Here is a 144,179-nt window from a genome sequence, read left to right on the forward strand (position 1 = left end):
GAATCCTCAAGGTCATTGGCCACAGATAAAATGACGTAAAATCACGTTATATGTACAGTAGCTTCATCTTAAGCAAGGTGAATGCTTTACAGTCCTTGTCATATGAAGAGAAATAATGAAGAGAAATTATAGATAAAACGTATCGGTGCTCATCGGCCATTGGACATAAACATTACACAAGAAGTTAGAAATCGCAAATTCAACAATGAGTGGTTTGGAAGGAAGTGAGCACAGCACAAGGTGAGTCCAAAAATGTCTTGTATGCTGCTGCATAAATTATGTAATATGCCAGGGAGATATGTATACTGTAGCTAAGAAAGTAATACTAAGTGTATGTTGTGTAGTAAGATGTTAGTAGCCCATGTGCCTCACCCTAATAATTTGGTCCATTTACCCCTCTTAATTTCGCCTACCGTTCTGATTTGGTGGTGCACGTGCACATGTAGACTATAGCCTGTTTTAGATAAATGTAATCATCGAATATTGTAAGAGCTTTCATTGTCTGCTTATATGGCCCAGTTACTTATCCTACAGCTCTGACTTGGTGTACAGGAAGAATAATGTAAGAACAGCCCATGTTCTGAATTCTGTCGCTGTACATTTAAAAAACGCTGAACAAATAGTTCACAACGTCCATCCTAGCTCGCTCATTAATGTCTTAATCTAAATGACGGATTGCCTCTTATCCGCTCGTCGTTCCCTTATGCCATAGTTTGTACATCTCAATTGTCAGTACAAACCACATTTATTTAAACAAGTCAGCCATATCAGCTATGTTTTTTTTTTAAAGGCAGTAAATGAGGCTGAATTAACTGTTTTGCTGCAAGACAAGGCTCCGCTGATAGCCAGGTGTAGCAGTGGTAAGGTGCTGATAGAACTCTGCTGTTGGGACAGCTTTATGTAGGCCCTAACAGTTTGTGGGCACCATTTGTCACCGTTATAGTGCAATTAATGTATTGTTTAGTGTTGTGTAGTGGCTTTGCTGGCATTTTTGTTTTTTTTGCCCCACCAAGATTTACATGCTCACTCAATACAAAACATGGATTTACTATCTTTCTGAGTTCTCTGATGTTTGTAGAACCACCTGCAACTAGACACGGACATTTATAAGATAACTGTTTTCCAGAATCAGGAACGAAGAGAGTATCACCAATACCAGGTTAGTTGAAGAAACTATGGCGGCGGTTTGTATGGGCAAACCTCTAAAGTCCAGTAATAATGCCAGACACGAAAGATCGTTGGTTATCACACATTATCTGGCATATAAACTGTAGCAAGTAGGTGACATCAACTCACAAATAGACTTTGATCACATATAGGTGCATTATGATCTGCGACACATAGCTAAATGCCACTGGTATTTAAAGGCAATCAATGCTAAATGTCACTGCCAGGGAAGGTGTCCCACAAGGCAAATTAAATGAATTATACAAGCCCTCAATTCATGATTGTGACAGAATGCAGGAAATGTCAGCATACCTTTTCTGGTTCTCTATCTGTAGGTAAGCGTTCAGTTCTTCTAGGACTGTGTGAACAGATGCATTTTCTTGCTTGGGAAGTTAACAGCCATCAAAAGAAGGAGATGCCAGGGTGGCCAGAGGGAGTTGTAGCCATTGAAAAACACAACTAATTCAGCTCATTGAGGGCTTGATGATTAGATGACCAGTTGAATCATGTGTGCATGTCCAGGGTTACAATACAAATGTGTACTGTTGAGGGTACTCGAGCACCAGGGTTGGGAAAACACTGGTCTACTTCATGACCAACGTTGGGGATACAGTTGACTCAGTGTGACAACTCAATGCTACAGTTAGCTAGCACACTTTGTTCAGAAAGCGCAGTATTGGCTAGCTAGCCAGGCTAATGCACCTAACTATACTGAACAAAAATATAAAACACAACCATTTTACTGAGTTACAGTTCATATTAGGAAATCAGTCAATTGAAATCCATAGATTAGGGCCTAATGAATGTATTTCACAAGACTGGGCAGGGGGAGCCAGGCCCAGCCACTCAGAATGAGTTTCCCCCCCACAAATGGGCTTTATTACAGACAGAAATACTCCTCAGTTTCATCAGCTTACTGGGTGGCTGGTCTCAGACGATACCTCAGGTGAAGAAGCCAGATGTGGAGGTCCAGGGCTAGAGTGTCTATACGTGTTCTGCAGTTGTGAGGCTGGTTGGACGTACTGCCATATTCTCTAAAACGACATTGGAGGTGGCTTATGGTAGAGAAATGAACATTCAATTCTCTGGCAACAGCTCTAGTGGACATTCCTGCAGTCAGCTCAGCAATTGCATACTGCCTCAAAACTTGAGACATTGGTGGCATTGTGTTGTGTGACAAAACTTCACATTTTAGAGTGGCCTTTTATTGTCCCCAGCACAAGGTGCACCTGTGTATTGATCATGCTGTTTAATCAGCTTCTTGATATGCCACACCTGTCAGGTGGATGGATTATCTTGGCAAAGGAGAAATGTTCACTAACAGGGATGTAAACAAATGTGTGCACAAAATTGGAGAGAAAATAAGCTTTTTGTGCATATGGACAATTTCAGGATATTTTATTTCAGCTCATGAAACATGAGTCCAACACTTTACATGTTGCGTTTATATTTTTGTTCAGTATAAATTAGCTATATCACACATTTACAGGGGGCAGGAGGCTTTGTCCAGTACAGTACAGTGCCTAATTGCTTAGGCTAGCTAGCTAAATTCTAATGCCAGTTGCAAACGTTAGCTAGCAAATGCTGAACACAAGTTGTTCAATTAAGCCGTTACAATTATGCAATGCTGATCTATGGATTCTAATCAAATATTTTATTCTGACCTTAGTTTGTCAGTTGAAAAGGTGGCTAAGTAATAGTGATGTTACAGTTGTTCAATTAAGCCGTTACAATTATGCAATGCTGATCTATGGATTCTAATCAAATATTTTATTCTGACCTTAGTTTGTCAGTTGAAAAGGTGGCTAAGTAATAGTGATGTTACATTTGATACCGGAGCCCTGAGGCATGCGTTAAAATCGCTAAGCAGTTTACTTCGAAGCAGTGTGCCAATGATTGTATCAGTTGATCAGAAGCACGTGATCAATGATGTCCAAAGCTTTGTTTTGTCAAACAATCACATGATTGGAATGCCCGACAATCCATACATCTCTTAATAAGGGTTATTGAATCTTGATGAGAATATAAAAAAACGTAATGTTATGGGAAAATCCATAATTAGTCAACTGGCAGATGATACCACTATTTTTCTTAAAGCTCCCGAAAGCACATCTCTGGGTCGATCGTCTTTTCAGTTTGCTGCAGCTAACGCCTGGAACGAGCTGCAACAAACACTCAAACTGGACAGTTTTATCTCAATCTCTTCATTCAAAGACTCAATCATGGACACTCTTACTGACAGTTGTGGCTGCTTTGCGTGATGTATTGTTGTCTCTACCTTCTTGCCCTTTGTGCTATTGTCTGTGCCCAATAATGTTTGTACCATGTTTTGGGCTGCTACCATGTTGTCATGTTTTGTTGCTACCATGCTGTGTTGTCATGTGTTGCTGCCTTGCTATGTTGTTGGCTTAGGTCTCTCTTTATGTAGTGTTGTGTTGTCTCTTGTGATGTGTGTTTTGTCCTATATTTATAATTTATTTTTTATTTTTAATCCCAGCCCCCATCCCCGCTGGAGGCCTTTTGGTAGTCCGTATAGTTAAATAAAAGGTTAAATCAATCAATAAATACATTTTCTCTGTGATATGGATGGCCTGTGGTTCAGTGTCCCTGCTTCCATCTTTAAAAAGATTGGAATAGATTTATTGCTTAGATGTTACTTTAATATTAACAAATTACCTGTGAAACGTTCTGCACTTCACCAACAAGTGTTATTATATAGGAAATCGGCATATAAACACAACTCCACATAACACACCGATATGGAATAACAGGTGTATTCTGTACCGTAACAAGACCATAGTCTTTCTTTTTTCTTTGACTTAACTAGGCAAGTCAGTTAGGAACAACTTATTATTTTACAATGACGGCCTACCCCGGCCAAACCCTCCCCTAACCCGGACGATGCTGGGCCAATTGTGTGCCACCCTGTGGGACTCCCGATCATAGGTTGTGATACAGCCCGTTATCGAACCAGGGTCGGTAGTGATGCATCTAGCACTGAGATGCAGTGCCTTAGACCGCTGCACCACTCGGGAACTAAGAGATGTAAGAATGAATGAAAAAAAATATCTGTAAAAGACCAAATCTTTTAGATGAAAGTTATAATATCCTCAGCTATAATGTCTAAGATAAAACATTACTTTCCTTATCGCCCCAAGCAATATTGTAGTCATAAATGCTATTACTTCTAGTCTTGTACTGCTGATGAAAGGGATGTTATTACATTCAGATGCATCTTTATACATAAATGGCTGTTTCCAGGATAAGAAGTGTAACAATACACGTCAGACTTCCAAATAATTCTTCCCAGAACTGTTAAAGAAACTGTCAAATTGTTTATGTTTCTGTAACCAAGAAAATAAAAATATTTGTCTTTCTCTATATTACCCAAGGCCAAAGAGAACCATTTAAAATTTCTAAACTAGTTATCTGTCAAATACATTTTTAAGATTGAAATTCAATGTAGAGCGTAATGACAACATTTTGTGGGAATGAAATTGAAACTACTGAACATATTTTATTTTCCTGTGATCATATTACCACTTTCTGGGAGGAGTTACATGATTAATTAATTTCAAAGAATATTAATATTGACAATATCACATACAATGACATCAAATTTGAGGGGGATTTACTTGGCTCATTGTCCTCTAGCGACTCATGGCGGCAGGCCGACTGCCTGCAGGCCGACTTCGGTTGTCAGTTGAACGGTGTTTCCTCCGACACATTGGTGCAGCTGGCTTCCAGGTTAAGCGAGCAGGTCGACCTTCGCCTCCCCCGAGCCCGTCGGGGAGTTACAGCGATGAGACAATATCGTAATCACGAAATTGGGGAGAAAAGGGTGTAAAAATTACAAAAAATATAATACATGTTTTTTTCAAGTCACCTTGTCTGAGAGAAATGTACATGGTTAAAGCATTACAACCTTTGAACACAACAGACACCCAATACCACAACCAACCATAGGCAGCCAATGCTTAAACAGAAAAAGTAGCCAGCCCCTTCCAAATAATTACTGTTGGTTCCATCTGTGTAAATGCGCCCCCTTATGAGCAGGCGCAGAATGCATCCATAAACTGCATTTCATTATATTGCTAATGAACGATTATGCCATTGAATGCAGAATATTGTTAACTGCTATTAAAAATGGTAAGGACTCATTTGCCATTTTGTCTAGCTAGCTACCATCACAGGTGATCTAGTAAAAACAAAAATGTATGCAATTTGATGTATGCTATATTTAATTGAGTATGGCTTTTCAGATTTTTCCAGAAAATAGTTTATTAATAGATACAGTACATAAGAACAAACAATAATTAGGAATTAACAGGCAGTCGTATACACCATTGAGAGTCAAAGCATGCTTAAGGTTTCTGAGGTGATTTTGTGTTGTGGTCAATAATTATTTACACATAATTGGACAACATCAAGGATATGGGGTAGTCTAAAAACTCTTCATAATTATGTTAAACCACAGTCAGGGTTGGAGTCCCAATTCCTGTCAATTCACATTTAGTCAAGCTAAGCAGTGACAATATTGAGGTCAGATCTAGGTAAGTGATTTTGAACCTTTTCTTACACATTCATAAATTAAACTAGCCAATGTGAAAACCTGATTCATATTGGCAATAACAGGTAACCTGTGTGCTTAAAACACTGGTTAACAGTCACTACAGAACAGACATCTTCATAATTTTATGCAGACCCACACAACATGATGCATACGAAACAAGTTCATATTGAATAGCCCGCATCTAAGGTGACCAAAAGTACACCCACACCAACTCAATTAGTTCTCTTCATGAAAATGGCATACAAAATGACAGGAGGCTGAATAAAAGGTGCAGTATGTCATATTTTAGCATGAACTTTGTTGGTTTTTGAGGAGTACAATTTAGTAATACCGGAAATTACAAATCATAAACCAGAAACTTAGCAGGATTGAAATGTTGTTACTGTTTTAAGTTTGCAACCGCCAAGAACAAAAATCCACAAGTTGGAATGCGCTAGAACTGCCCCATTCCCCTCATTGTTTTTGGTCATTAATGCTCAAGTTAGCAGTTGGGTGATTCTCATGAAACAAGTTTTAACCATGGCAGTAACAAATTGAGTTAAAAAACCATGATGCATCTGCAACAATCATTCAGAATTCTAAGATGCTTAGTTTATGGCATATTGCCTTACATTTTCACCCCAAATTCTCATTACCAAAATGCATCCGGATTAAAATTGGGTAATTTTACAAAATGGTACTACTAATACTAGAAAAACCTAACTTATTTGAATAAACACAATATGTTTCTGTAGTTTGAGGATAAATCATAAAAATTATTTACTAGTTGAAGTTTACATTAAACTAAAATATTTTTTACGTAAAAACAGTGTCTGTGGACATGTTTCTCATTACCGTAACACTTTTTCAAATGGCTGTAAAACTCCTATATTCATTTTTTTATAAAGTTTTATTCACCCATGATGCATCATCTAGAGAAGTAGTCCTTACATGAACACAAGTTAATTTAATCTTTATTTGTCTTCAGAATGAGGATCTTATTCTCCCTTTTACAACCTCATTACCAAAATGAGAAAAAAGCTCATATTGGGGAAAACGTAGAGAACCGTCACCTTACCAGCATGGAGGCATGAATGGGCTTTAGTGATGTGGTCAATTGTTTGCAAGCAATAGGAGACAGCAGACTGAGCCAAGTGCCTCTCATTACCACATCACTTTTAGGTCTTTCGTTACTGAGAAACTTAACTTTGGGTAACGATAATAACCTAATTTTAATGTATAGTCAATGGGTGTGCTGTGGTGGTAACTAATTATTTACTAGAACTACAGATTGTATAGATTTTTGGTAAAACATCAGTTATTCGATTAAGTAGGATCAAAGAATTATGGGTGTAAACCCCATTTAATTTACTTAAACCCCAGATTGTGGCTTTGTTTCAACAAAGAGCAGCCCCGCCACTTAAAGGAGGATATCCCCCATTTTGACAGTTTTACCTCTCTTTTTGGTAAATATCCCACATATTTAGATACTTTATAGACATATCATGTTATGCCATTTGCCCATAAGATGCCATTCAATTTAGAAACCCATCTAAAATACCTTAGAACCACACATATCCACATCCTAATACACCAATATTACCTGTAAAAAAAAGTCGCCGTTTTATGCTTAAGTCCACTTTCACTTTTGAAAATACGTGCACGTAATTACAGTACTTATGCTAAATTAAGGGATTTTAGTCAATTGTATTAAGACCAGTGATTTTCATATTACCCAAATCATTTGGGATTGACAAATGACACATTTTGATGATGACTAACAGAGCTCAGTACAGTTTCTAAACTGCAAACTATGCAACACTCATTACCAAAACATGTATTCTCATCTCCGGATCCAGCTTTTCATTACCGTAATAAACCAATATTTAGGAAATACTACAAAAAGTTAAATGTATACTTGTAATTTTCACTTCATCCGATAGTGTGCCTGTTGTTCTTTATCCAAATAGATTTACATAAAAACAAGTAATTATTACCAAAAAACAAGATTCAGAAAAGGTTGTGCGTTGCAGTAATGAAAAATTACAAAACACATGAATAATTTAATTTGAAATATATTTGTTTTCAGTGTTTAACTCAGGCCTTTTCATTAGGTGAGCAATGTTACAAAATATATAGAAATTGGTTTATTACTTTTTTGGGAATTCGAAAACTTTTGCGGTAATAAAAATGTTTGCATTGGTAGTTGTGGAAATGCATAATATCTGATAAATAAACAAAATAATTATGAAATAAATAAGAGATCCTAATCTTAGAGGAATTATGGTGGAAAATAAGTTTATTTCTTGTTGTAAAGTGCCAGCTTCGTGAGAATCACCCATTTGGTGTCAGCAGTTTAGTAGAAAAATATGTATTGTTGTGGATTACAGTTTCTCCTGGCCCGTAGACTACTGTCAAGGTAAGGAACCATCTTGCTAATGTTGTAATTTTGGTGAACCAAAGAGGGTATATTAAACACAGGTTTAAAAACTGTGGGTGAACTACACCTTTAAAGGCTATTAGTATTTGGAGATATTACACAATGCACCTTTAATGAGTAAGAGTTTAAAATGGCAATATAAAACAAAACAGCACCATTCATACTAAAGGTGTGGTCTTGGTTAACTAGAATAAGACATTTTCACATGTTCAAATTAATAATCTCAATAAACATGTAAAAACAGGGAGTGTTTGTTTCAGCGGGATATAGATTACTAGCACACATAGCCCATCCCTTTTGTAAAATAAATAAAAACAATTATCTACATCCAGAAGGACATCCATCTACATCCAGAAGGAATTATTGATGGGTGTGGTGAGATAATTGGGATGCACCAGGTCAAATAGGCCATCCTGCATGAGAGCAAAAACAAACAAATGTCAAATTAAGAATACTGTGAAGGTAGTCATGATAGCTTATAGCTGTAGGCCAAGAGCTGTGATCGTGAAATAACATTTCTTATAATTGCTGCTCGTTAACCAGAGGGAATCAAGGCATGTCATTTGACAGCATCTACAAGTCAATATTCTTCCATCCTTTCTAGTTATTTAGAAACTTTAGTGAGGTTGCTGTGAAACTTAGTACATTTTTCCATTGATATCCCCTGTTAAGAGTGCAGGTTGAGAAGAAAGCTAATTTCAATGAGGTGAATGATTTCCCTGACAACACTCACCTTTGGTGTGGTTCATCTTCCGGAGCCAATACTTCTGTCCTCAAAAATTGTGATTTCAACCTGGTGAGGGGGTTAGTTAAGGAAACTGGGATCCAACAGGACATTAAAGAAGGGTACACAAGAAAGGTCCGAGTGTGTGTCCCAAATGGCATCCTATACCCTATATAGCACACTACTTTTGACCAGACCAGTGCAATTTGGGATGTACCCTCTGTTTGTGTGAGCCTCCAAGACAGTAATGGATACAACCCTGAGACCTCTCTCTATTGGGTCTGTCAGCAGGAGTCCCAGAGGAGCGTAGATCTTCTCATTCTGCTCCTTGACGAACCTAGCGATTTTCTTCAATACCTAGAGACAAAAAAAGTAAGCCCTTTCATGGCTTGGCCTCATAAAAAGACTACATCCAATATGGCCACTGGTCCACGTGTCATTCAACATTGGTTAAGTCCCAAATGACACCCTTTTCCCTAAAAAGTGCAATACTTTTGACCAGGAGCCATAGGGTGACATTTGGGACCCAGTTGCTTTTTTATTTTTTATTATACCAACCCTTGGCCTACATATTGTCTAGTTCTATTTTTCCCCTCGGCAGGAAAAAACTGAACTAGACAATACATTTGCGCCAGGTGTGATATCGCTCCTAAATAACTCGTGCTAATATTCCTATCAACCCAGTAAGGCCAGCAGGCTAGTCTCTTTTTATTGGTATGTAACTTATGAAAGTTGTACCGCCAATTAGTTTTGTATTTAAACGTGTACATGATACTGCAACAAAATTTCCCCACAGGGACAATAAAGTCAGTAAAGTAAAAGACTTAGGGACCTACTTTCTCATAGTGGGTCTCCATACAGAGGAAAATTGTGTAGGCTGTCATGCAGGCCAAGCAGCCCTCCAGGTAAGACTTGCCACCAATTTTCTCAGCCTCTGCGTAAAGGTTGTTAAGTGTCTGCATCGTCTCCTCAAACTGCTGCTTATCAACCTGAAAAAATAATGCCCACCAACCCCTCAGTAAAAGGTATGCATGGCCAAATTCACACATTTGAAAAGGAAACAGGTGAGTAGCTAGTTGTTTCCATACATTGGGCCTAATTCAGGTGCTAATAAGGGTGAACACTGTACACAATCTTAAAGAAACCAATTCATTTCTAAGTAGCTCTGTGTGCGTGTGTGTTAAAGTGCTGAGCGATTAACCGGAATTTCAGGTATTTTCCCGTTTTAAAAAAAAACAGCTAATTGACAGGCATCAGTTCAATTATTTGAATTCCATTTCATTCGTTTTTTTCCCTTCTGTGAATGCGCAAATCAGATCCAGCCTGAACTGTGCGATGTAGTAGGGAGTTGCTGTTTCCAACAGTCTAATATTTTATAGTTTAGTGCATAAAATGTGGTCAATAATCCATTGCGCATCTACTTGTCTGGTCTGTTTGTTTTAAGCCTGCTACCGAAGAGAGAAGGATGTGCGATTGTGAGGTGATATATAGAGCCCCTCAGTGGAGGTGTCATAATACACATAAAACCTAGCGGTCAAATATGGAAATGGTTCAACTCGTTTTTCCACCATTCATTTTCCCCCATAGGGTATTTTTGAAACACTTCAAATATGGGCTGTGTTTCGTGTAGGCTTACCCTGGCGTGACGTTTTGATAACCATGTAAATCTCACTTGGACAAGGTGACATTAATCAATATATTTGTCTCTACTTACTCTCAGATTTGAAAATGCTAATTAGCATCAAAGTAGACATCACGCTCCTGCACGCCATCTAACTGACACCTTTGCTAACAGGAATTGTGTCAATTCAAAACTTGTACAAGACAGTTAACAGAAATGTCAATTTAAAGAAATGTAGCCAATTAATTAATTACTACATTTAGCTAACATTAGATGTATATATGGATTAAGTATCTAACGTTAGTATTTATAAAATAGTCAGATAGCATAGGCATCAGCTCTATAAAATAAAAATGTAATATACAAAACTGAAATATTTTATTAAAGTTGTGAAAAAATGATGGTTAATAGGTGATAAGCAGTAAAGGGCCAGCTATACCATCATGTGACTTATTGTTTTATGCTGTGTTCCAGCATTCAACCCACAATGCCTAGTGCATTTAATGTAAAACAAAAACAATCAAAAACCGTGATTATTTGTTTATAATCGAACTGAAACGATTTATAATCGAACCGAATCGCTCAGCACTAGTGCGTTATCATACCCTGGACTCCAGCTCCGAGGGGAACTTGGTCTGGAACTTGCAGATTTTACCCGAGTTGTAGTCCCTCTGGACATACACTTTGGAGGCGACGGCTGCTTGTTGCTGCAGCTCCTGTAAGCTGTGCGTCTGGGAGGGGTAAAGCATAAATTAAGTGAGGAAAGCATGACTTGAGAAAACATCTCATGGGATCACTTGAATCCATCAGAATTCTAGTTATTGAGTTATTGGGAAAAGCTAGCTAGCTAACGTTACATATCTCTGCTTCAGACAGACTTTTATGGGCCTTAAGATGTTTTTGGGAAACCGGGCCCTGGACAGGCAGAGTCTAGCTAACTAACGTACCTAGTTTGCTAGGCTAGTAGACCAAGCACCACAGTACAGGCAGCCACCAAATGGTGATATCTAATTTCGTCAGACACGGCTTATAATATAGTTGTAATTGTCTCAATACACACAGTTAAAACACAAATTTGAACGCAATTTACCTCCGCCATAGTGGACTGTGAGTGTTCCTTCCTCCAGCTAGCTCACTACTGCCGCGTTCAAACCAACTGGGAACTCGGGGAAAAACGAGCTCTGACTAGGAACAATCGATTTTAATGGTCATTAAACTCGGAATTCCAACTCCGGAACTAGTGCTTCTTTCTAGTGCCGCGTTCAAAACAACTAGGAACTCGAAAAAATACGAGGTAAAATCATGACGTCAGTTATCTTAAGGTCGGAAAGTCGGAGCTCAAGAAAAAGGCCCGAGTTCCCGAGTTGGAATTCCGAGTTCGATAACCGTTAAAATATATTTTTTTCTCCGAGTTCTCAGTTGTTTTGAAAGCTCGGAAGTCAGAGATTTCCGGGATCGAGTTCCGAACTCCCAGTTGTTTTGAACGCTGCATGACACCCCTGTGACGCGGGCAAGAATAACTACGCACTTCCGGGTCACGGATTTTTGGAATCCTTTAGAATTAGAGTCCTTTCCTACATACTTTCTAAAAGAATAACTAGGGCGAAAATGATAATAAATGTGCATAACTATCGATATATTTGATACTACTTATCATACAAAAAATTATTGAAAATATTTCTATAAGATATTATGTCAGTTATTTGTCAACAATGTTTTTTAATGTGTGTACATTTATTGCACAGTACATAATTGCTTGTACTGTTGTGTCACAGTAAAAGGGTGGTCCATTCTACTCAGGAGAAAAACATATTGATACAACAGTAGCTAAAATGGGGAGAAGTCTGTCCATAATAAATCCCTACTCTACCTTCTAAACAGCACTATCAACAAGGCATGTCACACAGGTCCTAGTTTTGTCGCACCTGACTATTGTTCAGTTGTGTAGTCAGGTGCCACCAAGAAGGACTTAGGAAAATTGCAATTGGCTCAGAACAGGGCAGCACGGCTGGCCCTTGGATGTATACAGAGAGCTAACATGAATAATGTGCATGTCAATCTCTCCTGGCTCAAAGTGGAGGAGAGATTAACTTCATCAATACTTGTATTTGTGAGAGATATTGACATGTTGAATGCACCGAGCTGTCTGTTAGAACTACTAGCACACAGCTCGGACACCCATGCATACCCCACAAGACATGCCACCAGAGGTCTCTTCACAGTCCCCAAGTCCAGAACAGCCTATGAGAGGCGCACGGTATTACATAGAGCCATGACTACATGGAACTCTATTCCACATCAAGTAACTGATGCAAGCAGTAAAATTTTATTTTTAAAAACAGTAAATAATACACATTCTGGAACAAATCAATGTGCCGAATACAACAAGTGTAGACCTTACCGTGAAATGCTTACTTACAAGCCCTTAACCAAGAGTGCAGTTCAAGAAGAGTTAAGAAAATATTTACCAAATAGACTAAAGTAAAAAATAAGAATAACAAGTAACACAATAACAATAACAAGGCTATATACAGGGGGTACCGGTACCGACTCAGTGTGTGGGGGTACAGGTTAGTTGAAGGTAATTTGTACATGTTGGTAGGGGTGAAGTCTATGCATAGATAATAAACAGTGAGTAGCAGCAGTGTACAAAAGGGAGGGGGGGGGGGGGGGGTTCAATGTAACAGCAGGGACTGTAAAGTAACACAAACATAGGCACAGACATATGCATACACACACACGATAACATACGCACTATACACACGTATGGTGTGTTTACGGACATATTCAATCTCTCCCTATCCCTGTCTGCTGTCCCCACATGCTTCAAGATGGCCACCATTGTTCCTGTACCCAAGAATGCAAAGGTAACTGAACTAAATGACTATCGCCCTGTAGCACTCACTTCCGTCATCATGAAGTGCTTTGAGAGGCTAGTTAAGGATCATATAACCTCCACCTTACCTGTCACCCTAGACCCACTTCAATTTGCTTACCGCCCCAACAGGTCCACAGACAATGCAATCACCATCAAACTGCACACTGCCCTATCCCATCTGGACAAGAGGAATACCTATGTAAGAATGCTGTTCATTGACTATAGCTCAGCATTCAACACCATAGTACCCTCCAAACTCATCATTAAGCTTGAGGCCCTGGGCCTCAACCCCGCCCTGTGCAATTGGGTCCTGGACTTCCTGAAGGGCCGCCCTAAGGTGGTGAAGGTAGGAAACAACATCTCCACTTCGCTGATCCTCAACACTGGGGCCCCACAAGGGTGTGTGCTCAGCCCCATCCTTTACTCCCTGTTCCCCCATGACTGCTTGGCCATGCACCTCCAACTCAATCATCAAGTTTGCAGACGATACAACAGTAGTAGGATTGATTACCAACAACGACGAGACAGCCTACAGGGAGGAGGTTAGCGCTCTCGGAGTGTGGTGTCAGGAAAATAACCTCTCACTCATTGTCAACAAAACAAAGGAGATTATCGTGGACTCCAGGAAACAGAAGAGGGAGCACCCCCCTATCCACATCGACAGGACAGCAGTGGAGAAGGTGGAAAGTTCCTTGGCGTTCACATCACCGACAAACTGAAATAGTCCACCCACATAGACGGTGTGGTGAAGAAGGCACAACAGTGCCTCTTCAACCTCAGGAGGCTGGTAGAACTGTGGCTTGTCAACTAAAACCCTCACAAACTTTTACAGATGCACAATTGAAAGCATCCTGTCGGGCTGTATCACCGCCTGGTACGGCAACTGCAGCGTCCACAACCGCAGGGCTCTCCAGAGGGTGGTGCGGTCTGCACAACGCATCACCAGGGGCAAACTACCTGCCCTCCAGGACACCTACAGCACCCGATGTCACAGGAAGGCCAAAAAGATAATCAAGGACAACAACCACCCAAGCCACTGCCTGTTCACCTCACTATCATCCAGAAGGCGAGGTCAGTACAGGTTCATCAAAGCTGGGACCGAAAGACTGAAAAACAGCTTATATCTCAAGGCCATCAGACTGTTAAACAGCCATCACTAACACAGAGAGGCTGCTGCCTACATACAGACTTGAAATCATTGGCTACTTTAATAAATGGAACACTAGTCAGTTTAATAATGCCACTTTAAAAATGTTTACATATCTTGCATTACTCATCTCATATGTATATACTGTATTCTATACTATTGCATCTTAGCCTATGTGCTCTGACATTGCTCATCCATATATTTATATATTCTTATTCCATTCCTTTATTTAGATTTGTGTGTATTAGGTATTTGTTGTGGAATTATTAGATGTTACTTGTTAGATGTTGCTGCACTGTTGGAACTAGAAGCACAAGCATTTCGCTACACTCGCAATAACATCTGCTAACCATGTGTATGTGACCAATACATTTGATTAGATTAGATTTTTTACACATGGATTTTGTGTTGTAGATATGTGGTAGTGGAGTAGGGGCCTGAGGGGATACACTTAGTGTGTTGTGAAATCTTTTGTGAATGTATTGTAATGTTTTTAAAATTGTTTAACTGCCTTAATTTTTCTGGACCCCAGGAAGAGTAGCTGCTGCCTTGGCTTTACATGGCTCACGGGTCTATGTTAGTACTTGCTGAAGCCAGCTGTACTGGGTCTGTGTTGGTACTTGCTGAAGACGGCTGTACTGGGTCTGTGTTAATACTTGCTGAAGACGGCTGTACTGGGTCTGTGTTAGTACTTGCTGAAACTGCCAGTACTGGGTCTGTGTTAGTACTTGCTGAAACTGCCAGTACTGGGTCTGTGTTAGTACTTGCTGAAACTGCCAGTACTGGGTCTGTGTTAGTATTTGCTGAGGCCAGCTGTACTGGGTCTGTGTTAGTCCTGGCTGAAGCCAGCTGTACTGGGTCTGTGTTAGTACTTGCTGAAGCCAGCTGTACTGGGTCTGTGTTAATACTTGCTGAAGCCAGCTGTACTGGGTCTGTGTTAGTACTTGCTGAAGCCAGCTGTACTGGGTCTGTGTTAGTACTGGCTGGATGTGGACCAACTGAGTCTGTGCTTGTACTGGCTGATGATCCTCTACTAACAAACTTAAGCATAGCACCTGTAAATTATAGATAACAATACTATTATACATTTTATCAGCTTCATCAGGCCCATTCAAACTGGCTCCCCCAGATTTGATTTTATACATTTTAAATACATTTTACTATTTATACTATGGCTTGGCTGAATACTTGATGGTTATTATTTACTGAGAGCTGTGCATCCATATTGCCCAGTATGCCCAGCTAATCAACATTTTAAATTCAATATATAAATCAATAGTCAGTGTTAATCCATTGCTTTCCATCTTGCATTAGTCCAGAGTTGTAACTAAATCTTGACTGAGATACTTGATAATCGTTGTCTTGTTTTAAAATGATGTGCGCCTATGAGGAGTGCCATCACGCCCATATATTGTCTGGACTGGTCCCCACAGAGGTTGCTGCTGGAAAGCGCAAGTTTCATTTCGTGCACGCGCATATGAACGCATGTTCACGCTCGACGCGGTTATCTTTTTCAAGCTGCAGTTTATAAACACTGTTGCCCGTTGGCGTTTATCAAACGTAATAAATAGTTGTATTTCCCTCTCACTTTTGTCATGCACAAAGTCACAGAACACAGTCCTGGAAGTGGCTGGCAAGCAAGCAAGACACAGACAGACCAAGAGATGCACTGCCCAGCTAGGTTAGCCAAAAGGCACCTAAAGACTTTCTGACCATGAGAAACAAGATTCTATGGTCTGATGAAACCAAGATCAAACTTCTTTGGCTTGAATGCCAAGCGTCACATCTGGAGTAAACCTTGCATCATCCCGATGGTGAAGCATGGTGATGGCAGCATCATGCTGTGGGGATGTTTTTCAGCGGCAGGGACTGGGAGACTAGTCAGGATCGAGGCAAAGATGAACGGAGCAAAGTACAGAGAGATCCTTAATGAAAACCTGCTCCAGAGCGCTCATGACCTCAGACTGGGGCCAAAGTTCACCTTCCAAAAGGACAATGACCCTAAGTACACAGCCAAGACAATGCAGGAGTGGCTTAGGGACAAGTCTCTGAATGTCCTTGAGTGGCCCAGCCAGAACCCAATTGAACATCTCTGGAGAGACCTGAAAATAGCTTGAGAGGATCTGCAGAGAAGAATGTGAGAAACTCCCCAAATACAGGTGTGCCAAGCTTGTAGCGTCATACCCAAGAAGACTCAAGGCTTAATCGCTGTCAAAGGGGCTTCAACAAAGTACTGAGTAAAGGGTCTGAAAACTTATGTAAATGGAATATTTCAGGGTTTTTTAAAATATGAATTAGCAAAAATGTTTTCGCTTTGTCATTATGGGGTATTGTGTGTAGATTGATGAGGGGGGAAAAAACAATTTAATCAATTTTAGAATAAGGCTGTAACGTAACAAAATGTTGAAAAAGTCAAGGGGTCTGAACTTTCAGAAGGCGCTGTATAAGCAAGCTGTATGTCAGATCGAAGACAGGAGGAGAAATGGAAGTGAGGTGCCTTTTTGCTGATCCATTTTTGGTTTCTGGGTGGGTGAAAACAGAGTTGGGTGCTGTGGAATCGGTGAAGGTCACCAGAAATGGTCTTGTGATAATTGTTTGTGTTTCTGTTGGTCAGAGGGAGCAGGTGCTCCGCCTCAAACAAATAGGGACAAGAGACGTGAATTGTTTTGCTCTCGAGAAAAGGGCGCCATTGAAAGGAGTGATTACTGGGCTAGTTGTAAATGTGAAAGTTGACCAACTGAAGGGGAAGATTCCTGTGATGCTCGTCGTTTGGTGCGACACAGACACAGTGGCGTGAGTGGTGAAACAGAAGAGTCTTTGTCTGTTTTTGTGTTTGTTTTGATTTTGAGTCTTTGCCCGACAAAGTGATGTTAGGATATATAGTTATCCCATATGAGCTTTTGTGCCGAATACATTATGGTGTTACAGGTGTCAAGCTTATGGGCATGTGGCAGAAGTGTGTAGGAGGGAGGCTCCTAGGTGTGAGAAGTGTGCAGAAGGGCATGAGACAAAGGAATGTGTAGCATTGAGGGAAGAAGCACTATGTATTAATTGTAGCGGTGCCCATGGGGCTGGGGTTCAGAAATGTCTGGTGCGAGAGAGGCAGGTTGAGGTTACCAGGGTTAGAGTAGTGCAGAAGTTGTCATATGCTAAGGCAGTGAGGAAAGTAGAGGAAGATGTGTCAAGGTGGAGGTATCCTGAGAGGAGTGGTGTGAGTAGTAGAACTGTACCAGTACAGAGGGATAGGCCAACAAGGGATATGTTTCAGTAAGATTGGATTTTTAGCGTTTATAGAAATGGTTATCAACTGTACGGCAGGGACGCAAGTCACAGAAAATGTAGGTTATGGTGGAAGCTGCAGAGAAGTATTTGGGTGTACGAGACTTGACGTCAGAAGAGTTACAGGGTGTGTTGAGTGGTGGTGTCCTGTCCTTTCAGGCTGTTGGCCTGAGATAGGTCTAGATAGATTGAAATAGTGGAGTAGGGGGGTGGGTTTTTAATGAGTGTAGGGTTAGATGGTAGGGTATTTGTTGATTTATTTCCTTTTTTAATGTTTTTTTTTTAAAGCAAAGTATAACGGAGTTATACCCCAGTCTAGTTAGTGGCGGTAATGCAAAATGTATTGGATGCCAACCGCCGTTAAACCTCATCGAAGAAGAAGTAAATGCAGTACGAGCGGGCGGGACAAAAGTGACCAATGGAGGGGTCTGCGAATGAGTGCGCTGAGGCAGTAAAGTCTGTAATTATATCAGCTGCAGATATGACCGTGCCAGTGTGTTCTGGGGGAGGAAGACAGCGGGTAGTGCCATGGTGGACAGATGAATGCTCATAGGTGATGCAGGAAAGGGATATAGCTCTACGGGTAATTAATAATGGCTTGACAGAAGGAAGAGAGCGATGACAAGAAGAACGATTAAGACGGCGAAAAGGGAGGCATGGTGGGAATTTTGCTCCACTATTGCTTGAGGGACTGAAATTGGTGCGGTTTGGAAAATGTTTTCATTATGTGGAAGTGTAAAAATGCTGGAATTCCAGTAAAGAAATGTCAAATGTCCTAGGTGGTGCATTTTTTAGAGGTTCATGGATGTGAGCACCTATGTGATGAGAGTAAGAGGAGACGTAGGTTAAATTGAAAGGAGCATGGAGATGTTTTCAGAAAAAGGGGAGTCAGGAGAAGCTATGGATGCAGAGTTTTCTGTTTGAGATGACAAGGGTGTTTGAGGGCGGACTGCTCCTGGAGAGGATAGGATGTGTTATGTGTTGTTTAAGCATGCACCGAACAGTGTGTTGGAAGCAGTGTTAGGGTTGTATAATAAGGTGTGGAGGACTGGGGTGATACCTGCCGGGTGGAAACGTGCGGTGGTGTTGCCATTTGTAAAACCTAGGCCCATCGCGCTGACTTCCAACGTGTAAGTTGATGGAAAAGATGGTTGTGAGTAGGATGATGTATTTTGTGGAAGTTAGGGGTTTGATGAGCGTAGCACAGAGTGGTTTCAGAAGAGGGGGGTCTGCCATGGATGCCCTGGTGACAGTTAGTACAGAGATAGCCAAGGCCCTGTCAATAAAAGAGGTGATGAGTGTTGTGTATTTTGACATTGAGAAAGCTTATGATACCATGTGGAGGGAAGGGTTTTTGATCAAATCAAATCAAATTTTATTGGTCACATACACATATTTAGTAGATGTTATTTAAAAAATATATATATTTCACCTTTATTTAACCAGGTAGGCTAGTTCTCATTTACAACTGCGACCTGGCCAAGATAAAGCAAAGCAGTGCGACACAAACAACAGAGTTACACATGGAATAAACAAACATACAGTCAATAACACAATAGAAAAAAAGTATATATACAGTGTGTGCAAATAAGGTACGGTAGGTAAGGCAATTTTTATTGCGAGTGTAGTGAACTGGTTAGTGTCTTCACTGACATTTTCAACGTCTCCCTGACCGAGTCTGTAATGCCTACAGTACCAGTCAAAGTTTGGACACACCTACTCATTCCAGGGTTCTTCTTTATTTTTTACTATTTTCTACATTGTAGAATAATAGTGAAAACATCAAAACTATGAAATAACACAATGGAATCATGTAGTAACCAAAAAAGTGTTAAACAAATCTAAATATATTTTATATTCTTCAAAGTAGCCACCCTTTGCCTTGATGACAGCTTTGCACACTCTTGGCATTCTCTCAACCAGCTTCACCTTGAATGCTTTTCCAACAGTCTTGAAGGAGTTCCCATGTATTCTGAGCACTAGTTGGCAGCTTTTCCTTCACTATGCGGTCCAATCACTGCCTGCTATGGCAACAGCTTGGCATCCAACCGTAAGGTGCTACAGAGGGTAGTGCGTATGGCCCAGTACATCACTGGGGCAAAGTTCCTGCCATCAAGGACCTATATACTAGGTGGTGTCCCAAAAAAACACCAGCTACCCAAGTCATAGACTCTCTCCAATGCGGCATGGCAAGCGATCCTTTTTCTGCTGGAGGTCATTTTGCAGTGCTCTGGCAGTGCTCCTCCTTGCACAAAGGCGGAGGTAGCGGTCCTGCTGCTGGGTTGTTGCCCTCCTACGGCCTCCTCCACGTCTCCTGATGTACTGGCCTGTCTCCTTGTAGCGCCTCCATGCTCTGGACACTACGCTGACAGACACAGCAAACCTTACCACAGCTCACATTGATGTGCCATCCTGGATGAGCTGCACTACCTGAGCCACTTGTGTGGGTTGTAGACTCCGTCTCATGCTACCACTAGAGAAAGCACCACCAGCATTCAAAAGTGACCAAAACATCAGCCAGGAAGGATAGGAACTGAGAAGTGGTCTGTGGTCACCACCTGCAGAACCACTCCTTTATTGGGGGTGTCTTGCTAATTGCCTATAATTTCCACCTTTTGTCTATTCCATTTGCACAACAGCATGTGAAATGTATTGTCAGTGTTGCTTACTAAGTGGACAGTTTGATTTCACAGAAGTGTGATTGACTTGGAGTTACATTGTGTTTAAGTGTTCCCTTTATTTTTTTGAGCAGTGTACATTTATGGACACCATCTATTTTACAATAGCTATATTTTGTTTGACTTTACTCCAGTCCTTCCTCTTCCCCCAATCTCTCCCATCTATTTCTGATTTCCATAGTTTGATTTGTATTTGCCATATCTTTCAAACTGTGCTCTTTCACAAAAGTTCTGAACCTATATACGTTTTACAGGCAGTGTATTACATTAGTTATATTATTAGTTCCAACCTGACCATAGAGCTTTTTATGCTATGTTGGTTAGGTCGGGAGGTGACTATGTCTATGTTGGCCTGGTATGGTTCCCAATCAGAGGCAGCTGTTTATTGTCTCTGATTGGGGATCATATTTTAGGCAGCCATTTCCCCTTTGTGGGATCTTGTCCAGGTAGTTGCCTGCGAGCACTACATTGAGCGTCACGTTTCTTTTGACGCTGTTTTTTCTTTGAGCCACTCTTCCAAATAGAGGATGGAAACATACCACGCTGCATCTTGGTCCGCTCCTTATAACAATCATGACACTTCAGCTCCATTCAACCACTCTTAGCACCACCCATATTAGATTTTTATTTGCCATATTTTTCAACTGTGCTGTTTCACACAAGTTCTGAACCTAACTATTGTCATTTATTCTAGATTGTAAATTGAAAATATACTTTTGCTTTCAGAGTATCTTCTTCTTGCTGGCTTCAGAGGTCAGACTAGCTTTTTTATGTACTACTTCCGGCAGACACCACATATGCTGCTTCTCAGGTCAAATGCTGTACCATACACCAAATATCTGAGATTTCACAACCTGTGAAAGACGTGTTCAGAAAGATGAGCCCTGATCATACAACTCTACCCAAAGGAACTCCCGGTTTAATTTCTGTACCCATATAAACCTATTGGGAACATTGACATCTACAGTCCACAAGACTAAATAGCCAAGCAGCTAGTTCACGACTACAGGTTTTACAATACATGGTGTCTGATGTGCAGCCACACCAATCAGGTTGTGGCCAAAGAACCCGACTTTACACTTACCAACTTTGGTAAAACACAAACGTGAATTAATTTTCTAGATTTTATTTAAAATGCAATGATCTTCTTGAATTTGGTCAGCAACCATAGGAGTGGAGTTTACTGCCGTCTAATCAAACAGGCCAAAGCCCATGTCGTCGTCCGAGCCCTCCTCAGACTCCTCCTTGGCCTCTTCTTTAGCAGCGGCTGGGGCAGCAGCCGTCTCTGCCGCAGCCACAGGAGCAGCTACAGCGAAGGCAGTGGGGTCAGCCAGGTAGGCCTTCACCTGGGAGTAAAAGGGGGTAGAGAAGCAATGTGAACTAAAATGTAGAAAGCTATGGATAAAACATGCCGATGGGCAACTTAGTGTCTGAGACCAAGCGTCCCTGCCAGCCGTGGGATGCAGACACAGGGATAGTAGGAAACTAGTTGATTTGTGCAGGGGGAACGACAGAGTAGCACTTAACAAGCTGCACTGTAACTTATCCTGCAACTGGGACAAAGTGGCCCCTATTCCCCATGTAAATGTTAGAGCAAAGGATTTGATAGGCATAAGCGATGTGAACATTCCTTAGCCTGGAGGGCAAGGTGGAGCTACAACCATATTACTTATACAATTATTTCAGCCCTACAGCAACTGTGGACTGGGCTAGTATTTGACCCGTCATCCATTTCAATACCATGTGGTCCAAATGTGGGTGGGACGACATACCTTGTCTGCCAGGGGGAAGGAGTAATCAGTTTCCACGGCGACCGCCAGGACCCTCTTGTATCCGTTGATGATGGTGTGAGGGACAGAGGCCAGAGTGGGGTATCCAATTGCCAGACACACACTGGCTATGTTACGCACACCCTGAAAGATACAAAGTTGTCAGGTATGACAGCAACTTACAGCACGTCAATAAAGTCTGTTCAACACATTTAGATTTGTCTGAGACCAAGCGTCCCTGCCAGCCGTGGTATGCAGACAGACAGGGATAGTAGGAAACTAGTTGATGTGTGCAGGGGGAACGACAGAGTAGCACCAAACAAGCTGCACTGTAACTTATCCTGCTACCTCAAAGCCAAAAGGGAAAAAATGGCCTGATTTCACAGCTTCTGTAGCATTCCTCTTCCAATGGCTCAGTGTTACTGTTTTTCATAACTTTAGATATGGATGAAGACTATGGAGGAAGGGGACCCAATGACAACCTAATAGGACACAGCGCTACACTTCAGTCCATTTAATTTACTACCCAACACACCAATAATACAACGGGTTTTGGATTATGGACCCAAAGTGGCTTTACAAGGCATTGTGTATATGCTACCTCACCTCCAGGAACCTGGCGTGCAGAGCATCCTCAGTAATGTCGAGAACCTCAGGGCTGTAGACACTACCGCTGTCATACACCTGCTGGATGAGCAGACCGAAGGAGAAGGGAGAGATGTTCAACATGTTGAGGAGCGTGGCCTCGCTGGCTCCCACCTTGTCTCCAGGCTTGATGAGCATCACGTCGCTCTGTAGGGAGAAGTGAAGCAGACACTTAGTCAGTGTTTCATTTTCAGAAACCCCATTTCATTGTTTTCTAGAGAATAAATGATTATACATATCCTACTGGAAACAGTGCATTACACACCCACACAAGCCTAGCAACAATTCATCAAATCAAGAAGAAACCCTTCTCAGACAAATGCCTCGATGTCTTCAAGTGAAAGGACACACTGCTCTGGGGACCTGAAACCAAAGACACAGAACGTGACCCTGACCCAGTTACCCCAGAGACAGATCGTGTCCCATTCCGACTCGTCATCGTCTCATCACTGAAGAATGTCTTATTTTGATGACTGAATGAAACGCCACCATCCCACTAGTTTATAGTAGAGCCCAATAAGCATAGACTGGCTGAGGACTAGACTAAAGTCGCAACACTCACCAATATTTCAATAGTTCCTCTGGAGATCTTGGTGGTGATGCCCAGGGCCTGGAAGAAGGAAGTCTTCTCAGGACCCAGCCCAGTGTTCTGGGCTGGCACAGTCACATCACAGGGGGCAATAGCGCCGGCACGGGCAGCAGCTGGCACCTGAGGGGCAGAGTGTCGGAGGTCAGTGAACATTCAACAAAGTGTATAGTCCATGGACGCATGCCAATTGACAGCCCACGAGACTGCGCAAACTCCACAGGACAGTGTCTGAGACCAAGCGTCCCCGTCAGCTGTGGGATGCAGACAGACAGGGATAGTAGGAAACTAGTTTATGTGTGCAGGGGGAACGACAGAGCAGCACTTAACAAGCTGCACTGTAACTTATCCTGCGTCGCCATCTCATCTGTAGGCATAATCCAAAATCTGGATTGTACATCGAGGGCTACATTGTATTACTAAATAATATCGTATTTGGTCCAAACGGCACCCTATCCCTATATATTGCCCTGGTCAAAAGTAATACGCTACAAGAGTGCCATTTGGGACAAACCTTGACAATTCCCTGCTAGACCAGAGCACCCAACACTGCAGTCACCTTGTTGGCCAGCAGCATGTCCCTGATCTCAGCCAGGTCTTCCTTGGTGAAGACAAAGCCCACATTTCCTTTGATGTGAGGCAGCAACCTGTGAAGACGGCAACACTTAACATCTCAATCCAACCCAACGGATAATGATACATGATTAACAAGACTGAGAAAACACTTGTCTGAGACCAAGCGTCCCTGCCAGCCGTGGGATGCAGACACACAGGGATAGTAGGAGACAGGTTTCTTTGTGCAGGGGGAACGACAGCGCAGTACTGAACACGCTGCACTGTAACTTATCCTGCTTCATAAATAGCCAATCCATGGGCTTGATAGCGGCATTTCAGCCTTTGATAACTAGGTCGTGTTCACGAATGCACAAAGCCAGCAAAACATTTCGCAACCTATATTGATAACAAGCTCATCTTATTGCCAACTTCAGGTTGTCCCTTTGACTTCCTAGTGAATGCGACCATGGTCAGCCTCTTAGGCCAAAATGTGTTTGCTGTGAACTTACTTCTCCAGGGCGGGGTTGTTCTCCAAGTGGCCGCGGATGGCTTTGCGCATCATGGTGTTTTTACCCATGAGCACCACAGCCTTCCCACGCAAGGACAGACGGATGGCCTGCATCTGCTTGGAGCCCACATTGTCGGCGCCGACAATAAAACATTTGGGATAGTCATCAAGCAATTGCTGCAAAGAGAAAAGTGAAAGTGAGACCAACTACTTCTTAATTTCACTGCTTGAGGAAATGTAAACCCACTACCATGGGATAACAAGACTACAAAAGCTTTATTCAGTTGGCTACAACGTCTGTACAAAAGTGTCTGAGACCATGCGTCCCCGTCAGCCGTGGGATGGAGGCAGACCGGGATAGCGAGGAGACAGGTTTCTGTGTGCAGGGGGAACGACAGAGCAGTACTGAACAAAATGCACTGTAACTTATCCTGCTTTGTACATGGTCAATCATAAACTGGTCTATTATGGAATGCCGTTTGGGTCTTTGCGTGTTAAAAGATGACTGTCGAAACCCTGACATGTGGAACTAAAAGCTTATTTAACATGTCAAATAACAGTTCCATTGTACAACATCTGTGGTAGCTAGCTAGCTTTAGCTCAGTCACAGGACTGATATCCCCCCTCCCCAGTCAGCCCATTGTGTGTATTGACATTCATATTGCACTGCACAACTTTAGGTAAGGATTGGAATCAAGAAATGGTGTATCAGTCTACTCAATAACCAAGACTATAACCAACATCCTCAGTTAGAAGACCCCAAAACATCCACGCAGTATTGTTCCTCTGGAATAGTGTTCAATACACAGATTGACAATAAATGTGGCTCAATTCAATCATTTCAGATGCCCACAATAAGAGCTACCACACTAATGTTCTCTGGGTGTCACTGACTAGACTGATACCATGTCATTGAGCCACAATCCATAGGTAAGGCTGTAGAGTTCATAAAGTATGTCCCCAAAGTAATTCAAAAGTATAATAGTGATTTCAGATTGTCTTTTGTTGATTTTCTATAACATTCCAATCTTGTTCAGCATGATCTATTAAATTGGCATAATTATACTATTTGTATTAATTTGCACCACTGTCAATGGCTTATATTTATTTTGTAGTATAAACGCAAACTCCACTATCGTGGCGAGCTTCAAATAGCTGAGTCCGACACATTATTTAAATAAATAGTCTTATAAATTATGATAATTTAAATGGCACCTAGCTGTATAGTTTGCTATTTAACAATAGCTACTGAAACAGATGTCGGTTTGCTATGTTTTTGGAGAAAAACACTGGCATCCATAAGCTTGCTAGCCTTTTTTATGACCAGCACTGTAGATGCGCGAGACAACTGCATCATAGCATACGTTTCGATTAATCGTTGTGACATATGAAATACGAGTGAGTAATCAATGTTTAATAGTTCCGTAAAATAATTATGAATGCGTTAAATTATTATGTGACGTACAGTCATACAGGTCCCGATTGGCCAACAAGCTTATTTTACGTGTTTCTTTGACACGCAAAAACCCAAACGGCGTTCCATAGTGTATACACTTTCGTGCATCAAAAGTGCTCAATTGTTTCAACGTACGATGATTTTCATAAAATAGTTGGACTTCCACGTGGTCCTGTCTTCCCTCGGCATCTTTGCAGTGCTTCGAAGGATCGCTTAAACAGCTGGTTTAAAGACAAGATTTTCTATGGAAAATAAAACTATGTTAGACAGGTAGCAGATTCACAACTAACGTAAAGTTACAATCACAGTAAGCACCAACCTTGCTAGTAGCCATCTAGATACACGGGCAGTCACTAACGCTACTCACCTAGCTAACGCTAATACACTGCAAAATAGGACTAGCTTTAGCAGTTAGCTGACGTAGCAAATACATAACGTAGGCAACATACATAACTATAGCTAGATAAACTAGTTCCGACTTGTTATTGGAAGTGGCTTTAAGGTGAAAATATTTTCCCATTATTGGTTACAAGCAAGTTTAGCTAGCTAAAATGTCACGGAAATAATGGTCGCACATGGCGGCAACCCACACAGCGAGTGTGCTGAATAGGCCGCACTGACGAAACACAATTTTTTTAAATAAGTCATCCTATTGATCTTTTGACATTGTCACATTACTATAGTTTAACGTAATCAAAGTATTTTATCAAATAATACAGCGAAATACATTTTAACATGTAAACCTACATAAAGAATCAAGGCCATGAAAATTCCTTACCTCTTACCAAGGACGCGTGAAAGAAAGAGAACCACATAAGAAGCGCACAAGTAATATACAGCACAAACAGCCAATCACAATCCACTACGACTACTATGGTCCACAGACATGATTGGCCAGCTGTGTCAATCTTTTTGTCGGTTGCTATCCGTGGGTGCGGTCGTTTTATGCCCCTGTCCACACCGGCTGTGGATTTCCAGAACGAGCAAGGCAGGAAATGCAGACTAGATTGGGGACGTAAATTTGTCAAGATCAAAAGAAAAAAAAGCAACCTATCTGCTCATAGTCTTAGCTCTGAGCATTCATTGTGTGTCTTGTGTGCATAGTAGTTGAGACAAAAACAATGAGTGTCAGAAATAAACAATTTATTTATTGGCATCAATCACATTGAATTAAAAATGATCAGCAATCAGGTACCGTATAGCCATCCCATAAAACATGACAACAGAGGTACATGGGCAAATAAAACAGGCAAGAGGAAAGGAAAAAACAAAATCACTTTTTTATTTAACTAGGCAAGTCAGTTAAGAACAAATTCTAATTTACAATGACAGCCTACCCCGGACAAACCCGTATGACGCTGGGCAAATTGTGCGCCACCCTATGGCACTCCCGATCACAGCCGGTTGTGATACAGCCCGGGATCGAACCAGGGTCTGTAGTGACACCTCTAGCACTGCGATGCAGAGCCTTAGACCGCTGTGCCACTCAGGAATATTGGGGGAAAATAGTTCCTTTCAGATAAATTAAGGGGATCAAATGACAAGGTTAACTTGTAAACATTAAAATAAAAAGGCTTTGAGAGTAGTCTGCCGAGGCAGACGGGTTGCTTCCCACTTAGGCCTGGGATTTCTGAGTCAACAGAGAGAGCATAGAACTAAAGCAAAGAAATGTAATAGGATAAATAAATGTAGCAAAAAATAATAATAATTACAATCCCTGATGATTTACATAGGGTGTAGATAAAAAAAAAAAAAAAAACTTACATAGGGTGTCTAGAGATACACCAAAGTAACATGCTCTCAAGCCTCTCTTTAAAGGGCTCCATTTGTTGCATTACACATTTGGGCTGGTGCCTAAACCTGTGGTCATGGCTACTCTCAATAAATCGTTCCAGTAATTTCCCCTTGATTGAGGAACTCATTCAACTTTGAACTGTAACTGTCCAGGGCTAGATTCAGGCACCCTGGCAGCACTTACACTTGTTTTCATTGTCTGTGTCTCCGGTCTCCAAAGCATGGCTATAAAGGCTACCAGAGGGATATTTCATTGAGCTTGATACATTATTTGGCACACTAACTTGAACAATTTAGGATTTAATGGCTTAGAAAGAGAGCCTGACTTAAAACAGAGTCAATATGAAGTAGTACTAACCCTTCTTCTGTTACACCTCAGTCTATGAATTTCAAAATTAAATTAGAATATTATGTTAGCAGCATTCCTCATTAACCAGGCTAGGTGAAATGCCCCTCTGTAGATTCATCATGTTCATGTCAACACAGTTGCACTACTAGAGAAGCTCAAGGAATCTATGGCATAGCAAGGCTGAAAGTGCTTTAAAAACCCATGTCTCAGCGGGTTGAAGAAACAAAACCGTTCCAAACATCACCAGAAATGGCACCCCAGCCTGAGGAGGCCAGACACAAAAAACACCCAATAGTAACATGTAGTAATTATAAAGCAACAATTACTATACACCTTTAATCGGCCGACTATACTGTGCTGTGAGGCCATCCTCAGTTTGCCCCCTCTAAGTTATTTGCCTCTCTTTTACTGACACCCAAAAGCCAGAGGTGCATCTCAATAGTCTAAAATGGCTTCCCTATTTGTCTCTTCTTTATTTACACTTCACTGTAAGCTATATTGAGGTTGTATTCGAGGGGTTTGCTTTCACCTGTCCAGTACTTTCACATCAACACATATGGAGGAAATAAGCAGAGGAGAGGGAGCCAATTTAGATGTTTGAGATGCACCCCATGACACTGGCTGATCCAGCCAATGTTGTTCTACGACATCAAAAATGGCTTCACCAATCCGATCGCAGCAAGGACTTGGAAGTGCGCCATATACCTCAACAGTGTTAAAGACATTACATTGAAAATTTGGCACTAGCACAATTATCTTTATTCTTTCAAAGTGTTAAGAAATGAAAATGAAACGTATGTGTGTATATATATACACCACAACCAACATGCCAAGTGATGACAACTGGGTTGGAAACCATAAAAAAATGAAGATTTAGCATAAAAATATAAGCAACATGTGTAAAGTTAAAATCACCTGCTTCACAATGATTCAAATATGCAACATTAGAAGGTCACTTGAAAAAAATTAACAGTGGATGATAAAATAAGTAAATCAATTACATACATATATATAAAAAAAAATGCTCAAACCTGACCAACTGCAGTGATTTGGGATCAGGTAACGAGGAGATTTGGATGCCATTATTGACTTGTATTGCATCCCAAACAGCACCCTATTCCCTAAATAGGGCACTACTTTTGATCAGAGCCCTATGGGCCCTAGTCAAAAGCAGTAGACTTTATAGGGAATAGGGTGCCATTTGGGAAACAGACTAGGTACTGACTGCAGACCTGTGTGTCCAGATTACCATGTGACTCTGAGGGCATATCAGGGACACATGGTTAGAAATGGCCCTGTTGCCTGGAAATCAACCTAGTGTGTGTGTGTATTAGGGTCCATTTATGTCCTTGTCCATTGAGCCAGCTCTTTGCATATCAGTGTGAGCTACAGAGCTCAAAATCATACAGTGACAATACTGCTCCATGCCACTAAACCAAGTATGTTAAAGTCAATTTAATATTGTGATTGTACTAAAAATATGCAGAAAATGCTGACAAAATCTCCTCACAACTTGTATTGCAGAATGTGTGTTGCTCAATCAGTCAATAAGCAGTGAGGTTAAAAACCAATCCTCCCCCTGTACATTAAAAGGACCAAGTCTCCCTCTATTACTTACTTTTGAAGTATCTGAGGGAAAACACACACATTGTCAGTAGCTAAATGTACAACAAAACATTGCCCCAAGAAAAGCACTCCCCATTATTCCTTTTAAGACTTGGATAAATGTGTGGGCGAATACAGTAGCAAATAAAAAGGCAAAATACACACAATTAACATGTTGTTTCAAATCAACATGCTCTAGTATTTTGTCCTGTTTCCTTATAGGAAGGGGGAAGCCTAGCCTGGTCACACCAGACTGAAGAACGCTGTGCTAAGTTTGGTTGCCAGGCTAAGAGCTGCCTCCCTACCCAAAGCGGATGGAAAGTAAGGGACGAGCAGAGTGCCTCCGAGATGAGAGGTCGCCAACACTCACCCAAACAGCGCCACCCTCTGTCCACATCAACGGAAAGACAGTATTCAAATGCACGTTCTTTTAAAATCAGATTACATGAATGAGAATTCATATGAGATCGGTGGCGCAAAGACTGATCTACAGAAAATAGAAACGGAGAGTCCATAGCACATCGAAAAGAGCAGTAATCTGGAGAAAGAGTGTGAGTATGTGTGTCTAAACAACGTGTCTCGTTTTGTACAAACACATTTGAGAGTTTTGTACAGTTCCATTGGAAAAATTAAGCAAACAGGGAAAAGGAAAACGGATGTACTAAATCTATTCCGCTGAGCCGTCCTTGTTAGTATATGAACATTTCCATAGGAAAAGTGTACAAAAATAGGACCCTGATATCATGACCATACCAGGCTGTAAAATGGCCCCAAGAGGGCCACAGAGAGAGGAATCTATGATTGAGTTGAGTGAGCACCAAGTGTTTGAACTGGTCTTACAGAGAAGTGAAGAGAAAGGGAGGAGGGAAAGAGGAGACAAGAGCTTTACCTCTTCTCAGAGTATAAAGTATGTGTCTCTGTGTGTGTGTTTGCGTTTGAGATCAAGAGACAGTTCATAGGTGTGCATTTGCAATGGCACCGACATACTGCATAATTTGGACTATTAGGTAAAACGCATCCTAGTGAATGTCAACAACATTCTATGTGTACTAAGTACTGCCTGAACACCTGTCTAAACCCATCCCAGGACCCCTATAACCTGACCTCCACACGTCGGTCACATGATAACGCAGTCTACCATTATTAGGACAGGAAAATAAATCGAACAGAACATAAAAACTGCCTCTCACACAAAAATGGCTTCTCTTGCTCGTTTTACATTTACAAAAATCTCTTTGGGCTCGCTTTAAACCTCATGCTTTCTGGAACTCTTGAAATGTCAACCCCACGGCCCTGAAGGCTCTGTTGAGCATTGAGTCCTGTCTGCAGTAACCTCCAGGTGACTGTAGGGGAGCTTTTCTAATGGCCAGTCTCATCTCAGCTACATGCACAGTAAGGGACAACTCTCTGCTTCCTCATCACAGCCACCTTCTATCCAAGCCTTTACCTTTTGACACGCGCACACACACACACACACACACACACACACACACACACACACACACACACACACACACACACACACACACACACACACACACACACACACACACACACACACACACACACACACACACACACACACGTGTCCCCGATTCTCTCCCTGTGTACTCCTCCCCACACATTTTAAAGCATTGGATTGGTGTAGGCATGGGCTGGAGTTTCCACTATATTTCATACAACTGTCATTTCCAATTAAATTCATGAAGGGTGCAAGTGCACACTTAGGGCTGAACCGTAGAGAATTGGGACAAAGCATGCACACACGAAGGCGCACAAACGCAGGCACACACACACACACACACACACACACACACACACACACACACACACACACACACACACACACACACACACACACACACACACACACACACACACACACACACACACACAACTGGGTAGTGGGTTAGCTCACTAGCTAAAGAGCTTGATGAAGCAGCCCTGGCAGTATGGCTTGTCATTCTGCTCCTTGAAGGTGCCCTTATTGAGCTGCTTAAGGCAGAAGGCACAGACAAAGTGCTCGGGGTGGAACTTCTTGGCCATGGCTGTGATGCAGCGGCCCGTGATGGGCTTCTGACAGCCCGAGCAGAGGGACCCGCGGCGCTCGTGGTAGTGGCCCTCGCAGTAGGGCTGGCCCTCGTGCTCAAAGAAGCTCCCATTTACAAAGGGGGTGAAGCACTCCTGTAATGCACAGAGGTGGGAAGAGAAGGAAAGGAGGTTGTCACAAAATGGCTGAGGCAATCAAGGCTTTCTATACTGTTTTTCTAAATACCTTTTTTTTCAAGAACTGTATGAAAGCTATGGAAGCTACAGGTAACTGCCAAAATAAAGGAAACTCACGAGTAAATGAGGTTTCTGGCGGCTCTGTTATGGGGTGGGGTGCATTTTCCGGACATGGTTTAGGTCTGCTCAACCCCTTAGAGGGCAAGGTAAATGCCAATAACACACAGCCATTATGAGTGATCACCTTCAATCTATGGTGAATCATTTCTATCCTGATGGGAGTGGCCTCTTCCAGGATGACAACGCCCCCATCCACAGGGCACGAGCAGTCACTAAATGGTTTGATGAGCATGAAAACTATGTAAATCATATGCCATGGCCGTCTCAGTCACCAGATCTCAACCCCATTGAACGCTTATGGGAGATTCCGGAGCGATTCAGTCACCATCAACAAAACAACAAATGATGGAATTTCTCGTGGAAGAATGGTGTCGCATCCCTCCAATAGAGTTCCAGACACTTGTAGAATCTATGTCAAGGCGCATTGAAGCCGGCGGCTGGTGGTGGCCTAACGCCCTATTAAGTCACTATGTTGGCGTTTCATTTATTTTGGCCGTTACCTGTATGTCTCACCATATGTAGATGTGGGATAATACGCTTAGAATAGCACCACAGCATACACCCACTTACTCTGCAGACGAAGCACTCAGGGTGCCAGAGGGAGTTGAGGGCTGATATGTAGTTCTCCAGAATGGCACGGGCACAGCCTCCACATTTGGGTGCAAACATGTCAAAGTAGTCCTTCCGACAGTACGCCTTCCCATCCTTCTCATGGAAGCCTGTGGAGGACGGGCAGAGAAGGACACCGCCTTAAGACGACAGAGAGAAAAGTGGAGAGGAGGAGAGAAGAAGAGGAGACAGAGAGCAAAAGAAGAGAGAAAGATAGAAGAACAGAGAAGAGGAGAGGAGAGAGAGAGAGAAGGGGAGAGAGATAGCTTACCCTCTGGACCAAAGAAAGCTCCACACTGAGCACAGAAGAAGTGTTCTGGATGCCAGTTCCTGTCCAGTGCCGTCACCACTTTCTGTAGGGGGCAAAAAAAGATCAATATTTTTCCCTAGATGCAGTTAGCATACACCGAGTATACAAGCCATTAAGAACACCTGCCTTTTCCATGACATAGACTGACCAGGTGAATCCAGGTGAAAGCTATGATGATAGAGGAACCACGTCGCTGTCTTATCTGCTTGTTGCTACCCCCGGACGCAAGATGGAGATCACTGAGGTCATTTTTAATGAGTTCATTTCGCAAGTGGCTAGTTTGCATCAACTACCTTCACTAAAACCACCACAAAGCTTTTGCCTGCAAATCACCCGAAGAGGTCCCTCCCTGGAACAAGTTTTTCCCCCTTTTCGAAGCTAACAAGAGAGTCAGTCTTTAATCCCAGACCCTAGTCACTGCTGTTGCAGTTTCCGAGGCCAGTTAGCAGCAGATTGAATTCCTAAAATCAAGGTTTTAGGCCTTTTGCCCATTTATTTTATATCCAGCAGATGGCAGCACTAGCGAGGCTGACGACAGTAGTATAGTGCAGTGTGTCTAGTGTGGACATAGCAGCGTGAAGAGAGAGAGAAATAGAAAGAAAGGAGAGATAAAGGAGTTATATGAATACACAACCCTGGACCAATGAGGAAGCTTGTCTCCACCGGGACTAATCTGACATATCCCGAGGCTAAAGTCCAGTCGCTCTCCCCTTCTGCTGTGGTGCCTCACCCCAGGCAGTGTGTGTGCGTGTGTGCGCGCGCATGCACGTGTGTGTTCATGTGTGCAGTGACTCATACACATGCTGCAGTGTGTCAGAGCAAGAATATGAGTGAGTGTTGACGTGTGGAGTGAGACAGAAACAGAGATGACGGGTGGAGAAGAATGGCTCAAAGCTGGGTCTGTGGGATTCAAGGTGGCATAATGTGTGTGTATGTGTGTGTGTATGTGTGTAATACTGACGTCCAGCATAGGTCTGCTGCAGTAGTAGCAGCACCAGTGTGTGTGTGTGTGTGTGTGTGTGTGTGTGTGTGTGTGTGTGTGTGTGTGTGTGTGTGTGTGTGTGTGTGTGTGTGTAATACTAACGTCCAGGATAGGTCCGTTACAGTAGTGGCAGCGTGGGGAGAACAGGTTGTGGTAGTCCTTCTCACAGTACGGCGCTCCGTCCCGCTCAAAGAAGTTCCTGGAACCGATCTCCTCCTGACAGTGGGTACACACAAAGTGCTCCGGGTGCCACGTGCGCCCCATGGCGGTCACCACCTGGGCACAGGGAGGGCACAAGACAGACGCATCACACATCTAAACCAGGAGCCTTAACCTAAGATTTTGTGAATCTGGAAGCGCATTCATAAACCGCCTCAGAGTAGGATCAGGTACCCCCTGTGCATGTAAACGTAATCATTAGGATCTAAAAGACCCCTGATCCCGGATCAGCGCTCCAACTAGGAGTCTTTATGAATACGGGCCCCATGGGTGAATCCTCATCAGAGATGTGCGTATGACTATGCCAATGTCCCATTAACATCAATGTATGATTGATTTCCACCGGTTAATGGTGCATATCTCCAGTTCAGATTCAGCCCTCACTGTGGAACAGTGACCTTCGTATGGTGGACAAAGTACTTAACCTTATTTCCATTACCAGCAAACATTGATTATATGGAGGAATGCAAACCATGCGAGCTATGTAGGCAGCTCAATCTAATCATGAGTACATTATTCACACCTACTGTGGTATTGACCGCGAGCAGTCAAAATGGATCTAGGAATAAATTCAACGGGGACCCAAAAATGTATGTAATAAGCACAGTAAAGGGTGCATGTAAGTGTGTGAATATGGCCTGTGTGTGTGTGTGTGTGTGTGTGCGTGCGTGCGCGTAAGGTCACCTGTCCAACTATGGGCTTGTTGCAGGCCCCACACACTCCCTTGGCCACGGTCTGGACGCCCAGTTTATGGAGGTCTGACTGGAGGCTTCCCAGCATGTTGTCCAGCTTGTTGGCCTGTTTGGGGGGAGCCGTGGGCAAGCTCTTCCCCTGGGCCAGAATCTGTGGACGGGTCACACACAGACAGACATGTCAGAGAAAGAAACAGACGCACAGAAACAGACACGCAGACAATAAGCAGACACACTAACACTCGCATGTAGAAACGTACACATGCAAACAACACAGTTCCACAAATAGAGATCCCTTCCCAACTCATGTTCTGCTCAACTCACACAAAACCCAATTAAAGCGTAGAAGAGTCACTCTTCAACAACTCTGCTGATTACATCTGAACGTAATTGCTCCCCTGGGATCAAGCCTCTTGAATTTAACTGAGTCTTCATAGACACAACAGTAATTATTCTTGACGAAACAGAACACACTCTCCCTGGGCTTATGTGACGTGCCACAGAAATCAGTCTTTTTAATGGCTGAAATGGAGAATGCCGCTGGCATGCATGCCAGGCTAGAAAGAACATGTTCGGCTCATCGCATAAAAGCTGACATTACATAAAGCACTGCAGTCCAACCCTGGGACTCTTCAATCTGACTACTGTCTCCAAGAGTAACTCTGCTTATTAGCTACCTATAGAGCCTATTGATTGTCTGTGCGTTGTTGATGGGCAGAAGCAAGGTGGGAGGGAACTACACTTCTCAAATGGTTTGGTCATTGGAGCTTCCTGACCCAGTCAAATTCCACAGAGGGAAAAAATAGCCTGTCAGTGGGTCTACTGCTTACAAAAAACGTGCACACACACATAAACGCACACACGCACGCACGCACACACACAGGGACTAACAGTCACGTACAGGCAAATTTCACTGACGAAAGGCAACCCTCACTAAACAGCCACCCTTCCATCTGGAGTAAAATCAAATACCAACTTGGCTTGGACCTTGATGTGTTTGTTAAAGAGAAAGGGGTAGGTTGAATATGATATTAGATATGAAGAGAAATAGTGGCATATAATAACAGTGTCTTAACAGAACACTATGCAGTCAGCTAAATCACGAGTCAAGCTATTTCAACCTGTTCAGATTTGGGCTTGGTCAAAAGGGCATGGCAAGTTAAACAGTCAAACATTAGGTCTGAAATGCCTATGGTGGAGGCAAGTCCTTTGGGAGGTGGGAACCATTCCAGCAACATGACAGGAATCAGGACAGCGTGGCTGTAATATCAAGGAGAGAGCCATGATGTCTGTTCCCCACCAACCACCCGATACTGATTTCAAGGAACGACATGGCCCAAGTTGGCGCCGCCGGGCGCCATTCTCCAAAAACCGAGACGGTTCACTCGCCAGCCTGGATGTCATACTCTTTCATCTCTACAGAATGGATTTCACACATCCTTAAAGAGCTCCTTCCTTATCACAACCCCTCTCCTAGACTCTTGGTGGAGAAGTGACTAGAGATAGGGCCCAAAATACATCTGTTTTCTCCACACACACACTCACAGTGAAGAGTTTTGGTTTTGACAACACATGTCCACTCAGACAGACGACTCAATACAAACCACGATATAGAGAATAAAGTTGGTGATAGTGAGAAAAGAAAGAGGTGAGAGGCAGATTAGGCCAAAGAGAGAACGGGAGAAATAGAGAAAACAGAAGGATAAACGAACAGGGTGGATTGAGTGTTCCATGCCTCCATTGGTGGGAAGATGGGATCGTACTCAGTCTGGCAGCCAACAGACACAAAGACCTTGGGCGGAGGGGGCGGGGTGACAGACTTGGGCCGGGGGCTGGGGTTTTTGGGCGGGGCAGGTTCCCTGGATGGAGGGGTGGGCTCTCTGGGGGTCGGCATCCAGGGAGGGGTGGGCTGATGCTCCACAGGTGGGGGGGAAGGGGTGCATGGCGGGGGAGGGGTGGGTACCCTGGGAGGGGGCGAGGGGGGTGGGGGAGGAGGCAGGGGCGGAGGGGTCTGCTTGACAGGGGTTTGCTTTTTGGGCGCCGGGGGGGACTGCGGAGGGGGGATGACTTTTCTCTGAGGGACAGGCGAGTCAGGAGGGATGATGATCTGGGTGTGGGAAGAGACAGAGAGCAAGAGAGAGACATCAAAAATGAGTGAAATGAAACCACAGGAAATAGAAAGCCTCAGGTGGAGCAAAAAAACATCAACAAGTGGTTACAGAAGAATACGGTTGAGAAACTGTTCGCTAGTCATAGTCCATCTGTGTGGTATAGAACATTGCCTTGATAACGTTACTCTAGAATAACAGCACTAATCAAGGAACACGCTACTGGAAGGTGCTGTATTGCTCTACAACAAGTCGGTCCAAATTTGGCCCAATGAGATGACTTAGCACTGGCTCCGGCCACATCTCTGTACCTTGTCCACCACCGGCGAGGCCCTGGCTTCCCGCATGCGCTGCGGGTTGTTCATGACGATGACCCCCTCAGTGAGCCAGTCGTCTGACTGCTTCTTGCGTCGGCGCTCAACGGCGCGTTCGATTCCCAGCTTGCCCTGCAGCTCTGCGATGAGACAGTCCTGGGAACTGCTCTTGGTGAAGATGACAGGACCCAGTTTACGCCTTAACACATGCCCGTCTCGGTACATGGGGTGCACGTTGGGCGTCTCTTTGGTGCGGCGGATAACCGACTTGAGCTACAGAGTTGGGTAGAATGAAGTAAGAGGGGGGGGGGGGGGCATGGTGGTGCTTCCCCATACCTCCCATGATGACGCACATATCGGGGATGCTGCAGAGCCAGGGATGAAACACCAGGAAGCACAATCCTTCAGGCCAGGCCGGCTGATCGCAAAAGTCAAACGGCACTCCACTCGACTCCATTCCATTACACTCTTTTCCGAGGCAGTCTATTTCACACGTGCTAGGCTGCAGTGTGTAAGCATGCTGGGTGATTGAAAACACTTAGCAAACGTCCATTCTTCTCAGCGCAAAAACATACAGGGCAGCAGGTAGCCTAGCGGTTAACAGCTTTGGGCCAATAACCAAACGGCCACTGGTTTGAACCCCGAGCTGATTAGATGAAAAATCTGTTGATGTGTCCTTGAGCAAGGCACTTAATCCTAAATGCTACTGTAAGTCACTCTGGATAAGATAATGACTAAAATGTAAATGTAAAATACACGATGTGCAAAACAACGACTAGAACTCTAATGCTCATGCAATACACAGGCAGGCGTAAAATGCAAGCAGCAAAACCGATGGTCTTAGATTCTTGTAGTAATGTCACTGTAGAGAAGTAGCTAATGTCCTTGAAAACAGATTCTAAAACTTGGTTCCACAGGCCCATATAAACCCTCTCTGCTCCACTCGCATGTTTTAGGTTTGTCCCTTCTCCACCCAAACATGTGCACAGAGAATGTGTGTAGTACCTAGCCCTGTGGAACACCCGTAGTGAGACAACATGGTGCAAATACAGACCTTCTTCAAGTCACCTGGAAGAAGCGGTAACGCGTTCAAATCAAATCAAATTATTCTTCCTTAACACCACAGGCTCTATTTTCGGCTGCCGCTAAGGAGGCACAAGTGTCAAACACATGTTAGTTTGCAATTTCGTCATGTAAAAATAGACATTTTCCAACCTTTACGCCAGGTTCGGGATTTTACCTGTCTAACATCAGCTCGCTGAGATGGGAGGGGTGGCAATATTTGAGGTGTGTTCTTAAAAACAAGAGCAAAAGTGACAATTTCATGCAGCGCTGAAGGGAAATTTTAAGACCCACCAAAAGCAGGTCTTAACGGTAAACGCATGGATTTGGAGAGTGGAAGCGCAGACTATACAGCCATGACGCACAGTCCCTATGGAACGAGAAATGTGCCTTTTGCGCCAGTGAATCTCGTATTTAGAAACATTAAAAAAGTATTGATTTCCCTCCCATTTCATTTCATTTTATAAAAGAACATGCATAGCCTACCTTCCCCTTAATCAAGGCTGGTTTAGCAGCTTCGGATAAGTGTGTATTTTTATCCTGGCCATGCATTAACCAAGTCGCCTATGAATAAAGAGGTTTTAAATGGCCTACTGAGAGTGCCTTAAAATAGGAGTTTTTTGCCTTCATGCTTTTTTATGATTCACAATTTACATACCTGCATAATCAATTTAGCTTGTTCAAGTAGGTTATCCATGCCCATTTTCAAAGAGTGCACCTCGTACGATTACCAAAGACACGCTCATCTATACTATTCAGTCCTCCTATACGGCCATATCAACAGCGGACCAATGCATTCGCCAAATAGCAGCCTATCAATAAAGGATTTCGCTCGTGAGACTGCGTTGAAATAAATATGAAATCACCAAAACTTTATTAAATGATCAAGTTTGGGAGCAGCAAAAATAGTGAGTAGACATCCCATTTATCATTAGTTTAGCTCCCGTTATTATTTTGGACGTGCGTAAAAGACTCCATACAGTCGACCTTCATATATCCACGGGAAGCAATGATGGTGCCTGCAACTGTACTTAGACATAGCTCAGTTTTAAAACAAGCTGCTGTTTCGTTTTATTTAGATTTTGATTATAAGCCGTATCAATAGTGAATTTAATCTAGCTTATTAACAACATTTGGCATGTCTATGGCTCAGACATAATGCAATTTACAGTAGGCCTAGCCAGTGTGAATGTTATATTTAACAATATATTTCCAAATTGAAGCCATACAATTAGGCTTCATACAATGTGGACTGCAAACATCTTCAACATATTTAGCAAAGATGGAATAGGCCTACATACATTTTGTTATTTTGTTTCTGTAGGCTATGCCAAACCTAGATAATGGCGCCAGAGGGGGATGGCTGCGTTTTATGGGCTCTTAACCAACCATGCTATATTGTTTGTTTTTTCGTATTGTTTGTAACTTATTTTGTACATTATGTTGCTGCTACCGTCTCTTATGTCCGAAAAGAGTTTCTGGACATCAGAACAGCGATTACTGACCTTGAACTGGACGAATAATTATTCTTTAATGAGTCGGACGAGAGGGATTTACTCCAGACACCCGACGAGGCCCTCATCCCTGTCATTCGCAGGAGAAAGAGATGGAGATATCGCGGAAGGAGATCTGGGTGCCTTGTAAGGATTTGTTACTTTTCTTTCTTTAAAAAAACAAATTCTGCATTGTTGGTTAAGGGCTTGTAAGTAAGCATTTCATTGTAAGGTCTATACCTGTTGTATTCTGCGCATGTGACAAATAAAATTTGATTTGATTTATTTAACAAACTAGGCTATAACGGACTAACATTCGAATTGGAGTTGATGACAACACAAAACATAAAAGATCGTAAATACAGAACTTGAAGAAATATTTAGCCATGGAGCATGTTCTGATTGGCCAGTGAGGGGTCAAGCCTTGACATACCTACAACTTGTTTATTCATCAAAACCCAGCCCTTTTGCCATCGCCAGCTACTGCACCCATAATTCCGGTTGTGAAAATAGCTAAAATATTTCTGACACACTCCCAAACCTATAGCGCTACCGCCAGCGCTAAGATTGACCATTGAGTTAGGTTTGTTGAAAATACAGCCCCAAGTGTGTTAATGTACATGTATGGTGACTTGAGGAGGTCCTCTGTAGCAGGACCTCCTCTGCTAAATAGCATATATAATATATTAGGAGGCATATAATCCAGCATATTGACATGAGGTGGCAAGCTACACACAGCAGTGCGGTGAAGGATTGCATCACTCCAAATGACAACTGCAAGTTGAGACGTGCAATAGAGCCATAAACAACACACAGCGGACATTTCCACATGGACCACGGTAGGCAGTTAACCCCCTTGACCATAATGAAAAAGCTTTAACAGATTTTTAGACATTTTTGCAAATATACATATTTTTATTTTTGAAATACCTTATTTACATAAGTATTCAGACCCTTTGCTTTGAGACTCGAAATTGAGCTCAGGTGCATCCTGTTTCCATTGATCATCCTTGAGATGTCTCTACAACTTGATAGGAGTCCACTTGTGGTAAATTCAATTGATTGGACATGATTTGGAAAGGCACACACCTGTCTATATAAGGTCCTACAGTTGACAGTGCATGTCAGTGCAAAAACCCACCCATGAGGTTGAAGGAGTTGTCCGTAGAGCTCCAAGACAGGATTGTGTCGAGGCACAGATCTGAGGAAGGGTACCCAAAAATTTCTGCAGCATTGAAGGTCCCCAAGAACACAGTTGCTGTGGGGATGTTTTTCAGCGGCAGGGACTGGGAGACTAGTCAGGATCGAGGCAAAGATGAACAGAGCAAAGTACAGAGAGATCCTTGATGAAAACCTGCCCCAGAGCGCTCAGGACCTCAGAATGGGGCGAATATTCACCTTCCAAAAGGACAATGACCCAAAGCACACAGCCAAGAAAACGAAGGAATGGCTTAGGGACAAGTCTCTGAACGTCCTTGAGTGGCCCAGCCAGAGCCCGGACTTGAACCCTATCGAACATCTCTGGAGAGATCTGAAAATAGCTGTGCAGCAATGCTCCCCATGCAACTTGACAGAGTTTTAGAGGATCTGCAGAGAAGAATGGGAGAAACTCCCCAAATACAGGTGTGCCAAGCTTGTATGACACCCAAGAAGACTTGAGGCTGCAATCGCTGCCAAAGGTGCTTCAACAAAGTACTGAGTAAAGGATCTCAATACCTATGTAAATGTGATATTTATTTTATTTGAGAAATTAGCTAAAATTTCTAAAAAATTGTTTGTGCTTTGTCATTATGGGGTATTGTGTGTAGATTGATGAGAAAATAACAATTTAATCAATTTTAGAATAAGGCTGTAACATAACAACATTTGGAAAAAGTCAAGGGGTTTGAATACTTTCCGAAGGCACTGTATATCCTTGTGAAGTTCACAATAGCCAACATTCTACACAAGGCAGAAAATACAAACTCCATGCATCACTTCTCAGGTAAAACTTTGACAAGATGCCCTATATATTCAAGTCCTTGTGTCCTCATGTTGTGTTCATGTGAGTCACTCTCCCAAAATAAGAGCCCATCTCAATCACTTCAACTTGATAATAACTGACATACTGTAACAGAGCTAAGTTGAATTTGAATGAGCCTAGTGGACACAGTCTGATCGCGGCTTAATCCAAAAGATGGGCATTTGGAATAAGCCAGAAAATTGACGGTCCAATCAGCATCCTCTCAGAAAGTGGGTGGGTTTAGGACAAAAACCAATTCAGTCAAACTTTGCTTTGAATTAGGCCATCCTCTGATTGGTTGAAGGTGATCCAATCGCTGACAAGTTAGTTTTGAATAATGCCCCATTACAGACACAGACTCGAAGATGAGAAATCCCAGACATATAAGTGAAGTGAAAAAGGATGGTGAATTTAGCGATCAGACTGATTCCACCAGGCTAGAATGAGCCATCATCAGATAAAAATCCAATGGCATCATATATATTAGTGATCATTATCATCTCTGTATGTTACTGGCTCCGTTACATCTATCAGTGTGTGACACCACCAGTGCCAGGATACATGGGAAAGATGAAATGTGTCAAAGTGGGGATTTGGCCTCAAACTTGGCCTAATAAAAGATAAACCATACGGTGTCTTAGAGCCTTTAATCTCGCGTGCCAGCTTATTTTGGGAGAGCGTTGTTGGGGGTGGGTGGTCTGTTGGACGGGAGCATCGTACTTGGCCCGAGGTGGACAGCCTCTCCACGGCCGAAGGCTGGTTCAGGGGCAGGTCCAGGGTGGTCTCGGGGGTTCCTGGGCACGTCGAGGGGGTCAAACAGTCATCCATCCAGCTGGCCTTGTTAAGGGGGGTCATTGTCCCCTCGCGCCCGTCCAGGGACGTGCTGTGCCTTGGGTTAATACTTTCCTTGTCCTCCCAAGTCCTTTCCTTATCTCCTTCCATGGCATAAAGCTCCTCTTTGTCCTGATGGGTCTCCTTGGCATGTTCCACTTCTCCCTCTGGCAGGGTAAAGTCGAAGGACAGCAATCTGTCAAGGGTGTCCTCCAGCAAGGGCTCCCGACATGGCCATGTTATCCCCAAGTCAGGACATGCAGTAGGGGGCTCTGCTAGCTGAGCAGCAGGTGTTTCTGGATGCTTCTCCTTCAGTGGGGAAGATGGATCAATGGAGGCTGACTGAGGAAGGGTGATCGTTTTAGAAGTGGGACTCTTAGCAACACTAACAGGAATGGGGCTCTTAGCAACCAGAACTGGACGGGGGCACTTGGCAACTGGAAGAGGACTGAGGCTTTTAGGAATCGGAACAGGACTGGGGCTCTTAGCAACCATAACTGGACCAAGAGTCTTGGCAACAGTTATAGGACTAGGGGTCTTGACAAGAGTCATGGGACTAAGGGTCTTGGCAAAAGGTACCAGACTAGGGGTCTTGGCAACAGTTACTGGACTAGGCATCTTGGTGGTCTTTGTATCCACTGCAGGACTGTTGTACTTTACAACGGGGGCAACAGAAGGATAGGGGTTCTTTGGCAAAGTGTGGCTTGTGGTGTTAGAGACCACAGTGAGTGACTCCATGTGGGAGGTCAGTGTAGTTCTCACGCTGGGATCAGTAACTCCTTCCAGCTGTGTGTGAATCTGGGTGTACTGGAGGCTCTGGGACGAGGCCAACAAAACGGAGGAGGCTGAAGCAGCTGAGAGGGGGGTGGAGGAGGGAGGGCCAGAGCAGGCATCTTCATCTATGTGGAGTTCTAAAGGAACAGGGTTACAGGAGTGGGACGTGTCACTGGGGGGCTCCAGCTGCAGATCACCAGGCCCAGTTGGGTCTCTGGTTACAACTACTGGGGAAGCAGGGGCTGCAGGTGACTTAGTCTCCAAGGAGGCGGGTTCTGATCCTTGACTGATCAGGAAGGTATTCATATTGACAGACAACTGAGAACCAGACTGGAGGATGGGCAGCACAGAAACAATAATAGAAGACAGGGAGAAAAAAAGGGGAAATGGTTTGAGGAGAGGTAGAAAAGGGAAGTTGCCACAGCGGCAGACATGCACCATGGCAAATGAATCATGACAACTTCCTCAATAAAACTGTGTGAAAATTGGCATTATATATATCACAGTGATGGATATACAAATCATTCACATTCCACACTCATTGCATCACAGTGTAAATAAATTGTTGTATTGTGGGATCAATAAGGTAAATGGTAGGAAATGCCTGACCGAATGTACATTAGAGTCTAGACCACAGCAACACTACAGCAACCTACCTGTGTGAAGAACCCCCACATCCATGCTAAAAATCAATATACAACCAACCTTTAAAAAGCAACACATGCACCATTCATTTAACTGCACATTTCACCCTACAGTATGTCCCTTCACCCATCTGCATCTGCCTACCTCTCTTTCCTATCCATCTCTACACCGTTGAATAAGTAGGTGTGTCCAAACTTTTGACTAGTACTGTACATACGCACATACAGCACCAGTCAAAAGTTTGGACACACCTACTCATTCAAGGGTTTTTCTTTATTTTTACTATTTTCCACATTGTAGAATAATAGTGAAGACAACAAAACTATGTATTAACACATATGGAATCATGTAGTAACCAAAAAAGTGATACAACAAATAAAAATATATTTTATATTTGAGATTCTTCAAAGTAGCCACCCTTTGCCTTTATGACTGCTTTGCACACTCTTGGCATTCTCTCAACCAGCTTCATGAGGTAGTCACCTGGAATGCATTTCAATTAACAGGTGTGCCTTGTTAAATGTTAATAGGTGGAATTTCCTTCCTTCTTAATGCGTTTGAGCCAATCAGTTGTTTTGTGACAAGGTAGGGGTGGTATACAGAAGATAGCCCTATTTGGTAAAAGTCCATATTATGGCAAGAACAGCTCAAATAAGCAAATAGAAATGACAGTCCATCATCAGTTTAAGACATGAAGGTCAGTCAGTCCGGAAAATATCAATACTTTGAAAGTTTCTTCAAGTGCAGTTGCAAAAACCATCAAGCGCTATGATGAAACTGGCCCTCATGAGGACTGCCTCAGGAAAGGAAGACCCAGAGTTACCTCTGCTGTAGAGGATAAGTTACCAGCCAGAAGAAATGGCTGCAGTTTTACGGGCGCCCAACCAATTGTGCTATTATGTGTTTTTTTGCGTTATTTGTAACTTATTTTGTACATGTTTCTGCCACCGTATCTTACGGCAAAAAAGAGCTTCTGGATATCAGGACAGCGATCACTCACCTCGGATTAGACAAAGATTTTTTATACTACAAGGACGACGCACAAGACATTCTCCAAACACCCCACAGGGCCGACATCCCCGTTATTTGCAAGAGGAAGCGACGCAGGTACAGAGGACAAAGAGCTGGTTGCCTGGTCAGGACCCGGAGAAAGCGACTGGGAAAGCTGCCGTTACCGTCAATACTACTCACCAATGTGCAATCATTGGACAATAAATTAGACGAGGTATGATCACGAATATCCTACCAACGGGATATAAAAAACTGTAATATCCTATGTTTCACGGAATCGTGGCTGAATGACGACATGGATATTCAGCTAGCGGGATATACGCTGCACCGGCAAGATAGAACAGCACACTCCGGTAAGACGAGGGGGGGCGGTCTGTGCATATTTGTAAACAACAGCTGGTGCACAAAATCTAAGGAAGTCTCTAGATTTTGCTCGCCTGAAGTAGAGTATATTGTGATAAATTGCAGGCCACACTACTTGCCTAGAGAGTTTTCAGCTATTTTTCGTGGCTATTTATTTACAACCACAGACAGATGCTGGCACTAAGACCGCACTCAGTCAACTGTATAAGGAAAAAAGCAAACAGGAAACCACTCACCCAGAGGCGGCGTTCCTAGTGGCCGGAGACTTTAATGCAGGGAAACTTAAATCAGTTCTACCAAATTTCTATCAACATGTTAAATGTGCAACCAGAGGGAAAAAAATTCTAGATCACCTGTACTCCACAAATAAATCCGACCACAACTCTATCCTCCTGATTCCTGCTTACAAGCAAAACTTAAAGCAGGAAGCACCAGTGACTCGGTCTATAAAAAAGTGGTCAGATGAAGCAGATGCTAAACTACAGGACTGTTTTGCTGTCACAGACTGGAACGTATTCCGGGATTCTTCCGATGGCATTGAGGGGTACATCACATCAGTCACTGGCTTTATCAATCCCACAGTGACTGTACGTACATACCCCAACCAGAAGCCATGGATTACAGGCAAAATTCGCACTGAGCTAAAGGGTAGAGCTGCCGCTTTCAAGGTGCGGGACTCTAACCCGGAAGCTTACAAGAAATCCTGCTATGCCCTCCAACGAACCATCAAACAGGCAAAGCGTCAATACAGGGCTAAGATTGAGTCATACTACACCGGCTCCGACGCTCGTCTTATGTGGCAGGGCTTGCAAACTATTACAGACTACAAAGGGAAGCACAGCTGCGAGCTGCCCAGTGATACGAGCCTTCCAGACGAGCTAAATTACTTCTATGCTCGCTTCGAGGCAAGCAACACTGAGGCATGCATGAGAGCATCAGCTGTTCCGGACGACTGTGTGATCACGCTCTCCGTAGCCAACGTAAGACCTTTGTACAGGTCAACATATACAAGGGTGCGGGGCCAGACGGATTACCAGGACGTGTGCTCCGGGCATGTGCTGACCAACTGGCAGGTGTCTTCACTGACATTTTCAACATGTCCCTGATTGAGTCTGTAATACCAACATGTTTCAAGCAGACCACCATAGTCTCTGTGCCCAAGAACACAAAGGAAACCTGCCTAAATGACTACAGACCCGTAGCACTCACGTCCGTAGCCATGAAGTGCTTTGAGAGGTTGGTCATGGCTCACATCAACACCATTATCCCAGAAACCCTAGACCCACTCCAATTTGCATACCGCCCAAACAGATCCACAGATGATGCAATCTCTATTGCACTCCACACTGCCCTTTCCCACCTGGACAAAAGGAACACTTATGTGAGAATGCTACTCATTGACTACAGCTCAGCGTTCAACACCATAGTACCCTCAAAGCTCATCACTAAGCTAAGGATCATGGGACTAAACACCTCCCTCTGCAACTGGATCCTGGACTTCCTGACGGGCCGACCCCAGGTGGTGAGGGTAGGTAGCAACACATCTGCCACGCTGATCCTCAACTCTGGAGCTCCACAGGGGTGCGTGCTCAGTCCCTTCCTGTACTCCCTGTTCACCCACGACTGCATGGCCAAGCACGACTCCAACACCATCATTAAGTTTGTATACGACAAAACAGTGGTAGGCCTGATCACAGACAACGACGAGACAGCCTATAGGGAGGAGGTCAGAGACCTGGCCGGGTGGTGCCTGAATAACAACCTATCCCTCAACGTAACCAAGACTAAGGAGATGATTGTGGACTAAAGGAAAAGGAGGACCGAGCACACCCCCATTCTCATCGACGGGGCTGTAGTGGAGCAGGTTGAGAGCTTCAAGTTCTTTGGTGTCCATATCAACAACAAACTAGAATGGGCCAAACACACCAAGACGGTCGTGAAGAGGGCACTACAAAGCCTATTCCCCCTCAGGAAACTAAAAGGATTTGGCATGCGTCCTCAGATCCTCAAAAGGTTCTACAGCTTCACCATCGAGAGCATCCTGACTGGTTGCATCACTGCCTGGTACGGCAATTACTCGGCCTCTGACCGCAAGGCACTACTGAGGGTAGTGCTTACGGCCCAGTACATCACTGGGGCTAAGCTGCCTGCCATCCAGGACCTCTACACCAGGCGGTATCAGAGGAAGGCCCTAAAAATTGTCAAAGACCCCAGCCAGTCATAGACTGTTCTCTCTACTACCGCTTGGCAAGCTGTACCGGAGTGCCAAGTCTAGGACAAAAAGGCTTCTCAACAGTTTTTACCCCCAAGCCATAAGACTCCTGAACAGGTAATCAAATGGCTACCCGGACTATTTGCATTGTGTGCCCCCCCCAACCCCTCTTTTACGCTACTGCTACTCTCTGTTCATCATATATGCATAGTCACTTTCACCATATCTACATGTACATACTACCTCAATCAGCCTGACTAACCGGTGTCTGTATGTAGCCTCGCTACTTTTATAGCCTGTCTTTTTACTGTTGTTTTATTTCTTTACTTACCTATTGTTCACCTAACACCTTTGTACTGTTGGCTAGAGCCTGTAAGTAAGCATTTCACTGTAAGGTCTACACCTGTGGTATTCGGCGCACGTGACAAATAAACTTGGATTTGATTTGATTTGAAATTGCGGTCCAAATAAATGCTTCACAGAGTTCAAGTAACAGACACATCTCAACATCAACTGTTCAGAGGAGACCTTCATGGTGAAATGAGGCCTTCATGGTCAAATTCCTGCTAAGAAACCACTACTAAAGGACACCAATAATAAGAAGAGACTTGCTTGGGCCAAGAAAAAGGAGCAATGTACATTAGACCGGTGGAAGTCTGTAGTTTGGTCTGATGAGTCCAAATTTGAGATTTTTGGTTCCAACCGCCGTGTCTTTGTGAGACGCAGAGTAGCCAACAAGTGCTCAGCACATGTGGGGAACTCCTTTAAGACTGTTGGAAAAGCATTCCAGGTGAAGCTGGTTGAGAGAATGACAAGAGTGTGCAAAGCTGTCATCAAGGCAAAGGGTGGCTACTTTGAAGAATCTAAAATCTAAAAGATATTTTGATTTGTTTAACACTTTTTTGGTTACTACATGATACCATGTGTGTTATTTTCATAGTTTTGATGTCTATGAAACCTTTGAATGAGTAGGTGTGTCCAAACTTTTGACTGGTACTGTATATACATACACATCCTGGTAAAAATAATATTTCTGTGAAACTTACATTGCTCTGGACTTTGAAGTCGGACAGCGAGGCCATGAGCTCGTCGAGCTCCCGCGTGGCGGAGGAGGCAGAGATTCTGGCCTGCAGCTGGGAGGGCGTCTCCTCCTCCCCCTCCGTAAACTCCACCAAGGGGGTGGGGCTAGAAATCAAATAAAAACAACAAACATTAGGCCATAAATGACCACAGTCAAACATGAGAAACACACAGGAGAATAGCACAACCAGTGTGCAAGATTAAACGGTCTTCCGGAACTTGAGGTGTAGTGTTACTGCTTTGCTGTCAATTGTCCCCCATTTCTGGGGATAGGAACGTTTTTGCGGCAATAGTACAATTTATCCATCTAGAGATGACGCAGCCAGTATACACTTTCACAAAATAGTCAGAATTAATCTAACATAACTCAAGAAATCTGTCATTAATTTTGACGTTTTTGTCAAGGAGATCTTAGTCGTGCAATTTTACATCTAAGGTTGGTGCAGTATTTCTCAAGTGAAATGATAAAAACTGAATTAAAGAATCCCTACTGCTGATTAATCACTGACGAAGGGGCGTCATTTTGTGACGTTTTTTTGTGTGTCCACGAACAGATGGAAAAACCCTTGCCGAAGACCAAAATGAACAAAAACGTCACAAAATGTCGTCATAATATATGCTCAAACTGGGAAGCACAAGGACGCCTTAATACTTACATGGGGGAGGGCACAGAACTTTCTAGCTCGTCCAGAAGGCTCTCAACGCTGGGGCGCACGTCTTCAATGACCCTGGTGGCCACGCTGCGCTTGGGTTTCTCCATGGTGGGGGGAGGCACCTTGCCGGCCCCCGAAACCCCGTTCTCCTGCACATAGTGGGTGGTGCTGCTAGAGGGGAGGGGCGGGGCTGTCTCCTCTGCAACACAGATGGAGAAAAATACATCTTTACATACAGTATTCCCTTAGTTTCAACAACAAAGACAAAGTGCCTGCTAAGTGCTTTATGTACCAAAAAGGGTTTTGGACCCGTGAGCCCTGGTCAAAAGCAGTGCACTATTTAGGAAATAGGGTGCCATTTGGGATGCAGCCATAATGGTATAGCGTACCCTCAGTCGGGAAGGAGGGCGTGTTGTGTTGCACAGCGTTGAGCTCCAGAAGCAGCCGGTCCAACTCCGACAAGTTGCTGCCCAGGAAGGAGCTCATGGCAGCCTCTGCACTCTTTTGCTTGTTGGGGAAGCTGCAGAAACCAACAGAGAGACACAAACATCAGTAACAGACATCTGATGTTCATTTTGTCTTGCGACACTACACAAACAAAAGTGTATTGTTATTATTAGCATTATTACCTGTAGACGTGGTCGTCTTCACTTTGGGGTAAGGGGGGGGAGCTACTGCTGTAGGACTAAGAAAGGGTAGGTACAAATCAAAATCTATTGCTTACATACAAGCCCTTAACCAACAATGCAGTTCAAGAAATAGAGTTAAGACACACATTTAGAAGTGCAGTATGTGATTGGTCTAGATGGGTCATGTGGTAAATGAGTGTATGTCAGGGGTGTTCAACTGTACCGTCAAAGGGTCATGTGGATACAGGCTTTCGATCATCCATTCATAGTCTTCACCAATACTTTATTAGTTGAACCAGGTATGTAACTTACTTGAACAAAAGCCTGAACCACACCTGCCTTTTGGGTATGTACTGTATGGGCACACAAAGGTGTATATGAGTATGTACCTGTGTGGATGAGCGGGTGGATTCTAGGGGGTCGAGGGCGGTTCCGTTCAGGGCCTCAGCAGAGGGAGGTTGGGGTACAGGGGGCGAGGCCGGTCCTCCCGTGGGGAAAGAGTAGGGCGTCTCGTCCGGCAGAAACACCGGCCGCTTGGAGATGTGGGAGGTTGTCGACTCCAAGTCCGCCAGCAAAGCATCTAAGAACATAGAGAGTAAGATCCATTTTTTTTTTAAACGCAGCAAGTGGCAATCTTAAAACCAAGAGTTGACCTGGCGTAAACAGAAAATCACTGACAAGATTGACAACACTCAACATTGGGAAATCCCCTTTGCTTGTTTGATTGCATCTCTCAAGGAGAGGTTTCATTTTAAAACGTAGGCTATCCTGTCCCTAGATCTCCCATCATCTAATGTACCACAATGTTGTGCAGGACAGTAAACCACTAATCTACTGAAGTTTCAAACTTAATTGTTGTGGGAATAACATTCAGCCATTGCAGCAGACTAGTAAATAATCCACTTCACTGAATCATCTGGACTATGTCACCACTCAGCACCACTCCTTTGGTTACTCATTTACCCTGCTGTAGTACACTTACACTGCCTCACTCACTCACTCTGCTGCTCCCAGAGTTCCACTGCCAAGAATAGAGTGTGAAGTGAACAGTGGCGACACGTGAAAGCTTTGGTAACTTAACATTAAAATGTTGACTTTATTAAGGATTTATGGTAACACTTTACATTAAGGCACCCTTTAAACAAACTATTAATAAACAGTTTATATACTACTTATAAACATTTCGTGAATCATTTTAAGTATACCTTAATCTAAGGAGTAAGCCTACTGCCCAGGTTGTATTCACGGCCAACCAATTGTTGCTTTCCACCTTTGATTGGTTCATCTAGATCATGTCTGTTCAATGCCTTGGAAACATAGACCATACCCAATTTGGGATTCAACACCACACATCCCCAGCTCCCCTCTAAATGCAGCCATTATATCAGAGGTAACAAAACGGCAAGCCAATTAGCCTCCCAGACAGTTTGTGGGCATTGAAGAGAACTTGAGGAAGACGACATCATCCACACCCACTCTGTAAACCTTCTCTACTGTTACACACCCATGTCCCTACACGGTGATCACTTCTCTTAATGTCTTAAATCGATGCCTCTGATATCACAAGTGTGTGAAACTGTGTGCAATGCAATCCCCCTTCTTCACTAATAATACTTACCCTACTGTCTTAAGTAGACTCTGCTTCAGTCAGAACATTAAATCAGAAAAACAAACAAAAGCACATCCATAAATGAACTGTGAACGATATGCACCTAAACTATAATAAGTCAACAATACACTGCCACACTGAACCAAACAACTGATAAGATGACTGAAACATTACGCGCTGAAAACTGATGCCGACAAAAGGTGAGAAATACAAGAAAACCATGAGACTCACATCAGTGGAAATGACATACCTGAGGCGATAAAGACTAGCACATACACACCCCGGAAGGACGAAGGCAGGAATGCAGAGGAAGACTGGGAAGAAGAACGCAACCCAAACACACTGGCTGACAGGCAGGAACTGCTACCCTTAACTAGCACCAGAGACTGGTAATGAGAGACTGAGACGGGAGGGGAGGAGGGAGGGAAGAGGGGAGGCGTCACTTTGGTAGCAGTGGGAGGATTAGGTTTACTCCTAGCAATGCAACTTTGACGTTTCAGTGTTCTTGGCTCCATGAAGGCTGAGGTAAGAGTTTGTTCTCACTCACACGACTGCCGCAGAGAACGGTCGGCTAACTAGGCAAGTAGAGCGAACTCGACAACTTATCACACCAAAGCCTGGGAAAAACAACGTTGTGAAAAAGTTGTGAAAATGATGGAAGATATGTTGTGTCTCTTGTTCTGTCGGCCTCAAGGTTCAGTCCAGGTGCACTTGACTTTAGTGACCAATTCATTTAAAAACATAACACAACACACTCCCTCATCAGTACGGAGAGGCTGAGACAGTATCCCATGGTCCAAGGAATCATGGATGCCAAAGACAGACAGTGGTGATCGCTACTGAACAGATCCACTTTGGCTGGAGTTAACGTCATTAGCATGCCAGATGATGTCAGGGTTTCCAAAGCAGAAGGGTTTGCTCAACAACTCTGAGACAGTGTAGACATTCCAGAGGATTTGATTCTGGATACAGTAGAGCCGGGTGTTTATTTAACTGCAGCCAGATACTCCCTCTCAGGGGAGATAGATAGTCTAACAACAAACTAACTGCCCAGAGGGCTTCTTGCTGGGCAACGAAAACGCTCAAAGATGCATTACCGTTTGATTTCAAGTAAAAGGGGTTTCTGAAGGTTTTTGTGTGGAAGGTTGTGTGCTAGTACACCTGCCAGCAAAAAAGTGGAAGAGGGACAGTCGTTAGGACAAGGCCAGCCTCCAGTTATTATTGTCACACCCTGGCCTTAGTTATCTTTGTTTTCATTATTATTTTAGTTAGGTCAGGGTGTGACATGGTGAAGTATGTGTTTTTGTATTGTCTAGGGTGTTGTTTGGTTTAGGGGGTTAAGTAGAGTAGATGGTTTAGTGTTCAGTGTAGGTGTCTAGGAAAGTCTATGGTTGCCTGAATTGGTTCTCAATTAGAGACAGCTGGTTATTGTTGTCTCTGATTGGGAGCCATATTTAAGGCAGCCATAGGCTTTAGCTGGTTGTGGGTAATTGTCTATGTCAGTGTGTAGTGGTCAGTGTCAGCACCATTTTGTTTATATAGCTTCACGGTCGTCAGCTTGTTGTTTTGTTTCATTCGTTGCTCTTCTAAAATAAAAGAAGAATGTATTTCTCACACGCTGCGTTTTGGTCCTCTCTACAAAGTCAAGACGATCGTGACAGAATTACCCACCAAACCAGGACCAAGCAGCGTGAAAGGATGGAACAGCGCTTAGTGGAGGAATGGACCCGGGAAAAGGATGAGTGGAGAACAACCTGGGAAGAGATAGACAGGTGGGCGTGCGATCCAGAGAAAGTGCCGGAGCCTGCCTGGGATTCGCTGGAGCAGTGCGAGGAGGGTTACAGGATTATGGAGCTGGAGAAAGGAGCACGAAGGCGCGGTAGGAAGCCCTCGAGGAAACGCCAAAAATTTCTTGGGGAGGGGCTCATGGGGAGTGTGGCGAGTCCAGATAGGAGATCTGCGTCAACTTCCCGTGCTACCCGTGAGGACCCTAAGAAGGAACCTGAGCCAGTCGGGCTGATATTGGAGGTGAGCAATGGGAATGATACAGAGACTGTTAAGGATTTATTGGGGAGGTTGGAGGAGAGTGAAATGAGGGAGCTGCTGTGTTGGTGCGTGAGGCACAAAATCCACCCGACAGAGCGTGTGCGGGAAGTGATGTTACCTGAGTCAGCTCTCCATGCTCGTCCTGAGGTGCGTGCTAACCGTCTGGGAATGACAGTCCCACGAACCAGGCCTCCTGTACGCCTCCCTAGTCCTGCACCTCCTGTAGCAGTTCCACGTGCTAACTCTCCTGTGGCAGCCCCTTGTACCAGTCCTCCAGTTCCGGCACCACGCACCAAGCCTTTTGTGCGTCTCCAGAGTCCAGTACGTCTTGTTTCTTCTCCCCGCACTAGCCCTGAGATGCGTGTCCCCAGCCCGGTACCACCAGTTCCGGCACCACGCACTAGGCCTAATGTGCGTCTCCAGGGTCCAGTATGCCCTGTTCCTCCTCCCCGCACTAGCCCTGAGATGCGTGTCCCCAGCCCGGTACCACCAGTTCCGGCACCACGCACTAGGCCTAATGTGCGTCTCCAGGGTCCAGTATGCCCTGTTCCTCCTCCCCGCACTAGCCCTGAGATGCGTGTCCCCAGCCCGGTACCACCAGTTCCGGCACCACGCACTAGGCCAAATGTGCGTCTCCAGGGTCCAGTATGCACTGTTCCTTCTCCCCGTACTCGCCCTGATGTGCATGCCCTCAGCCCGGTACCACCAGTGCCGGTACCACGCACCAGGCCTATAGTACGCTTTGAGAGTTCAGTGTGCCCTGTTGTTGTTCCCCGCACTAGCCTGAAGGTGCGTGTCCTTAGCCCGGTGTCTCCAGTTCCGGCACCACGCACCAGGCCTACAGTGCGCCTCATCCGGCAAGAGCCATCCGTCTGCCCAGTGCCATCTGAGCCATCCGTCTCCCCAGCGCCATCTGAGCCATCCGTCTCCCCAGCGCCATCTGAGCCATCCGTCTCCCCAGCGCCATCTGAGCCATCCGTCTCCCCAGCGCCATCTGAGCCATCCGTCTCCCCAGCGCCATCTGAGCCATCCGTCTCCCCAGCGCCATCTGAGCCATCCGTCTGCCCAGTGCCGTCTGAGCCATCCGTCTGTCCCGAGCCATTAGAGCCGCCCGTCTGTCCCGAGCCGTCAGAGCCGTTAGTCAGTCAGGAGCCGCTAGAGCCATTCGTCAGTCAGGATCTGCCAGAGCCGCCAACCAGACAGGATCTGCCAGAGCCGCCAACCAGACAGGATCTGCCAGAGCCGCCAACCAGACAGGATCTGCCAGAGCCGCCAACCAGACAGGATCTGCCAGAGCCGCCAACCAGACAGGATCTGCCAGAGCCGTCAGCGAGCCATGAGCGTCCAGAGCCGTCAGCCAGCCATGAGCGTCCAGAGCCGTCAGCTAGCCATGAGCGTCCAGAGCCGTCAGCGAGCCATGAGCGTCCAGAGCCGTCAGCCAGCCATGAGCGTCCAGAGCCGTCAGCCAGCCATGAGCGTCCAGAGCCGTCAGCCAGCCATGAGCGTCCAGAGCCGTCAGCCAGCCATGAGCGTCCAGAGCCGTCAGCCAGCCATGAGCGTCCAGAGCCGTCAGCCAGCCATGAGCGTCCAGAGCCGTCAGCTAGCCATGAGCGTCCAGAGCCGTCAGCCAGTCATGAGCTGCCCCTCAGCCCAGAGCTGCCATTTATCCAGAACTGCCCCTCAGTCCAGAGCTGTCTCTCTGTCCGGAGCTGCCCTTAAGTCCGGAGTTGCCCCTCTATCCTGAGCTACCTCTCTGTCCTGAGCTATCTCTCTGTCCTGAGCTACCTTATCCCGGTGCTGCCCCTTATCTTAAGGTTACCATCTAAATTAAGTGGGTGTAAAATGAGGGTGGTCATTCTAAGGGGGAGACGTAAGCTGGGATTGACTATGGTGGGGTGGGGACCTCGCCCAGAGCCTGAGCCACCACCGTGGTCAGACGCCCACCCAGACCCTCCCCTAGACTTTATGCTGGTGCGCCCGGAGTTCGCACCTTAAGGGGGGGGGGTTATGTCACACCCTGGCCTTAGTTATCTTTGTTTTCATTATTATTTTAGTTAGGTCAGGGTGTGACATGGTGAAGTATGTGTTTTTGTATTGTCTAGGGTGTTGTTTGGTTTAGGGGGTTAAGTAGAGTAGATGGTTTAGTGTTCAGTGTAGGTGTCTAGGAAAGTCTATGGTTGCCTGAATTGGTTCTCAACTAGAGACAGCTGGTTATTGTTGTCTCTGATTGGGAGCCATATTTAAGGCAGCCATAGGCTTTAGCTGGTTGTGGGTAATTGTCTATGTCAGTGTGTAGTGGTCAGTACCATTTTGTTTATATAGCTTCACGGTCGTCAGCTTGTTGTTTTGTTTCATTCGTTGCTCTTCTAAAATAAAAGAAGAATGTATTTCTCACACGCTGCGTTTTGGTCCTCTCTACAAAGTCAAGACGATCGTGACAATTATTTCTGGTAGTTCTGAGGGCTCAGATCATGAAGGAAACTGATTGCAACAGGTTGTGCAATACGGAGGCAGTTTTTTATTTTTTTTATTGCTGTAGACATTAGCATTTGTGTGGAGGCCTACAAAAAGGCCCGTGTCAGTCCTCCATGCCAAAGGATTGAGGGGGAACATGCCATAACACATCAGCTTATAGCCAGCCATTCGCATGGCTCTGTTACAATATCCAAACTCAAATATCACTCAGAATGAAACAACATACACTGCCTTCAGAAAGTACTCATATCCCTTGACTTGTTCCACAGCTTGAATTCAAAATGGAGGAGAAAACAATATACAATCTCACCCAACTACACACAATACCCCACAATGACAAAGTGTAAACATGTTTTTAGAGTTTTTCGCAAATGTATTTCAAATGAAATCCAGAAATATCTCATTTACATAAGTATTCACACCCCTGAGTCAAGCAATACATGTTAGAATCACCTCTGGCAGCAATTACAGTTGAGTCTTTCTGTGTAAGTCTCTAAGAGCTTTGCACACCTGGATTGTACAATATTTAAACATTACAATTCTTAAATATCTGTCAAGTTGGTTGAGGATCATTGCTAGACGTCCATTTTCAAGTCTTGCCATATGCCACTCAGGAATATCCATTGTCATCTTGGTAAGAACTCCAGTGTACAAGTGTATTCGGAAAGTACTCAGATCCCCAGATCCTTTGCTATGAGACTCGAAATTGAGCTCAGGTGCATCCTGTTTCCACTGATCATCATTGAGATGTTTCTACAACTTGATAGGAGTCCACCTGTGGTAAATTCAATTGATCGGACATTATTTGGGAAGGCACACACCTGTCCATATAAGGTCCTACAGTTGACAGTGCATGTCAGAGCATAAACCAAGCCATGGGGTCGAAGGTATTGTCTGGAGAGCTCCAAGACAGGATTGTGTTGAGGTACAGATCTGGGGAAGGGTACCAAAACATTTCTTCATCATTGAAGGTTCCCAAGAACACAGTGGCCGTCATTCTTAAATTGAAGAAGTTTGAAACCACCAAGACTCTTCCTAGAGCTGGTCGCCCGACTAAAATAAGCAATTGGGGGAGAAGGGCCTTGGTCAGGGAGTTGACCAAGAACCTGATGGTCACTCTGACAGAGCTCCAGAGTTCCTCTGTGGAGATGAAAAACAAGTTTCCATGGTCTGATAAAACCAAGATTGAACTCTTTGGCCTGAATGCCAAGTGTCACGTCTGGAGGAAACCTGGCACCATCCCTACGGTGAAGCATGGTGGTGGCAGCATCATGCTATGGGGATGTTTTTCAGCGGCAGGGACTGGGACACTAGTCAGAATCGAGGCAAAGATGAACGGAGCAAAGTACAGAGAGATCCTTGATGAAAACTTGCACCAGAGCGCTCAGGACTCTAGACTGGGGCAAAAGTTTACCTTCCAACAGGACAACAACCCTTAGCACACAGTCAAGACAATGCAGGAGTGGCTACGGAACAAGTCTTTGAATGTCCTTGAGTGGCCCAGCCAGAGCCTGGACTTGAACCCGATCGAACATCTCTGGAGACCTGAAAAAAGCCGTTCAGCAACGCTCCCCATCCAACTTGACAGAGTTTGAGAGTATCTGCAGAGAAGAATGGGAGAAACTCCCCAAATACAGGTGTGCCAAGCCTGTAGTGTCATACCCAAGAAGACTCGAGGCTTTAATTTAAAAAAATATATATATATATATATATTTTTGCTTTGTCATTATGGGGTATTGTGTGTAGATTGATAAGGAAAAAAGTATATTTAATCAATTTTAGAATAAGGCCGTAACGTAACAAAATGTGGAAAAAGTCAAGGGGTCTGAATACTTTCCAAATGCACTGTATATTTGGCCTTGTGTTGTTGTCCTGTTGAAAGGTGAATTTGTCTCCCAGTATCTGTTGGAAATTAGACAACCAGGTTTCCCTCTAGGATTTTGTTGTGCTTAGCTCTATTTCGTTTCTTTTTATCCTAAAAAACTTCCTAGTCCTTGCCAATGACAAGCACATGCATACCCATAACATGATACAGCCACCACCATGCTTGAAAATATGAAGAGTGGTTCTCAGTGATGTGTTGTATTTGCCCCAAACATAACTTTGTATACAGTACTTAACTTCTTTGCCACATTTTTTGCAGTTTTACTTTAGTGCCTTGTTGCAAACAGGATGTTTGGAATATTTTTATTCTGTACAGGCCTCCTTCTTTTCACCTCGGCCATTTAGGTTAGTATTGTGGAGTAACTACAATGTCCTTGGTCCATCCTCGGTTTTCTCCAATCACAACCATTTAACTCAAACTGTTTTAAAGTCAGCATTGGCCTCATGGTGAAATCCCTAAGCGTTAGGAAGGATGCCTGTATCATTGTAGTGACTGGGTGTATTGATACACCATCCAAGTGTAATTAATAACTTCATCATGCTCAAAGGGACATTCAATGTTTGCTTACATTTTTTACCCACCTACCATCTTTGTGAGGCATTGGAAAACCTCCCTGGTCTTTGTGGTTGCATCTCAGTTTGAAATTCACTGCTCGACTGAGGGACCTTACAGATAATTGTATGTGTGGACTACAGAGATGAGGTAGTCATTCAAAAATCATGTTAAACAGTATTTTGGCCCACAGAATGAGTCCGTGCAATTTATAATATGACTTGCTAAGCTAATTTTTACTCTTGAACTCCCATGTCCACTTTGATATTATGGGGTATTGTGTGTAGGCCAGTGACACAAAATCGCTATTTAATCTACTTTAAATTCAGACTAACACAACAAAATGTGGTTAGAGTCAAGGGGTGTAAATACTTTCTGAAGACACTGTATTGGGAATTAATTCTAAGCAATGATTTACTTATACACTAGATGACTAATAGGGGTCTCTGTTTTGAAGCCACCGCACCTCCATTTTGGCATTCTCCCACCAGTGTAAAACATATTTTGGAAAGCTATAAAAATGCATTTATTCATTTCAACATTTGTTTTTGCCACTTTTATGCTATTACAGACACCTTAATGCTTACTTTTAAATGATATTATGTGAGCTAAACATTCATATAAAAAATGTATAAAAACATTTTCCTTAAAGTACATTTTTTGAAAGTACTAATGTTACTGTCCCCACTACAACAACAAAATACTTAAATACATTTAATTGAAATACTGTAGAATTCCATTAATTCCTATGGAGGACTGCTCCTTCTGGGGAGTGCCAATATTAACGACTGGTGGCTTCAAAGCCTCTCATTGGCAAATACATAGCATCATTGACTAAGTGTGCATATTGGAACTTGGCCAAGGACCGTGCACTCCAGTCTGGAACTAAGTCCCTCAGTGGCCGGGAATGAAACTGCAGCAAAGTTAATAGTACCCCGAATGAGGTAGTGTCTCCTTGAGTCGCCTGCAGCTGGGAGATAGCATTTCAACCTCTGCATACTAAACAAATCCTCTTCCCTTGAAAAAATGCTGACACCTTTGGAGGAGAACATCACGGACAGAATACATTTCCTAAATGTAATACGGTAAAAAGATATGAGCCGTATTGAAGTTCATAAACCAGTCGCCCCACAGACGGTAACTAGGGTGACTTGAGCCCCCGGGTAAGAGGTTGAGCGACCCCCTGGCTAAAATAAGAAGCCTAAAGCCCCTAAATATACACACCACCAGAGCTTTATGTGCTTGGGTGAAGAGCATGACCAAACTGCAGGATCAGCAACCATAAAGAAGGTTCTAGATTTTTCCTTGCAGTGCATCGTAACCAAATACTGAAAAATAGGCCTACTACATCTGAATGAAGTGAAGCCTGTAAGCCAAGATAGGTTAGTTGAAGGGTGCCACAACACAAAGAAAATAGAATGGAAAGAGATCTGAGAGAGAAGGCTAGAAGTGGGTTGGTGTGATCGTGGAGACTCCCTCTCTGTTCATATTAATGGTGAGCGTTTTTTATTTATTTATTACGATGCCGCCTTGAGCATAGAGTCACTTAGGATTCATTACCAGGCCAGACAGGGAAGAGAGAGAGAGTTAGAAACACAGAGAGAGAGGGGAAGCTCCTCCCTAGAGCGCAGAAGTGGGTTGGTGAGACCGTGGGGACTCCTTCCCTGTTCAAATTAACGGTGTGTTTTTTTTTAGGAGAAGACGGCAGGAAGATGGAAGAGATCCAGACAGAGGAAAAAGAGAAAAGGGATTTAAGAGAAGAGTGAGAGTACAGGACGAGAAGAGGGAATGAAGATAAACTTTGAGTGCATTACCATGTGTTATTAATAAAGTTACATATCGCAATATTATTTTGGACTATATTATATCTATACTTTGATTCGAAGTACCGATTTGTAATAAAAATAAATAAATAAATAAAATAAAAACATGTTTTTTGTTTGTTGTTGTTGCTAGGTAGCGTTTGCTAGCGCTAGTCAGCTGTACCTGCGCCACAACTCTGGTATTTTTCATCCTATAGCTTGTTCTACATCTTCTTTTTAAATAGTGAGCCAAAATGTTTTCTGCACTTTCTTTGGGTAGGCTATCTCAGTGCTACCCACTAGGTCCCATTTTCTACCCACCCAGCTAAAAAGCAGGCCTTTGCCAAGACACTGCCTATCGTAAATGATCGTGTCTTCAAAAATGCCTTGCTTTTAGGCTACAATTAGCAAACAAAATCACTTTTCCACACTAACACAACAGACAAAACTCCCCATCGGAGCATGTCGTCAATTTATAAATCCTCTACAGGATTGGTGGGTCCCCCGCGGGACGGTTGAGCTAACGTAGGCTAATGCGATTAGCATGAGGTTGTAAGTAACAAGAACATTTCCCAGGACATAGACATATCTGATATTGGCAGAAAGCTTCAATTCATGTTAATCTAACTGCACTGTCGAATTTACAGTTGCTATTCCAGTGAAATAATACCATGCTATTGTTTGAGGAGAGTGCACAGTTATGAACTTGAAAAGTTATTAATAAACAAATTAGGCACATTTGGGCAGTCTTGATACAAAATTCTGAACAGAAATAGAATGGTTCATTGGATCAGTCTAAAACTTTGCACATACACTGCTGCCATCTAGTGGCCAAAATCTAAATTGTGCCTGGGCTGGAATAATACATTATGGCCTTTCTCTTGCATTTCAAAGATGATGGTACAATTATCTTTTACCAGATCTAATGTGTTATATTCTCCTATATTAATTTCACATTTCCACAAACCTCAAAGTGTTTCCTTTCAAATGGTATCAAGAATATGCATATCCTTGCTTCAGTGCCTGAACTACAGGCAGTTAGATTCAGGTATGTCATTTTAGGGGACATTTTTTTTTAAAAAGGGTTCGATCCTGATAGGATTTACACAACGGGTGAGTCTAATCCTGAATGCTGATTGGTTAAAACCTCATTCCAGCTGGTGTCTATTCCACAAGTTACCGCCGGCTAAATCTATGACGTTAAAAAGCCTATTTACTCTGTTACATTTTACTGCGCAATCCACTGTCTCATCAGCCCAGCCAGGCACTTTATAAACGTGATCTCTACTATAAAAAGCATCTAGACATTATCTCACATTTCTTTTAGAATAACATTTAGTATTCAACAGCAGAGATTTGTATAAACCTTGCTGTCTGTCTCTCCAACATTTGCAACATTGTTTCAAAATTGTAATTCGATCTCCAGCTGTCCCATAGTAATGAACGTGTCCGGATGAGACAGACAGGCAGGCAGCGTTTCTAGACGCGGCGTTTCTAGGCTAGTCCAAATCACGAATGAGCTGGCATAATTCTTATGGATATATACAAAGAAATGTCAATTGAAAAAAGGTGAAACGAAGTGCAGCTAGTTTTCAGTCTTTCCAGCTTCAGTTTGAAGTGATTGTGTTAGCTATCGTGCCTCATTTGCTCATTGTTATTGATGTATCCAAATAAATGTCACTAGAAAACAGCTTAAACAAATGCAAATGCAGCTACTGTTGTTATTCTGGCTGCACTGTTTGACGTGACTGTAAGTTAGCCGTAGTTGTCTAACTAGCAAACAAGGGATAAGAACGTTGCCAGCCAATATGGCAATGGAACATTTAGAACAAACGACTGGGACGCGTCCATAGATACAGAACAAAAAGACTGAACGACTGGGTCGCGTCTCTGGCAACCAAACCGATAGAAGGAACGACCAGCTGGGTTAGGTAGCAACACTAGATTTGTGTCGGGACTATATCTTGTGGAAGGATGAAATAGTATGAATAAATTCAGCAAAATAATGTTTTTAATGAAAATATGTCAATCATTATTTGAATATGTTGGTAACCCGTTGTATAAAAGTGATAATGCCTTCGACGCCAGTGTTTGAAGGATATATTAGCACGGTTTGCAGGCCCTCGACTTTGTCTTGAGCCTAACAACACCCGTGACAATATATCCTCCAAACACCGGCTTCTCGGGCAATATCACTTAATTATTCTCTTATGTAAACCAGAAATGTTTTATTCACTATACATGTTCATGCTGGATGATATTATGTGTAGCTGCTTAGCATATAAAATATAGATGCCATGAGCTAATATGGGTTTCAGTAGTCTTGTTCACCATTCTGCTTCATTCTAGATCAACCAGTGTCTGTTGCAGACTGAAGAGGGCGACATTGAATTGTTAAAAGATCGTGAAAGAGAGAAAGGGACTGTTATGCAGAATGGGAAGTCAACAGTGAGGTTTTAAATGTCATTGGGTTTTGAGCGAGAGAAAGAGAAAGGTGGGGGCACTGTTATGCAGAATGGGAGGTCAACATGAGTACTTTAAATGTCATTGTGTTGTGTGTTCCCATCTTGAAAATAGGCTACTTGGTATAGGGACATGTATTGTAATAAGCCATAATACAGTATGTCAAACAGTCATCTCAACAAGAGAATGGACAGAGGGAGTGAAAGATGGAGAGAGAATCTGCCATGGTTTAGGTTGTTGAACATTCCTGCCTTCTATCTATCTGTGCATGTATGTCCCCACTTTCTCTTCCTTCCCTTCATCGTCTTAACTGATGGGCAACGAGGTGAGCTGGGAATTACTGACATGCTATCGCCTGCTCGCTTTTTAGATACGAGAAAGCGAGGGGGGCGGGGTAGATAGAGAGAGAATATAGGAGTTTGACGGGCAAGAAAGCAAGGAAGAAAAAGGGGAAGGTGTGAGGATTGCAGAAGTCATGGGAAAGATTAAATAAAGGTAGAAATGACCCTGCTCATATGTTTCAAAGGCTGTTGGTTCTCCAATGAGTTGAACACTTGAGCAGAGATTTAGAAAGTACATTCTGATATAAAGATGTAGGATCTTAATTTGATCACTATTTTGTTGCCGAAAAACCAGGAAATGCAAACTTGTAGTATATTTCCACTTTAAAAAGTCAGATGTAATTTTCCCTAAAGAAAAATACATCAACCTGTACAAAAAATGGGCATTGATTATAATCCACATAATACTTCACATTTCATGTTGCTTCAGGATTATTTTCCTGCTGTAGCAAACTGGCTCAAATTAAGATCCTACATCTGTAGGCAACCAGTAGGTAAAGCTTTCCTGATTTAATACTAAATGCCTTTACAGTGTTGATCCTGCAGCATCAGAGTAAGTTGACTAAAACGGTTTACAGTCAGCAGAGTGGCTTTTGAATATGACATGAGCCGAGCTAGCAAGCTATTTGAGGAGAGATCCCCTACACACCCCCACACCCATACCTCCAGACCAGTGGCAGGCAGCAGAAGGCTCTTGCCTGTTGAAATGGTGTGTGCATCATTGGTTCCAGCTGCTTCTGCTACAATATTCACAGGTGCCTAGTACCACTAAAACAAGTGCAAACACTCACACAGGCAACCTCACCATACACATGCTATGGACAGGGCAAACCACCCAAACTGCAAACCTGGATGAGCCAATTACATAACAGATTTCAGAAAATATATTTTTTAAAGGGTTTAAGGGGCAATCTGGGTTTCAAACAGAAATAAAACAGGCACCGCGCCACTTTGTTTGCTATACAGCTGAGGGATGAGACTAGAGAAACTTAACCACTGCCAATCACTTGCCGTGTAAGAATACCCATACTTGCGTTCTAAATAGCAGGCTTTTTGGGTATACGAAAATAGAATGTCTTAAAATATGTGAAATTTCTAAAATGTGTATGCTGTAGCCCTTTACACTTATACCCTATACGGGTTGAAAATGGCAGATTTGGGCATCAATAGAGTACCACAGTATGAGTCATAATCCCTACAAAACCTAGCAGTCAAACAAATAAATGGTTCCAATCGTTTGTCTACCATTCATTTTTCCCATAGGGGATTTTAGAAACACTTAAAATAAGGGCTGTGTTTTGTGTAAGCTTACCCTGGTGTGACGTTTTGATAGCGTGGTTATCATAAAGAACTATAAATTACATGATGATCTGGACAATACTGCCGAATCGAGGCAAAGGTAAGAATCTCTGGATTCTTATCTAATGTTAGCTAAATTTAGTAATGAATATATTGGCAAAATTTCTTTAAAAATTGACAATTCTGTCTTGTGCAAGCTTTAAATACACACAATATTTGTTAGCAAAAGTCTCAGCTAGAGATGATGTGCAGGAGCTTGCAGGGATTTGTAGTTTTGCATGATGTCTACTTTGATGCAAATGAGCATTTTTTGAATCAAGAGACCAAATAGAGCTGAATATATTGATAAATCACCTTGTCCGAGAGAGATTTACATGGTTATCAAAACGTCACGCCGTGATAAGCCTTCACTAAACACATCCCTTATTTGAAGCGTTTCTAAAATCCCCCATGGGAAAAATGAATGGTGGAAAACCAATTGGAACCATTTTCCTGTTTGACTGCTAGCTTTTATGGGTATTATGACACCTCCACTGTGGGGCTCTATAAGCGTCTAAATTGGAACGTAGTGGCTGTATAGTAACATGCTATACATGATGTCAGAGCTTTGGCTCTGCGCTTCACAGCGCTGTATGGGTTTTCACTAACAGCCATTCTGAACTTGAGCAACGCGCGTGACAAGAAGTGGCCCCATCCCTGCCGGCAATTGGGCAACTTTTGCAAATGTTTGTTGTCTGAGTGAGGGAAATTCTGTATATTAAAATGACTTGATTTATTTTGAAAGATGAGGCATTGAGGATTATAATAAATACTGCATTGATGTCATACAAGCAAGCCAAACACCCATAAATCCAAATCATGGAACTCATGTTATATACAGTGTCAATGTTTATGATCACTATGTTTGATGTACAGTTACAAGATGACATACCCTGGGTTGTTCTGAACAGAATGATCCTACAGTATGTCTGTTATTGTGAAGAAAATTTGCCATGGCACATGACTCCTTTCAATGAGCACCAAAGTTCTGATCGGTTTGTCTGAATTGCCTTGTGAAAGCATAACACTGTAAGATAGTATTTTATAACTTAGCTACAGAGCCTTCAGAAAGTATTCAGAACCCTTGATTTATTCCACATTTTGTTGTGTTACAGCCTGAATTCAAAATGGATTAAATATATTATTCTCACCCACTCACCCATAATGACAAAGTGAAAACATGTTAGAAATGTAGACCTGTTCTTTTCTGCCTCTAACGCTTAACTGCGCCTTCACCAAATGCTAAACAAGTGATAAATTATAGCATTATTGCCAATTTATTGAAAATGAAATACAAAAATATAGAATTTAAATAAGTATTCACACCCCCGAGTCAATACACGTTAGAACACCCTTTGGCAGTGATTAAACCTGGGACTCTTTCTGGGTAAGTCTAAGAGCTTTGCACACCTGGATTGCACAATATTTGCACATTACTATTTTTTTTAAATCTTCAAGCTACAGTACCAGTCAAAAGTTTGGACACACCTACTCATTCAAGGGTTCTTTATTTTGACTACTGGTTATGCATATGCTTTTCATATTTATTCTGTAAGAAACATTTCAATTTATCCCTATGCATACAGGCCAGTTCCAACGAGTTAAAGGGTTAAATGCCAGGAATTCATATTCATTTCGGCTTTTAATCTAGTTGAATTCACTGCACACTATTGAGGAAGAGAATAATATTCTCACAGCTAGCCATGTTTGACAAGAGCTGATCATCAGAATAGGGGACGCTCTCTCGAAAAATGAACGAACGGCGGGGAACAAGTGTGATCACGCATCTAAGATGATGCCTTCTCAGTACTGATGAGAAGCACAGTATGTCTTTTTTACTAAACAGTATGTTCTAAAAAGTAGGGCCGGGATGATACCAGTTTTGTTATATTTTTTCCAAGGCAAAAATTACAACACGAAGCAGACCGAACTATTTGGTCCTTTAAAAACATCCTGTAAAATAAGGTGTGCTTTAGCTTGGAAAATAAATGGGAAATAAACAAATGCGACTGGATGACATTGTTTCCAACATTAGGGCTGTTTTCCTAAAGATATTCGCTTCTTGTTTTGTTTCCTTGCGATGATACTAATGAGTATCGCGAAACTGGTATTGTCCTCGCCCTACTAAATGCACTGAACAAAAATATAAATGCAACGTGCAACAATTTCAATGTTTTTACTGAGTTCCAGTTCATATGAGGAAATCAGTCAATTGAAATAAATTCATTAGGCCCTAATCTATGGATTTCACATGCCTGGGAATACAGATATGCATCTGTTGGTCACAGATACCGGATTTCAGCCCCAGAATTGCACCTTAAGATACAAATATTGTTCAGTCAGGCTAATTAGAGACTTATTGGGAGAATTAGAATATTTCTGGATGGAGTATGACATGCATGGCTACCCATACGGTTTTCAAAATAATGACTTGACACGCAAGCACACAGACAGACTTTAAGAGAAAATGACCCAGAGTACTTCACTCTTCAGATGGGACTCTCCAAACACACACACACACTCTCATCCTTTAAATTTAGGTCACATTGAGATCGATGGGCATCTCTTTTTCAAGTGAGCCCTTGGCCACAGCAATCATTTCAAAAGGCTTTAACACATAGCCTCGGGCTATGTGGCCCAGACATCCTCTACTGTAACCAAAGTGCAGTAACATCCAAACACTTGCGCCATGCTCAAGCACCAATGCAGCACTAGAAACACTTCTGGCCAGGGCCCTGTGCACATCCACATTGCAATCTAGAACATAAGCAATAAAAACATCTCAATTAATGATCCATCAGAAAAGTCCTGTGTCGTATTCACAAGGGAACATAGTTGCAAAACGTTTTACAATGAAAAACGAAAAGGTGTTTCTCATTGGACACAAGTTCGGGTAGTCCCTCTCTGTTTCAGTTTGTTTCCTTCCGTTTCGTGCTTAATGAACACAACCGAGGTCAAAGATCCTCCGGGATATTGTACCAACTCTAGAGAGATCAAACATTGCTTCACAGGGGGAGACCCGCTTACGTTTTCTCTACCCTACTCTCGATCTCACATTTCACTCTAGTTTCAGCTTCTCATCACTAATCCATAAACAAATGACCAAGACCAAATGCAATGTTTTCAAACAATTGCGTGCATTTCTGGGAATAGAACTTGCGTGAATGACCACAACCCATGTCTTATTTTGCGAAATTTGCAGAGATGCATAAGAATCCACACTGTTTACGACAAGCAAGAGGCTTGACTGAACACTTTACTAGGTCTAGACATACTGGTCCATGGGGTTGGGTGCTGCTGACTAGACCACTGACCAACTTGATGTTCGTCTCTGCCTGGGCTCTGAGCGGTGCTGTCTCTGTTCTGGAGGCCAGTGTAGATCACAGGGTCTGAGACAGGCCTGCCTTTGTCAACCTCCGTCTTGGACACAATAAGAGAAGGAGGAGGGGGACGGCCCACGAAACGCCATAAAGTTCAGGCAAACATCCCGCCAGGCCACATCATCGGCTGGAAAACAATCAGTGCTGTTTAAGTGCCAGAGAGGGAGAGTGAGAGGGTGAAAGGGTTCGGACTGAGAACGGGAGGCTTCTATTAAGCAGTAGTTGGCCTGGAAATCTGTTTCCGTAGACGTAGAAATCCCATCTCCTGCAGCAGTGGGTTATAGTCCTAATCTGTAATCAGTGTTGTCAGAGGAGCCAACTGGAAATTGAGTTTGGATTGGTCCAGCTCGCCTTCTAACTGGATCCGGCAGATGATTGGAACCTACAGAAGCTCTCCACCGTCCGCGCATGTTGTTCATTCTCAGAACTCCACATAAGAACGAACGCACACACACACACACCTAATAAAAGGACTGCATTGTGCTGGCCCCCCAAATACAGGAGGACAGTGTGCTGTTTGACGGATGAAGTCGGGCCTTAAAAACGCCTGTCACGCCCTTTCACTAGCTCTGAAACAGCTGTTACCTCCTCCTCCTCAGTGAAGTTAGGCCTTTGAAGTGTTTGGCTATTTCAATGTGTGAATTTTCTTCGACAGGTTATCTTTTCCACATACGCCCAGTGACGCTGCAGTATTATGGCGATTGTTCATTTCAGAGGTGTTTGGTTGAAGTTTGTACCGGCATTGTTTTGTGGTCTGTCCTAGCAGTAGTTGTTTCAGTGTACATAGACGTGATTGTTTTGTAGCTGACCTAAAATGTTGGGCGTAGGTCACAGGCATTGTCACCACCACAAAGGAAGAAAAAGAGAATGCTACTTCAGAAAAACCGATACCAACTTTGAGTGATTATTTCAAGTGGAGGACTTTGTTGAACGTCTACAGTGCTTTTGGAAAGTATTCAGACCCCTTGACTTTTTCCACATTTTGTTATGTTACAGCCTTTTTCAAAAATGGATGAAATAGATTATTCTCACCCACTCACCCATAATGACAAAGTGAAAACATGTTAGAAATGTAGACCTATTCTTTTCTGCCTCTAACGCTTAACTGCGCCTTCACCAAATGCTAAACAAGTGATAAATTGACCAATTTTTTTTTTCTTCCCCGCTTTGTCATTATGGGGTATTGTGTGTAGATCGCTGAGGATTGCTTTCATTTAACCCATTTTAGAATAAGGCTGTAACGTAACAAAATGTGGAAAAAGTCAAGGGGTCTGAATACTTACCAGTCATAGGCTACTTCTCACTTACCACTAGAAAAGGAAAGATTTAGATGTGGGCATGGCCACATTTAGACAGAACCACATTTTCCCACAAGTGACGGATAGAACTTGTGAATCTTAAAGTTAAGACTACATAATATTTGGAATGTTTGGGGTCTGTTTACCGGACTTATAATAATCCTAGTCCTGGACTGAACAGCCATTTCAATGAAGATTCTCCTTACAAAGTGCTTTTTAGTCAAGGAATAATAGTCTTAGAAGTACCTGAAGCACAAGTCACTGTGCTTCTCTAGCCCCGGTCACTTACGCCTCACCACAGACACACACACGCAAGAAAGCACTCAGTCACATGCAGCCTCCCAGACAAAGGCTACACATAGGTCAGAGGCACACAGACACAGTCAGACCCATAGGGTTGCAGAGGCACACAGACCCAGTCAGACCCATAGGGCTGCAGAGGCACACAGACCCAGTCAGACCCATAGGGCTTCAGAGGCACACAGACCCAGTCATACCCATAGGGCTGCAGAGGCACACAGACCCAGTCAGACCCATAGGGCTGCAGTGGGAGGCACACAGATCAAGTCAGACTCAGAGACATGAGGCTGCTGTGCTTTGCATTACGAGAGGAAATGACACATTGGCCCTCGGGCCATCTCCCTCCGCCTCATACGCCAAGACTGACAAACAGACAGTGACAACTAAGACATTCCACTGAGCCCTCTCACTCACACAACACAGACAGAAGCCCTTTAAAATACAGTAAAACACACTGTCCATGTCAAGCATATTCTACTCCCATAAACTTAGGCCAACATTTTACCTTATCAACATTTGGCGCACACACACACACACACACACACACACACACACACACACACACACACACACACACACACACACACACACACACACACACACACACACACACACACACACACACACACACACACACACTATTGTAGTGGTCCCATGTGCAGTGTAATGGTGAACATTAGAACCAGATGACAGGAGGAGTCTATGTATGTCAGTTCTCATTCAGGGGTAACAACGAGTTACCTCACTCAGCCCAGTCCTCTTGGTGCACCAACGGCACTTCAAACTGGCCTTTTTTAGCTTTTGATGAAACACACATACATATACATAAGCAGGGGGTCATTTCACATTCAGATGTGAAATTGGAAGTTGAGGGTGTGGTAGTGGTGGATGTGCTGATGTAGAGCTACACTATAACCCTAATCCTAGAAACGCATCGTGCAGAACGGCATAGTGCTCGACTTTGTCTTGGGCCTAACAACACCCGTGCCAAAATATCCTCCGAACACCGGCTTCTCGGGCATTATCACTTAAATAGAGCACGTGTGTGCTTTCTTAGAGGCACAATTTGAAGTTTGATTTCTGCTAAAAGGCATTGATTGTCAAGGCCGAACGGGGAGGGGGGGGGGGGGGGGGGGGGGGTTCTGAGTGTATTGTTTGCACTTAGTCACAGTGAGTGAGGGAGTAAGGACAATTGTCTGTGCATCAGTTGTTTGCATATTTTTATACTGTGGTAACAGGGGAAATACATTTTTGAGATTGCACCTCTAGGTGTAACTCACAGTGCTGTGAAAGCTCTGGTTGTCCATGTGCTTGCTCCAATGCTGCAGCTGGTTAAGGCGGCATGATCCTTGCGACATGGGGCTGCGCAATACCATGCTGAAACATGAGGTGATGGCGGCGGATGAATGGCACGACAATGGGCCTTCAGGATCTCGTCACGGTATCTCTGTGCCTTCAAATTGCCATCAATAAAATGCAATTGTGTTTGTTGGCCGTAGCTTATGCCTGCCTGCCCGCCCATACCATAAACCCACCACCACTACCATGGGGCACTCTGCTCACAACATTGACATCAGCAAACCGCTCGCCCACACGACGCCATACACTCTGTATGCCTTCTGCAAGATAAAGTTGAAACCGGGATTCGTCCGTGAAGAGCACACTTCTCCAGCGTACCAGTGGCCATCGAAAGTGAGCATTTGCCCGCTTGGAATTCAGTTCCGATGCCGAACTGGAGTCAGGTCAAGACCCTGGTGAGGATATGTATGCAGATGAGCTACCCTGAGACGGTTTTTGACAGACGGTTTTTGTGGAGAAATTCTTCGGTTGTGCAAACCCAGAATTTCATCAGCTGTCCGGGTGGCTGGTCTCAGAGGATCCCGCCGGTGAAGAAGCCGGATGTGGAGGTCCTGGGCTGGCGTGGTTACACGTGGTCTGCAGTTGTGCGGCCGGTTGGACGTACTACCAAATTCTCTAAAACGATGTTGCTGTCAGCATGCCAATTGTACACTCCCTCAAAACTTAAGACATCTGTATAATTGTGTTGTGTGACAAAACTGCACATTTTAGAGTGGCCTTTTATTGTCTCCTGTATCATGCTGTTTAATCAACTTCCTCATATGCCACACCTGTTAGATGGATGGATTATCTTGGCAAATGAAAAATGTTCATTAACAGAGATGTAAACACATTTATGCACAGAATTTGAGAGAAATAAGCTTTTTGTGCGTATGGAACATTTCTGGGATCTTTTATTTCAGCTCATGAAACATGGGACCAACACTTTACATGTTTAGTTTATATTCTTATATTCTCCTAAACTCTAATTCAGCCATGAGATGAACTAAAAAGCAAGGGTAAAAAAAGCAAGGGTAAAAAAACAAGGGTAAAAGCAAGGGTAAAAAAGACATGAATTACCAAGTGGTTCTATTATGAAATGGGCAGTATAAGATACAGCTTAACTTCCATTCTCTGAGATGCGTTGTGCCTCTCAAACCCACCCAAAATCTATTCAGAATGCCTATGACAACATTTACAACCCCTCCCTGCATGGTCATAAAGCCACACTGGATTGTGCAACTCTAATTTTTGAGGGAGGACTTTAAGGAGAAGCCCTTCAACTACATAAGTGGAGACGGTTCTGCATCCCAAATGGCAACATATTCCCTATATAGTGCACTATTTTTGACAAGGGTCCATAGAGCTCGGGTCAAAAGTAGTGCACTATGTAGGGGATAGGATTCCTTTTGGGTGTCCATTAAATATTGACAGGGTTTAGTGTGACAAACATTCATGGCGTGATTTTCTTTGGACACTAAGGATAACATTTGGAAGGGAGGGTGATTTCCCTTTGGTCATTTAGAAGATGTGTATGATTTCACCTACGCCACTGAGGTGGGCGCAGTCACATAGGTAAGTTGTTAGTGGCCCTTTCAACTCCATTGGAAAACAAACTACGACCCTTTTCACACTACTGAGCCAAGTCAAACTGAGCAAAACCGAGTGGAGTGGGCTGACCTGGTTATGCATCCACCATAGTTGCTGGAAAGGACAATGTGAAAAGAATATATCTGAGCCAGTACAGTATGGCTCAGGTTGTCCCCTATAGTATGTGAATCAGGCAAAAGACTCAGTAGGTACGATGCTGTTCTCGTGCATTTCATGTGATGCCGCTTCGCTCAGTCCTGCAAGTGTCGGCACGGCAATTTTTTTAACATCCAAAATCAAATGAGACCTTTTGAGGGGGCCTCACATTACATGGCATCCTATATCAATACCATAATAGCATGAGCCATATGTCTTTTACAGAACAGTTTATTACCTGTCTTGAAGTTAAGCTGTTATTCTGAACCATTTTTAGCATCCAATTAAATGCTTTTTTTTTGCATCCAATAATGTGTTTTTCAGATGACTGACTAAATTTAACCTCATGGTTTCCATGTCCAACAGACAAACCTAGACCCACACACCCACAAATACGATTTCCCCCCTGCAATATTGCATTGCTGAATGAGTGTGAGAGTTGGGTGTGCAAAACCTGTAAACACAATACTGTAGTCTATTTTGAGACTCTGATACAATTATGAACTGGGAGTGCTTTCTCTAATCACTTGTGCAGGTTCCCAAATGATGACAGAAGCAACAGTACAACCATTCCATGCTGTTAGCAGAAAACCGATAGCATGTATTGTAGGCTAGCTATTTTGGGAGGCGAGTTAATTCAGGTATTCACCACTATTCACTGATAAGCCCATTAAGGTTGCTAGCTGACACTGATCTGCCCATAAGCCTTGGCCAGTTCGTGTGGAGCTAGGACGTTCATTGTAAAAGCAGATTAATATATTTTGTAAGACAACAGATGGTGTCACACTGTGGACAGCATGCACAATGAACCCCACGAGTCCAAACTGGGCTGGGGGGCGTTGTGTTTCTGCATGACCGGCCCTCAAATATCAGAATTAACTCCGTACTCATCATCTGTACATGGACCCCATAATTGGCTTAGATCAAATAGGACAGGACAGAGGGGAAACCCAGATGCTCACACAGTTACAGGTAAAATAAATAAAGGTAACAGAAATATTCAATATAAAACATCTACATTGAGAGATAAGCATGAACTCTTTAAATAAGTAGAGGCAAAAAGAAAACAAACGGAAGCAGAGAACTAGAATTAACAGATTTCTTCAAACCTGAGGCTATACAATTATGGTTCAACAAACGCCCCAACTTGTAAAGTAGGAGAGGTGTGCACCTCGGTCACCAGATACCTAATGTCATGAAAAGTGCGAGTGTTGCAAGATGAGTGCATGCATAGTCGCTGTCATCATTTAGTTGCATTGCCCGTCAGCAGCGGGCGGGCAAAACTGCATACCGACTCGCAAAATCCGATTGACAATCTGTCATGTAATTAAAAAGTTGATATGCAAATCAACTAATATGTGACGAGGCAGTTAAAAACTAGAGACTGAATCATAATGTGCATGTACATTGCTAACATTATGTTCAAATTGGGTTTTCAAAACACATGTGGGAGCATTGCTTCACAGCTAGCAGGAGTTCACAATAATCACGAATTGGATGTCTAGCCTATTCCTCCCTCCATGACGCCAAGGCAAAAATCTAAATTTCGGAACCACAGCGGGCCTCCAACCTGCCGATTCCCACGCTGTGTAATAGGATAGCTACAGCTGGGTAATAACTGGCTATAACGTTAGCGACATTTGTTGTCCTGTGCTATAGCTATTAACAGATTTGTTGTGCGCCGAGGAACGAGCGATATCCAGGTAATCTGGCAGTAAGAAAAGATGGGAAACATTTCGATAGCTCTAGCCAGGAAATAACAACAATCAAATTTACCTAAATCATCCATGGTGGTAGCAGCAGGAGTCGGTTCTACTCTGCAACCCGAGGCGGTTGTCCTTTGATTCGATTGTTGGTAGCACAGATCTGTCTACGCCGTGGCTGCTATACAGAAATTCCAGTGATATGAATGCAGCAAATAAGTTTTCAATTTAGCTGCTGCCTGCTACAATCGAGGAGGAGACAAATGCACTCATGGGGACACGCAGCTCGCCCCCACCTGGAGCCTCCAAGTTTTACCAGCAGGCTGGTGCATTTAAACTTTTAGCGGTACTCTGCCATCTAGCGGCAGTGGGCGATTTTACAATTTTTTTTTTTACTAGGGATGTTGTGATTAAAGCTACAATATGGGATTCTTTTTTTCAGCGAAATGGCAGCCCCTGGATCCGCCAGTTGTTTTGGGCTTAGGGAAGCTCAAAATTTGGTGAGAAGATAAGTGACACGCACACAATTCCAATTTCCAACCAATGTCTATTTCTATTTATTGGAGATAAATGGTATGCATCTCGTCCATGTATGGATGAATTGAAAAGCCAACTGACATTTATTCCTGATTATTATTTGACCATGCTTGTCATTTATGAACATTTTGAAAATCTTGGCTCTCTCTAATTCTCTCCTTCTCTCTTTCTTTCTCTCTCTCGGAGGACCTGAGCCCTAGGACCATACGTCAGGACTACCGGGCATGATGACTCCTTGCTGTCCCCAGTCCACCTGGCCTTGCTGCTATTCCAGTTTCAACTGTTCAAACTGCTAGGAGTTTTTCCTAGCCACCGTGCTTCTACACCTGCATTGCTTGCTGTTTGGGGTTTTAGGCTGGGTTTCTGTACAGCACTTCGAGATATTAGCTGATGTACGAAGGGCTATATAAAATAAACTTGATTTGATTTGATTGTCCATGTAGGCTGGGAAACCCTGGCCTAAATAATAAATCAACCCGATCTTGTGTTGCGCCATTCCCGCCAATCTGTAGAACTCTGATGAACACTTAACCGGTTGAAGAATTGGCAATGCGTCCAAAGGCATCATCATGGAATTATTTAAGAATTTAAAAAAAAATGTTCTAAAGTATTGTAACGACCCTGGGTTTATAAGCGCGGATATCGACTCAGCCGCTTGAGCAGATAGGCCTGCTATTCATTTAGGCCTGTCAGTGATTTAGGCATGTTATGTGGCTTGATCAAGCCTTTGAAACTGACAACCATTTGATTATTTAGACAATAATGTCACAGACAGGCCAGAATTATGCCCGAAAATATTCAGAGAAAGAAGGAAAACCTTCATGAGCAAAACCAGCGACTCCCCGTGGACAATGACAGTTACCTGGTTGCCATCCGGAAATAGAAGGAACACCTTGGCTGTCTTGACACCAAGGTAAGACCAATCAGAATGACGGTTGCTAAATTACTTGCTAAAGGACTGTTGCATGTTGCTAAAGCTCTCTCAGATCCGTCAGTGGGATGGACAATGATAGCCTGGTCCCAGATCTGCTTGGCATGAAAATAACCTAGGTAGCACAAACCGATCTGGGACCAGGCTAGGATAATTACTTTTTTTCAAGCTTTTCCTTTTCCTCAGATGAAGGAGATCCTGCTAAGCTGTGGCAGAGGAAGAAGGCGATGGGGGGTAGGATACGCACCCTAAGGAGACTTCTTAACCAGAGGCAACACAGCCGCATCATGGAGGACCATGTCAACCAGGTACTGCAGTCATCATCACCACCCAATTCTATTTCCATTCAACACTCACACAATCACATAAACCTACATCCATTACGCGTTCACACAATCACACTAACCATGTATTTGTTGTGTTGGCTATGAACAAAGATGGTGGACAAATGAAGGTAGTTCTCTCAGACCGTTTGTGTGTGGTGCCAGGACAACAACCTCTCCCTCAATGTGAGCAAGACAAAGGAGCTGATCGTGGACTACAGGAAAAGGCGAGCCGAACAGGCCCCCATTAACATCGACGGGGCTGTAGTGGAGCGGTTTGAGAGTTTCAAGTTCCTTGGTGTCCACATCACCAACGAACTATCATGGTCCAAACATACCAAGACAGTCGTGAAGAGGGCACGACAAAATCTTTTCCCCCTCAGGAGACTGAAAATATTTGGCATGGGTACTCATGTAACAGGGTTGGTTATGTTTTCACATCCGTTACACTCAGATCGACAAAAAGTTTGAAAGCTGCACCATCGAGAGCATCCTGACCGGTTGCATCACCGCCTGGTATGGCAACTGCTCGGCATCTGACCGTAAGGCGCAACAGAGGGTAGTGCGAACGACCCAGTACATCACTGGGGCCAAACTTCCTGCCATCCAGGACCTATATAATAAGCGGTGTCAGAGGAAAGGACATAAAATTGTCAGAGACTCCAGTCACCAAGTTAGACTGTTTTCTCTGCTACCGCACGGAAAGCAGAACCAGAGCGTCAAGTCTAGGACCAAAAGGCTCCTCAATAGCTTCTACCCCCAAGCCATTAGACTGCTGAACAATTCATAAAAATCGCCACCGGACACCCCCTCCCACACACTGCTGCTACTCACTGTTTGTTTGTTACCTATGCATAGTCACTTCGCCCTCACCTACAGTTGAAGTCAGAAGTTTACATACCCTTATTTTGGAGTCATTATAACTCGTTTTTCAACCACTCCACAATGTCTTGTTAACAAACTATAGTTTTGGCAAGTCGGTTAGGACATCTACTTTGTGCATGACACAAGTAATTTTTCCAACAATTGTTTACAGATTATTTCACTTATAATTCACTGTTTCACAATTCCAGTGTACCTGTGAATGTGTACCTGGTGTACCTGTGAATGTATTTCAAGGCCTACCTTCAAACTCAGTACCTCTTTGCTTGACATCATGGGAAAATCAAAAGAAATCAGCCAAGACCCCCACAAGTCTGGTTCATCCTTGGGAGCAATTTCCAAATGCCTGAATGTACCACGTTCATCTGTACAAACAATAGTACGCAAGTATAAACACCATGGTACCACGCAGCCATCATACCCCTCAGGAAGGAGACACGTTGTCTCCTAGAGATGAACGTACTTTGGTGCGAAAAGTGCAAATCAATCCCAGAACAACAGCAAAGGACCTTGTGAAGATGCTGGAGGAAACAGGTACAAAAGTATCTATATCCACAGTAAAACGAGTCCTATATCAACATAACCCGATAGGCCGCTCAGCAAGGATGAAGCCACTCCTCCAAAACCGCCATAAAAAAGCCAGACTACGGTTTGCAACTGCACATGGGGACAAAGATTGTACTTTTTGGAGAAATGTCCTCTGGTCTGATGAAACAAAAATAGAATTGTTTGGCCATAATGACCATCGTTATGTTTGGAGGAAAAGGGGGAGGCTTGCAAGCTGAAGAACACCATCCCAACCGTGAAGCACGGGGGTGGCAGCATCATGTTGTGGGGGTGCTTTGCTGCAGGAGGGACTGGTACACTTCACAAAATAGATGTCATCATGAGGAGGAACATGATGTGGATATATTGAAGCAACATCTCAAGACATCAGTCAGGAAGTTAAAGCTTGGTCGCAAATGGGTCTTCCAAATGGACAATGACCCCAAGCATACTTCCAAAGTTGTGGCAAAAAGGCTTAAGGACAACAAAGTCAAGGTATTGGAGTGGCCATCACAAAGCCCTGACCTCAATCCTATAGAACATTTGTGGGCAGAACTGAAAAAGCGTGTGCGTGCAAGGAGGCCTACAAACCTGACTCAGTTACACTAGCTCTGTCAGGAGGAATGGGACAAAATTCACCCAACTTATTGTGGGAAGCTTGTGGAAGGCTACCTAAAAAATTTGACCGAAGTTCAACAATTTAAAGGCAATGCTACCAAATACTAATTGAGTGTATGTAAACTTCTGACCCACTGGAAATGTGATGAAAGAAATAAAATCTGAAATAAATCATTCTCTCTACTATTATTCTGACATTTCACATTCTTAAAATAAAGTGGTGATCCTAACTGACCTTAAGACAAGGAATTTTTCCTAGGATTAAATGTCAGGAATTGTGAAAAACGGAGTTTACCTGATGGTCATTAGCAAGTTGGGCACTACCCAAGCATGTCCAGAGTGCATAAAAGGAGATTACAGTGACTCAATCGTTATGTGAAATGTTACTGTGGTCATGACTCATGACTACCAGTGTTGCAGTAATATGGTCACCACTACAAACACACACACACTTTTGAACAGGTTTGTTCCCATCGTTGGAAATACCACAGCTCAGCTAGGCCCTTATCCCTAGTCCCCCACCCCAGGAACGATGCTTCATTTTGGACAATGAACTAACAAACAGTGGGTGACTCAGGGCTTTGCACCTCTGTGCCAAAGTCTCCCAGCATGGCCAGGCATCAGCTCATTGGAGCAACAACAGGCTTTAGGGGGATCACTTGCTGGCAGCTTATTGTCTGCCTGTTTGATGCATCATGCGGTGTAACGTTACCCCGTCACGTCATCACATGAACTAAAATAAACACAGGGGCTTCGTCTTTCCTAACCAAACCCCATGTTTGGACAGTGTCAGGCCCCTCTGTACCTTGAAGCCCAGTCTGATGTCAGAAGACAGCCATCTCTGCTACCTCACTGGCTCCTCTCTAAATACAGAAGGCTACATGCTCTTAGTCTTAGGGGATCCATCATACCCTCAGCTGCTGGGCAGGACTTTTGACAAAACCAAGCTAAAACCCTGAATCAGTTTATAAACCAGTTGAAAAGCTCTTCCTCAATGAAGAGATCAATTGAACCTCAAACTCGCCTAATGGGCTGTTAGTATTAGGAAAAGTCTGCTTATGGACTATTTACAACCCACACTGATTGTCATTAACCCCTGATGTAAACTATATTTTTTGTTTGACCTATTTACAACACAGGGTGGCAGCAGCAGTTATGTGATAAACTTGGACAAATTGTTAGAGGTTAATTTAATAATTTAAGGAAGCATACACCCATTGATACATATACTAGATTTGTTGAGTTGATACAGAATGTCACTTTTAACATATGACATTCTTTCTAATGTGTCATTAGTCAATCAAGTAAACAAAGAGCATCTAATAGCTGTTAGCGGCTTCAAAATCAAAATGTATTATCGTAAGGTGCAAGAAATAACAGGTGGACAAAAGACATGATTTAAAGTGATTTATTGGACAGTGATCAGATTGTATAATAGCTGTAGCCTGAATTCAACCATTTACACACATTTGGCTTGGCAGTTGGCTTAAGGCAGCGTTTCCCAAACTCAGTCCTCGGGACCCCAAGTGGTGTATGTTGTTTTTTTTGCCCTAGCACTACACAGCTGATTCAAATAATCAACTAATCATCACGCTCTGGTCATTTGAATTAGCTGTGTAGTGTTACAGGCAAAAACCAAAACGTGCACCCCTTAGGGTCCCGAGGACAGTTTGAAAAACACTGACTTAACCACTACTGATGAGCGGCAAACGTAATGCATCACGAAAGGAGGCCAGTTGAAAGGTGTCTCGAGCCTTTTATAGAAGGTAGAGGCCAGTGAGTTTCCCTCTGTTTCTTTTTCTCCCCTTCCACTGTGGAGCTTCACCTGATCTGAATATGTAAGTGGGCGGGGCAAGCACACAGGACCGTGGATGGAGCCTGGAGATGATAGATGACTGCCGATAGGTGTTTTGACCATAGAAATAGAAGCGCTAGATTATCTCTTGTCTAGAGCTTGTATTTCTATCACTGAGACACGCTGAAGGAGCAGTGAGTTCGTTACTCCTGGTCCTTCTCTTCTCCGTGTGTGATGATGTGCACAAGGTTTTTGTAGTCTAGATTTCCTGCCACGTCTGGTGGGAAGGCTGCAAACATCTGCTCCATCTGAGAAAACCAGCGAGAAGATTTAGTGACTCAATCACTGACGTACACATCATGCACTTCACAACATTTTCGAAGCAACACACAACATGTTTATGCATGAACTATGTTATGTTACTGATTATGAGTGGCGATGAGTTGTTTATTTAAAATGGTTTGTCTGTTGTATTTCAATAGTTGAATTTACAATGGGTCAATGTGTACAATGTGTGTGTGGACAGTATATAGGTTATATTGCGTTTAGTGTAAATTGGTTGTGCTCTAACCTCTTCAGGAGAAAATCTGTCCGCTTGTGTTGTCAGCATCTCTGTCACACTGAAGACGAGCAAGAACAAGGCATTTAGGATTACATTAACCATCTCCACAAAGCTGTAACCCTATAGACCCGTTTACACAAACACACACACGAGTACTCACAAGTCCTTCCTCAGGACCCCTTTTCCTTCTGGGTCAAATACTTTAAAAGCATTGAGGATAGTCTCCTCTGGATCAGCGCCTACACAGAGAAAACATCTAATTAGAACTAAGTCGATGGGAGGCAGACGTGGACAATATAAGAGTTCAACATACAAAATTCAGAGGGAAAATGTCATTCAAATTAGGATTCAGGCAACTCATCTGTTAAACGTTTGGGAGGAAGTGACACTGTTGCAAAATGTAGCACGAAGTACTGTTGCAAAATGTAGCACGACATTTAACCAACTGAATGCATCCCTTGTTTGCACACCTCACCTTTCAGCTTCTCCCCGAACATGGTGAGGAAGATGGTGAAGTTGACGGGGCCGGACGCCTCTTTCAGCATCTCATCTATCTCCTCCTGCTTCACGTTGAGCCGCCCTGTTACAGAGACATGGGTCAGTACCATTGCTTTCGTTATGGCCAGGTCGTTATTGTAAACGGGAATACATTCTTACTGACCTAACTGAACAAATAGATAAATGATAGAATACATCTTCAACCCACCCAGTGCAGCAAAGGTGTCCCTCAGGTCATTTTTGTCAATGAATCCATCTCTGTTCTGGTCCATGATGGTGAATGCCTGTCAATATGGAGGTGAACACTTAATGGGAGACATGAAAACGACTCCAGTAACTAGAGTTTGTCTGTGTGTGTATGTGTTGGGAGGAGAGTGACAGTAAATCCCATGGGCTACAGTTGGAGCCACTCTGCATATCAAATCAGTCAATGTGCCGGTGTTTGGTCAAGTGGACCACACGTTATCTCCATGCCAGAAATCTTTGTCCAAACGATCCCACCGATGCTCTTTGTCTGGAACATGGATCTCTGGACATTCCTTTTTTCTAAGCCTTTATTCTTAGTTACTGTATTCATACTATGTTACTCCCTGGGGTTTAAGAGTGGCATCCAGGCCAGGGCATATTTCCCATTCAATCCCCAGCCCTGCCTAATCACTGATGACATGGCCTGAATGCCTGGCCATGATTTAAAGAGCGACACCGCTCATACCACACGCCTGGAATTCATGATAAGGGCAGAGAGACAGGTGGAAAATGGACAACTCATGAAAGGTGATGAACAGAGGGACAGGTAAACCTACAGGCTTACAGAGATGCCTGATTCACACTACAGGGCCAAACTGAGCTGTATTAGGCGGCCTGGTTAAACATTCACCATAGTTGCTGGAACTGTGCTTGAAAGGACAATGTGAAAAGAAAATGTCTGAGCTAGCATAGTAGTTCGGGTTGGCCCGATAGTGTGATTCAATCTGAACAGTAGAGGCAGAATGGGTTGGGCACTAGGACGATGACAAACAAACCAGACCGAAAAGGGCGCAGTGTGATCGATGGACTGTCGTCATGGTAATAAGGGAAGAGACAGATTATTACCTCCTTGAACTCCTGGATCTGAGACTGCTCAAAAATCGAAAACACATTGGAGTTAGAGTCCGCTGACTTCTTCTTTGCCTTCTTGGGGGCCTTTGGAGAGAGGTGGAAAGGAGAGGTATATCCATAAAACATAGAGGGCTGCAGCAAAAGCCTGCACACACTGTGGTCTTCCAGGAGCAGATCTACCCAGATTTATACTAGCGTCAGTGTATCGACACAATACAACTGTTATGTTTGGGATAGAACGGTCTTTGCCAGGACCATGCCTTGAACTAACTAAACTAGATACTATGATTTAAGGCGTGATCACGCCCAACTTAAAATACTTTACATGTATGAAGGAAACATACTGGAAATACTGAACAGATAGAAAGTAAATTTTCTAGAACACTATCAAAGAAAATATGACATCTAACAGATTCCTTTATTTATTCAAACAGTTGTCATCATCATCCAAGCTACCATCGTCAATCGATCTAACTACACGTCTATCTACCTGTATAGCTGCTTCCTCTAAGGACTTAGCAGAGTTTTATATGAATAATTTCCTTTCCCCTACAACCACCCCCTTGACATAGCTGACAGTGTGAAATCATACAGTGGCATAGAACAGGACAGGCACTTACCATAGCTGGAGCTGGAGGAGATGGGTGATGAACAGAACAATGGGACTCCCAAAATGCAACTGAACAATGGAGAGTGCTTTGTCTGGCCTTATGTAGCCTACATGCACTCCATTCTACTGGACGATATAAATAAACCATGCCTTCTTTAGGAAGTGACAGGTAAATGACAACCCACACACAGGGGGACGCGCGCACACACACACACACACACACACACACACACAGAGAGAATAATCCCGATTGCCCTCTGCCCCAAAGTTCATTGTCAGCTCTCAGAGTGGAATAACAGTGGTTTAGAATAACAGGACCTTGCATGCTGAAGGTTAAGCTGACATATGGAATTGTTGGAAGGTCATACTATGGATCTTTTAGCTATTTGATTTTGAATTTTAGGACCCCTTTAGGTATAAAAATAAAATATTTTGATAAAATAGTGAATTTGTCCTTTAGGTAAAAGACGTTTTCTTGAGAAGACCAATTTTCAGGATGTCTCATGGTCTGACAAACACTACTCTAGCTCTGCCACCCTTCACTGCAGATGTGGAAGTGCGATATCGGCGGATGCAGTGGATTGAGACGCATCCGAACAGATATCTCTAGCTTAAACTGACGGACTCTAGGGGGGTTTTAAAGGAACCCAATCTCTCTTTCCTACCCCGAGAGAACATGGCATATTCCCCTCTCTCTCCTACCCTGCATTAAAAGTGCTGCTGACAGTATGAGTGAGTGATGCCTCACAACCTCAAAGCAGACGTGATGCCGGTTCAATCCACAGCCCATATTGTGTGTGTGTGTGTGTGTGTGTACAGACATTTGAGTCATTTAACAGACACTCTTATCCAGAGTGACTTATAGTTTGTGCATTCATCTTCAGATAGCTAGGTGGTACAACCACATATCTCAGTCATAGTAAGTACAGTTTTCTTCAATACAGTAGCTATCAGCAAATTCAGAACTAGTAAGGTGGGAGGTGGGGTGAGGAGGGTGTGCTGGGGGATTATTTAACATACTCTTTGAATAGGTAGGGTTTCAGATGTTTTCGGAAGATGGGCAGGGACTCTGCTGTCCTAGTTTCAGGGGGAAGCTGGTTCCACCATTGTGGTGCCAGGACAGAGAAGACCTTGGACTGGGCTGAGTGGGAGCTGCCCTCCCTTAGGGGTGGGAGGGCCAAGACACCAGAGGTGGCAGAACAGAGTACTCGGGTTGAGGTGTAGGATTTGACAATAGCCTGAAGGTAGGGAGGGGCAGTTCCTCTTGCTGCTCCATAGGCAAGTACCATGGTCTTGTAGTGGATGCGAGCTTCGACTGGAGCCAGTGGAGTGTACGGAGGAGCGGAGTGACATGGGAGAGGTTGAACACCAGGCCGGCTGCAGCGTTCTGGATAAGTTTCAGGGGTTTGATGGCACAAACAGGGAGCCCAGCCAGGAGACAGTTGCAGTAGTCCAGATGGGGGATGACAAGTGCCTGGATTAGGATCTGTGCCGCTTCCTGTGTGAGGTAGGGTCGTACTCTATGATTTTTGTCTTGAGCAGATGGTCGGGGGGCCGCAACATAATTAAGCAATAAGGCCGAGGGCGTGTGGTACATGGCCAATATACCACGGCTAAGGGCTGTTCTAATGCACGATGCAACGTGGAGTGCCTGGATACAGTCCTAAGCTGTTGTATATTGGCCATATACCACAAACCCCTGAGGTGCCTTAATGCTATTATAAACTGGTTACCAACGTAATTAGCATATTACAAATAAATGTTTTGTCATACCCGTGGTATACGGTCTGATATACCACAACTGTCAGACAATCAGCATTCAGGGCTTGAATCACCAAGTATATAATTACAAATAATTTGTAGACTGCAAATTGACTGCAAGAAGCCCAAACATATATGTTTGACGAAAACCTAATTATTTCAAACCTTGCTTACATTTGTATACAATCATGTGTCTATTATGCGTGGGAATACTTGGGAACTGATTTCTTACATTAAAATCCATTGGAGCTCATTTCCTGGTGTTTTTACAGTCTTATAAGTCCAACAATGAAAATAATAAAACATTTAAATAAATGGTTTTGCTCATAAAACCTGGGGGGCCAAATAAAACCGCCCGCGGGCCACCAGTTGTAGATCATAAACCCGCAGGAGTGAGTCACTGCTTTGACATTCGCAGAGACCGACTGGGTGTTGTCCAGAGTCACGCCAAGGTTCTTTGCACTCTAAACATAACTAGAGGAACTAAGAGCCAGCTGTTGAGTGGTTGTGGTTTTAGCGGAAGCATAGTCCCGATTACCTAGTAGGTTACACCCTTTTCACACCATCATGCTGTCCCAAATTGTACTGTGCTGGTTCTGTAATCAGGCCAGCGCAGTACAGCTTGGCGAAAAAGTTTTTTGGCAGCTAGTAGCCTATCTACCTCTGCTAGGCTACTACCACTACCTCTATGCTCTTCCATTTGTTAGATGTGTGTTTATGCCGTCATTACATGTTCATTTGTTTGTCTAAGGCCAATAAAACAATAATTTTAAAGATGAAAGGCAGTGTGGACATATATTAGCTTATTAAGCCATTATTTATAGCCCTGCCGCTGTCAGGAGTGTGACTGGCACGCTGGGTTAACAGTGGAGCAAGCCCAGTCACATCTTTCACATGCTTCTATACATATCACTCATTTACAGAGCCCACACTTCACTCAAGCGGTCATAGCTAGTTAACTCTCTTCACATAAATCTTTAACTGTTTTAGAGCATGCAACTTTGTATCATAAGCGTGTGTATTTTACATGTTTAAAAACAGCAGCCAAGGTAGCTGGAAAATCATGTCAATTTGTATTTTCTGTGAACAAACTCTTTAACGAGAGACCAGGAAAGGAAGATGTTCAAAATCATTTGCACCCAGTTTCACATTCCAAACTCTGCAGCGCAACATTAGCTGGGTTCCAATACTTAAGTGTGACCCTGTTGAGACGGAGAACAGCGCCTTACAATGTGTCAATTAGAGTTCACAAGTCACCCAGTACCACTCCTGTCAGGTCCTGTCATGCTGGCAAGGGAAAATGCTAAAGTGCCAATCAGTGAATAGGGTGTTAGGGCCAGGGCAGGGGCAGAATCTCCCAACATTGTCTGGGTGGGGGGCTTGTCTATATAAAGGTCCTGACGTGCTGAAAACCTTCTTCACCTCGTCATTGTCAATCTTCTCACTTTCAGCCAGGTGTTTAACAACTAGTCAATGTCTAAGTAGCATATGTCACTTCTGCCATAATCTCTGTCCCTTCACAGCATGGAAGGAGTCTCTAGTAACTTGTTAATTTGAGGTCGAAAAGTCAGATAGGTAGCCTGGCGGTTAGAGGTATTGGGCCAGTAAGCAAACGGTTGGTGGGTCGAATGCCTGAGCCGACAAGGCACTTAACCCTAACTTCTCCATGGTCACCGTTGATAATGGCTGATCACCTGGCTGTGAACTCATTCTCTGAGGGTGTCTCAGAGGGAGTGGAATATGCAAAAAAACACATTTCCATTTCACACCTGTACAGGTTACTCACATGTACATACAGTGAAACAGGACTGTATAAGCTCCCCCTAATTTAGACAATTACAGCTGTCTACATCTAAACTTTAAAGCAACATGTATGAAGATTACATTTCAAGTTTGTATGCCACTCACTCACCCACCCCCCTCAGATGAACAATTGTTCCTGGGCAGGCAGGCAGCTGTCTTTCTCCTCAGAGTTATTCCCAGTTTAAGACACAAATAGCCGCTGCTGCTCTGCATGCCAGTGGCTCTAGAATGGGATGGCGTCACAGTGAGGCTGGGGCAGCTAGTGAATACCAAATGTGCATTGTTACCCTAACACACTGGACATGAACACACACACACACAAAATCTTTCTCCCTCTTTCTTACACAATCGCTCTTTCTCGCACGATTCCACATAGGCCACACAGGATATACGCCAGCAATTAAAGACAGTGGTTATGTTTAATATTGTGACAAAACTCTACAGGGAAAGCTAGTACATCTTTTGTTAGCATTTGTAAGACATCAATATCTTCATATCGAGCACAGGGCGACATGTTCCTCGTCTAAACGGAATCCGCAAAATGCACATATCTAAAGTTTAGCTCATATCTGTGCATCACTGGTATTTTGGTCCAGCAAAGTTTCTGAAATCTGAAACAGTAGAAGGCTGGACTTACGTAGCAGATGGTAAATTGATAAACAAGTCTGAAATTAAAATCGATTTACAACCCTGTTCACTCCCACCCTGATGCTGAGTAAAACAAAAAATGTCTGCTTCTGTGTATAGAGGATGTGAGCAAAAGCTTTCTTATTGCACATGTAAGCCAATCTGTTCCAAAAGCATTTGCTACATGACCTTTCAGTGCTACACTGAATTTGGTTGAATAGAAATAAATAAATAAAAATGACAGATTTTTTTTTTTAATATCAAGAATAAGTAAATCAAAAGTAAGTAGATATATTAAAGTATAAAGAGTAGGCTTATGTGACTGAAAATACCATATTTGTTCTTTCTGCACGAGGTGTTTAGCAGTAGGAAAATGTCGCTCATAATAGCTCAGGAGGATTTGAAAGAAAATGGAAATTGAAGGCTAACTAAAACATGTAGCTTTCTTTATCGCTCATGCTCCAGTGTCAAATCGCATGTAGCTCACTGAAATGAAGTTGAAGATCATAGGATATGTATTTTCCATTCTCATTTAAGTACATCCATGCCTTAAGAATCAGTTAATCAAAGAACATGATTTTCTTCACCGATCAATCACAAACAACAATTTGGAGGGTATACACAAGGTAAGGGGAGATTGGGGTAAAAAAAGAAATATTCAAGTAGTGGGTTGTAAGCTTAATGATTTCTCAAGCCGCATGTAAGTTTGCTTTTGCGTGTGGAAGTGCATTACACAAGATGGGACCATGGCAAAATGCTCACTTGATAAAGGACGTTTTTAAAAGAATAATATTCATTTGACATTCAAGAGGACACACAACAATCACTTTTCTCTTTAACAAAAATAGACGTGGCTTTTCCAGCCTTGACGTTCCCTTTCAGTATCTATAAAAAGTCAGGCTCAGTCTGAAATGGCATCCTAATCTTTATAAAAAGTGCACTACTTTTGACAAAAGTAGTGCACTATATATGGAGTAGGGTGCAATTTCGGACTAAACCTAAGTCTGCCTATTTACAGTGTCAAATAGCATCGTGATGATTTATAAAGGCCCGAGAGCCAGCTGGTGCTGGGGATTGTGGGTAGCGCAGTTTTAGTGTGTCAGCTGTAGTCATCTAGCTCAGGGATGGACCAATACTAGAGGGCCGCTGTGGGTGTGTAGACTTTATTCCATATCATCTCTAACACACACACACCTAATTACACTTGATGTAAATCAAAGACTAGGATTAGTTGATTATTTGAATGAGGTGTGTTCGTGCTGGGCTGTAACAAAAGACTGCACACACTGCATCCCTAGGAGATGCCCACCACTGATCTAGCTGATATGCACAGGGTGAGAGCAAATCCAGGAGAACATTTAGTTGTGTTTCTAAACTCTGAAGCCTCATCTGTAAGTGCTGTTTCCAGGATTTAATTTTGCAGATATTCCAAGCGTTTTTGTCAGTGTTTGTGACAAATGTTATGTTTTGGTCCTTGCTGACTTTAAATGTTGGATACTTATTTTTATTTGTTAATGTATATCAACATTATTATTATTTTTTATTATTTATTCTAGTAAAAACCCATACACATGACATTCAGCATCGACAGTAGGTCACAAACGCTTTCGCTGCTTTTCCTATTGGGCTCTCTAGGTGATGCAGTATTCTGACCCCGCTCCTCTTCCCTAACCCTGGTAAGAACTGAGTGATGTGCTGTGCTGGGGATGTCACTCTTCTGATTGATGTAGCGCTGCTGTCACTCAAACAGATGACTGATCCCACACCTGTACAGAAAGATCAGAAACAAATAGGGTCAGGTGATAAGGTTAGAGTAAAGGTTAGTGTTAGGACATAGGCAAACCCACTATCCAGTATACACTTCCACACTATTCCCCCAGGGGGCAGCAGCAATCTCATCCAGGCGCTGAGCCTGGTTGATAAGCACATCAGGTGCTGCCAATTGAGGTGATTAGTCAGAGTGCCAGCTTGGAGAGCTGTGAGGCTGCTGGTTGGTTTGGTGGCAGAGGCCTTTCGTTTGGTTTTGAATCTTGTTTGGGCATGCTTGTTTGCACTTTCCTTTTTCGCCTCCATCGAAAACAATTAATAATCCGCTTGGACTGGCCGACCAAGAGGTCGAGAGAGACAGAGCTGTACATTCAACATCTAGGCGCATACACTGATTTCTCACATAAATGCACACATTCATTCAGGTTACAGACCGGTTAACTAGGCCTAAGACCCCTAACGAGTGTAACAATATCCATAGGCTAGTAATTGGTTCCGTAACAATATCACTGGAATAGGAACGTCTTATTGAAAAATACATTTAAGTGAGTCAGCATATCCATAGAAACTATTTTTTAAAAGACAGAGCATGGGACCATAGGCCTTTGATCAAAAGTAATGCACCTCTATACCACTCAAGTTATGTCCTGTAATGTGGGCAAGGGAAGTACATAGGACTCTGGGAAGTATTCTGTACATAGTCTACTGTCTCACCTTGTTGACAGTGGTGAGGGGCGTGCGACCGGAGCTAGTGTGGAGTCTCTGACGAACTCCAGGCTGCTGCTCCTCGAACCCCCGGCCGGGTGACCTCTCCCTCCTCACGTCCCGGTCCATCAGCTTCCCTGGGGAGCGGTCGAGGCGTAGGTCCCCCCCCATGGCCCTTCCTGGAGACCTGGCCAGACGGGGGTCCATCATCATCCTACCACTGGGAGACTTCTCCCTCTCCACTGAGTGCGGCGGGCGGCCGGGCGACTTATCGCGGCGGAACTCGGTGCGGGCCTCGCGGTAGCGGCGCGGCGTGCCTGGGTCACTGTGCAACGCGGGGCTGGCCGCCAGGCGCTTGGTGATGTGCTCGTTGTAGGAAGGCGGCCCACGCTTGTTGGGGCTGCGGATGGAAAGGGGGTGGAGAGACCCATTTTGGAGATGGAGAGGAACCACATGACAAAGATCACAGGGTCAACATTTTGTTAGACCATCAGAGATGGTGTCAAGAAAGCATTGCATAGTGTACTGCTGGGGTCATGGGAGGGGAACTATCTGTATGAACAAGAACCATGGAAGAGCAACTTATGCATCCAGCTTGCAGAAGTGATTGGTACAAAGTGGTCAATTAAATATACACTGATTATACCAAACATTAGGAACATCGTCCTAATATTGAGTTGCAGCCCTTTGCTCTCAGAACAGTCTTAATTTATCGGGGAATGGACTACACGGTGTCGAAAGCGGTTCACAGGGATGCCTTTCCATGTTGACTCCAATGCATCCCACAGTTGTGTGAAGTTGGCTGGATGTCCGTTGGGTGGTGGACCATTCTTGATACGCACAGGAAACTGTTGAGCGTGAAAAAACCCAGCAGCATTGCAGTTCTTGACACAAACCAGTGCACCTGGCACCTACTACCATACCGGTTCAAAAGGCACTTAAATATTTTGTCTTGCCCATTCACCCTCTGAATGGCACACACACACCCAATCCATGTCTCAATTGTCTCAAGGCTTAAAAAGCTTTAACTTATCTACTCCCCTTCATCTACACTGATTGAAGTGGATTTAACAAGTGACATCAATAAGGGATCGTAGCTTTCACCTGGATTCACCCAGTCAGTCTGTCATGGAAAAAGCAGCTGTTCTTAACGTCAGTGTAAATGCATATTAAGCTTATGTCAATCAAAACTACGGCTAGTGTAATACCCTCAATAGCTCTGTAAAATTAAATAATGACTGCAGCGAGCAACGGCTTTGGATGTGGAGAAAGCAATTCTCATTGAAATCCCTGGAGATAATGCAGACAGGTAATTTGTTAGCCACACTCTGTCACAGTAGGAGACTAGAATGAGCAAGTGCAACGGAGAAAAATGAGACATGGCTGACTGCACATTTGGTTCCACCAATGGATAGCGAGCTAAAGAGATTGCGTCATATCGTCACCATGTTAGCTCCAGAAGTCACATCTCCAATTCTATAGTCCACAGAGGATTATGGATTCAGTGATATGAAAATTGTAGCTGGTCTTTTTCCATCCGTGACCTGCACAGAGGTGGCACACCTACACTTTATTTAGCATTCTAATCAACACTCATTTTTCAGCCCTAAATTGCACAGAGAGAGTACAACACTTTTCCATGTATGGATAACGGCTGAATGAGGGTTGACAAATTACATTTGGGATGGCTTTTTTGAATTCGGTCTTTGTACTGTATTTTTGATGAAGATGAGGAAAAATAGCAATGAACCCTCTCTACTGTTCTTTAAACATCATAAAGCACTATATGGTACGGTGGTCAAATCAGCTAACTCTAAACACACAGTCACTGCAATATTATGTACATTAATGCAGGTGCTTGATATAGGAAGTCTCAGAAAATACAAGAAGTGTCCATACTTTATTTTAAATATTTTATTATAACATCACACAGGGGCCATTTTGAATAAAAATTGCCTTACTTAGGCTTTGTTACAAATAAAAAATGAAATCTTCCTCCTGCAAAGAACAGAGGCTAGTATTAATCCAGGTCTCAGATGGTGTAGCAGATGGAACACCATCACCAGATAGTTCACCAGTTATGTACGCTAACCTATGCCACCTGTTTGCCAAACTATATCAACTGTATGACAACCTGTCAACTGTATGCCAACCTATGCCACCTGTATGTCAACTGTACGCCAACCTATGTCAACTGTACGCCAACCTATGCCACCTGTACGCCAACCTATGTCAACTGTACGCCAACCTATGCCACCTGTATGCCAACCTATGCCACCTGTACGCCAACCTATACGCCAACCTATGCCACCTGTACGCCAACCTATGCCACCTGTACGCCAACCTATGCCACCTGCATGCCAACCTACTGTATGTCATTTGTATGCCAACCCATGCAGCAAGTGTGCCACCTGTGAGAAGCTCCACACCATCATCGTGCACTTCAGTGATTCCTGGTGGAATTTAAACAATGGGTGAAATTAGAGAGAAGGGAAGTCACACTGTAACCATGACCCGGCCCAATCCTGCCTCCACTAACCAGCTCAGCCAACAGAAGGTGCAGTGACAGAATGAAGAATCCCCATTGTTGCTCCAAATCCCGGAAGAAAGAGCCATATTAACGTACCTGCGTCCAGTTCCATTCCTCTGCAGCTCCCCCTCCTGTCCCAGGTTGCCCTTACAGCAGATGACCCGGAGCTTGTTCTGGTAGGACGATGCCAGGTAAATGGCTCCGGAGGAGATGGCTGGGCCCAGGTAGCGCGGGTTGGGGATGTCCAGGTGAGCGTACGAGTGGGCCCTGACCAAGACACAATACCCCCCATTGATTTCTTACAATGTTATGTTAACTAGCTCAGGGTTGCAGTTAAGTAAAGGATCAGTGAGGTGATCTTACCCTAGAGCAGAGTGGCCCTGGACCTCGATCACATCCAACGAGTTGAAGTAGGTCACAAACAGGTAGGGTTCTCTGTAGGCTGATATGGAGAGGAGCACTGTGTTACAAGCCCCTATATATGTCTTATTATAACACTTTTCTAGATGGCAATTCTACAATGCTTTTGTTTGGATCCCTGCGAGATGATAGTTTCAGATGTAAAATGATTTTGACTTACCAAACGAGAGAGGCAGACGGCTCCATTTGATGTCCTCACTTCGACTCCTGCGGCCGTATGCGTCCACAAACACCCCGAACTCTGGATAAGGAATCATCACAATAGAAATAAGTGATACTGCTGGTGTGCATTGCAAACTATGTGGAAATGAATATAACGGACATTTTTAGCAGTCATCAGAGCATGGCTACACTACTCAGTCATTACATAATCATAAAGACAGCACAGGCACTCTCCCTCTCTCACACACGCCATCTCTCATGCACACGCACCAGGGTTTCCTTTAAACGGTAAAAAACGGCTTCTGGCCGATAAAAAAAAAGGAAGAAAAGCCGATAAAAAAAGAAATAAATGCTTTTTAGCCTATTCATTGATGGATATACCAGTCGATGGAAATACATTTGACCGGACATGTGTATCGGCCTATAAGTTCATTTGCATAATTTAGTGGAATTAAATGAGTGCGTAGTCATTATTTATATTATTACACGTACGCAGCCTACAGATACAGAGCCTAGCTTGAGCGGATAATCTGTCAGCGGATGAGCTGCTGCTACAGCTCCTCAAACAGCTAGTTAAATTTGTTTCGGGAGTGAAACGCGCTTTTATAATGTAAGACCAATCATTGCGCAACAATTCTAAAGGCAATCGCGTGTTAAAAACAGTTTTGATGGCCATGATTAAAAACAGTTTTGATGGCCATGATTAAAAACAGTTTTGATGGCCATGATTAAAAACAGTTTTGATGGCCATGATTAAAAACAGTTATGATGGCCATGATTAAAAACAGTTATGATGGCCATGATTAAAAACAGTTATGATGGCCATGATTAAAAACAGTTATGATGGCCATGATTAAAAACAGTTATGATGGCCATGATTAAAAACAGTTATGATGGCCATGATTAAAAACAGTTATGATGGCCATGATTAAAAACAGCTATGATGGCCATGATTAAAAACAGCTATGATGGCCATGATTAAAAACAGCTATGATGGCCATGATTAAAAACAGTTATGATGGCCATGATTAAAAACAGTTTTGATGGCCATGATTAAAAACAGTTTTGATGGCCATGATTAAAAACAGTTTTGATGGCCATGATTAAAAACAGTTATGATGGCCATGATTAAAAACAGTTATGATGGCCATGATTAAAAACAGTTATGATGGCCATGATTAAAAACAGTTATGATGGCCATGATTAAAAACAGTTATGATGGCCATGATTAAAAACAGTTTTGATGGCCATGATTAAAAACAGTTTTGATGGCCATGATTAAAAACAGTTATGATGGCCATGATTAAAAACAGTTATGATGGCCATGATTAAAAACAGTTATGATGGCCATGATTAAAAACAGTTATGATGGCCATGATTAAAAACAGCTACTCTTTTATTTCTCAACTGGTAATTGAAGCGCGCTTCCTTTCGCCATTCAAGTGCATTGGAAACAGTAAGCAGGCTTCCACGCATCACTTTGCAATGAGCTGGAGGCAGTATGCACTTGAAAACATACTTCATTGGTTGAAAATTAAAAATTTTACTTCATATTATGAGGCATGTTTTACCTTGCTTCAAAGTAGCCTAGCCAAAATCCGACCATAAAACTTGGAGGCAATTATTTTATTGAGACTTCCATATTCCATTGAAACCAGTAACATATTTCTCTCATGTTGTATTGCTTTTCAAATCAACTTACTTTCATTGTCCAGTAGCCAAAGGCACAATCCTAGTCATATTAGCAACCAATACTAGTGTTTGCATCTTTAGATCTCCTCCCTTTCTAAATTGCTAACGGATATTTTCATTTCTATCACATTAAACCACTCACATCATGTGCAGTGCATTTTTGTCAGTGTTTTCCCGCTAATTGCATTATAGAACAAACAGTCGCACATAGTCTACTGCCTTGTGTGCATTGCTACGCTTATAATGTGAAAAAATAATAGTTCATCAACATTTCAAGCTAAACATTCTGATCGGTTGGATCAGCCTACTTGGTTTTTAATATTTGTTTTATATAGCCCAGGCCAACTGCTGTTCGTTACTCGTCTTGTTGTCTGAGGAAAAGTAAACGTGGACAGTTATTCTAACATCTTCAAAGTGCGCATCAGAATTAGGTAGGAAGGACACACGTCGTTGCATCCTCGAGTTGCATGTTCTGTTAAGATGAACTACCATAATCTAAATGTGATTTCTGTCATTCTGAGCACCTAATCAGGTTATGCAGCCAATGCATATGGGCCCGGTGAATTTCTCAAATATCCGGCACCACATTCTCCTAACGGAAAGACAAAGACGCACGCACGCACACGGCCTATAGAAGTGTGTATGAAACATGTCTGACCGTGGAAGCAGAGCAGGTACTCGTCTTTCTGCGGTGCCTGGGTGACCTGGATGATGGAGATGGGGAAACTGTGGGAGGAGGCCGCAAAGATGGCCGAGGCCAACGTCACATCGTTCTTATCCAGGAACTCTGCAAGAGAGAGGTCCCCACACCAATCAATCAACCAATTATACAAAAAAGAACCAGGTAATCTCTCCCTGTTTCAGTCTGTTTGGTGCCTAATGAAAAACACCCTAGTTATCCCGAGATAACAGTGTACCTTGAACATGTTGTATCCTGTGTGATGAGTTGCTGACCTACCTTCCAGCACGTACTGCTTCATCTCCATCTCATAGAACTTGTTGGTGCCGATGATGATGCTGTAGCCTGTGAAATGGATACAGCTGCAGGGCTCTGACGTCTCAATCTCTTTCCTGATGCAGAACTTATTGAGGCTGTCGTTGTAGCGCAGGATGGTGATCTTGTTGGGCATGGCGGCACAGATACACGTGCCATTCTCAATCTGCACAAGGGCCAATAACAACACAGTCGGGACAACGATCACTCCAGAAATACGGCATAATCAGTTGTGTCCACAGTTTCAAGGAAGGCACAGACAACATGAAACGCTTGAATAATTTGCTATGATTGAAACAAAGTTTTACCCCAGAAAACATTGTTTCGTCCTATTTCGATAAGGTGAAAAATCCATGAAGATAAGTTAAGAATCGCAAATCGGTGGCTCACCTTGCCAGAGGAGAAGAGGTGGCATCCCTTGACGGTCTCAAAGATGTATGGGCTGAGATCTGGCTGGGCCGGGAGATGGGACTGAGACAGAGACTGCTTCACCTTCTTGATCTCCACCAGACACAGGGCCCGCTCCTCTCCTGGACGTGACATGGTACAGATATCAGCAACAAACACATACAGTACCAACTGCATCCTCCATCCAATATAACACATTTGTGATCAGTTTCATCAGTTATTGCACTACACTAACACGATTCAGAATCGCAGTACTGCTAAACTGCAAGTACTGTAGCGGAGATGATTCAGTGAACTACACTCACATGCTGAGTAACTTGCCTGTTTATTTAAGCTTTATTTAAGCAGGCGAGCCAGCTAAGGACACATTCTGAGACTTGAAGACAGATTTTAACTCCCAGAGCCCATGCTTTCTATCAGGCTTTAGCTTGGGGCGCTAACACAAATCTGCAAGCCAGGTTTGATACTCGCATATACCTGATATTGGAAATGGGGTCTATTTTTTCAAGACCATGTTTCCAGTAGCTCACAAAGCTAAAGCCTATAATAGTAGGCAGAGTTTGTCCACAATACTGACCAGTAATTATGAGCAGCTTGTCGTGCTCCTTGATAATCTGGATCTGGAAGACGGAGGCCAGGCCGGGGATGTGAGTCAGGCTGTTCTTAATGACGTTCAGGGCATACAGACCCTCCTCAGAGCCAACCAACACTATCTATGGCGGGGGAGAGAGAAAGCCAATGTGAAACTTCAGGTAAGATTTAAATCAATTCCCAATCGCTTACCCAGTTCCCTGGGTAAGTTTCCTGGTTCTGTATGCATAGTGAAGCACAATCCTGCATAAAACTCGCACACGTACCTGGTCGGTGAGGGGCAGGGTACAGTTAATGTCCAGTCGGTCGTCTCCTTCCAGCTTCAGCAGAGAGTTACCCAACAGTTTCTGTCATCGGAGAAGGAGAGGAACACAGGCCAGGTCAGGAATCGTGACGTGTTAACCTAACCTAGCATTTTACCAAGACAAAGCCCCCAGTATCTACTAATGTCAATGCAGGAAGTTGTGAGGGTCATATAGCCTACAGTATACAGTGGATGTGACAGAGGCAAGTGGTTTGCAGGGGTGAAGCAGGTGACAACATGGGGATGGATATGGGCAATTGGGGGTGGGTTTGCAATAACTATAACGATTTTACTTATGTAGCACGTTCCAATTTCCATACAACATTTCACGCAAGAAAAGAAAAACAGGAAGATATCAAAATGTACAAAATCACAATGGTACACCAGACAAACCAATCAATCTATCAATTGTATCGCAGGGCTGCATGGGCGGATGTGGCGTATATGACTCTGGACGTGCATGCATGACGCCGGCGGACAAAGCTGCACAGCAGTGTCGTCTCACATACATGCACTGCATGGGTGCTGCATTGTGTGGGTATGTGGCTGCTCTTCAGGGTCGAGAGAGCGTGTGCTTGCACTGTATGTGTGACTGACATGTTGAATGTGTAGTGTGTGTGCATGGGTATGTATACAGTAAGTGTGTTTACTGCATGCTCTGTCAATCAAAGCATACGCTTGGGCCCAAGCATAAGGCAGAGGCTCGTGCAGCTCTTTACCTGGACCAGTGGGGAGAGGTTCTTCTGTCTTTTAGGAACAGCTGTCTACAGTGTGGTCAACAACACCCCAGTGTATTTTACACATACAGCGTGTGTAAAATATGTATTCACGCATAAAATCATTGACAACATCCACAAACACAGACGGTAGAGGAACAACATGCAGACAAAGAGAGAGGGAAAGGGGTGGGAAGGGGAGAGAAAGAGATACTATTGAGTGGGAGTACACCCTATTCTCTCGGCAAACACCAAGAAAGTCTTGCTCTCTCATGTTTGAGTGTGGGTTCCATCTGTAAACTAGTAGGAGAACTCCGGCGCAGACCTCGAAAGTAACAACACTTCAAATATCAACCCGACTAGAGATTGAAGACGGCTTTCGAGATATGCACACAAGCACGTCCACTCACCGCGTCAGCCTCCAACTTGTCCTTGGAGCCCCTGCTGCCGGCTACGACTGACTCCAGGACAGCCACCCAGCGCTGCTTGTCTGGGAAGCTGGGAGCCATGAAGTACAGGGACTGGCCGGGCCAACAGGTGGTGTGTGGGTGAGACTCCAGCTTCAGGATGTACGGGGTGTCTGCACACAGACAGAAGCAAGATACGAGAGTGAAGGGACAGAGACTACAGATCACATTCAAATACAAAACAGCGGCAGGCTCAGCAGTTTAGCTACTTGACGACTGTGCAATTACTCCTGCAAAGAGTCATCAAATAGGATCAGTTTAGGTAGTTTTGCACAAGTTAGGATGTAGGGAGAGGTCAGGTGTTCATTAACTTAGTGTGTTTTCTGGGAAACAGAAGTTCTACTCTGATCTCCAAGTGCATTAGGCAGGTGGATCCCAGTGCTCGACTTGGGCAGGAGCTCACCGGAGCTGAGTACCGGCACCTCAAAATGTTCTACTGCTTGAGCTCCTGTTCCTCTTATAGAATATTAGCTCAAGTATTGTGGCGCTCCTGCACCTAAATATAAACAGTACCGGCACAAAACGAGTACCAGCACTTATTTCTGTCCAAGACAAACACCGGTGGACTCTAATCTACATGTGTACAGTATCTATAAGTGCATTGTACCCGACTTGGCCGTGTTGATGAGCTCCGAGGCTCCCACTGCTCCGTGGATGGTCACCTCTCCATCAGGAAGACACAGCTCAAACTCCTCCTCTGGCTTCAGAGAGTCTGGAAACACACCAGAAGTACATTTACTAGGGCCACTGTAGCAAAACGTTATGCAACGCTACCAGGCCAGCTACAAGTCCAGGTAGAACCCTCTCTGTTTCAGACTGTTGCCTAATGAATATGATCCAGGAGGCCACGGGTCATGAAAACACTGCAGTCTGGTGAAAGAAAAAGGCGAGTTAAGTCAAGGAGCAGTACCTTCTCTGGGTTCAGCGTCGAAGATGGACACCTTGGTCCCGTCCAGCACCACGTACTTCCTCTCCCAGCCCTGCTGGCCACGCTTGGAGTTCCTGCAGAGACACACACCGTACAATTCAGAGGTGTTACATTTCCCCTGTCAAGGGCCCTACCCAGAGCTCGTGCCCAAGACAGATGAAAAGGAGGAGGAAGACGTTTCATTTTCAAACCACTTTCCAACAAATTCTCAAAGTGCTCTACATAAGGCAAGGTAAGGTAGGTAAAAAACAGAAGAATGTCCATAATAAAGACGCTACTGTGAGAACACAGACCTGGGTTGTTTCATCCATCCCTCCAGGCGAACGTGGCCAGTGGCCTCTTTGAGCTGCAGGGCAGGGGAGCTGGCCTTCTCCCGACACAACGCCTCTGAGAAGTGGGTGGCGTACTCCGCCGGCAGGCCGCACGTGGCAGGGAGGCAGGGCGAGCACTTGGGGTGGCAGAGGGTGTTGCACTCTACAGAAGACCAGGAAGAGAGAGAAGGAAATACATGTATTGTGGAGGAGTGATTTTCTTCAGTTATGTTGGCTGAAAACAAGTACTCTATTGCATTGCATCTTCATACCTGTACACGAGTGTCGGGAATAATAAAAAATAAAATAATGTATTCAACATAATGACCACAAGAAAGGGAAGTTTGGTTGAAAGAAATAGTTGAAACACGGTTAATGAACATAATGCAGTGGTCTGGGACATTGCTCATGAGCGCAACAGCAGTGCTATGCTGGCAGAGAAAGAAAGGCAGTAAAGCCCATTAGGACTACTAACCTAGGCAGGTGGCGGCCTGGCGTCCAAAGTGCACGGTGTCCAGGCAAACAGAACACTTGGTGGCCCTCATGTTGAGTCCCACGGTGAAGCGATGGGGGATGTTGTGGTGCATCCTCTCCTTCACGCGACGCCCGTACTCTACAACAACAGAGTGACAATGAGTGAAAACTAGAATGAGTGAGTTTTGCAGCGGTCATGCACATAGTTTGCGTATTGTTTGTGTCACTTAAAAGCTCCTGACAAGAGAAAGCAAAAATGTTTTGACAGCAAGACAAAGAGAGTACTATATGAGGCATAGCAATTCATTTTCTGCACGTGCATATTTTTCCGGTTCTAGCGACATAACCATGGTTATGAGTCGATTCATGCAAATGACAATGGGTTTATGTACTTTTAACTATAGTATTTGTAAAAGAGATGGTTTCAGATCTACTTCGCTTTGCAGAAAGAAAGGCTGGTCAAAGGACACACTTTATTTTCCAGTCAAAAGTGCTGCTGGGGCTCTAGCCCAGGAGGGGGGTGGGTCTTAACAACTGTAAACCAGAAGTCCTGAACCGCAACCCCGTCTTTGCTTTTTGAGGGCGTTCGGCACAGATTTCAATATAACTTAATGGCGGTTACATTTGCCAAGAACCAACCCCACATTGTTTACCAACTGGCATGGAGCCTTTCCTGAGAGCCTTCTGAAGCACTCTCTATTTTTGCCTCCATATTGTTGCCTACTAAATACTAATACTTTAGACACTTGTTCCTTCAGTCAAAAACCCTCCCAGCATCACATGCATCTCAGATGCAGACTAGCGTTGTAAATGTGCCCCATGAACCAGTTGAAGGGAGGGGGTTGATCCCGCTCTCCGTAGCCAATGTGAGTAAGACCTTTAAACAGATCAACGTTCACAAGGCCGCAGGGCAAGACGGATTACCAAGACGCCATAGATCCACAGATGACGCAATCTCTAATGCACTTTCCCACCTGGACAAAAGGAACACGTACTGTACGTGAGAATGCTGTTCGTTGACTACAGCTCAGCGTTCAACACTCCAAGCTTATCACTAAACTAAGGACCCTGGGATTAAACACCTCCCTCTGCAATTGGATACTGGACTTTGAAGGGCTGCCCCCAGGTGGTGAGGGTAAGCAACAACATCCACCACGCTGACCCTCAACACGGGGGCCCCCAGGGGTGCGTGCTTAGCCCTCTCCTGTACTTCACGTTCACCCACAACTACATTGCCGCACACTGGTACCTAACAACGACACAACGGTGGCAGGCCTGATCACCGACGATGAGACAGCCTACAGGGAGGAGGTTAGAGACCTAGCAATGTGGTGCCAGGACAAAAACCTTGCCCTCAACATCAGCAAGACAAAAGGAGCAGATGGTGGACTACCGGAAACGGAGAGCGAACACGCCCCCATTCCCATCGACAGGGCTGGAGTGGAGACAGCTTCAAGTTCCTCGGAGTCCACATCACTAAGGACTCATGGTACAAACACACCAACACAGTCGTGAAGAGGGCACGACAAAGCCTCTTCCACCTCAAGAGGCTGAAAAGATGGGCCCTTAGATCCTCAAAAAGTTCTACAGCTGCACCACTGAGAGCATCTTGACTGGCTGCTGCTCGGCATCCGACCGCAAGGCGCTACAGAAGGTAGCGGGCTGAGCTACCTGGGCTGAGCTTCCTGGCATCCATGACCTCTATACCATGCGGTGTCAGAGGAAGGGCCTAAAAATTGTCAAAGACTGCTGCCACCCAAGTTGAAGTCTGTTCTCTCTGCTATCTCACAGCAAGCGGTACCGGAGTACCAAGTCTGGGAGCAAAAAGGCTCCTGAACCGCTTCTAACCCAAAGCCTGTTGAACAGTTAATTAGACAGCTACCCAGACGTTCTGCTTTTTACCCCCTTTCTACATGTACATAGTTCTTCAATCAATCAATCACCAAACCAACACGTACATTTGAAGTCGGAAGTTTACATACACCTTAGCCAAATACATTTAAACTCAGTTTTTCACAATTCCTGACATTTAATCCTAGTAAAAATTGTCTTAGGTCAGTTAGGATCACCACTTCATGTTAAGAATGTGAAATGTCAGAATAATCGTAGAGAATGATTTATTTCAGCTTTTATTTCCTTCATCACATTCCCAGTGGGTCAGAAGTTTACATGCTACCAAATACTAATTGAGTCTATTGCGTTTAAATTATTTAACATGTTTAACACAAATGTGTCGGATAGCCTTCCACAAGCTTCTCAGAATAAGTTGGGTGAATTTTGGCCCATTCCTCCTTACAGAGCTGGTGTAACTGAGTCAGGTTTGTAGGCCTCCTTGCTCACACACGCCTTTTCAGTTCTGCCCACACATTTTCTATTGGATTGAGGTCAGGGCTTTGTGATGGCCACTCCAATACCTTGACTTTGTTGTTCTTAAGCCATTTTGACACAACTTTGGAAGTATGCTTGGGGTCATTGTCCATTTGGAAGACCCATATGCGACCAGGCTTTAACTTCCTTACTGATGTCTTGAGATGTTGCTTCAATATATCCACATAATGTTCCTCCCTCATGATGCCATCAATTTTGTGAAGTGCACCAGCCCCTACTGCAGCAAAGCACCCCCACATCATGATGCTGCCACCCCCGTGCTTCACGGTTCTTCAGCTTGCAAGCCTCCCCCCTTTTCCTCCAAACATAACGATGGTCATTATGGCCAAACAGTTGTATTTTTGTTTCATCAGACCAGAGGACATTTCTCCAAAAATTACGATCTTTGTCCCCATGTGCAGTTGCAAACCGTAGTCTGGCTTTTCTATGGCGGTTTTAGAGGAGTGGCTTCTTCCTTGCTGAGCGGCCTTTCAGGTTATGTCAATATAGGACTCGTTTTACTGTGGATATAGATACTTTTGTACCTGTTTCCTCCAGCATCTTTACAAGGTCCTTTGCTGTTGTTCTGGGATTGAGTTGCACTTTTTGCACCAAAGTACATTCATCTCTAGGAGAGAGAAAGCGTCTCCTTCCTGAGCGGTATGACGGCTGCGTGGTACCATGGTGTTTATACTTGCGTACTATTGTTTGTACAGATGAACGTGGTACCTTCAGGCATTTGGAAATTGCTCCCAAGGATGAACCAGACTTGTGGAGGTCTACAATTTGTTTTCGGAGGTCTTGGCTGATTTCTTTTGATTTTCCCATGTCAGGCAAAGAGGCACTGAGTTTGAAGGTAGGCCTTGAAATACATCCACGGGTACACCTCCAATTGACTCAAATGATGTCAATTAGCCTATCAGAAGCTTCTAAAGCCATGACATCATTTTCTGGAATTTCCCAGCTGTTTAAAGGCACAGTCAACTTAGTGTATGTAAACTTCTGACCCACTGGAATTGTGATACAGTGAATTATAAGTGAAATAATCTGTCTGTAAACAATTGTTGGAAAAATTACTTGTGTCATGCACAAAGTTGATGTCCTAACCGACTTGCCAAAACTATAGTTTGTTAACAAGAAATGTGTAGAGTGGTTGAAAAACAAGTTTTAATGACTCCAACCTAAGTGTATGTAAACTTCTGACTTCAACTGTACATAGAGTATTACCTCAATCAATAACCACAGCTACCTCGTACACCAGTACACTCGGTACTGGTACGCCTTGTGTATAGGCTATATATAGCCTCGTTAATGTTATTTTTATTGTGTTACTATTTTATTGTTATCTATTTGTAAATGTTCTTGCTTTTTAACTGCATTGCTGGGAAAGGGCTCGTAAGGAAGTATTTCAGTTTAAATACTTGTATTTGGCGCATGTGACAACTAACATTTTACTTGATGATTACAACAAGCACAATGAGATGGAAGATGCTTACCTCTTCACAACAGTTTCAAACTGGGAATACACTTACTTTCAAAAGTTACCCTTCGCTTCTCTGTGAGCAGAATGAGAGAGAAAGAAAATGAAGAGTTCTAAAAGTGGCGAGAGAGAAGAGAGAGACACACAGGCTGAGAGCAGGGGCTGTGGGACTTACCTTCGGGCGTGGAGCTCTCCTTGCATCGCGCAGAGCTAGAGGGTGCCAGGAGGCTGCTGGGGTTGGGCTGGCGCTCGGGGGACTTGACGATGGCCGACATGAGGATCTGCTGGCGGGCGGAGGCTGGCGTGGCCGGGGCGTGCTCTGAGGCTTTAAAATGGGCCGCTGGGAGGGAGGAAACGTTAAGCTTTTGGCTACACCTGGCACACTTCGACACACCAGAAACATTGCTTCCTGTACATCGTCTCCATTAATATACAATCACCCTGTTGAAATACTTCTAAAAATGTGTCCTCACTTCCCTGAAGAAGACAGGGTGAATAAAGTCAGCATTCCACTGGACTGCTCTCCCTAATATGTCAGATCAGTGAGAAGGATTTGAACCAGATACTATGACAATCATCAGGGCATGGATTCACAAACAACTCACAGGAGTGCTGACCTAGGATCAGTTTGGCCTTTTCGATAATAATTCATATTATAAACTGGGTGGTTCGAGCCCTGAATGCTGATTGGCTGACAGCCGTGGTATATCAGACTGTATACCACGGGTATGACAAAACATTTATTTTTACTGCTCTAACTACATTGGTAACCAGTTTATAATAGGAATAAGGAACCCCGGGGGTTTGTGGTGTACGGCCAATATACCACGGCTAAGGGCTATATCCAGGAACTGTGCGTTGCGTCGCGCATAAGAACAGCCCTTAGCCGTGGTATATTGACCACACCTCCCCATCCCTTATTGCATGAACAGGGAGGACCTGATCCCAGATAAGCACTCCTGCTTTCAGAGGCTTTATGAATATGGGCATATGTCCTGTAATAAGATTGTTGGCGACACCACCCACCTTCTTCTCTTAGTGATCTCAGCTCTATCCTCATTTTCTGCAGGGCGTCCTCCAGGTCTGAGCAGCGTGTCCTTTCCTTCTCCAGGGCCACCTTCATGTCACTGTACTGCATCGGCAGTGCTGGCTGGGCCTGTGCCCCGGAACCCCCAGCGCCGTTCCCATTGGGCGCCAGCTCATCACGCCGCCGCCCGAAGATACCCTGGCAGGAGAGAGAGGGAGCTCGAGTTTCAGAAGGAGCAACGGACCTGTGTGGCATTCATTTCACATGCAGTAACATTAAGATGTATTGTGTGTGTGTTTGAGCCTGTGTGTCCCCGTCGAAGAACAACAACCATCTGCTCCCTACGCAGACTGCGCCATTCGCCGTCATCGCGGAGTTATCTCACCTTCTTTTTCTTGGTGGGCTGATCCATTTTGGCCTGGAGGAAGTCAATCAGCTTGGTCTGCTGAGAAATGGTGCCCTCCATCTTGACTTTCTCATGAGAATAAACAGCCTGTGGCGGGAGAAAGAATCAATGTCAATATAAATGCATCAGGCTACCAGCTAACGTCTCACATGGAATTAGCTGTAAGAGCTGAGCCATTCCAGCAACTACGGCGGACGTTTCAAAAAACGAAAATAAGCGTTTCTTATTGGACAAGACCACATAGTACCTTCCTTTTTCAGTCTGTTTGGTGCCGAATGAATACGACCCAGGCCAGCTGACAACAGCTGGGCTCAGCAGTGTTCAAAACGGTCTGAGTGGGACTGAGTGTAATGTTACCTGGATGTTCTCCAGCTGGTACTCCAGGTCGGTCCTCTCAGTCTTCAGCAGGTCAGTCTGGTCCAGAGCCTCCTGCAGGCCTTGTGTCAGACGAAAGATGTGGCTCTTCTGTAGGTCCATCTGCTGCTGTAGCTTGCCTTGCTGTGGTGGGGAGGTCACCACACAAACACACATCATTCCAAGACAATCTAAAAGCTATTTTCTGTAACTTTTTGTGTAAATTGGACTAGCGTCCTGACCAGGGGTGTAATTGTACATTAAGCTGCCTCACACTACAAACAGGAGACAGGCTCCTGCCCTATGGGCCGTCCTGGCTCGGACAAGGCTTACTTACTTTGGGTAAATGAAATCCAATATTGTGTATCTATTGATGTTTGTGTGAATGTTTGCGGAGTGCTCTCTACCTCGTCCATCAGCCTCTGCTTCAGCTCCCTCTCCGTCTCCAGTTTTTGCTGCAGGGTGCGGGCGTTCATCTCCAGCATGGCGTGCTTCTTCTCCAGGTCATTCAGCTGACAACACACACAACCACAAGTTCAAAGGTTGTGTAGGAAAATATAATATATGCCATTTGGCAGACACTTTTATCCAAAGCGATTCGGTACAGTGAGTACATATTGTTTTTCTACATATGTGACCCCAGCGAGAATCAAACCCATGGACCTGCCGTCGCTAGTGTCACGCTATAGACGAGACTCACCGTATCAGAGAGACTCTCGGCCTTCAGTCTCTGTTCTTTCAGGGCTTGCTGCAGAGCCACGATCTCCGCCGTGTGCTCCCTGACCGCTAGCTCCACTGCCTGGCGGGACTCGGTACTGCGCTGGTCCGCACGCAACCTACACACACATGGAAACTTAACACTCCCTGTGTGCGCACAGCTGTGTGTGGGTAGCAGTAGGTTTGTAGTGTGTGTGTGATGCAGGTTTTGTGTGTGCAGACATTTGCATATGTAAATGTGACATGAGCACCTTTGTATGTACTGTATTGTGTGTGTGTGTTTATGTATGAAGCGTGTAAGACACGTGTGTGCATATATGAGGCCTGTGCGCACGCATGTATGACGCTTGCTTGACGTGTGTATGATAATCTGGCGTGCGTGTGGGTGTGTCTACCTATTCTGCTTCTCGTTGTCCATCAGGCGCTGCATGTCTCTGGTCCTCCTCTCGGCCTGGTTCTTCTCGTCCTCCAGGGCTCCCCTCCAGGCCTCCCACTGTCTCTCCTTCTCCAGCAGCTCATCATTCAGACTCTCCAGCTCCACAACCTGCTCCTCCAGCATGCTGCACGTCGTCTTCAGAGTCTCAATGTTCTACAGGCACACCAGTCACTTGTTTGATTTTGCCTTTATGTAACCAGGTAAGTCACTGAGAAGTAGAGAACTCATTCTCGTTTGCAATAACGAGCTGATACACTAGTCACTTCCTATGCCGAGTCTGTGTATATACACTACCGTTCAAATGTTTGGGGTCACTTAGAAATGTCCTTGTTTTTGAAGAAAAGCTAATTTTCTGTCCATTAAAATAACATCAATTTGATCAGAAATACAGTGTAGACATTGTTAATGTTGTAAATGACTATTGAAGCTGGAAACGGCTGATTTTTAATGGAATATCTACATAGGCGCAGAGGCCCATTATCAGCAACCATCACTCCTGTGTTCCAACGGCATGTTGTGTTAGCTAATCCAAGTTTATCATTTTAAATTTAAGTCATTTAAGTCATTTAGCAGACGCTCTTATCCAGAGCGATCCAGAGCGACTTACAAATTAAATCTAATTGATGGCCAGAAACAAAGAACTTTCTTCTGAAACTCGTCAGTCTATTGTTGTTCTGAGAAATGAAGGCTATTCCATGTGAGAAATTGCCAAGAAACTGAAGATCTCGTACAACGCTGTGTACAACTCCCTTCACAGAAAGGCACAAACTGGCTCTAACCAGAATAGAAAGAGGAGTGGGAGGCTCCGGTGCACAACTGAGCAAGAGGACAAGTACATTAGAGTGTCTAGTTTGAGAAACAGATGCCTCACAAGTCCTCAACTGGCAGCTTCATTAAATAGTACCCGCAAAACACCAGTCTCAACGTCAACAGTGAAGAGGTGACTCCGCGATGCTGGCCTTCTAGGCAGTTCCTCTGTCCAGTGTCCGTGTTCTTTTGCCCATCTTAATCTTTTCTTTTTATTGGCCAGTCTGAGATATGGCTTTTTCTTTGCAACCCTGCCTAGAAGGCCAGCATCCCGGAGTCACCTCTTCACATAAACTTGGATTAGCTAACACAACGTGCCATTGGCACACAGGAGTGATGGGTGCTGATAATGGGCCTCTGTACGCCTATGTAAATATTCCATTATAAATCAGCCGTTTCCAGCTACAATAGTCATTTACAACATTAACAATCTCTACACTGTATTTCTGATCAATTTGATGTTATTTTAATGGACAAAAAATGTGCCTTTCTTTCAAAAACAAGGACATTTCTAAGTGACCAAGCAGTCATGGAGCGTATCACAAACATTTAAACATTCTGGAAGGTACAGGAAACAAATGATGAGCAGACGTCCGTCACCTGTTTCTGGTTGTTGAGGTGCATCTCACGGTCGGCCACCTCGCGGCGGAGGCGGTCCACGTCCTGTCCCAGCTGCAGGCGGTCGTCCGTCTCGTCCGTGACCTCGTCCAGCTGCTTGGACAGGTAGAAGTTCTGTCTGTTCAGCTCGGCGTTCTCCTGGCTCAGCTGGGTCAGCTGCTCCTCCAGATCTGTGATCACCTGGTGGTGGTGGGGGTGAGGAACAAAAGCAACGACTGAACGGAATTCAATCATTGCGAGAACGTACATTCTAATCTATACTGACATTTACTGAAATTGGAATTCCGACAAATTTTACTTACTGAGCAACTGTCTCTCAGGGCGTCAAACTTGCGTTGGATTTCATCTCTGTGGGCCTGAAAAAAATAAAACAAAAGTCTTGATCTCTGGTGTGATTTACATGACAGGTTGTGTGTGTGTGTGTGTGTGTGTGTGTGTGTGTGTCTCGTTGAACTGCCAACGTCCTTTCCTCTCACCCTGAGGGCAGTGATCTCCTCCTCGGCCTCGGCGGTGGTGTCCTCCAGCTCTGTCTTGGCCTGCTGCAGCTGGTTCTCCAGGGCGTGGCGTGCCGCCTGCAGCCCGCTAATCTGGGACTCCCGCTCCTGCAGCGACAACGTCAACTCCGTCACCTGGCGCTTTATCTCCAGCTTCTGCTCTTCGTGCTCCAGGCCCATCTAGAACACCAAAGGTTGAAGGGTCATGGCATTGCTTTGGATTTGATTGGATAATACAAGGGTGTGGGTAAATTTACTGCACCTTGTTTCATGAATTGTTTCTTTAGAACAGTAAAGTTGCTTGAGGTGAAATACTGTACCTTCAGAAAGTATTCAGACTCATTGACTTTTTCCACATTTTGTTAAGTTACAGCCTTATTCTAAAAGGGATAAAAAATATAAAAATCCTCAGCAATCTACACACAATACCCCATGATGACAAAGCAAAAACAGGTTTAGACATTTTTGCTGAGTTATAAAAAATAAAAAACAGAAATACCTTATTTACATAGGTATTCAGCCCTTTTGCTATGAGACTCGAAATTGAGCTCAGGTGCGCAACCTGTTTCCATTGATCATCATTGAGATGTTTCCACAACTTGATTGGAGTCCACCTTTGGTAAATTCAATTGATTGGACATGATTTGGAAAGACACACACACCTGTCTATATAAAAAAGGTCCCACAGTTGACAGTGGATGTCAGAGCAAAAACCAAGCCATGAGGTTGAAGGAATTGTCCGTGGAGCTCCGAGACAGGATTGTGTCGAGGCACAGATCTCGGGAAGGATACCAAAAACCTTCTGCAGCATTGAAGGTCCCCAAGAACACAGTGGCCTCCATCATTCTTAAATGGAAGAAGTTTGGAACCACCAAGACTCTTCCTAGAGCTGGCCGCCCGGCCAAACTGAGCAATCGGGGGAGAAGGGCCTTGGTCAGGGTCAGAGTTGACCCTTGGTCAGAGTTGACCAAGAACCTGATGGTCACTGACAGAGCTCAAGAGTGCTTCTGTGGAGATGGGAGAACCTTCCAGAAGGACAACCATCTCTGCAGCACTCCACCAATCAGGCCTTTATGGTAGAGTGGCCAGAAGGAAGCCACTCCTCAGTAAAAGGCACATGCCATCCCGCTCGGAGTTTGCAAAAAGGCACCTAAAGGACTCTCAGACCATGAGAAACAAGATTCTCTGGTCTGATGAAACCAAGATTGAACTGTTTGGCCTGAATGCCAAGTGTCACGTCTAGAGGAAACCTGGCACCATCCCAAGCATGGTGGTGGCAGCATCATGCTGTGGGGATGTTTTTCAGTGGCAGGGACTGGGAGACTAGTCAGAAAACCTTGATGAAAACCTGCTCCAGAGCACTCCGGACCTCAGACTGGGGCGAAGGTTCACCTTCCAACAGGACAAATCTTTGAATGTCCTTGAGTGGCTCAGCCAGAGCCCGGGCTTGAACCCGATTTAACATCTCTGGAGAGACAGAGCTTAAGAGGATCTGCAGATGTGCCAAGCTTGTAGTGTCATACCCAAGAAAGCTCGAGGCTGTAATTGCTGCCAAAGGTGCTTAACAAAGTACTGAGTAAAGGGTCTGAATACTTATGTAAATGTCTTATTTCAGCGTTTAATTTTTAATAAGTTAGCAGAAATGTCTAAAAACCTGTTTTATGCGCAGTGGTCTAAAGCACTGCATTGCAGTGCTAGCTGTGACACTAGAGAACCTGGTTCGAGTCCAGGCTCTGTCGCAGCCGGCAGTGACCGGGAGACCCATGGGGCGGCTGGGATGTTCCCGTCCCATCGCGCACTAGTGACTCCTGTGGCAGGCCGGGCGCAATGCACGCTGACATGGTCGCCAGGTGTACGGTGCTTCCTCCGACACATTGGTGCGGCTGGCTTCCGGGTTAAGCGGGCATTGTGTCAAGAAGCAGTGCGGCTTGACTGGGTTGTGTTTCGGAGGACACACGTCTCTCGACCTTCGCCTCTCCCGAGTCCGTAGGGAGTTGCAGCGATGGAACAGGACTGTAACTACCAATTGGATACACGAAATTGGGGAGAAAAATGGGTAAAATAATATAAATAAATAAATGGGGTGGTGTGTGCAGATTGATGAGGAAAAAAATACTACTTAATGAATTTTAGAATGAGGCTGTAACGTAACAAAATGTGGAAAGGGGTTTGAATATTTTCCGAAGGCACTGTATTACTTGAAACTGAAGTTGCATGCAAGTAGCCTTGTGTAAATGCCAGCCAAAGTCAACCCTTTTTGGGCTGGTTTCCCAGACACTGATTAAGCTTTGCCCTAGACAACAAAAGCAATTTCAAAAGCACAAATATGCTTCATAGTTTCAGCTTAATCAGTGTCTGGGAAGCCAGCCCATAGTCTTACTGTGTACAATACAGGGGGCCCTTCTCTTCCCTGGCTTCTCCCCTATTTATCCAAATTCCCCTCTGGGGATCAATACATTTTATTCAATTCAGTTCAACTCTGACCTCGCGGAGTCTGGTCTCCAGCTCCAGCAGACGGCTCCTCTTGCTTTGCTCCTGCTGACTCATCTTCTCAAGGTGCTCCTCCAGCTTGGCGTTCTGGGCCTCCAGCTTCCCCGCCTGGGACTCTAGGTAGAACTTCTGCTGCCTCAGCTCCGAGATCATCTCCTCCTGGGCTTTCCTGCCACAACCACAGTCAGACAGAGAGAGGGAGACCATTGAGGTTTCAACCAAAAAATGCATTCTTTGGGTAACAACAGTAAACTTGTCTGGTTATGTATGCAACTTTGGTTCTCTGAAGGGATGGGGTGGGAATGATATGATTGAAAGAGAACTGAGGGGGATGGAGTTTAGTTGGGTGTGGAGTCTTTTTTAATTTGTTTTTCTGGTGCTGTAATGGCGATGGCTGGTGGCAGTTCCGTCCCCTGTCTGTTTTGTTGACTTTATGCATATAATATATGTACAAATGCATGTGCAGTGCATAGAAGTGGTAGTACCAACTAATGAACAACATAAAAGGTGCCAACCAAAGGACCGTTTAGCATTTTGTCTGATCCCCAGGTATCCATGCAGGATGCAATTGCCACTAGCAGAGAGAGCCTAGCTAGCTACTCTGTGGAGAGGGGCTAGCTGGGGCAACAAGTCGGCGGGGGAGGAGACAGTAGTGGATTGAGGGGCATGGATTGTCCATAGCCGCTGCTCATCTCCATAAATGTTGCTGTGAACATAATGCAATGCAGGAGGCGAGTCTGACCATCAGACTGCTACAAGATAACCAACTCTTTGGTTTTGCTAGCCTGAGATTGCTAATCAAGGGAAGTCCTACACTATTGCACATGAAGGTTTAAAATGTTGTATTGTCCTGATAGATTGTAAGTTACTGTTTTATATAATTATATTCTCTTAGTATGAATATATCATTTTGATATATCCTTAGAGATAGAAATGAGAGTTAGGTTAAATCTCTGTGTATGAGAAGTGTAATTATGTAGTTGACTGCAGGAATGTGTACTCCCAATAACCCAAGGCCTCTCCTGAATGATAAGCCTGTGATATGCACGGAGGAGCACAGAGGAATCCTGGGTGATGGAAAAGTACTGAAGTACATCTTTGTGGAAGGAGGGGGGGGGGGGGTGAGAGCTAAGGGTATTAATGGCCACTGCACTGTATTGAATCTATGTATTCAGCTGGTACAACCTTCGCTGAGTACAAATGTGAAACATCACTCAGAGTTTGGGATCATTGGTATGATAAATATGTTTATTTGTATAATGAAATATTGGGCTTCTTACCAGCCCTGTCCTAGCTGTTTATTATTTGTGTAACTTTGTCCTCAGGCGGGTATGTCTGTCTGGTGAGACTACGATTTGTGCCTAGTAGGTGTACTGCGTGGCCTGCTATGTTTGTTGTCTTTTGAACCACTCCAAATAAGAAGTTCCCTCATGGGAAAATAAAGCTATTCTAAAGACCACCACACTGACATGTTTTTTTGCTCTGGGTATAGATGCTACTGTTAGTACTGACATGTTTTTGCTCTGGGTATAGATGCTACTGTTAGTACTGACATGTTTTTGTTCTGGTATAGATGCTACTGTTAGTACTGACATGCTTTTGTTCTGGGTATAGATGCTACTGTTAGTACTGACATGTTTTTGTTCTGGGTATAGATGCTACTGTTAGTACTGACATGTTTTTGCTCTGGGTATAGATGCTACTGTTAGTACTGACATGTTTTTGCTCTGGGTATAGATGCTACTGTTAGTACTGACATGCTTTTGCTCTGGGTATAGATGCTACTGTTAGTACTGACATGTTTTTGTTCTGGGTATAGATGCTACTGTTAGTACTGACATGTTTTTGTTCTGGGTATAGATGCTACTGTTAGTACTGACATGTTTTTGTTCTGGGTATAGATGCTACTGTTAGTACTCACATGTTTTTGTTCTGGGTATAGATGCTACTGTTAGTACTGACATGTTTTTGTTCTGGGTATAGATGCTACTGTTAGTACTCACATGTTTTTGCTCTGGGTATAGATGCTACTGTTAGTACTGACATGTTTTTGTTCTGGGTATAGATGCTACTGTTAGTACTGACATGTTTTTGTTCTGGGTATAGATGCTACTGTTAGTACTCACATGTTTTTGTTCTGGGTATAGATGCTACTGTTAGTACTGACATGTTTTTGTTCTGGGTATAGATGCTACTGTTAGTACTCACATGTTTTTGCTCTGGGTATAGATGCTACTGTTAGTACTGACATGTTTTTGTTCTGGGTATAGATGCTACTGTTAGTACTGACATGTTTTTGTTCTGGGTATAGATGCTACTGTTAGTACTCACATGTTTTTGCTCTGGGTATAGATGCTACTGTTAGTACTGACATGTTTTTGTTCTGGGTATAGATGCTACTGTTAGTACTGACATGTTTTTGTTCTGGGTATAGATGCTACTGTTAGTACTGACATGTTTTTGTTCTGGGTATAGATGCTACTGTTAGTACTGACATGTTTTTGCTCTGGGTATAGATGCTACTGTTAGTACTGACATGCTTTTGCTCTGGGTATAGATGCTACTGTTAGTACTGACATGTTTTTGTTCTGGGTATAGATGCTACTGTTAGTACTGACATGTTTTTGTTCTGGGTATAGATGCTACTGTTAGTACTGACATGTTTTTGTTCTGGGTATAGATGCTACTGTTAGTACTGACATGTTTTTGCTCTGGGTATAGATGCTACTGTTAGTACTGACATGCTTTTGCTCTGGGTATAGATGCTACTGTTAATACTGACATGTTTTTGCTCTGGGTATAGATGCTACTGTTAGTACTGACATGTTTTTGCTCTGGGTATAGATGCTACTGTTAGTACTGACATGTTTTTGCTCTGGGTATAGATGCTACTGTTAGTACTGACATGTTTTTGCTCTGGGTATAGATGCTACTGTTAGTACTCACATGTTTTTCTGAGTGTAGATGCTACTGTTAGCGGCTAACTTGTTGGCCTCAGAAAGCTCGGTGATCCGCTGCTCCAGATTCTTCATCTTGGAGTCCATGGCGTTGATGGTCTGGAAAAAAGGAAGTGCAACACAAACAGGCTGACTTAGATCCATGAAATCACAACCCATTTAAGCCCCCCCCCCCCCCCCCCCTCCATTTCAATTTAAGGGAACATAATGTGAAAATTGTGCCAGGGTGTGAATAATTGAGACATGGATGCAATGTGATTCTATCTATTTATGAATAAGCACGATTACAGCTTACAGATGTGGTCAAATGTATCAGCATCCTTGCAGTCTTTCTTCTAAAATAAGTTGTAATTGAAAACGGTGGGTGTTTACACGAGTATATGTTTGCACAGCAATGATTCTTGTTTACTGTGTAATTTCTCTCAACTGTGGTAAGCTGCAGGTGCCTATTGGTAAAAATAGGCATCCAACCAGTTTTAAAAAGAAAAATACATTACATTCTGCTCCATTGCACTCTAATGTAAAATGCAAGGGTGCCAATATATTTGACCGCATTTGTACATCACACACAAAAAGATATGTTGATTGTTTATCATTTCCATGAAAACAGACACCCGAAGCTGCCAATTTTTTTTGTGGTTGAAATTTGTAGCCAGAGCCATATATTCAGACTGGGACTTAATATAAAAGCCATATCATTAAATATATGGCCCTGAATGTAGCTACTGTAGAGCAATTCGACGGTAACGGTGTGATGAGGTAGTCATTGTGTATAGAGTTGTATGGTTCGTTTAACTTGGCAATCATTGGTTTTTGTTTGACATACATTTTAAAGTGAAAAGTCGGAGTCTCAGTGTCACTCTGTTACCGTGGACTTGCCCTGTACTGAAATGCTAAACTAATACATAGGCTAATGTTACATTCAGACCAAAAACCCTTTCTGTCAATGTCAAATGTCGTCTGGCTCTGATGATAAAACCTATTAGCGGTAGATAACTCAAGTCTATCACGTTAACTAGATTACAGACTTAAGCTTGGACTTTGCAGTGACCCCATGTAATGGAATACTCCGAATTAAATCGCAGCCTTGACAGCATTCCCTTCGACAAATTGAGTGGAGCGCCAAACAAAACAAAACAAAAACTTAGCCCATAAACATGTCAGAGAATCTGTCTTCAAACAAACAAAAGCTGTGGCAGAAGTCTCGGAGGCTCTCGCCCACACGGCCCCATAATTGGGAGTCTAATTGGCTCACTGCTGTTCTATAACATGTAGCCTATGTGAGTCATACAATTTTCCCATCTCCTCTATTAGCTGCAGTCATCACATTGATATTCGCAGAGAGATTTCCCCCCTCACAAAAGCAAACAGTGTTGGACTGTACTGCCCTGCACGTACTCTATGGAGAATCTACACAGCTTTGCGCAGCAATATAGTAAAGAACAGGCTACAATCAAAGAGCGCAGTCAATTAAAAAGTACAAAGCAAGTATGCTAGTTAACTTTTCCAGCTGCACCTTGTTTCATTTTTTTTCTATTAGCACAGTTTCCCTGCTTGAACAGAACTGATGAGCCTGGCAGAGAGAAAGAAGTCAAACACATTGTATTATTTATATTAATCCTTATGAAAATTGGCCTTACCGCTTTCTGTTCACTGAGGAGTTTACACTTCTCCCGGGCCTCTTCCTCGTGCTGGGCCCGTTTGGACTCCAGGCTCTCCTTGTCTGCCAGGTCCACCTTCATCTGGGCCTCCAGAACCTGGGCAGTGTTCAAAATGTTATAAAACTTGAGTGCAATGCGAAGGTACTACCTGACCATGTCCAATAAGAACACAGATGTATTTATTTCTGTTGCAAACTGTTTTGCTATGGTGTGCCCAATCGAACAGTACACCTAGTTCAGGGGGACCAAGAAAGCCAAGTCACTAGTACGCTCACTTGGCCACACTTTTCAATACAGAAAGATATCCTTGAGACCATGATTTGCAGGCTGACTTAAAGTCCTCTCTACCTTAATTTTGTCCTCATAGAGCCTCTCCTTCTGGACCAGGTGAGCCTCCATCCGCTGGGCTGTTGACTGGGTCTCCCTCAAGTTCTCCTCCAGCTCCTGTACAAACAAACACACACACATATATCACGCAAGGTAACAACAAAGACCTACAAAATCATACAACAAAATATGGATGAAAGCACTATCCACACTGCCACTCAGTCCATGACAGAGACACTTGCTTGGAAGAGCTGTTTATCCATGACACGGTGGTAGCGGTGGCCGTTCATGTTGGCATGCAGCCCGGGCCGGTGCGCGCCAGGAAAGACGTCGCCTGTGTGAGCCGTGGTTTCTTCGTGGCAGCAGGCGGGACATCCAAAGTGATAGAAATGGGTGTGTGCATGCCATGGGGCAGCAAGCAGGACATTCCCTATGTGTGTGTGTGTGTGTGTGTGCATGCTTTAATCTATGCTATAGGATAAAGGTAGTATAGAGAGGGATAGAGGAGTGGAGGGGGGGGTCAGGGTATTAAGAGGGGACTTATCCCTTGGCTCTCACCAGGATCTTATCAGCCATCTGCTGGATCTGCTGGGATTTAGTCTGGATGTCATCCTTCAGCTTGTTCTCTCGTCGCTCCACCATCTCCAGACGCTTCACCTGGTTCTCCAGGGTCTTCCTGCCCTCCTGCAGGACACACAACAAGTTCTTAATAATACCCACATGACAGTCAACAACACTGAAATCAGTGGAGGCTGCTGAGGGGTGGACGACTCATAATAACGCCTGGAATGCAGTGAATGGAATGGCATCAAGCGCATAGAAACCATGTGTTTGATACCATTCCACTAATTCCGCTCCAGCCATAAACACGAGCCCGTCCTCCCCAATTAAGGTGCCACCAACCTCCTGTGACTGAAATACAGTACATGCATGTAACACAATAAATCATTACAATTCAAAACAAATAATGTTTTTACATAAACACAACACATGAGCAACCGTACCTCGGTCTCTCTGAGACGTCGTCGGAGGGTGTCGCTGGGGTCGGCCTTGCCACGCAGCCGCTCAAGCTCCTGCTCCAGACGTTCTTTAGCCTGCCGGATGTTCTGCAGCAGCTCTGTGGCTTCTGTACTGGCTTTCACCGCCTGGGGGCCAAGGGTCAAATTCAACATTGTGTGGAGACAACAAAGCCCATTAGGATTCATGCCTTTTTATTCCCAAGAACACAGGCAGCAAGGGCATGACACAATATAAATAAATGGCACTGCCATTTAGCCAAGAAACGTTTGTACCCACAACTTCAGTGAACTGTGAATGTCAATGACTGATTACATCAGAAGCTATTCAAAGCTACAGTTGAAGTCAGAAGTTTACATACACCTTAGCCAAATACATTTAATCTCAGATTTTCACAAATCCTGACATTTAATCCTAGTAAAAATTCCCTGTCTTAGGTCAGTTAGGATCACCACTTCATTTTAAGAATGTGAAATGTCAGAATAATAGTAGAGAGAATGATTTATTTCAGCTTTTATTTCTTTCATCACATTCCCAGTGGGACAGAAGTTTACAAAGTAGATATCCTAACCGACTTGCCAAAACTATAACTTGTTAACAAGAAGTTTGTGCAGTGGTTGAAAAACGAGTTTTAATGACTCCAACCTAAGTGTATGTAAACTTCCGACTTCAACTGTATGTACCTATTGGACCACAGTGGTGACAGCTGATGACTAACCATTCATTTGGGCTCACTAAGCTATTCTACGGTGACATCCAGGACCCCTGTGTGTGTGTGTGTGCGCTATGTACTTTAGAAAATATACCTTGGAGAGTTTGTCTTGGAGTTCCAGGATTTTCACTTGCTGTTCAGCATTGGTCTGAAAAACAGTATGAAAGATTAGCTGACTGTAATGCCAATGTGTGAAATTGATCTATTAATAATGGGACCTAATCTCTGCAGAAGGCTGAGGCAAAAACGCATCAGTGCAAGGCAATACATCAATTATTAATATTATCCATTTCATTCTCTATGGGACTATACAAAACGACGATTCGACACCCAAAGATTTTTGAAGAGTAATCCACAATACAGTTCACCCATGGACAGGAGGGCATACCTTCTCCAGTTTGGAAAGGAGCTCCTCCACCTCAGCTTTACCCTGCTCCTTCGCCTTGGGGACAGAGATCCGACATGTTAGCATTCAGACTGCACCTGTATTCACCTCCATGGAGGTCCTACTCAGTATTCACACACCTTCTGGATCCTCTGCTGGTAGTCCACAGCCTTCCTCTTGAGCTCCTCGCTGGTGTTCCGGGAGTCTCGGAGCTCTGACTCGTACAGGTCACTACGGCGCCTGGCGGCAGACAAGTCCTCCTCCAGCTGCCGGATGGTGACCTGCATCTCCTCCAGCTGGGCATGGTACTCCTACGGCAGGGTGCACAGAGAGAGACAAGGGTTCAGGGTGTGTGTGTCTGTCTCCTCTAGCTAGGCATTATTATAATCCTGGAGCACAGGGGAAATAAAATGTCAGGAGTAGTTCAAGAGCATTACACTGTGTGCAGGCCAGGATGAACATATTCTGGGACCCCGGGAATTAAAGTCTCATGAATGTGTGTATGTGACTGGCTCATCATTTCTGCGGAGTTGTCGTGGAGGATTTTAAAAGGTTTTATAATTACTATAATGACATCCACTCTTCAGGACGGAAAACATCATCCGTATAATCACCACACCGTTAAAATAAAAATCCTCTTTAGTCTTTTCCCTTCATGATTCACACATACCCGCTTCTAATAATATTGTTGATAATATCCGACTAGAGCTGGCTTGTTGTACTAACAGCAGTAGAATGAGCCTCTCATTGAGACGGTGGGGTTAAAAGCCTCTTACCTGCCACTCTATAGTATATGAGCATGTGGAGAGGATGAATCACAGACAAAGAGAGGCTTGCTAAGCCTGCTGATCCCTACTGTGGGTGTGGAACACTCTCTCACACTGCTGCCTGCCTTAGAGGGCATCAATCACTGGCTCCTAGACCAATCACTGGCTCCAAGACCAATCACTGGCTCCAAGACCACAGACAATCACCCAGAGATTCACACCAGACCAGAGAGTTAGAGACTGCAGAGCTACGCTAGGCTAGTTTCTACAAAGGATTTTGTGTGTGTGTGTCTCCTTGTATCTTTGTTTAAAGGGACACAGAGTTATAAATATAACTTGCCATTTAGCAGACATTTATCCATAGTGACTTACAGTCATGCGTGCAACATTTTACATATGGGTGTCCCGGGAATCGGACCCACTACCCTGGCATTACAAGCGCCATGCTCCACCAACTGAGCTACGAAGTAGTGATGGGGGGGAATACATAAATCGATACAGTTGCATATCTGGATATAATTTTTTAGGATATATCGTATCGTTTTGACAATGTCACAATATTATTTTTGCTAGTTGGCTGTACCTTTACCAAAACTCGGAGTCAATTTGTTTTCAGCGATTATATTTCCATGACTGATCAAAACATGCTCTCTCATCCCTCTGCAGCAGACATATGGTTAGCAAGATGTACAGAACATCGAATCGCAATAAAATCACAATATCGAATCCCAAAACATATCAAATCGTGAGAGTCGCAATACATATCGGCACCTAAGTATCATGATAATATTGCAAGGTCCATGGCAATTCCCAGCTCTACTACAAAGGACCGCATAATAAAGCCATACTCTCTATGCCAAAGTGTGTGTGTATGAGCATCATTTGTCGACCAGTATTTACGTGAAGGGTCACAGAATAAGGTAATAAAGACAATGATACTGTACAGTTAGTGATGAGTGCAATAATACTGTATTAAAGAGCACACATACTGTATTAAAGAGCATATATACTGTATTAAAGAGCACATATACTGTATTAAAGAGCACATATACTGTATTAAAGAGCATATATACTGTATTAAAGAGCATATATACTGTATTAAAGAGCATATATACTGTATTAAAGAGCACATATACTGTATTAAAGAGCATATATACTATATTAAAGAGCACATCCAGCTCCCGAGTGGCGCAGCAGTCTAAGCACTGCATTTCAGTGCTAGAGGAGTGACTACAGACCCTGGTTTGATCCCGGGCTATATCCCAACCGGCTGTGAACAGGAGTCCCATAGGGCAGCACACAATTGGCCCAGCGTCGTCTGGGTTAGGGGAGGGTTTGGCCGGTGTAGGCCGTCATTGTAAAGTAAGAATTTGCTCTTAAATAACTTGCCTAGTTAAATGAAAGCTTAAATAAAAAAATATGCATTATGTATTGCAAATATGAAAAGGGATTCTGCATGATGGATGTCCTGATGACCTTACAATGAAGATATGAGAGAGATGGAAGAGTGGAAAAGTAACACTGGACTGGCTAGGCACAGGCTACACAATGAACTAAGGTGCTCACTGACCATTCAGTGCTTGCAGGATTTTACTTTTTATTTTATTTAACCAGGTAGGCAAGTTGAGAACAAGTTCTCATTTACAACTGCGACCTGGCCAAGATAAAGCAAAGCAGTGCGACACAAACAACAACACAGAGTTACACATGGAATAAACAAACGTACAGTCAATAACAAAATAGAAAACATCTATACAGTGTGTGCAAATGAGGTAGGATAATGGAGGTAAGGCAATAAATAGGCCGTAGTGACGAAGTAATTACAATATAGCAATTAAACACTGGAGTGATAGATGTGCAGAAGATGAATGTGCAGGTACAGATACTGGGGTGCAAAGGAGACAAAAAATAAATAACAATATGGGGATGAGGTAGTCGGATGGGCTATTTACAGATGGGCTATGTACAGGTGCAATGATCTGTGAGCTGCTCTGACAGCTGATGCTTAAAGTTAGTGAGGGAGATATGAGTCTACAGCTTCAGTGATTTTTGCAATTCTTTCCAGTCATTGGCAGCAGAGAACTGGAGGGAAAGGCGGCCAAAGGAGGAATTGGCTTTGGGGGTGACCAGTGAAATATACCTTCTTGAGCGCGTGCTACGGGTGGGTGCTGCTATGGTGACCAGTGAGCTGAGATAAGGCGGGGCTTTACCTAGCAAAGACTTATAGATGACCTGGAGACAGTGGGTTTGGTGAGGAATATGAAGCGAGGGCCAGCCAACCAGAGCATACAGGTCGCAGTGGTGGGTAGTATATGGGGCTTTGGTGACAAAACAGATGGCACTGTTATAGACTGCATCCAGTTTGCTGAGTAGAGTGTTGGAGGCTATTTTGTAAATGACATCGCCGAAGTTATGGATCGGTAGGAGTCAGTTTTACGAGGGTATGTTTGGCAGCATGAGTGAAGGATGCTTTGTTGCGAAATAGGAAGCCGATTCTAGATTTAATTTTGGATTGGAGATGCTTAGTGTGAGTTTGTAGTTGTCCACATATTCTAAGTCAGAACCGTCCAGAGTAGTGATGCTGGACAGGCGGGCAGCGATCGGTTGAAGAGCATGCATTTAGTTTTACTTGCATTTAAGAGCAGTTGGAGGCCACGGAAGGAGAGTTGTATGGCATTGAAGCTCGTCTGGAGGTTTGTTAACACAGTGTGCAAAGAAGGGCCAGAAGTATACAGAATGGTGTCGTCTGCGTAGAGGTGGATCAGAGAATCACCAGCAGCAAGAGCGACATCAATGATGTATACAGAGAAAAGAGTCGGCCCGAGAATTGAATCCTGTGGCACACCCATAGAGACTGCCCGAGGCCCGGACAACAGCCCCTCCAATTTGACACACTGAACTCTGTCTGAGAAGTAGCTGGTGAACCAGGCGAGGCAGTCATTTGAGAAACCAAGGCTGTTGAGTCTGCCGATAAGAATGTGGTGATTGACAGAGTCGAAAGCCTTGGCCAGGTCGATGAAGACGGCTGCACAGTACTGTCTTTTATCGATGGCGGTTATGATATCGTTTAGGACCTTGAGCGTGGCTGAGGTGCACCCATGACCAGCTCGGGAACCAGATTGCATAGCGGAGAAGGTACGGTGGGATTCAAAATGGTCGGTGATCTGTTTGTTAACTTGGCTTTCGAAGACCTTAGAAAGGCAGGGTAGGACAGATATAGGTCTGTAACAGTTTGGGTCTAGAGTGTCTCCCCCTTTGAAGAGGGGGATGACTGCGGCAGCTTTCCAATCTTTGGGGATCTCAGACGATATGAAAGAGAGGTTGAACAGGCTAGTAATAGGGGTTGCAACAATTGCGGCGGATAATTTTAGAAAGAGAGGGTCCAGATTGTCTAGCCCAGCTATCTGAATTTGGGTGAAGGAGAAATGGGGAGGCTTGGGCAAGTTGCTGTGGGGGGTGGTGGGCTGTTGATCGAGGTAGGAGTAGCCAGGCGGAAAGCATGGCCAGCCGTAGAGAAATGCTTATTGAAATTCTCAATTATCATGGATGTATCGGTGGTGACAGTGTTTCCTAGCCTCAGTGCAGTGGGCAGATGGGAGGAGGTGCTCTTATTCTCCATGGACTTCACTGTGTACCAGAACTTTTTGGAGTTTGTGCTACAGGATGCAAATGTCTGTTTGAAAAAGCTAGCCTTTGCTTTCCTAACTGCCTGTGTATATTGGTTGCTAACTTCCCTGAAATGCAAGAGTCCTGATCATAGACATAGGAGTGAATTGTATGTGTTCTAGATTTTGGGAAAGTCTACAAAATGGTGTTTCCTTTACTAGAACCTCTAGAGGACATGTCTTGAGTTTGGGACAGTGACGCATAAAACTCAGAAAGGAAGAGGGTTAGTTAGTAGGTTTGGTGCTGTATGTATCAAAGATCAGTTTTGGCCATTCACATCATGACCTGATCCAACTCATCCTCTGCAGGGCTCTATGCTGACTTGTTTTTACAAGGAACATGTGTGCAGCTACGTTGAAAGATGTAGGCGCACACTGAAAAATATTTGAGATATTAAACATGGCTTCTAAAATAAAATTTCGGACAGCAAAATGTTTAGGCGCATTTGCAAGTAAAATGGTTGCACTGTAGAGCCCTGCTCTCGCATGCTTGATACGTACGGCCCTTTGGGTGAAAACTCAGTAAGCATGCGGTTCACTTGTAAGGAAGGGATTGATGAAGTGAAGTCAAAGTTGAAGTGGGATTCTACCTGCTCCTTGATCTCCTGCAGCTTGCTGCTCTGCTCTCTGATGTCATGCAGCAGCTGCAGAGCCTTGTCATCCTCCTGAGACACCTCCACACGGGCTGCCTCCAGGCTGCGCTTTAAGCTCTGTGGAAACACACGCACAAATAACACACACACACACGAGTAAATAAATCACAACGCATTCAAATATATCACCCTATAATGCGGTAGGTCTACTCTAATCAAATGGAGAAATGCATGACGACACCGCATTATCATCAGTCATGCATATACTAAACTATATGGGACGCATTAACAAGGTTGTAATGTAGAAACGGGTGCACAAGACACTCCACAGTCCAATATGCACTCAACTATGTGTAGATATGCAACTAGATATTTTAACACAGAGTTAACACGTGTCTTTTCTAGCAAAATAGCTGTAACCGTAAGGATAGTTTTGGATGGACACATAGCATTAGGTACTCACGCTGCACTCAGTGATGTAGGTGGCCAGGTCCTGCTCCAGGATGGTCCTCTGGGTCTCAGAGGCTTTGAGCTCCACATCCTTTTGGTGCAGAACTGACTCCAGGTCAGTCATCTTGCGCTGAAACCTAGAGATCTCCTGCTCCATCTAGGAAGGAAGCCACAAGGGACACCGAAGCTAGCTAATATACCGTGACTCAAAGGTTTATTTTTCAGAGTTGTATATAGAAATGTTTATTTCTCAGAGATGTACACATTTTGTCAAATGAGACGAGATAGTCACTCAAAAGGAGCTCAAAGTTTGCCCCATGTCACGGTAAATGCCACGAGAGATCTCCTGCCCCATCTGGTAATCAATACATAATTTATTAACAGTAATGAATTGGGTTAAAAAGCAGATTTTTGACTATATAGGTTATTATAGCACTCAAATCAATTTCCATCTAGAGAGTATGCCATGTATATGCTACGCTGACGTATGGACATTATAACTCCACGACAACCTCCTAATTATCTCTGATTCCAATGAGATATTTCAATAAGATCATCAATTAAAAATCAGTGTGTGCAAACAACTCATCTGAGAAGGGGAATACTGTTAGAGTGTCAAGATTTGTTTACATTCAGGTTCAATAGTGGCTGGAGACTATAGATATAGACCACCATTCAGAATCAATTACATGTGGCCCATTTCCCGGGGAAAAAATTAAGCAGCACAGTACCTTGTGACATTTGTCTTGAGTTTCTTGAAGTTCTTTGCTTTTAATATGAAGCTTTTTCTCCATGGAGTTGGTTTTGGCAGGAGAGTTGAGGCCTGAAGCCACTGACCTGGGACAAGGCATATGGGAGAACACATTCATTGCACCATTCTTTGACAAAACATTCACATCTCATTTTGAATTGAATGCAAAGGGTTTTGCTCCATGAGTTTGACAAATATGTTGGATTCTAACTGGCATTCAATAGTTTCTTCAATCCAGACTATAGGCCATCGACTAGGCTATTACATGACTGCAATTCAAGCTCAACATTTTTAATACCATTTAATTCAAAGCAACTAGGCCCATTTCTCTTCTCAATATAATTTGGTACAATGACTGTCCATCTTGACTACGTTGAGTCAAACTGAAAAGTTAAATTGGATTTGGCAGACAATGACTTTGAAGTCAATCCTCATGCTTAGAAGCTTAGTTTGTGGTAATAAGATGAGGGATGATTAACATAGTAATCAAGATATTAATTAAGATATTAAAGGAAAGTTACAATAAATCAACCGCTTGAATTTGTAGGATGGAACAATCCACTTAAAAAACAAGTGAAGAAAGTCTGACGTTATTATCATAGCCCCCAAAACAATGAAGCCTATGTTTTTGTTGTCAAATGAGTAAACACATGATGTTTAGGCCTACCTCTTCAAGCTATATTTTAAAATTGAAGGCTAATCTTGCTCCCAGTGTCATTCCTTCACCACTACAGATACAGTAGGCTATATCAGAGAAATGAAGTGCTATGTGTAAATCTTATGAAATGCACAGGGATATTGATCCATTGTTCACATGTCACTTTTCTGGCCAGCTCTGACGGAAAACGCGTTTTTATAGCTTTCATCAAAAAGGATTATGTTAGAACCATTTGTATTTTCTGTTACAGAATGTATTTCCCTGATTACTATATAAAAGCTGTGAGTAAACAGGTTTCCATCCAACCGTTTAATGCAAGTACATGTCGGATAAAAAAAATTCACGACGGGCCTGATGGAAAGCACAAATTTGTTGGTAAACTTGCCAAATGTAGACAAGTTAAGATCTACACTACCGGTCAAAAGTTTTAGAACACCTACTCATTCAAGGGTTTTTCTTAATTTTGACTATTTTCTACATTGTAGAAATAGTGAAGACATCAAAACTATGAACACATATGGATCATGCAGTAACCAAAAAAAGTGTTAAACAAATCAAAATATATTTTATATTTGAGTTTCTTCAAATAGCCACCCTTTGTCTTGATGACCACTTTGCACACTCTTGGCATTCTCTCAACCAGCTTCAACTGGAATGCTTTTTGAACAGCCTTCACTGCGGTCCGACTCATCCCAAACCATCTCAATTTGGATGAGGTCGGGGGATTGTGGAGGCCAGGTCATCTGATGCAGCACACCATCACTTTCCATCTTGGTAAAATAGCCCTTACACAGCCTGTAGTTGTGTTGGGTCATTGTCCTGTTGAAAAACAAATGATAGTTCCACTAAGCCGAAACTAGATGGGATGGCGTATCGCTGCAGAATGCTGTGGTAGCCATGCTGATTAAGTGCGCCTTGTATTCTAAATAAATCACAGACAGTGTTACCAGAAAAGCACCCCCACACCATAACACCTCCTCCTCTATGCTTTATGGTGGGAAATACACATGCGGAGATCATCCGTTCACCCACACCGCGCCTCACAAATGACACGGTGGTTGGAACCAAAAAAAATCTAATTTGAACTCGAGACCAAAGAACAAATTTCCACCGGTCTAATGTCCAATGCTCGTGTTTCTTGGCCCAAGCAAGTCTCCTCTTCTTAATGGTGTCCTTTAGTAGTGGTTTCTTTGCAGCAATTCGAACATGAAGGCCTGATTCACACAGTATCCTCTGAACAGATGAGGTTGAGATGTGTATGTTACTTGAACTCTGTGAAGCATTTATTTGGGCTGCAATTTCTGAGGCTGGTAACTCTAACGAACTTATCATCTGCAGCAGAGGTAACTCTGGGTCTTCCTTTCCTGTGGCGGTCCTCATGAGAGCCAGTTTCATAACAGCGCTTGATGGTTTTTGCGAATTTCAAAGTTCTTGAAATTTTCCGTATTGACTGACCTTCATGTCTTAAAGTAATGATGGACTGTCGTTTATCTTTGCTTATTTCAGCTGTTCTTGCCATAATCTGGACTTTTACCAAATAGGGCCATCTTTTGTATACCCCCCTACCTTATCACAACACAACTGATTGGCTCAAATGCATAAAGAAGGAAAGAAATTCCACAAATTAACTTTTAAGGCACATCTGTTAATTGAAATGCATTCCTGGTGACTACCTCATGAAGCTGGTTGAGAGAATGCCAAGTGTGCGCAAAGCTGTCATCGAGGCAAAGGGTGGCTATTTGAAGAAACTCAAATATAAAATATATTTTATATATATAAAACACTTTTTTGGTTACTACATGATTCCATATGTGTGATTTCATAGTGTTGACGTTTTAACTATTATTATACAATGTAGAAAATAATAAACAAATAAAGAACAACCCTTAAATGAGAGGTGTTCTAAAACTTTGACCGGTACTGTGTGACCTTTTCCACAATTTGTTGTGTTCCAGCCCGAATTAAACATTCATTGAGACGTTGTGTCACTGGCCTACACACAATACCCCATAATGTCAAAGTAGAATTGTTTATTTATTTATTGTAATTTAAAAAATAATGAAAAGCTAAAATGTCTTCAGTCAAAAAGTATTCAACCCCTTTGTTATGGCAAGCCTAAATAAGTTCAGGAGTTTTTTAAATTAACAAATTGCATGGATTTTTGAATGAATACCTCATCTCTGTACCCCCCACACACAATTAGCTGTAAGGTCTCTCAGTTGAGCAGTGTATTTCAAACAGAGATTACACCACAAAGACAAGGGAGGTTTTCCAATGCCTCAAAGGGCACCTATTGGTGAAGTTACTAAATACACTTTGGATGGTGTATCAAATCACCCAGTCACTACAAATACAGGCGTCCTTAACTTAGTTGCCGGAAAGGAAGGACATCGCTCATGGATTTTACCATGAGGCCAATGGTGACTTTAAAATAGTTCATGGCTGTGATAGGAGAAAACTGAGGATGGATCAACAACATTGTAGTTACTCCACAATACTAACCTAAACCCAAGTGAAACGAAGGAAGCCTGAACAGAATAAAAATGTTAATCCCACTTTGTAAGAACAAAATGTTGAAAAAGTTGTGTGAATACTTTCTGAAAGCACTGTATGTTGTGTGGTCCATGCAGTTTATTAGGCTACACATTTTACAGAGTAGTGAAAGTGCAAGGTGATGAACTTGATTCTCCTTTCCAATAAAAATCGAGGGTATTGTTCTGATGACATGATGATTGATCCTTGGCTGCAGTTTGTCAAACCTCTTTGTTCATAAAAATATCATCATGTAGGCTATAGGCTACCTGCACTGTATCTGCAAGCTGTTGGCTAGAGCGCACGTGCCAAGACCAAGTAGAAGGAATTGTCTGTATCGCCCCGAGATAGAAGTGTGTATAGGCGCAGATATGGGGAAGGGTACCAAAAAAAGGTCCCAAAGAACAGTGGCCTCCACCATTCTTAAATGGAAGAAGTTTGGAACCACCAGAACTCTTCCTAGAGCTGGCCGCCTGGCCAAACTGAGCAATGGGGGGGGGGGGGGAGCCTTGGTCAGGGAGGTGACAGGGCTCCAGAGTTCCTCTGTCGAGATGGGAGAACCTTCCAGAAGGACAACCATCTCTGCAGCACTCCACCAATCAGACCTTTATTGTAGACCGGCCAGACTAAAGCCATTCCTCCGTAAAAGGCACACGACAGACCACTTGGAGGACTCTCAGACCATCAGTAACAAGATTCTCTGTTCTGATGAAACCAAGATTGAACTCTTTGGCTTGAATGCCAAGCGTCACGTCTGGAGGAAACCTGGCACCATCCCTACGGTGAAGCATGATCGTGACAGTATTGTGCTGTGGGGATGTTTTTCAGCGGAAGGGACGGGGAGACTAGTCCGGAGCGAGGGAAAGATGAACGAAGCAAAGTACAGAGAGATCCTTGATGAAAACCTGCTCCAGAGGGCACAGGACCTCAGACTGGGGCGAAGGTTCACCTTCCAACAGGACAACAACCCTAAGCATACAGCCAGGACAACGCAGGAGTGGCTTCGGGACAAGTCTTTGAATGTCCTTAAGTGGCCCAGCCAGAGCCCGGACTTGAACCCGATCGAACATCTCTGGAGAGACCTGAAAATAGCTGTGCAGCGACCCTGCCCATCCAACCTGACAGAGCTTGAGAGGATCTGCAGAGAAGAATGGGAGAAACACCCCAAATATAGGTGTGTCAAGCTTGTAGCATCATACCCAAGTACACTCAAGGATGTAATCTCTACCAATGGTGCTTCAACAAAGTACTGAGTAAAAAGTCTGAATACTTATGTAAATGTCATATTTCATTAAAAAAATATATATATTTAATACATTTGCAAAAATTTCAAAAATATGTTTTTTTGCTTTGTCATTATGGGGTATTGTGTGTAGTATGATGAGGGGGAAAACTATGTAATCCATTTTAAAATAAGGCTATAACGTTATTTTTTGGGTGAAAAGTCAAGGGGTCTGAATACTTTCTGCGTGACAAAACCATCTGAATTGAAAATCCGATGGAAACCCATTTAACTTGTAGTCGGTACATAGGAATTTTCCTGCGAACGTTATTTTCACGTCCACTACGTCATCACGCACAGCCTTCTATCCGCAACAAGTCAATGTCTAGCTATCACAGAGAATCTTGTTTACGTAACGACATATGGTCCGACAAACAAACCATGAGAAAAATTGCAATGTAAATACAACAGCACATTTCCTAGAGCGCTCAGGACCACCATTACATGAGTACAGATTGAAACTGACTGATACATTGAAATGCCAAAAACACAGGTACATGACATAACACGCATCCACAACAATCAGCACCAGTTTTCCTTGAAGGCGTACTGAGCAACATACTTCCCCCATCATCACAATGCCCCTGGGAGAGACGGTGGCTGGCGAACAGCAAAACACACAGGATGGGCATCACTGCCTCCATCACACTGTGTAGAGATCATAGATCAACAGCCAGCGCTGGCTGCATTTTCATAGATAGCCAGGATGGATGGCTGGGCAGGCTCTGTGTGGTTACATGTTAGCACTTGTCAGCTACAGGAGCTCCCATCTGCTTCCACTATGCTAAACAAATGACCATTTGCCTGGATTGCTCTGCATTTTTCCCTAATTGGGCTTAATGAGCAGTTTAATATACAACAAGCCCTCATATGTTAACACAATCAGCTTCTGTGTCTTGTTTGCGCTGCTTGTTTGGTACCATTAAAAGCAGTGCAAAAAATAAAACCAAAAACAGATCGCCGTTTCTTAGGGAGATGCATCATCGTGGGAGAGAAAATAAAATATATGAATGTAAAATAGGGAGTAGAGAGAGAGAGCGAGAGCGAGAGAAAAAGAGAGACATACAGAGATGGGTCAAAAAAACATCCTCGTTTCCATAGAAATACGTTCTCTCCACCAATCTGCATCCCTCCTTTCTCTGACTAATCTAATCTGCCTTTTGTTTCATATTTTTTTTGCGCCTTTTCTTCTTTCTGTTCCTTTTCTGCATCATCACCCACAGATTCTGCAATTAACCTGCCAGAGGGAACAGTCAGTGCTAGAAATTAACCAGGGGCAACATTATTAGGGAATCAGCAAGCCACTGACTAGTTGAGTCAATTACCAACCAAACCACACCGCTGTTAATTTGGCAAAGCCATTATACACTGCGCGGCAATAACAAAGGCAGAGCACCATAACATGCACACAACTGAGGAGGGGAGCGAGGGGAGGGTCTCCTCCACCTCACAGCAGCGCACGCCATCGACACACTCACCGGAATACCAACCAGCTCTGATAGTCCAATAACATCAGCAAGCAACGTTCTCCTACCATTCAGCTCTGGTGTGTCTGATCTCCACAGCAGTCAGAGGTAGACGACAAACCTCTCGTCTCATTCTAAATCCCAACCTTTCTCAATCAGCTGTTTTCAAATGGTGAAAACAGTCAGAATCCGGTCTGTGTTTATGACTGGATGAACGCATGAAAGAGGGGCTTGTCTCCAACGAGACAGGAGAGAGAGGAGTTCCCCTCATTCCGTCTGACACAGCACATAGCCACCAAGCCCATAATAGAGCCACCAGCCAAGCACTGCCACTGCAGGAAAAAAACAGCCTATAGACTCAGGCAGCATATAGAAAGACATGGTTGGATGATACCTGGAGAGCGTTGCTGTGGCGTTACTCGAGGCAGATCAGACCTGCCACCACCTGTGAATGACGCCTATCAAGCAGAGAGGGGTTCGGCTGACAGACGCAGGTCAAGGTACAGTACTTACTCAGACTTGGCCAGCGTTGTCAACGCCCTGCTGAAGAACCAGCCTAGAAAGGGCAAGTCCTGGCCCTGGAAGCCCGGCCGCGGGGGGTCTCGCTGGGCATCCGCTCGCCGGGGCCGAGGCTTCTCCGGAGGCTCCTCAAAATTGGAGGTATCATCTTCGGCGCGGAGCGTCGGCACGAAGGGAGGGAGGGCTGCGGGAGGAGGGGAGGGAGAGAGAGTGAATGAGCGAGAGAGATACGCCGGGAAAGAGTCAACAGATACAAAAAAACGGGGGAAGTGAGAAGAAACATGCGACGTGGATGTAGCGCAGCAACTCGCGCACTCTCACACACACACACACACACTCATAAATTGCTCTCCCCTGCCTCCCTCCCTCCCATACATACGTTGTAGCGTCTCCCTCTCTCTCACTGCAGCAGCTCGGGCTAATCAGCTGGAGCCATAGCCGCCAAAGCACAGCCCTATAGCCTAGCGCTCTATCTGCACTCACTCAACCATTAACAAGCCCAGCCTCATACATTTGCACAACACACACGCGCATTTAAGACGCACACCAATCACACCATCTTATGGTAGTCTTTAAGAGCATTTTAAAGCAGAGGCAGTATTTTGATTCACTAATGTTCCTTTGATCAGCATATTTGACAAATAGCCCATTAAGCTAGGTGGGTGAATAGCCACCCAGGTCACATATTTTTTTTGTTGTACCTTTATTTAACTAGGCAAGTTAGTTATGAACAAATTCTTATTTACAATGACGACCTACACCGCCCAAACCCGAACGACGCGGGGCCAATTGTGCACCGCCCTATGGGACTCCCAATCACGGGCCGGTTGTGATACAGACTGGGTTTCGAACCAGGGTGTCTGTAGTGACGCCTCTAGCACTGAGATGCAGTGCCTTAGACCGCTGCGCCAAAACATCCTGATGCTGTATTTTAATGTCAATGAAACAAAGGAGCTCTATGATCAAGTACTTGGATACGGGACTCCATTTCTTACTGAATTCAGCAACAATTTTCTTTCAATCAGGGTCCACAAATCACAGCTCTTCCATGAAAGGAAAGATATTCCAGTAAATCCTCTTCCAGAAATAGAATAGTCCACAGTAATTCTAATTCCAGACATTCATCTATTTACCCTGACAACAATCTGATATTGTGAGCATCAATGAGGCAATTTCACATATCTGGTCAATCAAAGGCTCTGGCATTCTTCTCATGACATTCTCACCACGTGTCAATGCTATTGAGGGATTCTGTGCTGTAACACACAAGCGTTTCTCTCATTAATATATTCCCTCATCCTAGTGTCAGGCTTTATGTCCAGCCTTGTCCACACCACACACACACACACACACACACACACACACACACACACACACAATAGTAGTGGCATCAGTAGTTGTGAGATAATGAGATTCGCTACGGTCTGGCAGGAGGCCAGCTTAGTCCAGAGGGGGGATGTTGAGGAGAGATCAGCAGCTGTGTGTGTGTGTGTGTGTGTGTGTGTGTGTGTGTGTGTGTGTGCATTACGCTGTACGTAGTGTACTGTGTACAATATTTGTTTCCTTTAGTAGTATAGTGAAGCATGGAAAGCACTTGAGTGCTGTATTTCAAGTGTGTGCATTCCATCAATCAATAAGAAAGAGCTCTACAAGCCATTTACTGAAGTAAGCAAAATATACTGTATATCCAAAAACTGTCTTAGTGAATCAACAACCAAGCTAAGTGGAAAACCATGCCAGCTTTAAGTTTGAGTGAACTATCCCTTTTAACCAAATCAAACCCTAGTTTTTCTTCAAATGGTTCTTCTCTACCTTGCAACACTTAACAGATTTAAGACACACATTCATAAACAAGGCTGAGGTGAGAGGACCATGATCAGCTTATAACCAGGGTCATACTCATCAGGGCACTCAACGGATAAGTTTGAAAACGTTTCGCAAACGGAAATGAAAATAAGTGTTTCTTATTGGACAAGTTCATTTGTTTTCCATTTGGTGGCTAATGAATACGACCCTGGTCAGTTAGGAGGGGGCCAGGGTTCACCTTGTCTCAGATTGTTCCAGTCCACAGTGGAGAAGAAGGGGTGACAACGGAGCTCCTCAAAGCCTAGCCGCTCCTGGGCTCCACAGAGTAGACTCTGAACCAGGTCTACAAAGTGCTTACTGGCCTTTGGATCCTGGGGGAACCTCAAAAAACGCTGGGAGGAAACAATAGGGACAGAATGCAGAGTCACAACGGTCTTAAACATAGAATTCAGATAACTCTGTGGCAGCTAAGGATGTCAAGAATCACTAAATGTTTTAATATGACAACTGTAGTTGGTGTAAAACTGCTACGCCTATTTTCCCTTTAGACTGCCTGAAGAGATAGCGGACAGCCTCATATATCAATTGTCAGGTAAACCCCCCCCCCCAGCTCTATCACTTTTTTCAAAGTGTTTTTTATAGCCATCCATTTTACAGATTCAAAATAAAAATCACCTACTTTTCCAGGATATCAGTTCTTTAATATTCCGTACCTTTTTACAGACTTCCAGACCAGTGCAAGAAGTATCAGACAGTACGTATTGAATATAATAATGGGACCCTACCTGGAAGTTCATGATATTGTGGGTGGTCTTGGTGGTGGTGCCATCGGTGAATGGAGACTTCATGTAGATCATCTCGTAGGCGATGATCCCTAGTGACCACCAGTCACACTCTAGGCCGTAGCTACACTGGGACCGCCCGTTCATAGCCCCCAAGACCTCAGGGGACAGGTAGTCCTGCGTCCCGACAGGTGCCCTGGGGGTAAACACCTGCAAAACAGCCATCTCAGTTACTCTCACCTCATGAATAATCTCTAAATTAAAGTTATTATGTGGAAGTTATAACTGCTATTGCATTATGTTATAACCCAATGTTTGAGTAGTAATCCATCCCTTGCACAGGTTTCACATGTTGTTTCAATGGAGCCAGCAATTTAGTAGTTACATGAGCTTTTTGGTTTGTTTTTGCGGCACAACCTTCTCACACATTCAATAGGAAAATTAAGAAAACCTCTTCAGTATATTCATTCTGATGTGTGAGCTTTTACCTTTTTATTAGCAGTGAGCTTGGCAGCTGAACCAAAGTCTGCCAGCTTGATGTGCCCAGTGCGGTCAATGAGCACATTCTCTGGTTTGACATCTCTGCAACAGCAAAGATGCGAGGAGGATGTGAGAGAATGCAGGAGAAAGCAAATGGGAACAGAAGGACAAGGAGGAGCGAGACCAGACAAAACAATTTGACTTAAACCCAGGTGAGAGATCTTACAAAGAGCGAGAAGGATTTTGCTCTTATACCTGTGGTGTATTAACCGTATATGAACATTGACACTACAAGTCACGTTGTTATTCTGGGGATTCACATTAGCGGTACAGAGGTGTGCAGCCCATTTGAGTGTATTAAAAGTGTGGAATTTGGAAGTCACCTGTGGACAAAACCCATTTGATGCACAGCGTGGATGGCCTCCACTAGTTCAGCCAGGTAAAACTGGGCCATGGCCTCATCAAACTGCTCCTCATATCTGTTCATCAGGGCCATCAGGTCCCCACCCGGGAGGTAATCCATCGCCTATCAACACACACATGGAAATTAAACACAAACACAGCCATGTGCATAGTAACGTGACAATCATGTTATCAGACAGACAGGAAGCTGTCTTGCAACAGCCTGGCCAAACAGCTTCATTCATTTGTGTTTATTTTAAACCCTGTGAAAAAAGACATAAGTATCACCACGCCACATTGCAGACAACACAGTTTCTATGGTCATTGGTCCCATATTAAACCACCAAGAGCTCCAAAATGTGTCTGTAAATCAAATTTAAATACTTGTCACATGCTTTGTAGACAACAGCTGTAGACTAAAAGTTAAATGCTTACTTACGGGTCCATTTCCAACAATACAGAGTTAAAGATAAGATAAACTTTTTATAAAAAATATAAATAGTGAGGAATAAATACACTGCGAATAACAACTATAAATAATAAGTAAAAACAACATGGCTATACATAGGGAGTAGAAAATAACAAAGAAACCGTTTCTAATTAATTCTACCAGTGCTGCCGTTGTTCCATGCATTCTAAATATAAACAGGAAGCAATAAAGGCAGCAGCTACCAGTAGGGGTGTTAAAAGTTCAGCAACGAGGAGCATACCGCAGCGCATGAATGGTCGGGGAGTCTGAATGAACAGCAGCATTCTAAAGAGGTTACCTAGCAACAGGGTACTGAGAGACACTTTGGAGCAGTCTGACACTTGGGTAGAGAAGGATTCTTTGTATTTTCACTGGGCTCAGTATGGAAGTGTGGGCAGAGATCAGAGCTGGGAGTGGGGGCTGACTGAGCTGAAGCAGACATGGAAAATAACTAATTTCTAATTTAAGCCACTCAGTTCGCTTTCCGAGCAGCAATGCATTGCTCACTTGGCATTTGTTTTGGATATTCTACTCCCATTAAATTCCCAGGAAGAATTGGACAGAGTGTTCCAGCAGCAAATGGAGTACAGTGAGGGAAACACACAATTGTACTGATTAGGTAAAGTGGGAAAAAACATCTAAAACGACAACTTTTTGGCTGAAGGGACACATTTGGGATTTAGAAATTGAATTACAGGCCACAAAATTGTAATAGCGGCTCAAAGAAGGCTGCAAAGGAACGAAAATTAAACCAATGAAGGGTTTGAACAAAACCAATTTGATTATTTATTTAGCTACGTAAGTCAGTTAAGAACAAATTCTTATTTACAATGACGGCCTACTAAGGCCTATAGATGCTATTTATGCATGCATTCGGTTTATATTCTTGTTGTTGTTATGAAAAGACATGGCAGCATCCATACCCCGCAAACACTATGCATCGATAACATGTTTTGAAAATCTATAGTACTGTTTATCAGCCTAATACAAAATATGGTACATGACGCCATCTATTGGACATCTGATGGATAGCAGTGGAGAGGTATAAGACTATGTAAGAAAATTGAATAGCAACCCGGGTTCCATTTGGATTGATAGAGCGCAATGCCATGATCAATTCATTTAACTACGGATGTAAATATAGGGTCCCAGGCCATATTGAAGTACAAAACAGGCCGCAAACGGCCCTGGGGCCCACCGCTGTACTGACCCCTAAACAATCTGGAATCTGATTTGTTCCCAGCAAAATTGCCTTGTTTTTAACGAGACATTTCTGTGAAAGCAAGGGCGACGGAATGTTTTCGAGCGAGACAGACGAGTGGCCATGGCCATCATTTTCGGTGTTGTCTTAGGGGCATTCTCGCTAGTAATATCTATAGATTTTGACAAATTGTGTTGAATATTGATATTGCATTGTGGTGTCAATAACTCAACAAATAACTCATAGGCCATAACCTATGTATTTCAATACTGTTACCAGGTAGACATTGTCTTGGTCCTGGAAGGCGTACAGAAGCCGTGGGATCCAGGGGCTACAGCTCAGTGCCAGTATCTTCCTCTCCTCCTCATAGAACACCTGAGGGAGGAACAGAATGTCAGTTACAGAGGAAGGGAATGCACCTGCCTGTCAACTACATTTCAGGAAACCACAAACAACGGATATTTTCCAAACATGGTACAGTTTTCACAGATTGACACCTCAGTCAAAGGTGAATACTTACTTCCATTTACGTTGAATTTCAGTCTCTCTTCGACATTGATGCATGACTAAGTGACAATTCTATGATTTACATGGAAGTGAGGATACGCCTCCACAATTAATAACTATTATTGGAGCAGAATGAAAAATTGTGTAGCTTACATTTTCATTGGAGCGCAGGCCTGCCTTCTCCATGACCTTCAAGGCACACACATCTCCTGTGGATCTCTCTCGGACCACCTGTACTTCAGCAAAGCGGCCACGTCCAACCACCCCGCGCTTCTCAAAGTCCCGCAACCCAGGCTGCAACTCATGTAACTCTGACACCACCTCGGAGTCTGAGAGTCACACACACATACACAGTTAAACATTAGTAATTGAGTATTCGAACAGAGGTCAAAGCTCAATCTTTAACCAGAGATCATTTTTTTTCAACAAATACTGGCAAACTATTTTGTGCAATGCGCTTTGTGGTTCGCCGGAACAGGCAAGTGTAATTTCACCTAGAAGACAACATTAACTTGCTTTGACTCTAGTGTTCCATTTGTACATGTACATTTGCGGGGGCACAGCAAAAAAGAAACCAAGCATCGCAGGTTCTTCTCCCTAAATTCCCTTTCCTCTCAGTGTCTCATTCACTCAACTGCGTTCTGACCGCTACTTACACACACGTGCTGAGTGAGCACACAAGCTCCCATTAGGCCTACAGAAATCAATGCTTTTAAAAACATTATCTAACTGATGGGATACACAAGCTACATTACTTGCCAAATGATGACAGTTCACAAATTCAAAATGGACTTGTTGAATGAAGTAGGAAAATATGTGTTCCAACCACGAGCAGCAGTTTTGGACTAATTGCATCCTATCTATTATCCGCTTAGGCTCCTTTGCGAACTGCTAGTGCCATTAAGAATTGGTTAGCTTAGCCTATAACCACCCTAAACATAGACAGGTTCGAAACTGAAAATACGCAAAAACATTAGTTTGATTAAAACATAAACGACATTTTCATCAGAATCATTAAGCATAGGCCTACTCACCAAACAGATGTCATGGCCATAATTCTCCACCATGCAGAGTTCAATGTGGAATTGTTAATCCATTTAGAAAATTCCAAAGAACAGGCAGGACAAACTAAATTGAACGCCTGTATATCGAAAAGACAGATCTTGTTTTGTAACCCTGAAAAAAAGTATTTCAACTCGCCAAATTGAGCCCCGTTTCAAATGATCACTCTATGAGAATAACTCTTCCAGACGTGAGATGTGCATCCCTTCGCACGGTCTAATTGTTCTGTCTAATTGTTTCACTTGGGAAAAATATGAGGTTCTATTTTATTCTGTTATATTACACAATATTTTTTTTCTTCTATAAAATTGACTGTGAAAAGGGCTCGGGAAATAACAGTCTATTGTCTGCTAAATTAACAAAGCAAGGCTATGCTATTACACAGCAATAGGCTTCTACAAGCAAGCGCCACTGCTGAGGTTCTGAAGATTGTGTTCCACAATATGATATAACCAGTTGATATTACGGTTTCAATAAATGAATATTAAAATTGCACTTGCTTTTTTTCTTGACTGAATATATATGGGCCATGCTATCTGTAATGGTTATGATGAATTAGGCATTGTTGCACACTGTTGGCATAGGCCTATAGATAAATGCACACATATTTGTTTTACATGCAAGTACTCCAACAGTCAAAACATGTAAAATACCCATCCCTATTAAACATAGGAGTGGAATAAGATGATATCCTTTACTACTAAAACACTTCAGTAGTAAATGACAGATGCAAATCAAATGCTTACACTTGTTGACAAAGTTGGCCACATATTCTATCTTCATCAGGTCTGGGGAAGAGCACTCCTGGTAGAGAAGGAGAAGAGCGTCCAACAACTCCTCCCTCGTCACATTCACCCCACCCTGTAGGCCATGGTTGGATATCTTTCCCTGGAGTGTTAAAGCAACAGGGGCATACATGAATCATTCTTATCAATTCAACGAGGCTTGCCAACCACCATCTCAGACCTTGCTGAACCTTTATCTGCATTTAACTGTTGCGCTAATTAGCTAAGTAGCTATATTAGTCGCAAGCTAGTTTATAACCAAATGATTAGGAGTATGTATTTCTACTGTTGTTTTGATTATTCTCTCTTACTAGCCCATCTGTAAGGCAGTACATCAAGTAGCTACACCAGACAGTAATATTCACCTGCAGTAGGTGGTTGAGGCGGGAGCAGCGACTGGTCATTGGATCGAGAGACGCCAGATCTTTCACGCTCCCTTGATATTTGAATTTAAACATACCGACGCCTTGACTCTTTCCTAATCCAACAGAGATTGACACAGCAGGAACAGTTTTAGAATCACAAAACCAGCTGGTACGTTAGCTATGAGCAGCAATAACAGCTAGTCAACTAGCTATCTTGCCCTGGATAATGCAACACATTCATTGCAAGCAAACCAACAGCGATAGAATACGAATGAACTTTCCAACCTAGTACGTACATATAATAAAAACGTAATGTAGCCTATCTAAAACTTAGCCAACGGACAATATACTTAAAAAAAAAAAAAAGAGAAGAAAACATTAGGATCCTCTTGCTGTCTGCGGACCTGCGGTTGGTTTTACTTCCGGTCCACTTTCGAATTTTGCGCGTTCTCTGTTCGCCTCATTACGTCATCGCATCACGCTCTCACAGTGCTCGTTCATTGGATCAAGTGCGTCTAGTCCCGCCCTCCTTACTTGGCTGACGCGCGACCCACTTGACTACACAGCGGCTGGTGTTCGAAAGACTAGTATTCTCCTCTCTTTCTGTAAAGAAAATCATGCCGTCTGGTTTGCTTTAACTGGAATTTGATGTATAGCATTTATTTTTAATTAAGTATGAAAATGTAGTACTTTTCCCACCACAGTAGCCTACTTAAGTACATTTAAAACCAGATCCTTTGACTTTTACTCAAGTAGGCTAGTATTTTACATGGTGACTTTTACATGAGTCATTTACTATTAAAAAAATTCAGTCTAAGTAACATAATAAAAAAATCCCTAAATTTAAGCTAGAGATATATTTTTTGTTGTTGATTGGCCTGCATCTCAATCCACTGCATCCGCCCTTCCGTATCATCTGCGTGTCACCAGGGGCACAACTTTCACTGGGGACAGGGGACATGCCCCCCCACATTCTGAAATTGCATTTTTGGCCCCCCAAGTTTTATAATTGGAATGTGATACAAACCTAGGCAACAGTGTGCTTCAGGGCCATGCGGACGCCTCCAGAGCGGTTGGGTAGGCTGTTTGGAGTGTTTATCCGACTGGATTTAAAAAAAAGAATAAAGCCAAAGTTGCGCTCCTGCTTCTCACTTAAATGCCTGTAGCATCCGAACTGTTTGGCCTACACACTCTATAGACAGGGGAGACTCTCACGAACACAATGGTGTTCTCCGTTTTTCTCTATGAACCCCACAAGTATCACAAGTTGGTCACACTTGGAGCTACAAACTAATATGGAGGTAGTTTTGTGCCAACAAAAATAAGGGGTAAAATATGTGTAAAAAAACGTAAATATTTCCTGAGCTTTCTTATATCTCCTAGATATAGGACAGACACTCAAAACCTTGTTCCTTATGATTTATTTTTTTGACTGTTGTATGGACAAGAAGTTGAAAGCTTTCCTCAGGGATGCTGTCCCATGTTGACTCCAATGCTCCCCACAGTTGTGTCAAGTTGGCTAGATGTCCTTTGGGTGGTGGACCATTCTTGATACATATGGGAAACTGTTGAGTGTGAAAAACCCAGCAGAAATGCTTGTTCTTGACACAACCGGTGTGCCTGGCAGCTACTACCATACCTTGTTCAAAGGTACTTAAATCTTTTGTCTTGCCCATTCACCCTCTGAATGGCACACATACACAATCCATGTCTCAATTGTCTCAAGGCTTAAAAATCCTTCTTTATCCTGTCTCCTCCCCTTCATCAACACTGATTGAAGTGGATCAATAAATGATCATAGCTTTCACCTGAATTCACCTGATAAGTCTATGTCATGGAAAGAGCAGGTGTCCTTAATGTTTTGTATACTCAGTGTATGTTATTATGTCAACTGAGAAATTGCACAAAAATCATTACCAGGCCCATGGCCACCAGCGGTGTCCCTTTAAATAAAAATAATAATTATAAATTGTGTAAATTTCGACCAGCCCACCCTACAAAAAGATGGTTATATTAGAAAAAAGCATGGTTAAAAATGTCATGTGTCCAGCCTAATAAAGCCTTTTTCCCTGGGGACTTTTTAAGAGCCCCGACGCTTACTCTAAACGTTAACACACATCACTTGCGGTACGGTTTTGGAAACATAAGGAGAGAAAACAATACCTTAAATCTATAAATGTATAATTCTTGTGCAATTTATATCTATAGACTACATTGAAGTTTTTCTTTCATTGTTTTAGGCTATCTGGCATTAGTACGTACGCCTAAGCATTAGGGCCTAACCGTACAAGAGTAAATAGCCTACACGCCAATCACCAAATAAATGCTTTTGGGAAAGGGAAGAAAAAGTTAACGTCGATTCACAGAGGCAAAAATAACAATGTCGGAGTTGAATTCAATAAGAGAAAAGCTGCGAAATGGAGAGTTGATTTTTTTTTTTATTGATTTATTTCACCTTTATTTAACCAGGTAGGCTAGTTGAGAACAAGTTCTCATTTTCAACTGTGACCTGGCCAAGATAAAGCAAAGCAGTGCAACACAAACAACAACACAGAGTTACACATGGAATAAACAAACATACAGTCAATAATACAGTAGAAAAGGTCTATATATATAGTGTGTGCAAATGAGGTAGGATAATGGAGGTAAGGCAATAAATAGGCCATAGTGGCGAAATAATTACAATATAGCAATTAAACACTGGAGTGATTGATGTGCAGAAGATGAGTGTACAAGTAGAGATACTGGGGTGCAAAGGAGCAAAAATAAATAAAATAGATAACAGTATGGGGATGAGGTAGTTGGATGTGCTATTTACAGATGGGCTATGTACAGGTGCAGTGATCTGTGAGCTTCTCTGACAGCTGGTGCTTAAAGCTAGTGAGGGAGATATGAGTCTCCAGCTTCAGTGATTTTTGCAGTTCGTTCCAGTCATTTGCAGCAGAGAACTGGAGGGAAAGGCGGCCGAAGGAGGAATTGGCTTTAGAGTAATGTAAGTGAATCAGGATCAAACGATATCCCCACATTAAAATAGCTAACTTGTGTGGCATATGTGTGGCATATGAATGCAGCAAGCACCTGTTTAAGGGATGCTGCATCTGTCGTGGAAAATCAATTCAAATATAACACTTACAAGAACTTGTAAATTCAAATAGACTTTTAATACTATGTATCACAAGCCGGAACGATCCGCGGATCCCACCTCTTCCCAGAGCACTGGTTCGCTCTTTATACACATCCACACACATGAGATCATTACATACATTAATTAAATTACTTCTCCTATGGTCATCTGCCACCATTATCCTTCATTTCAGGCTTCCTGCTTGTCTACGCCCAATAACGCCTGTATCCGCTCTTGATTAGATTATAATGGGGGCAGGACCCCCTTGTCCCCTAAAATTAATATATGTCTATCTTGCCCTAAGCACTTATGGCCTTTACCCTAAGAACTTATGGTTGTTCCTGTCAATTTTATCTTCATAATGGTGTCCTGCTTTTTCCATACATGCACTTTAAAGCACGTATGACTTTGGCCATCTGCTAATCTTTGGTTTCCTGTATTTACCAGAATGGCAAATGCACTCACGTCTGCCTTCTTCTCCTATTTTCTAGTGTACACCTGTCTATTGTTTAATAGTGTGATATCTACCTACATATGTATCAATTACTCCTACATAATCCCTCCTCTTGAGGGTAATTAGCCTCAAAAACTATACTAAAATGACATATAGAGAGTAGATATCAATACCAACAATTGACTAAAACATTATCAAAATAAAGCTTACAAATCACTTGGACCAAACATCTCCAATACATAAACAGACAGGAAGAAAAGATCCAATTGAAACATAATACACTTACAAAACCCAACTAGACCAAACATCTCCAATTAATAACATAAAATAGGAGTGAAAGATCTAGTTAAAATAAAAAACACTTATAATCAACCATTATATTTTGATGAAGCATGAGCATGTAGTATGAAGCCTTGCCTGAGGTTACAAAGAACACAAAGCATTAGGCAAAATAGATATGCTAAAACCCCTTTACATAAGAGCACAGTCCTCATCCTTACATATAAGACAATCTCCTCTTTGACACTTTGACAGAAAAAAGGTTCTAGGTGATGATAATGACCATCCTCATGAATTTTTGTACACCACTTGCAATTGTGACGCAAATTACACTTTTTGTGGACATGTATGAGTAAACATTCATCTGAACTGGGTAATTGAACATATACAGGGAAACCGTGACACGCATGACCACCCCCCCCAATCACTTCATAGAGACAGTTAGGGTTACCAAAGGGACAGTCAAGAGGTCCTCCAACCGCATTGCAAGGCTTTCCATACTTATTGGTATAATTGCCTGGGCTTCCCGGTACAGGATCAATCACCACAGGAGGGTCATCTCTCCTTACAGACATCTGTTTAACTGTTGTCTGAACCACAAATGATTTTATCAAGGGTAAAACACAACAAAATACTATACCCAGAGCCAATAACCCTCCTCCCAACATAATAGCCATCCTAGCAAACATAGCTCCCCACTTTCCTAATGCTAAATCCAACCAATCCCAAACATGAAAGTCAAACCCAGCATTTGCCTTAACCTCTGCTCGTAAACCTTTAAGTTTAGCCATAGCGATTGCAAAGGATCCATTAGCCGCAGTGTTATTGGAAATAAAGGTGCAACAATCATCCCCAAACATAACACAAACTCCACCCTTCTCCGCTAAGAGCCAATTGAGAGCCTGTCTATTTTGCCAAGTCATTTTACTGGTAGCCTGTACCTGTTCCTCCAACGCTGTTAGGACTGAGTCAGTATAGTTAATGAATCTCTGTTGGTTATAATATATATAATTAATCCACTCTAAGTTTTTATTTGGTGTTATCCACAAAAATATAGATTCAAATCCTGATCTAACTTCATCTCTTGCCTTGAACTCCCGAGGTACACCTCTAGGCTGTCCAATTGCATCAAGGTATACCTCAGGGTCTTTCTCATAAGCCCTTTTAACTCTAGGTTTAACATAGTCATCATGGGGTGATTTAATAATAGTAACCTATTTAATTGCTATAACTAAGGCACAAAGACCAATCCATTCATTAGGCAATACATTCAACAATTTGTTTTTTCCACACATCCAGAAACTATCCGCAATACCTCTGTCTTGATTCTTTCAACATAGTAAGAGATGGCGCAACCTGAGTTATTTTACCACACAACCCTTCTCTATTCATTATCAACCCTTTATCATTATTTCTACGTACTCCTGTAGTCTCTAGTACCCAAATAGTATCACATTCTACAGTGGTGTTTCCTACATCAATTCCTTCAGTGTCATGGCTGTAAAAACATTCATATTTTCCTTTAACCACAGTACTTCTGTCTAATTTAGGTCCATTTGATTCAGTTCTAATATTATAGGCAGCACAATCATTGTCTCCCAGCATGGTCTCATTCAACATAGTTTTACCCCTAGTGCTTACCCAGAACAATCCTACATTCTATGTCACACAAGGGAATAGAATACTTTCTATTGGTACAATGGTCATTTTTCCAACTTACACAGTTTTTAAATGATGCTGGTTCAGAGACTATTAAAAGATCAGATAAAGTTGATTTTCTTCACAAAATACAATTGTCCATTTTGTGTTTGTTTGCCATATACTTAGCCCATTCGTATCACTCCTTCTTCACTACTTCTTCTCATGTGGTGTCCCTGAGTGGTTTTGATTCTGATATATCTAATTCTGTCGCTTTTTCAATGTTCTTATCTTGAGGTAGATCATTAGAGTTTATCAGAAAGTTCCAAATGTCAGTAAAAAATTCTCCTGACTCTGATGTCTCAGGTTGCTTTGTGGGTACGGTGGTCTGCTTGGTAAGGGAAGTCGATGTCATCTTAGTGGTAACTACTGTGGTCGTCACAGCAGCCGCCACCCTTGTTAT

At 43.5% G+C, this 144,179-nt stretch overlaps 5 protein-coding genes and 3 non-coding genes across 9 annotated transcripts; all 8 read right to left on the reverse strand.

Annotated features, from left to right (window-relative positions):
* Positions 1-5,422: 5,422 nt before the first annotated feature.
* On the reverse strand, positions 5,423-11,886 carry LOC120062580 (golgin subfamily A member 7-like). Its single transcript, XM_039012668.1, has 6 exons — positions 11,595-11,886; positions 11,110-11,235; positions 9,720-9,872; positions 9,139-9,240; positions 8,893-8,952; positions 5,423-8,572 (listed from the first exon to the last, which is right to left on the reverse strand). Exons 1-5 carry the CDS (start codon positions 11,601-11,603, stop codon positions 8,905-8,907), a joined length of 438 nt encoding a protein of 145 aa, XP_038868596.1. The 5' UTR covers positions 11,604-11,886; the 3' UTR covers positions 5,423-8,572; positions 8,893-8,904.
* Positions 11,887-21,083: 9,197 nt separating this feature from the next.
* LOC120062586 (60S acidic ribosomal protein P0) lies at positions 21,084-26,881 on the reverse strand. The gene is made up of 8 exons (XM_039012679.1): positions 26,784-26,881; positions 26,141-26,247; positions 24,551-24,726; positions 24,046-24,133; positions 23,463-23,609; positions 22,862-23,047; positions 22,259-22,399; positions 21,084-21,832 (listed from the first exon to the last, which is right to left on the reverse strand). Exons 2-8 carry the CDS (start codon positions 26,192-26,194, stop codon positions 21,677-21,679), a joined length of 948 nt encoding a protein of 315 aa, XP_038868607.1. The 5' UTR covers positions 26,195-26,247; positions 26,784-26,881; the 3' UTR covers positions 21,084-21,676.
* On the reverse strand, positions 23,207-23,355 carry LOC120028380. Its single transcript, XR_005473441.1, has one exon. It is a non-coding gene; the product is annotated as a small nucleolar RNA SNORD15 (small nucleolar RNA).
* Positions 23,714-23,842, reverse strand: LOC120028389. The gene has a single exon (XR_005473443.1). It is a non-coding gene; the product is annotated as a small nucleolar RNA SNORA63 (small nucleolar RNA).
* LOC120028395 lies at positions 24,212-24,340 on the reverse strand. Its single transcript, XR_005473444.1, has one exon. It is a non-coding gene; the product is annotated as a small nucleolar RNA SNORA63 (small nucleolar RNA).
* A 520-nt stretch (positions 26,882-27,401) lies between the features above and the next one.
* On the reverse strand, positions 27,402-74,591 carry LOC120062595 (paxillin-like). 2 transcript variants are annotated; one of them, XM_039012687.1, is made up of 11 exons: positions 74,438-74,591; positions 50,478-50,668; positions 50,089-50,144; positions 49,849-49,979; positions 49,463-49,658; positions 48,773-48,911; positions 34,904-35,062; positions 34,103-34,276; positions 32,980-33,061; positions 32,670-32,818; positions 27,402-31,937 (listed from the first exon to the last, which is right to left on the reverse strand). In XM_039012687.1, the coding sequence occupies exons 1-11, from the start codon at positions 74,448-74,450 to the stop codon at positions 31,671-31,673; spliced, it is 1,557 nt and encodes a 518-aa protein (XP_038868615.1). In that variant the 5' UTR covers positions 74,451-74,591; the 3' UTR covers positions 27,402-31,670. The 2 variants fall into 2 exon arrangements, with proteins under 2 accessions (XP_038868615.1, XP_038868616.1); XM_039012688.1 differs by lacking the exon at positions 74,438-74,591 and adding an exon at positions 51,948-52,037.
* A 5,032-nt stretch (positions 74,592-79,623) lies between these two features.
* Positions 79,624-82,280, reverse strand: LOC120021445 (myosin regulatory light chain 2, ventricular/cardiac muscle isoform). Its single transcript, XM_038965221.1, has 6 exons — positions 82,149-82,280; positions 81,265-81,340; positions 81,034-81,138; positions 80,719-80,797; positions 80,568-80,616; positions 79,624-80,304 (listed from the first exon to the last, which is right to left on the reverse strand). Exons 1-6 carry the CDS (start codon positions 82,278-82,280, stop codon positions 80,200-80,202), a joined length of 546 nt encoding a protein of 181 aa, XP_038821149.1. The 3' UTR covers positions 79,624-80,199.
* Positions 82,281-86,728: 4,448 nt separating this feature from the next.
* Positions 86,729-138,343, reverse strand: cita (citron rho-interacting serine/threonine kinase a). Its single transcript, XM_039012689.1, has 46 exons — positions 138,222-138,343; positions 137,818-137,959; positions 136,163-136,338; positions 135,779-135,877; positions 133,814-133,956; positions 133,439-133,532; positions 132,954-133,160; positions 132,407-132,560; positions 130,357-130,546; positions 123,886-123,991; positions 123,168-123,311; positions 122,702-122,821; positions 117,820-117,990; positions 117,683-117,736; positions 117,389-117,442; positions 116,570-116,710; positions 116,124-116,249; positions 115,587-115,682; positions 115,218-115,334; positions 113,567-113,676; positions 110,615-110,789; positions 108,113-108,310; positions 107,939-107,992; positions 107,619-107,816; positions 106,171-106,364; positions 105,759-105,894; positions 105,466-105,570; positions 105,062-105,202; positions 104,684-104,791; positions 104,298-104,496; positions 103,447-103,611; positions 99,426-99,563; positions 98,933-99,113; positions 98,622-98,713; positions 98,319-98,423; positions 97,655-97,824; positions 96,491-96,571; positions 96,211-96,346; positions 95,616-95,755; positions 95,190-95,391; positions 94,890-95,018; positions 92,538-92,618; positions 92,321-92,399; positions 92,054-92,224; positions 89,437-89,827; positions 86,729-88,721 (listed from the first exon to the last, which is right to left on the reverse strand). Exons 1-46 carry the CDS (start codon positions 138,312-138,314, stop codon positions 88,698-88,700), a joined length of 6,330 nt encoding a protein of 2,109 aa, XP_038868617.1. The 5' UTR covers positions 138,315-138,343; the 3' UTR covers positions 86,729-88,697.
* Positions 138,344-144,179: the final 5,836 nt, after the last annotated feature.

This window comes from Salvelinus namaycush, chromosome 2 (assembly GCF_016432855.1).
Source record: "Salvelinus namaycush isolate Seneca chromosome 2, SaNama_1.0, whole genome shotgun sequence".
Taxonomy (NCBI): Eukaryota; Metazoa; Chordata; class Actinopteri; order Salmoniformes; family Salmonidae; genus Salvelinus; species Salvelinus namaycush.

Bases quoted from the DNA above. Each gene is read 5' to 3' on its own strand.
- cita (XM_039012689.1), bottom strand. From the start codon at position 138,314: ATGTTTAAATTCAAATATCAAGGGAGCGTGAAAGATCTGGCGTCTCTC. The intron at 133,957-135,778 runs GTAACAGTATTG...GTGTGTTGATAG, and splicing joins ACCAAGACAATGTCTACCTG to GCGATGGATTACCTCCCGGG. The intron at 92,619-94,889 runs GTCAGACATGTT...TTCCTTATCCAG, and splicing joins GTACCTGCTCTGCTTCCACG to AGTTCGGGGTGTTTGTGGAC.
- LOC120021445 (XM_038965221.1), bottom strand. From the start codon at position 82,280: ATGTTTTATGGATATACCTCTCCTTTCCACCTCTCTCCAAAGGCCCCC. The intron at 81,341-82,148 runs GTAATAATCTGT...CCATATTGACAG, and splicing joins AGATCCAGGAGTTCAAGGAG to GCATTCACCATCATGGACCA. The intron at 80,798-81,033 runs GTGAGGTGTGCA...TTCTCTGTGTAG, and splicing joins GTTCGGGGAGAAGCTGAAAG to GCGCTGATCCAGAGGAGACT.
- LOC120062595 (XM_039012687.1), bottom strand. The intron at 34,277-34,903 runs GTGACCTTACGC...CCCTGTGCCCAG, and splicing joins ACAAGCCCATAGTTGGACAG to GTGGTGACCGCCATGGGGCG. The intron at 32,819-32,979 runs GTAAGCTATCTC...CGTCCTCCACAG, and splicing joins AGCTTTCTTTGGTCCAGAGG to GCTTCCATGAGAAGGATGGG.
- LOC120062586 (XM_039012679.1), bottom strand. From the start codon at position 26,194: ATGCCGAGGGAAGACAGGACCACGTGGAAGTCCAACTATTTTATGAAA. The intron at 23,610-24,045 runs GTGACTGCAGTG...TCTGCCCCTCAG, and splicing joins ACATGCTGCTGGCCAACAAG to GTGCCAGCTGCTGCCCGTGC. The intron at 22,400-22,861 runs GTGAGGTAGCAT...TGTATCTTTCAG, and splicing joins TGCACGCCAGGTTCCTGGAG to GGTGTGCGTAACATAGCCAG.
- LOC120062580 (XM_039012668.1), bottom strand. The intron at 9,241-9,719 runs GTAGGTCCCTAA...TTTTGTCTCTAG, and splicing joins TGGAGACCCACTATGAGAAA to GTATTGAAGAAAATCGCTAG. The intron at 8,953-9,138 runs GTATCCATTACT...CCCCCTCACCAG, and splicing joins TAGAGAGAGGTCTCAGGGTT to GTTGAAATCACAATTTTTGA.